This window comes from Lithobates pipiens, unplaced genomic scaffold, assembly GCF_037356315.1.
Source record: "Lithobates pipiens isolate NorthernLeopardFrog02 unplaced genomic scaffold, aLitPip1_a1.2 Scaffold_30, whole genome shotgun sequence".
NCBI classification, from domain to species: Eukaryota; Metazoa; Chordata; class Amphibia; order Anura; family Ranidae; genus Lithobates; species Lithobates pipiens.
In genome coordinates, this window is record NW_027507791.1 from 10,369,304 (window position 1) to 10,513,482 (window position 144,179).

Genomic DNA, 144,179 nt, shown 5'->3' on the forward strand with positions numbered 1-144,179 from the left:
CAAAATGGATTCTGAAACTATATGAATCAATTCAAATTTCGTCTGAAATATTTTTTTTTCGTTATTTCGGATTTGTTTAACCACTTGCTTACTGGCCACTTAAACTTCCCCTCCTGCCAAGACCAATTTTCAGCTTTCAGTGCTGACGCACTTTGAATGACAATTGCATGGTCACACAACACTGTACCCAAATGAATAGAGCTTTCTTTTGGTGGTATTTGATCACCTCTGCGGTTTTTATTTTTTGTTAAAATAATTGAAAAATACAGAATTTAAAAAAGAAAAAACATTTTTTTAAAATTATTTTGTCATAAAATTTTACAAACAGGTAATTTTTCTCCTTCATTGATGTACGCTGATGAGGCAGCAGTGATGGGCACCGATAGATGGCAGTGGTGGGCACTGATTGCTTACACTGATAGGTGGCACTGATTGGCACCACTGGTGAGCATTGATAGGTGGCATTTGTGGGCATTGATAGGTGGCACTGGCAGGGGGTACTGATTGGCACAGATTAAGTGCCTGTGTTCCTTCCTCTTCAGGACTGATGTCCATATAACATAAGCCGGTGATCTTTTTTTTTTTCTCCTCATGCTATCAGTGTGAGGAGAAAAAAAAAAACGATTACCGAGCTTTTGTTTACATCATGTGATCAGCTGTCATTGGCCAACAGCTGATCACATGGTAAGGGGCCGGGACGGATACATCCAAAAACGGAAAATTCATCCAAATTACAATTCGGAACTAAACAAATTGCACGTGTCTAATGCCTACATCTAATTTTACTTCCTCCTTTAGTGGCCGCGGCGCTGTATGCCATTTCTGGCTTTGCATTGGCTCCTGGAAGATGCGTGTCCTCAATCCAAGGAGGCAATGGGCATCACTGGCTAGTAGCAGAAACCTGACCTACAAGCTATTGTACTCACTTACACTGCGCATGCGCGAGATCGGCAGGTGCATGCTGGGTAGCCAGCATGCACAAAATCCAGGAAGAAGGACACCGTGGCTTCAGATGCCCACACTGTAGATGGCCGTGTTGTGCAGGAACTTCGCAAAGTAAGAAAACGATGCTACACAAATAGAAAACTGGGCATAGTTTAGAGCATACCTTTGTTACATTGCACAAGACATGAGTATTCTAGGGGTATGTTTATCTTAAAAGTCATATTTTGTCCGGAACACCACTTTAAGAACACACACAGTCAAATAAATCAGTTGAATGTTATTTACTAAGAGATGTATAGCATTTACTACAGCAAATAACCCTGAAAGTAAAGTGACCACGTGTCCCGAATTGCCCGGGACAGTCCCGCATTTTGCAGGTCTGTCCTGGGTCTCGGGCACCTTTATTCCGGGACAATATAATGTCCCAGAATTAAACTGGCACAGCGAGCAGTCCAGAATGCAGGGAACAGGGGTGGACTGAGCCGTCGATGCCCCGGCCGTAGCACTGGCTCTGCCTCCACTGGCCACTCGCCATGGCCACAACTCTCTGCCCAGTATTCAAAGCCAAGTAGGATTCAACTTCCTCCTCCTCCACGCCTAGTGCTCTCCACCACGGTCCACCCACCTCTTCTACCTTCTCTGGGCCTCCATCATGCTCTAATGTAGGGGTGTCCAAACTTTTTTCAAAGAGGGCCAGATTTGATGAAGTGAACATGCGCGAGGGCCGACCATTTTGCCCGACATTCTTTGAACCATTAAAATTCGGTCTAAGTGTGTTCGTTCGAACACTAATACACGGCCCAACAAGAATTCTCTTGCCTTTGTGACTGTGTGTGTTGAAGAGATGAGCTTGGGCGTGTTATTTGGATATACCATATTTATTGGCGAATAGCATGCACCTTCACTCTAAGAGGGAAGTTTCAGGAAAAAAACTTAAAATTTTAAATAAAAAACTGTGAAGCAAAATAAGGGTCAGTGCCCATCTGCGTGCCCACCATTGCTGGGAATGCAGCCCCCACCATTGCCAGGATTTCACTCACCATTGCCAGGAATGCAGCCACCATTAGCCAGGATTTAACTCACCATTAGCCAGGATTTAACTCACCATTAGCCAGGATTGCAGCCACCATTAGCCAGGATTGCAGCCACCATTAGCCAGGAATGCAGCCACCATTAGCCAGGAATGCAGCCACCATTAGCCAGGATTTCACTCACTATTAGCCAGGATTTCACTCACCATTAGCCAGGATTTCACTCACCATTAGCCAGGATTTCACTCACTATTAGCCAGGATTTCACTCACTATTAGCCAGGATTTCACTCACTATTAGCCAGGATTTCACTCACTATTGCCAGGATTTCACTCACTATTGCCAGGAATGCAGCCACCATTAGACAGGAATGCAGCCACCATTAGCCAGGATTTCACTCACTATTAGCCAGGAATGCAGCCACCATTAGCCAGGAATGTACTCACCATTGCCATCAGTGCAGCCTTGGAGGGGACATGAAGGGGGCAGGACGTGCGCCAAAGAACAGGAGAATCTCCTGTTTAGACAGCGGCCTCTTTAAGAGAAAGTCCCGCCTCCTTTGATGGATAGAACAGTCGTCCAATGGCGGAGACGGGACTTCCTATTACAGAGGCTGCCGTGTAAACAGGAAATACTCCTGTGTGCATGGCGCTCGTACCTCCTCCCATCTCCGAGGCAGCCAGACTGAGACTATATATCTTGTGTGGCCCCGGCGCTGGGAGATCGTCAGGGGGCCACAAAAGATATATATGTTTAGATAACCAGGCGGGCCGTTCAAAACCGGACCGTGGGCCGTGATTGGCCTGCGGGCCGGACTTTGGACATGCCTGCTCTAATGGAAGGAAGGAACTAATGTGTAAGGTAAGGCTGAGCACAGGCCAGATTGATACAGTATGTGCAGATAGTGTCATCATGAGGGAGCCAGGCACAGTCACTGCAGGAGGGGTTCATGCTGGGACTTGTAGTCCTTCACTTTTGGGGATGTGACCCCCCCCCAAAAGTGAAGGACTACAGGTCCTAGCATGAACCCCTCAGAGCTGATGATTTGTCACCCCCACCCCCCAACTCAAGTAATGAAGGACCAAAGGTCCCAGCATGAACCCATGAGATCAACAGAAAATGTTCGATGGGAGCTTTTTGTCGGAAATTCCGACCGTGTGTAGGCTCCACCATTTTCCATCGGAATTTCCGTCACACAAAATTTGAGATCTGGATCTCAAATTTTCCGAAAAGCAAAATCCGTTGTCGTAAATTCCGAGTGTGTGTACACAATTCCGACACACAAACTTCCACACATGCTCGGAATCAAGCAGAAGAGCCAGACTGGCTATTGAACGTCATTTTTCTCGGCTCGTAGTACGTGTTGTACGTCATCGCATTCTTGGCGTTCGCAATTTCCGACCAACTTTGTGTGACCGTGTGTATGCAAGACAAGTTTGAGCCAACATCCGTCGGAAAAAATCCCATGGATTTTTGTTTTGTGTTGGAATGTCCAATCAATGTCCGATTGTGTGTGTACGGGGCATAAGAGTGTATACCCCTTATCTTGAGTGGAGGACACACTATCCCTGATGCTCTACATGCCTGCTGAGGCCTTTGTACCCCACTTCTGAGCAACAATTTTTCGTGGTAGACTCCATATATGTTTACCATAGGATTGTTTCACCTTTGGGACTTTCTCACCTGTGTTTCTACTCATTATATACATGTTCTGTTTTATATTCATATTTGAGATTGATTTTTATCACAGTTTTTATTATTTACACACAATACTTGATATATCGTTCAATGTTTATTGTTTTATATTTTTAGCGCTACGGTATATTTTTTCACTGATCTTTCGCATTTTATTTTTGTCACATTCTTATGTAGCAGCTGTTCATTTTTCTTCACTAATTGAGTTAGCTCAGTAATATCCCCTATCCACATCTGCAGAGTGTAGCTTGAGGGACATTGCCTCCTCCAGGCTGCCACTAATGATTCTTTTACACCTGATCACAAATGTAAATAGAAGCTGGTTATCAGCACTCCTTTCCTCATGCTGACAGCATGAGGAGAGGAGAAGTGAGCAAAAAAATGGCTAATCTAAAAAGGGACATCTACACTAATAATCAGTGTCCTGATTATCAGTGCAGTCCCATCAGTGCCCATCAGTGTCACCTCATCAGTGCCCACCAGTGCTGCCAATCAGTGCCTCCTCATCAGTGTCATCTATCAGTGCCACCTATTAGTACCCATCACTACCACCTATCAGTGCAGCCTCATCAGTGCCGCCTCACCAGCGCACATCAATGAAGGAGAAAAATAACCTCTCTGCAAAATGTTATAACAAACTATGAAAAAGGTTTTTTTTTTTTTTTTTACTTTTTGGTCTTTATTCGTTTATTTATCAAAAAATAAAAAACCCAGTGGTGATTAAATGCCACCAAAGATTTGTGTGAAAAAAATTATAAAAATGTCATATAGGCACAGTGTAGCATGACCGTGCAATTGTCATTCAATGTGGGACAGCGCTGAAAGCTGAAATTTTGGCCTGTGCAGGAAAAGTGCCAAGTAGGCAAGTTAAAGCGGAGTTTCACCCACTTTTAGAATTTTTTCTCGAAATGATTACTATAACCATATAGATAAAGCATTGTAAATGTATTTCTTTATTTATTTTGTCGCCTTATCCAGATACTGCTGTTTTCCATCTAGTTTCCGACTTCTGCCATCCGTGGATTTGTACGTCATATCCGGCGGCACACTGTCTCCTGGGAGTTGTGTCATAATCAGGGCTTTTTTTCTTAGAGAATAGGTGCAGGAACTCCCCCTTTCTGAGTCACTTCTTTTCTCCACCCCTAGCCACCTATGAGCACCATTCCTTGGTTTCACCCCCTACCCATCTCCCAGTACTGCCTTTTTTAGAGAATACAGAACCAAGTATCATTTTGTAATTTGGTAATGACAAGAAAAGTACTAAAATAGATCCCCTGCAGCCAGTGACAATAGAGCCCACCCCCAGCAATAGATTCCCCCATCGTCAATAGACCAACCGCAACAAAATTCCCCCTGATCAACAATAGGCTCTTGGCATCAACAACAGATCTCTCACAGCCAGCATCAATAGACTTTATGGCAGCCAACAACAATAGACCCCTCCCTTAACAGTAGATCTCTCCCAGAACCAACTGACCCCAGGAATATAAGACCCCCCCAGCAACAGTAGAGCCACCACCAGAAACAGTAGCCCTCCTCAGCAACAATAGACCCAGAGTGCTGGAGGTGCCGTAACTGCGTTTCCGCTGAAAAAAAGTAATGGTCAAAATTCCCAGGAGTTAGCGTGGATGGCAGCAGCTTGCGATATTCTGTAACCGGAAGTGACGCAATGACGACCCAGCCCATTGTGATGGCAACGTCAGAAGTCGATGGCGCTGCAAGCCAAACACTCTGCGCATGTGCGAAAAAGGGCGGTGCGCGCTGGCTGCTCAACAGCACCGTATCCCGGAAGATAGTGCTTGTGGGCTTCACGTGCCCACAAGCAAAATGAAAAATGCAAGGAGACAGTAATAAAAAGTATCTTTTGATTGTAGATCGGCAATCGAACGGCGATAGATCATAAAAACATGATATATATATATATGAGTTCTAATCCAAAGATATTAATCTTAAAAAAAAAAAATTGTCTACAGTTGGAACTCCGCTTTAAAATACATTTACGGTAAACATTTAATAATGTATTCATGTTGACAGAGCTGCATTTATTTCGTTTAGCTTTAATTTCCGAAAGAATAAAAATGAGGGATGAAACTCTGTTTGCATACATTTTTTTTATTATAACACCAAATATATATATTTTTTATACAAAAGAATACTTTCACTGAAAGCACATTCTTTATACCTATAAGGTCAAATATAAGACACACCTAGACAGATGCCAAAATGATTCCCATTCATCAAAATTGGAGGAAGCAAAAATGTCTGTGCTGCCTACAGTAACCAATCTGAATGCAGCTGGTGCTAGAGTAAGAAATGACATCAGGGTTCAGTTTGATTGCATATTATGACAAAGACCCCTTTATACCACTTTAGTTTTCATAAATCAACCTAGGGTGACTTTTTTTCCCCATCTATCCATTAGGGTGAAGTGGCTCTGATGTAGATGATGGATATATAAGGCATGGTAGGTCAGCTTTAGGTCAGCTCAGCCGCAGGGAGACACCAGCCTTATTGGTGACTGCCTTCCCGGGTTTTTGGGGGTTCAGGTTCTAGAGTTCATTTCCCCTCTAAAGTGGTTGTAAACCCTTACATATACCAAATTAAGTGACTGGCATGAGGTGATACACAGAGATGAAACAAATCCTCCTACATAAGTTGTACCTGTTTATCTAAGGCCGTCTTTCCCCTACATCCATTCAAAGTTCAGAATTTACACAGGATCTCTCAGCTCTGAAAAGCAGGGGGTGGAGAGCTGAAGTTACATCAGTGAGGAGATCTCTGAGAGCTGATTGTAGTGAAGAGACACACCCCCACCACACAGCAAACAGGAACAGAGGTGAGGCTGTCAATCAGCTGGAGGTCCCTCCCCTGTCACCTTTTATCTCTTGGTATCAGGAAAACTTGTCAGAAGTCATTCATGCTGATAACAGAAGAAGGAAGCAGTGGACAGAAATGACACTTAGTGCTTTGGATTGAGACAAGTACACACTATAGAGGGATGTGCTTTGTTCATATTTCATGTCTGAGGTTTACAACCACATTAAGGACCATGTCACACTAGTGATCCTATCACTAGTTAGAATTCACCAGCGCAACGATCATCAGGAACACAGGAAGGACACATACCTGTTTTGTATGCCTTGCTGCAAAACCTGAATCGGCAATGAGAGAGCATCACCTCGCTTGTCAAGCCATTGAGGGAGAGACACCTTCAAGGGAGCCTTTTCACTCCCTGGTGTATCCTCCAAAGCAATCCTTCTGCTTGTGAATTCTCATCAGAAACAGGATTCTGTAGCATGGAACTAATGTAGTGGTTGTCCCAGATGCAGATCCTGACATTTCCAAAAGGGCCACACATAAAATTCAGTGAATGTTCAATCTCAGGGCGCGTACACACGCGGGGACTGTTCGCTCAACTTTGTCCGTCAAACAGTTTCAGCAAACAGTCCGCTCAAAATTAGCATGGACGGACTTGCCCACACACGACGAACGAACAGTTTGCTGAAACCGTGCGCGATGACGTGAACGGCACGTACGACGGGACGGAAAATACAACGTCCTATACACTGCATTACAACTTTCGGCATGTAAATCCTTTCTGAGCATGCGCGGAACTTAGTTTGACGAACAAGCCTACACACGAGGGGACTGTTCGCTGAAACCAAGTTTCAGCGGACAGTTTTTCGGAAATTCCGAAAAACCTTGTTCAGCAAACTGTTCGCTGAAACTGTCCGCTGAAAGCCCACACACGGGCGGACTGTCCGCCGAAACACTGTTCAGCGGACAAAGTTGGGCGAACAGTCCCCGCGTGTGTACGCAGCCTCAGAGGCAGCAGATACACAACAGGAGATTGTCAAAGACTATGGGCATGATACAAGAGATAATACAGGGGATAATCGCTGCAGATCTACTACAGGAGGGGACCAGAGTGTATCAACAGAATACAAGAGATGGTCAAAGGATGCCAACATGTGTCAGAAGATGGTCAGGGACTATGGACATAGTACAGAAGATGATCAGACACTGCGCACGTGCTACAGGAGATGGTGAAAGACTACAGATATGAAACAGAAGATGGTCAGAGACTATGGACATGATAGAAGAAAAGATCAGAAACTGTGGACATACCACAAGAAATTGTCAGAGGCTGGGGACATACTACAGGAGATGGTCTGGGACTATGGATATACCACAGGAGATGGTTAAAGACTACAGATTTGATACAAGAAATGGTCAGAGATTGCGGACATGATACAGATGACAGTCAGACTATGGGTATAATACAAGAGATGGTCAGAGAATTTGAAGATTGTCAGAGACTATAGACATGATACACAAGATGGTCAGAGAATATGGACATGACACAGGAGATGGTCAGAGAGAAACTACAGACATACTACAGGAGATGATCAGAGGATTTAGACCTGCTGCAGAAGATGGTCAGACTATGGGCAGCTACAGGAGATGATTAGAGACTATGGATATAATACAAGAAATGGTCAGAGACTGTGAACATACTACAGGAGATGATCAGGGACTATGAATATTGTGCACCAGATACAAGTGTTCTGTCACAGATATTCTACAGGAGATAGTTAGAGACTACAGATTTGATACAAGAGATCGTCAGAGACAGGAGATATACTACAAGAGATGGTCAAAGACTACGTACATGATGTAAGAGATGGACAGAGACTGCAGAGCTGCAAAAAGAGATGGTCAGAGACTGCGGACATGATACAAGAGATTATCAGAGACTGCAGACAAACGCAACAAGAGATGGTCAGAGACTACGAACATGATAGAATGGATGGTCAGAGACTGCGGACATGATAGAATGGATGGTCAGAGACTGCGGACATGATACAATGGATGGTCAGAGACTGCGGACATGATACAATGGATGGTCATAGACTGCGGGCATGATACAATGGATGGTCAGAGACTGCGGACATGATACAATGGATGGTCAGAGACTGCGGATATGATACAGCAGATGGTCAGAGACTGCGGACATGATACAAGAGATGGTAAGACTGCGAACATGTTATTGGAGATCCTGGTGACCTTGGTTTAGAAGACATAGACAGGTAGCACATTACAAGAGACTACTAGCAATCATTGCTTTCGCAGGGCAATTGGGAAACACACTTTAGTGTCTGCAGGGGTCCCAAGAAGCCACATGTGGCCCCTGAGTTGCAGGTTGGGCTATGGACTTCTATGGACTCTAGCCATGAGATGAGTAACCTGCATCCCATATAACTTGCATAGCATACTTTTGTGCAGTTCATAATGTTTTTTGATGCTGATTGGACGCCTTTACGTATTTAGCGCTGCGTTGGGCAACAAGCAATTCTTCAGCCTTTTTGTATATTTTGTACATCGTGGCTTCCGTTGTTACTTGACTGCTTGACGTAGACCAATGAGTTCTCATCTGGGATAAGCTGGGCTCCGCTGCTTGTAAAGGACACAAGATAGCGACCTGTGGAAACACAGCAGAGGGGATACATTTTAGAAGCTACAAATGACAGGTTCACTTTACATAATTGAAACCGGACAGCTTGGTCCAGGACTGGCAATGGTATTTTCAAATGGACAGAGAATGTCCCCGAGGGCCAAAATATTCCCACAAAAACAACAAGTTTCGCCGTCTCTGAGATGGCTATCGGCGCTTTACAGAGTGCATATCGACTTCCACAAGCTTGAATGACCCCTTGGATGGGGACAAGAGGCATATGTAACGGATTTAAAGTACTCCTCAAAAAAAATTAAAAAAAATAAAAGTGTATGCAACGAGTTCCAAGGTATTGTCAACACCACAAGCCCTGTGACGCAGTAGACGCTGGCGTTTCAATAAAATTATTTTTATACAACAAAAATGTCCCTCTTCTGGGCCGCACGTATCTGTAAGAGACATCGCGTGCTGCGGCTATGAGAAGGATAACAAGCGGATATTAGGAGCCGAGATATGTCAGCAAGGCTGGCCATGACTCAGTACCAAGTTACAGCTATCAGGAACAGGGATCGTGTAAAAATGATGATGCCAACCAAGCATGTACGCAACACAGGAAATTGCCCTGAAACCTGAAATGAAAAAGGAAACTGTAGCATATTTTCATTACAGATTCCCAGTTACATAGTAGGCGAGGTTGAAAAAAGACACAAATCCATCAAGTCCAACCTATGTGTGTGATTATATGTCAGTATTACATTGTATATCCCTGTATGTTGCAGTCGTTCATGTGCTTATTTAATCCTTTCTTAAAACTATCGAGGCCCCCCGCTGAGACCACCGCCTGTGGAAGGGAATTCCACATCCTTGCCGCTCTTACAGTAAATAACCCTCTACGTAGTTTAAGGTTAAACCACTTTTCTTATTATTTTAATGAGTGGCCACGAGTCTTGCTAAACTCCCTTCCACAAAAAGTTTTCTCCCTAATGTGGGGTCACCAGTATGGTATTTATAAATGGAAATCATATCCCCTCTCAAGCGTATCTTCTTCAGAGAGAATAAGTTCAGTGCTCTCAACCTTTCCTCATATCGCTCCATTTCCAGTACATGTTTCCCGAGTACTGGTGCCCAGAACTGGACAGTATACTCCAGGTGCGGCCAGACCAGAGTCTTGTAGAGCGGGAGAATTGCTTTATCTCTGGAATTAATCCTTTTTTAATGTATGCTAATATTCTGTTTGCTTTGTTATCAGCAGCTTGGCATTGCATGCCATTGCTGAGCCTATCATCTACTAGGACCCCCAGGCCCTTTTCCATCCTAGATTCCTCCAGAGGTTCTTCTCCCAGTGTATAGATTGCATTCATATTTTTGCCACCCAAATGCATTATTTTACATTTTTCTACATTAAACCTCATTTGCCATGTAGTTGCCCACCCCATTCATTTGTTCAGATCTTCTTGCAAAGTTTCCACATCCTGCAGAGAAGTTATTGCCCTACGTATCATCCACAAATACAGAGATTGAACTGTTTACCCCATCCTCCAGGTCATTTATGAACAAATTAAATAGGATTGGTCCCAGCACAGAACCATGGGGGACCCCACTACCCACCCCCAACTATTCCGAGTACTCCTCATTTATCACCACCCTCTGAACTTGCCCTTGTAGCCAGTTTTCAATCCATGTACTCACCTTATGGTCCATGACAATTGACCTTATTTTGTACAGTAAAAATTTATAAAATTCCTTTATCTAGATGGCAACTCACATCCTCATAGAAGTTTAATAGATTTGTTTGGCATGAACGATTCTTCAAGAATCCATGCTGATTACTGTTAATGATACCGTTCCCATTACTAAAATCTTGTATATAGTCCCTTATCACCCCCTCCAAGAGTTTACATACTATTGATGTTAGGCTGGCTGGTCTGTAATTCCCAGGGATGTATTTTGGGCCCTTTTTTAAATATTGGTGCTACATTGGCTTGCCACACATGTTCCAATCACCCGTTCTCAACTCCATCTACCCACAGCTGACACACACAAAAAAAAACACATCGGGCATACGCAACTACCTTCTATTTGCTAGGATGCAAACAATTGGACTGAAGTGTGGTGCAGACTCCATGGTAACCATGGGCAACTGGTCTAAAGAGGGCTGAGAATGGGCACAGGTTGGAACACCCATTCTACTGCAGATATTAGGAGCGCGGTAGGGGGCGCAGTTCTTGCCCTGGGCGCTGAATAAACCTGTCCTGGTACGGCGCTGGTGTATTTGGGAGGACGAGTGTCATCCCTGATAAATGACAGCTGACAAAAGTTCAATTAGCCTTAAATTGGTAGCAAACTCTGTTCTACCACTGGTACCTACAGGCAAGCCTATAGTAAGGTTTACCTGTGGGTACTGTGAAGATACCCCAAACTTCCACAGTTAAGAATAAATTCGGAGTGCATGCAGCCGGTGACATTACCGCCACATGCACTCTGAAGATCCAGTATACAGTGCCGGACCCTCAGAGCCTGTGCTGGAAACAGTGACGTCATCGCGCCCCTGGCCACTCATGGAGCCGGACGCAAACCTGGAAGGAAGACCCGGGGGGTTGGAGGAAATGTCAGCCCTCTCAGTGGTGACAGTGTGGCCCTAGAGGGCTTTGTTCTAAGGTAAATCTCTCATAATTCATACTAGCACATTATCACATTGTGTTGCAGGGGATTTTTTTTTATCCCCATCCACTGAGGTTTACTACAGCTTTAAGCTTGCCACATATGTGATTGGACACAGCCGTCATGTGATCAGGAGCGCCAATCACAGAGCCCTCCTGCCAATTGGAGATGTGCCATGTCCAGGTGACACAAGCTCATCGGGATTGCGCGGCTTCGCGGGCATATGATCCCCCTCCTTCTGAGGAACTTTCCTGAACGTCCACTTAGAAGGAGGAAGCGCCCACCCGACCGTATATGTGCAGTGTGGGAGGTGGTTAGAGTGTATTTTGCCACGCACTTTACATAGTTAGTTTGGGCCAAACTGGTTAGATTTTTGCACCCCCCCCCCCCCCACCCTGCTGCCCAGGGTCTGTTTAAAAAGCATACAAACTATAAAATTGAATCTATAAAATACAAGTGACCCAAAACCGTTTTCCATTTTCCCGGATGTTATAGGATACTAACCCGTCCATGTCTTTTGTTGGCCGATCATGAAGTTCCAGCAGCGGGGGTGACTGCTGCAAAATTCTGCCGCCTCGGTGGAGCTGTGCATAGACAGCAGGCATCCCTGGTGGTTATAAGACGGCCAGCACCGGAAATCGTTGGTCGTCTCATTGATACGAAATCCTTTCTGCACAGAGTATTCTGGAATAGCAAACCACTGAGCTTAGATCACTCAATAAATGTCATAATCAAATCAATGGAATTTCTGGCTATAGAAAGCAAATGTGGAACATTCAACAAAGCTAAACTTGCGTTTAGGGCCTATTGCACTCAGGGATGTATGCCCAGAATGCGGGAATTTTGTTTCCCGGGCATACACCCCTGAACACATGCGGCCCTACTCAAAAGTTTGGTACAGCATTTATCTGCTAAAATGCTGATCAAATGAATGATTACATATAAAAAGTACAACTAAAGTCTCCTATATGACAGTCTAAAACAAATTTCGAATCCAGTTACCATGTGATATAAAAGAATCGTAAAGTTAACCAAAAACTTCCTTTATCTTCCCTGACTGAGCCAAATCCTCCTCCATTTGTGTCTCACACACTTCCCCTCCCAGACACTGCAGATCACAGTGGGCGGGTTTTAGCAGCAGAGGCAGTGCTGTCCATCCAAAAATTAGTGGGCGGGGCTATGTGTGGCCAGGTGCTGATTGACAAGCCATCAGCCCTGACAATACTGATAGCCACACCCCTCACAGAACCTCTCATCACACTACAGACCCAGCCTACATGAGAGGGGCAACTCTGCTCTGAATCCAGAGCAGTGCAGTATCATTGCTACCCCATCACAGGAAGCTGCATTAGGTGGAATTTCCTGGCAGGATCAACAGGTATTTTGGGGAATTTTGCAGAGGTAGGTGTGTGTGTGTGGGGGGGGGGGGGGGGCTATGACAAAAATCTGAGTGCAGATAGACATACAGTACAATTAAATGCTGCTGCACAGTTTTATGGGAGGCCATAGTTTTTCTATTAACCACTTAAGGACCAGGCCTTTTTTTCGGACTTGGTGTTTCCATGTTTAAAACAGTTTTTTTTGCTAGAAAATTACTTAGAACCCCCAAACATTTTATATTGTTTTTTTTCTAACACCCTAGAGAATAAAATGGCGGTCATTGAAATACTTTTTTTCACACCGTATTTGCGCAGCGGTCTTAGAAGCGCACTTTTTTTGGAAAAAATTCACTTTTTTGAATAAAAAAATAAGACAACAGTAAAATTAGCCCAATTTTTTTTATACTGTGAAAGATAATGGTATGCCGAGTAAATTGATACCCAACATGTCATGCTTCAAAATTGCGCCCGCTCGTGAAATGGCGTCAAACTTTTAGCCTCAAAAATCTCCATAAGCGACATTTAAAAAATTCTACAGGTTGCATTTTTTGCGTTACAGAGGAGGTCTAGGGCTAGAATTATTGCTCTCGCTCTACCAATCGCGGCGATACCTCACATATGTGGTTTGACCACCGTTTTCATATGCGGGCGCTACTCACGTATGCGCTCGCTTCTGTGCGCAAGCTCGTCGTAACGGGGTGTTTTTAAAATTTTTTTTTTTTCTTATTTATTTTAATTTATTTTATTTATTTTTACACTTTTTTAAAAAGTAAAATAAAATGGATCACTTTTATTCCTAAACATCCCTTGTAATAGAAAAAAGCATGACAGGTCCTCTTAAATATGAGATCTGGGGTCAAAAGGTCCTCAGATCTCATATTTGGGCTAAAATGCAAAAAAAAAAAAAAAAAAAAAAAGAAAATCTGACATTTAAAAAAAAAAATACCTTTAAGAGGTATGGGCGGAAGTGACGTTTTGACGTCGCTTGCGCCTTCCTATGGTATAGAGACGAGTGGGGGCCATCTTAGCCCCACTTGTCTCTATGCCCAGCAGACGGAAGGACCCGATCGCCTCCGCCGCTACCGACGGCTCCGGTAAGCGGCGGAAGGTGCGGGAGGGCGGCGGGAGGGGGGGTGGCACCTCTCCCGCCGCCGATAGCGGTGATCTTGCGGCGAATCCGCCGCGGAGACCACCGTTATCGTACAGCCGACCGCCGCCTGAAGAGATGGATATCTCGGTTGTGGCAGCAGCTGCTGCCGTTACCGAGATATCCCTCTTCAAAAAATGGACGTACATCGTCGTGCGGCGGTCGGCAAGTGGTTAAGGAAGCACTGAATTATTAATGCTGAACTCTAAATACACATCAGGGAGCTTTTTTTAATCTGTCCAATCACAGCTGATCACGGATGTAAACAGAAACCGGTTATCGGCACTCCTTTCCTCATGCTGACCGCATGAGGAGAGGAGAGAAGAGCCGATAACCGGCTTCCCCAAAAGGGACATCTACACTGATAATTAGGGCACCAGTGCTACAAATCTGTGCCCACCAGTGCTGCCAATAAGTGCGGAGTGATCCCCCGCTGAGCAAGCAGATCCCACAGATTGGAGGTGCCTGTGTAAGAGGGGCCATAATCAGGGCACTGATTATCAGTGCAGTCCCAACAGAAGTGCAGCAGACTGATAAGCTCATCCCTCTTTCACCCTGCTCTCTCCTCCTGTCAGCATGTTCCTTGCGCTGCAGCACAACTGAATGACTCCATGGGGTTGACTTACTAAAGAAAATCCACTTTGCACTACAAGCGCACTTGGAAGTTCAGTCACTTTAGATCTGAGCGGGAAGATCTGAAATGAGGGGTAGCTCTGCTGATTTTATCATCCAATCATGTACAAGCAAAAATGCTGTTTTTTATTTTCCTTGCATGTCCCCCTCCGATCTACAGCGACTGCACTTGTAGTGCAAAGTGGATTTGCCTATAGTAAATAAACCTCATTGCGTTGCTTTTCTCTCTCCCAGTCTGATGTTGTACAGGGACTGCAGTGAGCTGATACCAGGTCAAAAACTGGTACTAAAAATGCTTGTATAAAAAAAAATACATTGAATAATGTAGCAATGGTTTGTGTATTTTATATCAGCCTGGAGTTCTGGCTTGCAAATTTTACCGACCCCTGGATATCCCATTGAGGAATGTGAAATCCAGATGGTGAACAAAGAGAAGGAGAGGAGACTGGAATTGGGCAAGTGCTTGGGCCAGTCTAGCCAAAGCTTCAGAAATGGCAGCAAATATATTCAGCAGCAAGGAATTGGAGGACTGTGAATTTGTGTTAGCAAATTCAGTTTTGTTTCATGAGTTTCTATATCAATTTTGTAACATTTTTGGAGCAATTTTGTAACAAATTTTGTCGCAATTTTGTAACAATTTCATAGCACTTTTGTATCAATTTCGTATCAATTTTGTAACTTTGTTTATCAATTTTGCATCCGTATCGTAGCAATTTTGTAACAATTTCGTAGCACTTTTGTATCAATTTTGAATCAATTTCGTATCAATTTTTTTAATCAATTTTGTATCAATTTCGTAGCAATTTTGTAACAATTTCAAAATTGATACAAAAGGGCTACGAAATTGTTACAAAATTGCTACGAAATTGATACAAAATTTATAAAAAAAGATACAAAATTGATACAAAATTGATTCAAAATTGATACAAAAGTGCTACGAAACAATTTTGTATAAATTTTGTAACAATTTTTTTAATCAATTTTGTAGCAATTTTGTAACAATTTCGTAGCACTTTTGTAGCAATTTTGTAACAATTTTGTGCCACAAGATGAATTTTGTGAAGTCTCTGATGTCATCTTTTCAAAGTGACTTTATTACTTCAAAAAAGGTGGAGATGGACACTAATGGGACTGACCTTTCAGATCTTGGGTCCAGCTCTGGTTCATTCCTGACTTGTAATAGCTCTGGACATCTTCAAAGGCCTTCAGGGTTTCATGAATCCCAAAGCGTAAATCACCTGCAATCAGAGCAGACGTTTTATGGAGGGTCTGTCAGCGGGAAAACAGGCACTTATATGGTCTGGAAACAACTGTTTTTGTCTGCTCAAAGTACCTGTTGCATTCATGATGTCCTGGAGGAGAGGTCGAAGGGCAGGAGGTGAGGCGTGGGGCAAGAGGTAAGTAAAGAAAAATCTGGAAAGACAAAAAAAAAGTCTACATAAAATCCTGGAACTTTAAATTCAAAAGGAAAGTACAGAATATTTTCAGTAAATATGGCCGGCCACACGCTAGTAGATTTTCAAATGTCCTCAGTACATTCGATGACGAATGTCATTCAAAAGTACTTCTGCTCGCTTTTGACAATCAACTTTGGAATGAATTTAATTTCTCAAAACAAAAACCACATACACTGTTAGACATTTGTTCAATAGAGAAAACATTTCCATCCTGCTCCTTGGAATTTTCTTATAATCGAGAGAAAAAAAAAAAGAAAATTTAGAGCAAAATCAGAAGTTTTAGGACTAAACTCAACAGTAAGTCTCAGTTCACATCTATGCAGTTTGCTTTTGATCCATTTTTGCAGTGCGTTTTTGCTGTGCATTTTGCGTTTTTGCAGTGATGTTGCAGCGATATGCGTTTTGCATTTTTTATGGGTTTTTTTGCCAATTTATTGTTGGGCAGATTAAAGAGGAACTGTAGTCTGCTCACATAATTTGTTATAAAAAACATCTTTGCCATTTTAAAGCCTCCCTCCAACCACTTTCCATGTTATTTTATATATACTGTGATTCTGTACTTGCCAAATATGCTGCAGAAATCTCCCTCCACTGAGTCTGACTGCAACCATTTTTACTGTGGGCAGCTGAAGCTGCTGCCTGTTCACTTCCTGGATTTACACAGACACACACCTCCAGCTCTGCAGCTCTCATTGGCCCTCTTATGACTCATCCCCCCTCCCTTCCTGGCTAACTCTCACAAGAGTGAGAGAGAGAGCTGTCGATGATGTCATAAGCCTAGGGTAATGACCACTCAAGAAACAGGAAGTGGGCCTTTAAAAAGGTATTTACTGGCAGAAAAAAAAATGTTTTACTATCCAAAGTTAAAACAACAAGGGCAGGAGATTTAACAGATGGAAAGTGAAAAAAATTACCGAAGTTTCGCTTTGACAAAAAAAAAGCAAATCGTGGCAAAAACGCTCTACATGCTTTTCTGCAGATTCTCCATAGAAGTCTATTAAACCAAAAAAGCAAAAAAAAAAACCACAGTTTTGCCTTTTAAAAAATTCCTGACCTTTCCCAAAAATGCAGCAGCTGAAAAAAGCACAGATGTGAACGTGTCCTATAGGAAACCATGTAAAATGAACTTTAGTGCAACTATACTGTAGTTTTCAGAAAAAAGCACCAAAAAAAGCATAAGCGTTTACCAGGCCTTATAGTTATCTGTGGGAGTGATTTACTAAAACTGCAGAGTGCAAAATCAGGTGCCGCTCTGCATAGAAACCAATCGCCTTCCAGTTTTTTTTTTTTTTGTCAAAGCTTCATTGGACAAGCTGAAATTAGAAGCCGATTGGCTGCCATGCACAGCTGAACCAGATTTTGCACTCTCCAGTTTTAGTAAATCAACCCCAATGTGTCCCTGTTTGAGAGATTGACTTCACTTCCAGTCCTGGTGACACTCTTGTATCTTGACACACAAGGTGTCACTGAAACAGGAAATGAAGGTGAATCTCTCATTTCCTGTTTCAGTGACACCCACGGTTACGATTGTTGGCCAACCCGAGCATCTGATTTTTGTCAAAAGGGCGTGTGCCAGGATCTTGTCTTGCATACTAACGGTACACAATTGTCATGCCACAAACACAAACGTAGCGACATAATATGAGGAATTTCAGCTCTTGAGCGTCACTCTTTGGGCCCCTTCTGCTAATTGTCCAGTGGTGAGATGATTGGAGCTTTGTGACATGGTGCATTATCCTGCTGGAAGGAGCCATCAGAAGATGGGGACACTGTAGTCATAAAGCGGATGGGCATGGTCAGCTACAATACTCAGGTAGGCCGTGGGGTTTAAGCGATGTTCAATTGGTACTAAGGGGCCCAAAGTGTGCCAAGAAAATACCCACACCATTTCATCACCACCACCACCAGCCTGAACCGGTGATACAAAGCAGAATGGATCCATGCTTTCGTGTTGTTTACACCAAATTCTGACCCGACCATCTGAATGTTGCATCTGAAAGCGAAACTCATCAGACCAGGCAACATTTTTCCAATCTTCTATTGTCCATTTTTGGCGAGTCTGTGCCAATTGTAGCCTCAGTTTCCTGTTCTTAGCTGACAGGAGTGGCCCCCAGTGTGTTCTTCTGCTGCTGTAGTCCATCTGCTTCAAGGTTAGATGTGTTGTGTGTTCAGAGATGGTATTCTGCATACCATGGTTGTAATGAGTGGTTATTTGAGTTACTGTTGTCTTTCTGTCATTCGGAACCCAGTCTGCCCATTCTCCTCTGACATCAACAAGGCATTTTCCTCCACACAACTGCCACTCACTGGATATTTTCTATTTTTTCTACCAGTCTCTGTAAACCCGAGAGATGGTTGTGTGTGAAGATCCCAGTACTTCAGCAACTTTTGAAATACTCAGACCAGCCCATCTGGCACCAACAACCATGCCACGTTCAAAGTCACCTAAATCCCCTTTCCACCCCATTCTGATGCTCGGTTTGAAATTCAGCAAGTCGTCTTCACCATGTCTAGATACCTAAATGCATTGAGTTGCTGTCATGTGATTGGCTGATTAGCAACTTGTGTTAGCAAGCAATTGAACAGGTGTACCTAATAAAGTGGCCGGTGAGTGTATATGGAAAAGAGAAAAAATATTAGAGAGTGACAAGTTTTGGGGGGGTGGAATAAAGGTCTTGAGCGCCATGGCATATGAAGGCGAATAGAGACTTGCAGGTAATAGAGGGTATTCCTTTTTAAATAAAACCATAAAAAAATGTAAGTTAAGTATGTCACAGATAGAAACCAGAGGGAATGTGGATTTCAGAAGTCACCATTGGGGTCTATTACCTGTAAGCATTGTAGAGATTTCTCTTCTCATTGGCGCCGATGCAGGTCCCTCCCGTAGAGCATGTGACAGCAAAACTCCTAGCAGGAAAGGCAAGGGTGCAATCGGCATCCTGCCTACACGATCTCTCTTCATTCGTGGCGTCATCCAAATCCGTCAGCTTCAGACTTCCTTCCACCATGATGAACTGCCGCGGCTGGAAATCCAGGAGGACAACTGAACCCAGGGGGGAGTTTGCCAGGTAATGTAATAATTGGACCAGTTCTAGGCAGACCTGAGGACAAATACAGACATACAGAATGAATTGCTAATGTCCAATAACGTTGGCGTACACAAGAACACACAAAGAGCTAATCACTACACCATTTCTCATTACTGCCGCTGAATGAGTGCCCTAGGATTTATTTTGTGCCACAGTGCTTCAAATCTGCAGTACAATTGAAAGAACATATAAGAGATATGAAGGTGCAAATCATACAAAACAACATATAAAAAGGAAAATATATACAAATTATATTAAACAAACTACATCAATAAAAACAATACATGTAGTATACTCATGGCCATGGATGTATGCAAAGCATCCTATAAATGACAATGGTTTACTGTAGTCATGTTCTGGTTTGCTACATGTTTCGCCATATGGCTTCTTCAGGACAGAAGGAAGAAGCCATACGGTGAAACATGTAGAAAAACCAGAATGTGACTACAGTAAACCATTGTCATTTATAGGACGCTTTGCATACCTCCATGGCCATGAGTATACTGCATGTATTTTTATTGATGTAGTTCATTTAATAAAATTTGTATATATAGTTACATAGTAGGCGAGGTTGAAAAAAGACACAAGTCTAACCTATGTGTGTGATTATATGTCAGTATTACATTGTATATCCCTGTATGTTTCGGTCATTCAGGTGCTTATCTAATAGTTTTTTGAATGCTATCAATGCTCCCCTCTGAGACCACCGCCTGTGGAAGAGAATTACACATCCTTGTCACTCTTACCGTAAAGAACCCTCCACGTAGTTGAAGGTTAAACCTCTTTTCTTCTAATTTTAATGAGTGACCACGAGTCTTGTTAAACTCCTTCTAGCTTTGTTGCCCTTCTTTGTACTTGCTCCATTTCCAGTACATCCTTCCTGAGGACTGGTGCCCAGAACTGGACAACATACTCCAGGTGCGGCCGGACCAGAGTCTTGTAGAGCGGGAGAATTATCGTTTTCTCTCTGGAGTTGATCCCCTTTTTAATGCATGCCAATATTCTGTTTGCTTTGTTAGAAGCCGCTGGGCATTGCATGCCATTGCTGAGCCCATCATCTACTTGGACCCCCAGGTCGTTTTCCATCCTTTATATTTTCCTTTTATATGTTGTTTTGTATGATTTGCACCTTTAAAGTCCCATATCTCTTATATGTTCTTTTTTCATTTAAACAGGATGTTGGTGTCATATTTTGTGTAAATTTTGACACCGATATCTGACCACTAGGGATGAGCTCAGGCGTGTTCGCATGGAACACGTGCAGAGCCCGCCAGGAAGTGAGCGCAGCGCTGCACTAATCACAGGCAGTGAGACATTGCTCGATCTCTGCAGCCGCACATCGGGGCAATGTCTCACTGCCTGTGATTAGTGCAGCACTGCGCTCACTTCCTGGCGGGCTCTGTACGTGTTCCATGGGAACACACCTGAGCTCATCCCTACTGACCACATAATCTGCAGTGACAGATGATTGCCAGCCTGCAGGTAAAATCTCTACAATTTTTCACACCTGGATCTATATATCTTAGAGTAAAAATTTTTTAAGTCATGGCTATCTACCCTTTAACAGACTTTTGTACGACCTTTACTAAGGGTTCTATTTGCTGTGCCGTCATGAATAATTCCTGTAATGTGTCTAATGGAAGTATTTCTTATAATCATCAGCTCCATCTACTGGCCACAATGCAGTATTTTTCTGAAATACCACAAGCAGTCAAATACCACCATAGTACCACTAGATGGAGCTGACAGTTATAGGAAATACACATTTAGACACATTCAGGCTGGGTTCACACCGCAGCATGGAGTGGCTCACAGCAGGGGGTCTGGTGCGTCCCCCATTCCAGCCCGAATTGTTGGCTGAATTCGGACCTGAAAAGGACCAGAAGACGCACAGGACTCATGTGCAATTCGCACCGGAGCCGCTCCAGAAATGTGTGAAACCGGCTCCATAGAGGGCCAGTCACAATCTCCTGCCATGCGAATTGGAAGCAGGGAAAAGCCACATCCTATTCACAAGGAGGCTAAGGGGATTATATGTGATGGCTGACAGCAAATATACTATGTTACCAAAATATTGGGACGCCTGCCTTTACACCCACATGAACTTTAATGGCATCCCAGTCTTAGTCTGTAGGGTTGAATATTGAGTTGGCCCACCCTTTGCAGCTATAACAGCTTCAACTATTCTGGGAAGGCTGTCCACAAGGTTTAGGAGTGTGTCTATGGGAATGTTTGACCATTCTTCCAGAAGCACATTTGCGAGGTCAGGTACTGATGTTGGATGAGAATGCCTGGCTTGCAGTCTCCACTCTAATTCATCCCAACAGTGTTCTATCAGGTTGAGGTCAGGACTCTGTGCAGGCCAGTCAAGTTCCTTCACCCCAGACTCACTCATCCATGTTTTTATGGACCTTGCTTCATGAAAGTTTGTGCAGTTCCTGGTCCAAATCATTTGGTGGAGGGGAGATTATGGTGTGCGGCTGTCTTTCAGGGGTTGGGCTTGGCCCCTTAGTTCCAGTGAAGGGAACTCTTAAAGTGTCAGCATACTAAGTCATTTAGGACAATTTCATGCTCCCAACTTTGTGGGAACAGTTTGGGGATGGCCCCTTCCTGTTCCAACATGACTGCGCACCAGTGCACAAAGCAAGGTCCATAAAGACATGGATGAGTGAGTCTGGGGTGGAGGAACTTGATTGGCCTGCATAGAGTCCTGACCTCAACCCGATGACGCTTCAGTGGGGCTTCGATGATGGTTCTGTGGTGCTTCTGTGGTGCTTTGATGATGCTTTGGTAGTGCTTTTGATGGTGCTTTAATTGTGCTTCAATGATGCTTTGGTGGTGCTTCTGCGATGCTTCGGTGGTGCTTCGATGATGCTTCGGTGGTGCTTTTTTGAAGCATCATAGAAGTGCCACGAAGAATCGCATGAAGCACCACCAAAGCATCATAATGGTGCCACCAAAGCATCATTGAATGCGGTGGTGCTTTAATGATGCTTTGGTGGGGCTTTGATGATGCTTCGTGGTGCTTTGATGGTGCTTCGGTGGTGCTTCAGTAGTGCTTCGATGATGTTTCGGTGGTCCTTTGATGATGCTTCGGTAGTCCTTTGATGATGCTTCGGTGGTCCTTTGATGATGCTTCGGTGGTCCTTTGATGATGCTTCGGTGGTGCTTTTTTGAAGCATCATAGAAGCGCCACCAAAGCATTATAGATGTGCCACCAAAGCATAATTGAAAGCACCACTGAAGCATCATCGAAGCATCAAAGAAAGAACCACAGAACCATCATCGAAGTCCCACCGAACCATGATAGAAGCTTTACAAAAGCAAAAACACATCTAAAAAGCATGTTGAAGCGGTAGGCGCTTCAGTGTGTGTTGAAGTGGAAGCGAGTGTAAATGAGCCCAAGCCTCGCAGCAGCACGTATATTTTACTGCAACACATAGATGTGAAAAAAAAAAAAAGAACGTTTTGGAGCAGTTGGGCCCTGAGATGAGGGATGGATCCACTGACATGGCAAGTCTTTGGCAGATTTTTGACTTTTCTCAGTGTCATTTATGTAAACACAGACCCCTCCCCCCATCCATCCATCCATCCATCCATCCCTGAGTGATTGACCAGAGAATCCCCCCCCCATTGTGTTCTGGCCTCTCACACTCTGTTTGCACAGCTCTCTGCACTAATCCCTTCTGCCCATTGAAAACTCAACTCATTAACCACATCACAGTGGGAGGCCAAAGCCCAACCTTCAAAAGCCACAGGTTGCATCCCGCTCCCAGCTGTGAATGGGTTAATCCCGACCCTCGTGGGGGGGGGGGGGGGGTGTATCCATGAGATCCACTGAAACAATTACCATTGTTTGCTTGCCCTTACTTTAAATCTCTCCTCCCAGGGGGCCTGCAGGAGCTGAATCATCTCAAGGGGAGACCCCAGATCCAGCATGGCGGTGACCCTCAGGTCCGCAGGTTCGCTATTCATGTAGCACTGTCCATGGAGCTGTGGAGAGAAAAGAGAAATTGTCATGATAAAGCATGGCTGGCACATGGGGGTCCTACTCATCATCATTAAAGAAAAAAATAATAATAATCACATTAAGAGGGTCCCATTGTTATTCAGTGCAGGAAAATTCTTTACAGGACGCCAACATAGGACTGGTTGGGCTCCACTCGGCACAAGACCCAATGGATAGGCAATCCGCGTTCTGTCCTAGAAGTACGAGCCGCATTGGTGCGCACTAAAGAAAAGTAGAACGTGTTGCGTCTTTGCGCGCTATAAGGTACTGCTTCACACACAAAGGCTTCATGTGCACTTAGCATCGCAAATGCCACTTTTAAGGGCGTTTAACTTTTTTTATTTATTTTTTCTGCCTCCCTGGTTCACACTTAATCCAACTTTAACCACTTAAGGACCAAGCCTCTTTTTGAGGTTTGTTGTTTACAAGTTCGTTTTTTTTCCTAGAAAATTACTTAGAACACTCAAACATTACGTTTTTTTCCCTAACACCCTAGAGAATAAAATGGCGCCCGTTGCAATATTTTCTGTCACACCGTATTTGCGCATCGGTCTTGCAAGTGCACTTTTTTTGGAAAAAAATACACTTTTTTGAATAAAAAAATAAGACAACAGTAAAGTTAGCCCATTTTTTTTATATTGTGAAAGATAATGTTACGTCAAGTAAAATGATACCCAACATGTCACGCTTCAAAATTGTGCCCGCTCGTGGAATAGCGATAAACTTTTACCCTTAAAAATCTCCATAGGCGTTGTTTAAAAAAAAAAAATCTACAGGTTGCATGTTTTGAGTTACAGAGGAGGTCTAGTGCTAGAATTATTGCTCTCACTCTACCAATCGCGGCGATACCTCACATGTGTGGTTTGAACACCGTTTTCATATGCGGGCGCTACTCACATATGCGATTGCTTCTGCATGCGAGCTCGGCGGGACGGGGCGCGTTTAAAAAAAAAAAAAATCTTGTTTATTTTACCTTTTTATTTTTAATTTTTACACGCTTTTAAAAAAACAAAAAATTGCGTCACTTTTATTCCTTTTACAAGGAATGTAGACATCTCTTGTAATAGAAAAAAGCATGACAGTACCTCTTAAATATGAGATCTGGGGTCAAAAAGACCTCACATCTCATATTTACTCTAAAATGCAATAAAAAAAATAAAAAATAAAGTGTCATTTAATTTATTTATTATTTTTTTTAAATGGCCCTTTAAAAGCTATGGGCAGAAGTGATATTTGGAAGTCACTTCCGCCCTGCATTGTTCTTCCCGTCACTCATCTCCATGCCCAGCCAGGGTGAAGATCCCATCGGCTTACCGGAGCCGTCGGCAGCTACGGAGGGCATAGGAGCGAGGAGGGGGGTGGGGCCCTCTCCCACAGCCGTTAAAATTGATCTTGCGGCGAATCTGCCGCAGAGACCACTCTTATCGGAAAGCGGACTGCCGGCCAAAGAAGAGGATACTGGGGTTATGGCAGCTAGCTGCTGCCATAACAAAAGAGGTATATCGGCGTGCGGCGAGTGGCGTGCGGCGAGTGGCGTGTGGCGGTCCATAAGTGGTTAAAATCATGCGACTTCATTTTAAATCACACTATTGTACAAAGCTGCAAGTCAGTGTGATTTCAGTTGCGACTTGGCCGACGTTTATTTGGCTTCATGCACAGATATTGTAAGCTCTAAAGAGCAGGGCCCTCTGATTCCTACTGTATTAAAGTGTATTGTATTTGTACCGTCTACCCTCAAGTTGTAAAGCGCTGCGTAAACTGTTAGCGCTAAATAAATCCTGTATAGTAATAAAAATAATAATAATAGTAATGTCTAGACAAGTTGCACCTGAAATTGCCCAAAAATAGTGCAAGAACTACTTTTTTTTTTAAACGGTGCAGCTCCGCAAAGTCAGCTTTGCACCAGGGGCGGACTGACAACTCATGGGGCCCCTGGGCAATAGGAGATTTTTGTGCCCCCGGGCAATCAGACATTATGGGGCCACACAGTAGACGCACACACACAGTATACAATCAAACAGTATACACAGACATGTTTCTATTGGCTGGGAAGGTACTGGAGAGGTGGGGCAACTATAATCTCTGGATTTTTAGACCGAAAGGATGTCGGTAAGGGACATTTCAGAGACTGATGTAAAAAAACAAAAAACACATTTTTACATACTGTCCCTGGTTTTACTGAGGCTGGCAACCCTGATGGGGCCCCCTAGTGGCATGGGGCCCTCGGGCAGTGCCTGAGTGGCCCAATGGTCAGTCCGCCCCTGCGTTGCACAAGAGGGTGCAACTTGTCATGTGATTTGGACCTGTCAAATCGCACCGGTGTGAACCGGGGCTAAACACCCCTCTATGTTAGCCTATATGTCCATGAAAACATAGGCTTTTAAAAGCGTTTAGCGGCAGGAAAAAAAAAAACAGTGCGCTTAAGAGCTAGACGTATTCAGTGCATGAGCGTTCATTCCGATGGCCAAAATAAATTAAGGAAGAACTGCAGTCTGCTCACATAATTAGTAATAAAAACATCTTTGCCATTCTGAAGCTTCCCTCCAACCACTTTGCGTATTATTTTATATATACTGTGATTCTGTACTTGCCAAATATGCTGCAGAAATCTCCCTACACTGAGTATGGCTGCAGCCATTTTATCTGTGGGCAGCTGAAGCTTCTGCTTGTTTACTTCCTGGATTTAAACAGACACACCTCCAGCTCTGCAGCTCTCATTGGCCCTCTTGTGATTCATCCTCCCTTCCTTCCTGGCAATCTCTGAGAGAGAGAGAGCGAGAGAGAGCAAGAGCGAGAGCGAGAGCGAGAGAGAGAGAGAGAGAGAGAGAGAGAGAGATCATAAGCCTAGGCCAGTGATGGCGAACCTTGGCACCCCAGATGTTTTGGATCTACATTTCCCATGATGCTCATGCACTCTGCAGTGTAACTGAGCATCATGGGAAATGTAGTTCCAAAACATATGGGGTGCCAAGGTTCACCATCACTGGTCTAGGCTAATGACCAGACAAACGCAGGAAGTGGCCTGTATAAGGGATTTACTGGCAGAAAAAAAAATGTTTTGCTATCCAAAGTTAAAACAAAAGCAGAAGATTTATTAGATGAAAAGATGAAAAAATTACTGAAGTTCCACTTTAATATTCTAGCCAATGGAATAAATGAACACGTATGCGCCAGACGTGCCTAAATGCGTTGGCAAAACACAGCTTTAGGCGAGTTTTTTAGGGCCTAGTTTACACCTATGCGTTTTTTGTTTTTTTTGCCAGTTTGCTTTCGATCATTTCTGCAGTGCTTTCTGCCATGCGGTTTGCATTTCCTTTTATGGTTTTTTTTTTCCAATTTGTTGGGCAGATTAAAAAAAAAGGCAAAAAATGCAAATTGCGGAAAAAAATGCACTACATGCTTCTCTGTAGCTTCTCCATTGAAATCAATTGAACCAAAAAAAAAAAAAAACAAACACAGTTTTGCGTTTCAAAAAAGTCCCTGACTCTTTCCAAAAACGCAGCGGCTGAGAAAAAAAGCATATATGTGAACGCGCAAGTAAAAGCCTGATATAGAGCCGTCAGATTTTTTCCTTCTTGCTGTCTATATCCTGTTGGGGAGATTTCCACTCACTTCCTGTCTCTGACTCACAACAGGAAGTAACAGGTAATCTCTCCACTGTATGGGGTGAACCTTGCCCCCCCCCAGATGTTTTGGAACTACATTTCCCATGATGCCCCACTACACTGCAGAGTGCATGAGCATCATGGGAAATGTAGTTCCAAAACATCTGGGGTGTCGAGGTTCACCGTCACTGAACCAATTTCATAGTGTCACCTCCTGTTGTGGTGACAACATCCTGTCCATCCATTCTGGGTCAATTCTGAGTACCTCCCAACTCTGAAATGGGAACGGGGAACGGGGGACGCCTATCAGCAAAAGTATGTAGGCATAGGCCACACCTCTGCCTCTGCCACACCTCTGCCACGCCCCCTAAAAGAAGAATTATACAAAAAACACAAAAAAATTTGTTAAATTCTTTTTTTTTATTATCACTACTATTCCTTTATATTGGCTTTTGACATTTACAAATGCAGCAATTTAGAATTTAGATGAAAGGTTTAGCACTGGGAAACACTTTTTGAAAGATAAAAAGTGCATTTTTTATACAATTATATAAAGCAGACCAAAATGAGGGACAAATGAGGACTTTATTCCAAATCAGGGACAGTTGGGAGCTATATCAATAGGACAAATCGAGAGTGCGAATCTCAGTAGACGTGTGTTTTCGTTCCAAATAGAATTTTTTGGGAATTAATGAATCCGACACAACGAATCAAAATCTTGGATAAAATTTTAATCGTTTTTAAATCAAATTTGAATCATTTTCGATTTGAATTCCCGAAGAGAATTAAATAGAATAGAATATAAAGGAATAGAATAGTAAAGAATATAATAGAAAATAAAAAGGATAGAATATAATAGAGCAAAACAGAACAGAATACAAAATAAAACAAAAAATAAATAGAAAAAAAAAGGATAGAAAATAAAAGAATAGAGTAAAACAGAACAAGTAGAATTAAAATAAAAGAACAAAATAAAATAGAAAAAGGAAAAGAATAAAATATAGAAGGAATATAACTATGTTTTAAAATTCGAATTGTGAATAGAATAAATTAGAATTCGAATAGAATAGATGTATCCAAACTTCTGAATTACAAAAGTATAATTGAATTACTATAGTATAACTGAATTACTATAGTATATGAATTCAATCGAATCCGACTTAACAAATAAAAATTTTGGGTGAAATTCGTTTTCGAATCGAATTCCCGATGATAATTAAATAGAATACAAAATAAATTAATAGAATAGCAAAGAATATAATAGAACATAAAAAGGATAGAATATAATAGAGTAAAACAGAACAGAATACTAAATAAAAAATAAAAAATGAAAGAGAAAAAAAAAAAGGATAGAATAGAAAATAAAAGAATAGAAGAAAACAGAACAAATAGAATAAAAAATAAAAGAACAGAATAAAATGAAATAGAAAAATAAAGGAAAAGAATAGAATAATATAGAAGAAATGTAACTATCTTTTAAAATTCTAATTGTGAATAGAATAAATTAGAATTCGAAAAGAATAGATGTATCCAAACTTTTGAATTACAAAAGTATAATTGAATTACTATAGTATAACTGAATTACTATAGTATATGAATTCAATCGACTCCGACTTAACAAATCAAAATTTCGGATGAAATTCGTTTTCAAATCGAATTCCCAACGATAATTAAATAGAATACAAATTAAATGAATAGAGTAAAACAGAACAGAATAAAAAATAAAACAAAAAAAAAATTGAAAAATATGAAAGAGAAAAAAAAAGGATAGAATAGAAAATAAAAGAATAGAAGAAAACAGAACAAATAGAATAAAAAATAAAAGAACAGAATAAAATAAAATAGAATAGAAAAGAAAGGAATAGAATTGCAAATAATACAATAGAACATAATATATTCTATCCTCTTTTTTTCTATTATGTTCTATTGTATTATTTGCAATTCTATTCCTTTCTTTTCTATTCTATTTTATTTTATTCTGTTCTTTTATTTTTTTATTCTATTTGTTCTCTTTTACTCTATTCTTTTATTTTCTATTCTATCCCTTTTTTTTCAATTTTTTTTGTATTCTGTTCTGTTTTACGCTATTATATTCTATCCTCTTATTTTCTAATAGCGTAAAACAGAACAGAATACAAAAAAAATTGAAAAAAAAGGGATAGAATAGAAAATAAAAGAATAGAGTAAAAGAGAACAAATAGAATAAAAAAATAAAAGAACAGAATAAAATAAAATAGAATAGAAAATAAAGGAATAGAATAATATAGAAGGAATATAACTATATTCTGAAATTTGAATAGAATAGAAAAGAATAGAAATGAAAAGAATACAATAAAAAAATGGAAAAGAATAGAAGAGAGTAGAATAGAAAGAATATAACAATATAACTGTTTTCCAAAATTCGAATAGGATACATTTGAATAAAAGAATAGAATATAATAGAAAAGAAAAGACCAGGATAGAATTTTTTTTTATAGAAAAAAACAATAGAATAGAATGGAATACAATAGAATGGAATACAAAGAATAATCCTCCAAAATTCGAATTAGAATAAATTAGATTTCGAATGGAATTCCATTTGAATGCAATTCGAATCGATTTGAATTTGAACAAACAAAACAAATTCGGCAAAGGAATTTAACTAAACTAATTTATGAAAATAACGAAACGAAACATAACAAATGTTTTTGTTTTGCATGTGTCTAAATCTCAGGCAGCAATCAAAAAAAACCTTCTGAATTTCATCAAATATTTACACATAAAAAGACTCCACCATACATCTGAATTGGCTGACAGATGCTGAATGCCTGGAATTTGATCAATCAGAGGTGTTGGGCCTCCCCTGCGGTTTTGTCGCACGTCTGACACATGTGGAAGGCCCGGCCTCTGCGTTTACCTAAGGAAGTGACCTGACGGAGGTCAGGCATAGACAAGGGCCCCAACCCCCCACTTCGGGGGACAGTGATCACGTCATTGTTGCTACAAATGTCCCTGCAAATGGGGCAACCTGAGGTCATCTGACACCTTCCCGTCCAATTAAAAGTGCTTTTCTCATGCATGGAGGACACTGAGGAAAGTGACGGTATTATTGCAGGGATGGCCAGCTACAAAGTTCCTAATGATCTTCTTGTTGTGTTTACCCCTTTTATGGACTGTGGCACTTTGATGATGTCTTCTGAGAACAATGGAGCCCCCAGAAAACAAACTAACGCACTGAGACCGTTCAGCTGGCACATACACTATATTGTCAAAAGTTTTAGGACACCTGCCTTTACAGAACACATGAACTTTAATGGCATCCCAATCTTAGTCCGTAGGGTTCAATATTGAGTTGGCCCACCCTTTGCAGCTATAACAGCTTCAACTCTTCTGGGAAAGTTATCCACAAGGTCTAGGAGTGTGTCTATGGGAATGTTTGACCATTCTTCCAGAAGGGCATTTGCGAGGTCAGGCACTGATGTTGGACGAGAAGGCCTGGCCTGATCGAATTCATCCCAAAGGTGTTCTATTGAGGTCAGCAAAGTCCTTAAAGACATGGATGAGTTTGGGGTGAAGGAACTTGACTGTCCTGACTTTAACCCAATAGAACACGTTTGGGATGAATTAGATCGGAGACTGCGAGCCAGACCTTCTCATCCAACATCAGTGCCTGACCTCACAAATGCGCTTCTGGAAGAAGGGTCAAACATTCCCATAGACACACTCCTAAACCTTGTAGACAGCCTTCCCAGAAGAGCTGAAGCTGTTATAGCTGCAAAGGGTGGGCCAACTCAATATTGAACCTTACGGACAAAGACTGGGATGCCATTAAAGTTCATGTGCGTGTAACGCCAGGCGTCCCAATACTTTAGACAATATAGTGTATATTAAAGGCAATGTTCTTATGGTGTTGGCTTTAAAGTGTATAGAGAACAAAGATAAGGCAGGGAAAAGAGGCAGAGGGTGAGAGAGAAAAGAGAGAGAATAGAAAGGAGAGAAACAAGAGAAGAGGGAGAGAAAAGAAAAGTGAAGAAAAGAGAAGAGAGAGTAAAAAAAAGAGAGAATAGAGACAGAGATAGGACAGAAGAGAGGGAGGAATAGAGAAGAAGGGCAGGGAAAGAGAGAGGGAGAGAGAGAGAAGAGAGCAGAGAAAGCGAACAGAAAGAGAAGAGACAAGAGTAGACAGAGAAAGGAGAGGGAGAGAAAAAAAAAGTGAAAGAGAGAGAAGAGAGTAAAAAAGAGAGACAGAGAGAGGAAAGAAGGGGAGGGGGGGGGGTTGGGGAATAGAGAAGAAGGGCAGGAAAGAGAGAGAGAGAGAGAGAGAGAGAGAGAGAGAGAGAGAGAGAGAGAGAGAGAGAGAGAATGAGAGAAGAGAGCAGAGAAAGGGAATAGAAAGGAAAAAGACAAGAGAAGAGACACTTTGACCCACTGAAGCAAAAAGAGCATGCGGTTGTGGTGCGGTGGTGTGGCATTGACCGGGTTAAAAAAAAGCGGTGAGGAGGGTACATATCAGCTGTCAAACACCTCTGAAAAGCGATCTGCAGGCAATTTGCGCCTCCTACTGTCTGTGTCCAGGAGCCATAAATGATCGGAGGTCTGAGACAGGGTCTATTTGTGATGCATTGTTGTTTGCGCTTTATAACTAACTATCTTGTTGTCAATTAAAAAAATGAATAAAAAAATGTTTTGAAACAAAAGAATACAAATTTTTTATTTATTTTTTTGCAATGAACCTTTAAGCCCCATACACACCATTCGATTTTCTGCCGATTTTCAACTTCAGATTTACCAAAACCGTATAATATCAGGTCAAATCTTAACACAATCAAATTTTTTCCCAACAACAAGCTCACATCGAACATTTCCCGACGGAAATTCCGATCGTGTGTACGCGGCATAATGCCCTGTACACACAGTCGGACATTCCGAAGACAAAATCCATCAGATTTTTTCTGACGGATTTTGGCCCAAACTTGTCTTGCAAACACACAGTCACACAAAGTTGTCGGAAAATCCGATCGTTCAGAACGCGGTGATGTAGAACAGGTACGACGGGACTATAAAGAGGGCAGAAGCCAATAGCTTTCATCTCGTAACTTATTCTGAGCATGCGTGGCACTTTGTCCGTTGGAATTGTCTACACACGATCGGAATTTAAACGATTGGATTTTGTTGTCGGAAAATTTTAGCTCCGGATCTCAAACTTTGTGTGTCGGAAATTCAGACGGAAAAAGTCAGATGGAGCCCACACACGATCGGATTTTCCAACAACAAGATCCGATCGCACATTTTCCGTCGGAAAGTCCGACCGTGTGTACAGGGCATAAGACTTTCAGTTTGTATGCAATCAGGCAGGCCCTTGCACTACATGGTTTTGGTAAATCTGAAGACAAAAATCTGAAGAAAATCTAATAGTGTGTATGGGGATCTTACGTACCTTAAGCTCGCTGATATAAATAGCAAAAAGAAATAAAAAAATGAGGTTGTTCTATAACCCCCCCCCCCCCCCCCCAATATATTTATCAGGACGCCGTACCTGGGTGACGCCGGGGTGGCGCAGAATCTGCATCAGCGCAATCTCCTTCTGCAGTTTGTACGTAGCCAGCCGGTGACAGCCGGCGCGGTCGCCGTACACCTTCACGCAATTCTTCACGTCGTTCCCGTCGTCGTGGACCGTCTTGATTGCGATATCTTTCCCATTCAGTAAAGTCCCCCTCAGGACCAGTTTGGTAAAGCCGGACCCGATATAATCGATCCCTGACAAATCGGAGAGGTCTTGGCACGTTAGCGCCCCGTGCAGCGGCGGCTCCGCTCCCAGAATCCTCAGCGGCTCATCCTCTGGACCTGTCCTTTGGGGACCCAGTAAAATTTGATGGAAGAACATCAAGTCGCTGTGCCTTTGCGCAATTTCCTTCCGCAGGTCGGGGCTGTGTGGGGAGCCCAGCAGTGACATGTATTTGTCATTATAGGAACCTTTTCCTTGGGGTGAAAGTTTTACAAAAATGCCAATAAATACGAGAGCGGCTCCAAGGAAAATGATGTGTCCTTTCATTGTGCTGCTGTGACCAGCTTCTCACCTCTGTCCCCTTACTGTAAATGAGTTAATTAGGAGAGGAATGCCTGTCCCTGTTTGTCTAATGGGGAGGGTTGATGGGCTCAGGGACACCCACTGAGTAGGGAGGAGGAGGCAGCAAGCCTTACCTGGGCTCAGGCTGCTCCCTATTGATATAGTTGGCTCTCTGCTGCCACCCAGTGGACAATGCAATGACAAGGACTCATAATACCACCAGGGGCTTATTTCTAAGTGAATGTCAAATAGGATAACTTTGTCACATTATTATTATTTTAAAGGATTTATATAGCGCCAACAGTTTGCGCAGTGCTTTACAATATAAAAAAAAGGAGACAATACAGTTATAATCCAATAAAATACAAGAGGATTAAGAGGGCCCTGCTCAGAAGAGCTTACAATCTAATAACATTAGTCCTCATTCACATTGAACGTGACTTTAAAATCGCGCTACTTCATCTGAAATCACAAAAGACGCATTTCAGTGCGACTTCAGGTGCCATTTGAAAGACATTTGTGCGGCTTCATGCACAGATGCCTATTGAAGTCGCAACACGAAATCACCAAAAGTAAATCGCTGGAGCTACTTTTTGGCAAATCGGTGCGGCGCCGCAAAGTCAGAGTCGTGCCCATTGCCGGCAATAGGCTACAACTTGTCATGTGATTTGACTTGTCAAAACGCATGAGAAGTCGCTTCAATGTGAACGGGGGGGGGGGGGGGGGGGTTATACTGTGTGTATCTATTGCAATTGAAGCTAATTTGCATATTGCCTACTAAAGCGGGAGTCCGTCGGGAGTTCCGCCGTTTTTTTTTTTAAAAGCCAGCAGCTACAAATACTGCAGCTGCTGACTTTTAAAATAAGGACACTTACCCGCCCAGCGCGCACGCGATGTCGGCACCCGAAGCCGATCTCTCGATCGTCTCTCGGGTGCTGCCGCCGCCATCTTGGGTATGGGAATCAGGAAGTGGAGCCTTTCGGCTTCATTTCCCGGTTCCCTACTGCGCATGCGCGAGTCGCGCTGTGCTATAAGGATGGTTCCGCTGTCTCTGGGATCCGTGTGTTTCCCAGCAGGCAGCGGGGGACTTTCGTAAAGGGGTGTCGATTCTGCAGAATCTACTCCCCATTCCGCAGATAGCTATGCCAGAAGTGGGTGCAGATACCTGTACTGTACAGGTACCTGCACTCCCTCCCCCCTGAAAGGTGCCAATTGTGGCGCCGGAGGGGGGGGGATTCCAATGAGCGGAAGGTCCACTTTAGGGTGGACCTCCGCTTTAACTACTTCCAATCTGAGGCCAGTTCTGGCACTTCTTTCCTACGTGTAAAAATCATCATTTTCTTTCTAGAAAATTACTCAGAACCCCCAAACATTTCTTTTTTTGTAGCAGAGACCCTAGGGAATAAAATGGTGGTTGCTGCGTGGTATTTGCGCAGCGATTTTTCAAGCGCGTTTCATAAATTTTAAGAAAAAAAAAAAGAAAGTGAAGTTTTTTTTTGTATAATATGAAGATGATGTTATGCCGAGTAAATAGATTGATTATAGCAAAAAGTACAAAATATGGTGTTTTTTTTTTCAAAATTGTCACTCTTCTTTTGTTTATAGCACAAAAAATAAAACCTGCAGAGGTGATCAAATACCACCAAAAGAAAGCTCTATTTGTGGGGGTAAAAAAAAAAGAAAAAAAAAAAGGAAGTCAATTTTGTTTGGGTGCAACATCGCACAACCGCGCAATTGTCAGTTAAAGCGGCGCAGTGCCGAAACGCAAATGGCCTGGCCATTCAGCAGCCAAATCTTCCGGGGCTGAAGTGGTTACAATTGCCTAACACTTGTGGAATGGCACCAAACCTTGGTACTTAAAAATCTCCATAGGCGAGGCTTTAAAAATGGTTTACAGGTTACATGTTTAGAGTTACAGAGGAGGTCTAGGGCAAGAATTGTTGCTTTTGCTGTAACGTACATGGCAATACCTCTTGTGTGATTTGAACGGCGTTTATATATGTGGGCGTGACTTACATATGCGTTTGCTTCTGCGAGAACGCGGGGACGGGGCGCTTTTATATATTTTTTATTCTTTAGTTTACACTTTGTTTAAAACATTTTTGATCACTTTTATTCCTATTACAAGGAATGTAAACATCCCTTGTAATAGGAATAGGGCGTGACAGGTCCTCTTTATGGAGAGATGTAGACCCCACACATCTCTCCTTCAGCCGCGACCTCGTCTTTGTTTACTTCCGCCGGCCCGAACGTGACGTAATAACGATCGTCTGGTCACAAGACATCTCTATGGTAAACTTCCGGTGGTGACCGATTCGTTCTCCTGCATACCGATTGCAGGGGCAAGCCCAGGGAAGCACCGGAGGGTCGGCGGGTGGGGTTGGATCCTTTGACAGGCTCTGGCCACAGCTATCAGGAGCTTCTTTTGTTCAGCCGTCAGCGGTAAATATAAACCTATTTGAATTGTTTGTAGAAGCACTAAATATTGTTTTTGAAACAATCTCATTGTTACAATACATTTCCTTTTAGAGTTCTCCCCTCAGTATTCCCCCAGAAGAAGACCCCTACTTCCAAGGTCGAAACGCGTTGGGGTTGGGGAGCATAGTATGATTGGATAAATGTTTATATCATTCTATGTCTTTTTGTATGCACTCATGGCTGTATTTTTATGTACATGTCCTAGCTAGATGTCCAGAGCTCGTGTTTTAATACATCAACGTCCTTTTTGTATTTTCACTCAATAAAATATTTATATTTTTCTAAGGAAGAGAGAATAATTTTCATTAATGTTTTGCTGGCAATAAAACCCCACGGGGAAATCTTTCCATTTCATGTATATCCAGGGTGTGCAGAACTTTTAACCTCATCAATACCATTGCCGTTCCTTTTCTTTCTGTAGTTTAACCACTTGACCTCCGGAAGATTTATCCCCCCCTTCATGGCCGGGCTATGTTTTTGCGATGCAGCACTGCGTTACTTTAACTGACATTTGCGTGGTTTTGCAAGGCTTATATTGCAGCCATCACCAACAATCACGCCAAGTCTTATTTTCGGGGAAACAAGGTAGGCTTTCAGGGTACCTGTATGAATGATTAAGACATCCCCATATTGAACATTTTATACACAGACCCCTTGGTGTTGTGCTTTTGAAATTCATTTATTTTTCTTTTGAACTAAAATAGTTAATTAAAAAAAAAAAAGCAAAAAAAGTATTTAACATAAAATGACAGCTTATATCTTTTAATGATTTAATAATCATTTTATTATTATTATTATTATTATTATACAGGATTTATATAGTGCTAAAAGTTTGCACAGTGCTTTACAATATAAAAGGAGACAATACAGCAATAATACAATTCAATACAAGAGGGTTCGGAGGGCCCTGCTCCTGAGAGCTTACAATCTAATAGATGAGACTTTATCATGTTCTTTGTTCTCTATGTAGAGCGCCATCTGCTGATAAATCCTTGGCATCACAGTTTAAAAGAAATATCTTTTTTTTTTATAAGTCTTTGGATTAATTTTTGGAAATATAAATCTTCAGCCCAGAGATGTAACTAGAACCTTCAGGACCCCAGTGCAAGAAACCATGAAGGTTTCTTGCACTGATCCCGGGGGGCCCTTAACTCCCGTTGTGTGGCCCCTTATTAACCCCATTTCACACTGCTGCAACTTATTATTATTATTATTCAGGATTTATATAGCGCCAACAGTTTGCGCAGCGCTTTACAATATGAGGGCAGACAGTACACTTACAATACAAATCAATACAGGAGGGATCAGAGGGCCCTGCTCGTTAGAGCTTACAATCTAGAAGGGAGGGTCAAGTTGAAACAAAAGGTAACTTATCATGTGACCTGTGAAAGTCACATGACAAGTCAAAACACATTAATTTCAATGGGTGCCGTCTTAAAGCAGTAGTCAACTGCAGTTGATTGGGGGGGGGGGGGTCCCCTGCAAAGCAATGTCATAAAGTGCTAGTATGCATCACATACTAGCACATTACGAGAGGCTTACCTTAGAACGAAGCCTTCCAGAGCTGCAATGTCACAGCAGAGAGGGCTGACATCTTCCCCCTGGTCGTCCTTCTGGGTTCAAGTCCTCCATCTACATGAGTGGCAGGCGTACCTCCCAACTGTCCTTGATTTCGAGGAACTGTCCCTGATTAGGAACAATGTCCCTCTGTCCCTCATTCCTCCTCATTTGTCCCTCATTTTGGTCTGATCTATATAGATGCATATAAAATAAACCTTTTATCTTTCAAAAAGTGTTTCCCAGTGTTAAACCTTTCATCTGATTTCTAAATTGCTGCATTTATACATTTTAAAAGCGAATATAAAGGAATAATAGTTGTATAAAAAAAAGCACTTGTGGATTTATTTAACCTTTTTTTGGGTTAATTCTCCTTTAAGAGGGTGTGGTAGGGGGCGTGTCCTATGCCTACATACATTTGCTAGTAGGTGTCCCTCATTCCCATCTGGAAATGTTGGGAGGTATGGTGAGGGGTGTGAGATGATGTCACTACTGCGCATGTGAAGCCGCCGTTTCCAGCACTGTATGCTGGACCGTCAGAGCACGTGTGCTGGTTACGTCACCGGCTGTATGTCCTAAACTATGGGTGCTCAACCTGCGGTCTCCAGCTGTTGCAGAGCTACAAATCACATGAGGCATTGCAAGGCTGATAGTTACAAGCATGATGGGACTTGTAGTTCCACAACAGCTGGAGGGCCACAGGTTGAGCGCCTTTGTCCTAAACTATGCAAGTTTAGGAGATATTTGCAGTACCTACAGGTAAGCCTTACTAAAGGCTTGCCTGTAGGTACAAGTGGTAGAACAGAATTTACTACCACTTTAATCTATGCGACGCGTAGTGACAAAAAACAAAAGTCCTCTGCACTATTCTGCGACTTTAGTGCGATTTGAGTGCCATAGACTGCGAAATTAACCACTTAAGGACTTAGGCCTATTTTTCAGACTTGGTGTTTACAAGTTTAAATCTTTTTTTTTTTTTTGCTAGAAAATTACTTAGAGCCCCTAAACATTATATATGTTTTTTTCAGACATCATAGAGAATACTAGGGCGGTCATTGCAATACTTTATTTCCCACCGTATTTGCTCATCGGTCTTACAAGCGCAATTTTTTGGGGAAAAATTACACTTTTTCGAATAAAAAAAATAATACAACAGTAAAATTAGCCCATTTTATTTTTATATTGTGAAAGATGATGTTACGCCAAGTAAATTGATACCCAACATGTCACGCTTCAAAATTGCGCCTGCTTGTGGAATGGCGACAAACTTTTACCCTTCAAAATCTTCATAGGAGACGTTTAAAAATTTCTACCGGTTACCAGTTTTGAGTTACAGAGGAGGTCTCGTGCTATAGATATTGCTCTCACTGTATCAATCACGGTGATACCTCACGTGTGGTTTGAATGCCGTTGTCATATGCAAGCGTGACTTACGTATGCGTACGCTTCTGCATGCAAGCTCGGCAGGACGGGGCTAGTTTAAAAAGAAAAAATTTTTTTCTTATTTAAAATTTTACACTGTTCTTTAAAAAAAAAAAAATGGTGTCACTTTTATTCCTATTACAAGGAATGTAAACATCCCTTGTAATAGAAAAAAAGCTAAAATTTTCTATTTGCATTTTTTAATTTTACTTTTTATTTTGACACTGTCCTTTTAAAAAAAATATATATATACTTGGGGTCACTTTTATTCCTATTACAAGGAATATAAACATCCCTTGTAAGAGAAAAAACATGACAGGACCTCTTAAAACGTTATAAATTATTATATAGAAGGTGGGTAGGGGGTGGAACCAAGGTAAGGGGGGGGGGGAGTCAGAAGGGGGGGGTATTCCTGTACCTATTCTCTGAGACAAAAAGCCCTGGTTGGCTATATGCTAATATTATAATATATATATATATATATATATATATATATATATATATATATATATATATATATATTACACACACTAAAAAATTAAAAGTCAGCGGCTACAAATACTGTAGCCGCTGACTTTTAATATTAAGACACCTGTCCGGGAATCCCGTGAGGTCGGTACCCCAGCTGATTTTTCTTTCGGCTCTCGGGTGCTGCCACCGCCATTCCTAGCAGCTTCACAGCCAGTTCCCTACTGCGCATGTGCAAAGCACGCTGCTCTTTGTGAATGGCCCAGCAGGGGGAAGGAGACGGGCTTACTGCGGGAGCATTGTAGCTGAGCCCCCTGGACATCCAGCTACCTATACTTTTCCATAGAAAGATATGGTCATTTTTGGTCTGGAAAGGCTTATTTACAGTAAAAGCAGCAAAAAAAAAAAAAAGTGTCAAAAAATAAGGCAGAAAGTTCTGAAAAATTATGCCAAAAAAATGTACAAAGATTTTAATGTAGTTTGTAGTTCCCCGAGTTATAGGAATTCAACGCCGATTCCATACAGAAGCTAGCTGTTCTCAGTAAATCGCCGCAATGATCAGGGATAAAGTGTTCTCTGGAAGAATCCAGATGGATTATGCTGCATTCTTCTCAGTGCTTCTCCCGGAGTTTAAGACGACATATCACACCGTCCATGGGGCGGAGCGTTCCTGCATCCAAAATGGTAAGCCTCTGACCCGCCACCAGCTCAAAGTCAACTCTCTGCAGCAATTTGGCCATTATGACTCTGGCCTCCACCTGTGTATTGGCAGAAAAAGCAAAAGGTTTATTAAAGCGGAACTCCGGCCTTTCCCTCAGTCTTGCACAAGTGTACCGTCTCCTCTCCTGGACCCAATTGGCTTCCTCTGATTTCATTGCACACTGTGAGCTTCTCACAATGTGCATTAGAAGCTGCAGCAAGTCCCCGTCTTATCTTGGCTGTAGGCTTTTCCTCCCCAGTCTGACTATCCATGGTGCAACACTTTAAATTCATTGGATTTTAATTATTTAATGGAGGCTCAGCATGCACAGGGGCTTATTAGGACAGGTAGTTTGAAGCGCACTTACTCACAGTGTGCATTAGAAGCTGCAGCAAGTCAGACAGAGCCTGCCTCTTTTCCTGGCTGGGGGACATCCAGCATCATCTAGCCCAGGAGTCTCCAAACTTCCTAAACAAAGGGCAAGTTTACTGTCCTTTAGACTTTAAAAGGGCCGGACTGGGGCAGAGTGAGTAGTAAATGTCCTGGTGTCAATGGGAGTAAATAGTGTCCCATCCCTGGTGTCAATGGGAGTAAATAGTGTCCCATCACTGGTGTCAGTGGGAGGAATAGGGCCCCGTCACTGGTATCAGTGGGAGGAATAGTGCCCCGTCACTGGTGTCAGTGGGAGGAATAGCACCCCATCATTGGTGTCAGTGGGAGGAATAGCGCCGCATCATTGGTGTCAGTGGGAGGAATAGCGCCCCATCATTGGTGTCAGTGGGAGGGATAGCGCCCCATCATTGGTGTCAGTGGGAGGGATAGCGCCCCATCATTGGTGTCAGTGGGAGGGATAGCGCCCCATCATTGGTGTCAGTGGGAGGGATAGCGCCCCATCATTGGTGTCAGTGGGAGGGATAGCGCCCCATCATTGGTGTCAGTGGGAGGGATAGCGCCCCATCATTGGTGTCAGTGGGAGGGATAGCGCCCCATCATTGGTGTCAGTGGGAGGGATAGTGCCCCATTATTGGTGTCAGTGGGGAGGAATAGTGTCCCGACAGTGCTTTCAGGATAGGAAACACACCGAGATATAAAATGATCCACATACCTGTGCAAAGACCTGCCCAATACAATTTCGGGGGCCAAGAGAAAACGGGAAATACGTAAAATGCGGTCTGTAATAAAAATAAAAAAAATAAAAGAAACGTGGATCAATACCAATGTTGTGTCATTCTGCTACTTCACTTACCATTACCAGGAAACCGAACAATTTATAATGTAAAAAAAAAATATTTTTTGGAGCTGGAGGTCCACCATCTTTATTAAAGAACAGCAGGCTGAATTTCCACTAAAACAGGCCACACATTACATCCAATTATATAATCCCTGTAAAGCCCTATTTACTAAACATACATGGAAACGCATGTTTCTCGCACAGCGCTGCCGCTTGTAGACGTGTGTGGGTGCCATTATTGTTAATGATACCCTCATGCATCTAGCAAACGCACGTTTTCAGCCACCCAAACGCATGTTGCCGCAGTATCATGTGGTTTGTTGCAGTGCAGTTAAAAAAAAAAAAAATTATGCCTGTTGTACTTTTTGTGCATTGCCGCGCATTTGGCCACCCACTGACATAAAGAGGCTGTCAAAAATGCCTTTTCTGAAATGATAACTAAACTGCGGCAGCCGGCAGGAAAGTCCTTTGTACTTCCCTTTCCCCCAGAACAGGGGTGTACCTACAGGGGTGGCAGGGGTAGCAATTGAGACATGGTTCCATTCTGCAGGGGTCCCCCATATGCCTGCATAGGAGTATTGGTGGGGGCGGATGCATATAGGAGGAACTGCTCCCCTCCATTTTCCTCCTGCAGCTGCTGAATGCCTGCGAAAGGGAGAGGAGGAGAAGTGGGCATTCAGCGGCTGCAAGAGGAAAATTAAGGGGATCGGTTTCTCTATATGTAGTCACCCCCACCACTCCTAGTCAGCTTCTTTCCCTGAAAAAAAATAATAATAATAATAATATTGTTAAAAAAAATAAAAAAGGTAAAAAAAATAAACATAATAATGAAATAAATCAACAAAAATAAAAGAAAAACTGATACCAGTGGCTGAATTATTAGGGTTTCTTGCACTGGGGCCTTATAGGTTCTAGTTACACCACTGTCCCAGTGCAATACTTTACTTTGGATGCAAGCAAAACTCACTTGGGAGAGCCACGGCTAAATCTGTCTGGGTTAAAAGTGAGTGGATCTGAAAAAAACTGCTCCATCCTTCCAGTAATGTAGGTGTTCAGCTGTAAGAAAAGGGAAACAAAAAGAAGTATACTTCTCAGCTCCATCTAGTGGCCATGTTGTGGTATTTTCCCCATTCACACAATTTTTTTTCAATGAACAACATTCATTCTGCAGAGAATCACCAAATGAGAGAAAGCAAAACTGGTTCCATTAACCATTGATGAGTCTTCTGGCTCCTCTCACCCCCTTTTGCCTATAGTTCTTAAGCTGAATTTTGTCACGTGTCCAAAAGATAGACCGCAGAAGTAAACAATATTAAAAATGACTAAATTTGTTTACATTGAAGCTTGGAGCTGTCCCCTCTAGACTGCTGCCATAGGCATTGGACAACAAGTTAGATCTGGCACCTACTGTCTTGCCCAAGGCAACCCCTATTCTCCCACATTGCTATGATTACTTAACCTCCCTGGCGGTACGATTATTTCGGATTTTAGGTGCTAAAAGCGGTACCATTATTTTGCATGAAAATTTGGCGTTTTATATTGTAGTCCTGTAATTCTTAGGAATAACTCTCTTAAATCTGTCCAAACCAGAGTCTAGCAGACATCCCGGGTATGATAAAGTTTGAAAAATTAAATCATAAATTATAATATAATAAATAATTATAAATAATTGTACCAAATAATAATATAACAATAATAAAAATTATTCAATAATGTAATCAAATCAAAAACACTGAAATTTGCTCAGTTGCAGAATTGTCACTGTCATTACTTTTCAGTATTTGATGAAGGATCTCCCCACAAATCGCTATCGCTCAATTCTGCGAGTGATTCTAATTTATTATCGCTGTTTTCTAGCTGGTCTAAAATCATTTTTGATGTAAAGGGACAGTTTTGGTTGCTATGGGCAATCTCCAGTTTCCAGGCATAAAGAACAGTTTTTATTATATAAAACTGCATGCAGGACACTGGGCAGACCACTAGGGACAACGGGGATGTGAAATATTTACATACAGCAATGTAATCTGTAGGATTACATTATACTGTATGTTTACTGTTTGTTTCACTTTTTGAATTTGGCGCCGATCTCCGTGCCCGTGCGTCGCAACGCTCGCAGGGCACGGAGATCGGCGATGTAATGCATCGAGCGAGACACGGCTCGCTCGTACAGCGGGGAGACAACGCTGGATCCGAGGGAGGAGGTGAGTAAACCTCCTCCTGGATCCAGCGAGGCAGTCCCGAGTCTGACTCTGGGATACCGCTTTTGGTATGAAAAATCCACCCCGAGTCAGACTCGGGAATACCGTCAGGGGGGTTAAAGCAGTGGTCTCCAAACTGTGGCCCAGGGGCTGGATGTGGCCCTTTGTTTTCCTTTATCCAGCCTTTGGGGCATAATTCTCCGCACTGTAAGCAACAGTGGTGCATAGTTTCTGCCACTCTTTTCCTCCCACTGACACCAACCATGGGGCACTATTGCGCCCACTGACACCGATGATTGGGCACCATTTCCCTCCACTGAAATCATGACATTTTCTACTCCCACTAAAGTTTGAAGGGCAGTAAGCCAGCCCTTTGCTTAGAAAGTTTGGAGACCCCTGACTTAGAGCAATACATGCATTCTAGTTACCAGTACTTTGATCAATGGAGCCTAATGCTGTAATGGTGTTACTTCTCCATTATTATGGTTCAAATATTAGAGTTTTTTTTTCTAAAAAGGAAAATGTTGTTAGCTTCCAGATCTTCCTTTTATGCAGGACCCAAAAAGGACCAGTCCTCATGGGAAAGGGCAAGGTTAAAGGATGGTAGGGAAAGCTCATTGTGTAAACTGAATTTCTTACCAGAACAGACGTATTTTTCGGAATCCTCACTCCCTTGATCACCACTTCCTCTGACGTCTGTCGGGATGTTCCTGCTATGCTGGGGTACAACCTCAGAGTCTCTTTCAGCACCTGTAAAAAAAGCAGTGGCTTGTATATGTAAGAGTGACTTTGAACACATACTCTTAAAGAAAGACAGATGGAAGACAGCAGCTACACCAGAAGATAATTTTAAAAGTATTAAATCTGAACAGTAGGATGGATACCTGTTCTCCTGAAAGTCAGCAGATACAGTTCTGCAGTGGGTATTGGCAGTAAAGGTAGTCCACCAAAAATTGGGTAACTTGTAGACCATCACAGATGGTGTTCTTTGCCACCAGTAACTGTGTCCCACACCTTGTTCCATGAAACTCTCTGAATCTTCTCCATGTGGGCAACCATCTCAACCCATAGCCAGCTTGACTTGGTCCTACTACCCAAGCATTTAGTACTGATCAGTGGTCCATGGCCAGAAAATGTAAGAGCTACTTAATTCACCTGGTTACACCTGCATAAATGAGCCCACAAGTGATCCTAAAAACCGTAGGGACCCATTATTGGAATGTCCAGCCAAGGAAATTACTTTTCTTAAAAAGTTTTACTAAAAAGAAACTGATATTATAAAGGTCCAAATAATGGCATAAGGGTCCTCTTGAAGACTTCACATGGTCCTGCAAAGAGGTATTTAGCCACTGATGGTCTGGTTGTGAGTATTTATCATAGGCTACTGTAACAGAACTCTTGCATCAGGCCCAAACACGTGGCTACTTGACACAACCTACTGGAGCTCTCCATGGTTCTGCTCTACCCATACACCAACACACCAGAAGCTCAATTCCCACATTATATACTGTCAATAAGAGAGGAGATCCAGCCCAGACTTGCTAACATCATGTAGGAGACCACCCCAAAGGGGACATAAACCTCTTGTTACAACTGTAACCAGCCAACTCTGGTGTTTTCAGGGCAGTGCCGATTGTTCTCCTGAGAGCTGCCAGATAAATTTGAAGAGGAGATTATAAAATTTCACAGCATTTTTTACCCTTCAACCACAGGTTAAAAGGAAAGAAAAGTTCTTGATCCTCCTATCAACACAGTCTGTGATGATGGGGAAAAAAATAAAAAAAAAAAAATAAAAAAATCGCTTCCTCAGCACTATTGTGTTCTGCCAGTTTCGAGCCTTTCCCACCAGCAGATCACCACCAGTAGAACACAATGATCACATGAAAAAAAAAAACCCCTAGCAGGCTGGTTGTACTGAAGTTGATTGCTAGATCAACTTCAATACAATTTAGCCTGCCTATAGATGGATCAAAATTTGTCAGATTCATACTGATCCAGCTGAAATTTGATCCATCTATGGCAGCTTAAATGAAGTCTAACTAAAGATCTATATAGAGGAATCAGGACCTAGTCCTTCCTCTTGCTGGTGATCCCTCTAGTAATATAAAGATCTATATAGGGGAATCAGGACCTCCTTCCTTCTGTTGGTGATCCCTCTAGTGTAGGGTTGCCACCTTTTCTTCACGCCAAACCCGAACACTTTAGCGGCCTGGGACACCTTTGGGTGCCCCAAGGACAATAGTACTGTGGTGTGCATAGCATGCTTTAAAGAACAGTGGGTGTGGCCAAATTGCTCTCGCTGACATCATTGCCCTGCCCCCTCCAGTGATGCCAAACCTGCCCCCAGACAGTCGCCCACAGCCAATTTGTATGTGACTGTCTTGGTTACTTGGGGAGCCACAGCCTGATTTGAATAATGTGTCCGGGTTTCAGTCCTCCTGAAACCCGGACACATGCTTCAAAACCCGGACTGTCCGGGTGAATCCTGGACAGGTGGCAACCCTACTCTAGTGATATATAGATCTATACAGGGCAGGCATGTCCAAAGTCCGGCCCGTGGGCCAACCGCAGCCTGCATTTCGGTTTCTGACGGCCCACCACCTGGTAATTTTGAAATGTATATCTTCTGTGGCCCCCAACAAATCCCAAAGTGCCATACATACAGGAGTATTTCCTGTTTACATGGTGGCCTATGTAAAAGGAAGTCCCGTCTCCTGCGCTGCCATTGGACAACTGTTCTGTCCATCATAGGAGGTGGGACTTTCTATTAGAGGCTGCCGAGAAAACAGGAGTTTTGCCTGTGTGTCTGTTGGCACTTATCTTGACCCCTCCCTGTCCTCTCCAAGGCTGCAGATGGGCATGAATCAGGCTGTACTGATGGCAATAGGGAGAGTCTGCATTCATGCAGGACAACTGGGGGTCCTGCATTCAGGACAACAGGGCTGCTGCATTTGCATTCAAGGCAATGGGGGGGGGGGGGGGTCACTGCATTCATGGAATTGGTGAGGCTGCATTGATGGGAACTGATTAGGATGCATTGATGGGCACTGACCCTTATTTTGCTTCACATATCTTCATTTAAAACAATTTTATGAGCTGATAAATACGGTATATCCAAATAACACGCCCAAGCGCAACTCTTCACCACACATAGCCACAAAGGCAGGAGAATTCTTGTTGGGCAGTGTATTAGTGCTCGGAAAACAAACCGAATTTTAATGGTTCAAAGAATGTCAGGCAAAATGGTCGGCCCTCATGCATGTTCACTTCTGGCCCTCTGAAAAAGTTTGGACACCCCTGATATAGAGGAATTGGGACCTCTTTCCTCCTGCTGGTGACCCCTCTAGTGATATAAAGATCGATATACAGTAGAGGAATCAGAACTTCCTTTCTTCTGCTGATGACCCCTCTAGTGATATACAAATCTGTATTAGAGGAATCAGGACCTCCTTCCTCCTGCTGGTGACCCCTCTAGTGATGCATCCTAGAATTCTATTTGCTTTTCCCACTGCCTGATCACACCGTTTGCTCATTTTGCAATCATCTAAATCTCTGAAATAAGTACCACCAAATCTTTTTCCTCTTTAGTGATAACTAACACTGCACCCCCAATATTGTACTCTGTCAAGGGATTTTTCCCTAGGTGCATTATTTTACATTTAGAAAGATCAAACTGCATTTTCCATTGCTTTGATCAATCTTCCAGCAATGCCAAATTAGGTTCCATATTGCAGACACCTCCAGCAACCCCATTGCACACCTGTGTGTCATCAGCAAAAAGACCTACCTAGACCACCAACCCTTTAGTTATATCACTTACATATAGATTAAATAAAACAGGATCTAGCACAGAATCTTGTGGTACACCACTAGTGACTGGTGAACTCCATTTACAGCCACATTCTGGTATCTTTCCTTTAGCCCACTGCATATCCACTGAACCACCCAAGGGTTAAGTCCTAGCTTCTACAACTTTTGTATCATCATGTGGAACTGTATGGCATGCTTTGCTGAAATGAAGATATGTCCACAGCACCACCTTGGTCCTGTGATCATATCTTGATTTCAGAAAAGTATGTGATACAGTTCCACTTAATGATCTATTAATTGTTGCATGGTCTATTGCAGGGGTCTCCAAACCCCGGCCCGCGGGCCACATCCGGCCCACTTGTGTTTTTTGTCCGGCCCGCAGCTGGCAGATCTGGCAGACAAAGCCACTCCCGCCACTTCTGCCCATGCTGCGACGCTGTGCATTAGGATTGGCTGCTGGGACTGCCAATGTGCTAGCAGCCAGTGACGTCATTGGCATGGCACCTCCCAGCTACCCGCGCCTGCTGTTTGCATTAAAGATCCTTCTGCGTGTCTGGCAGCGGGCGGGAGTCTGAAGATGCAGGAGAGCTGAAGTTGGCTCTAGTACTGAGTCAAGTGCTGAAGATGCACGTGTACAGTACACAGCTAATGGGGACACGGCTGATGAGGGACAAAGAGGTGTGCAAAGGCTCTGATGGGGACACACACACGTGCGGAAAGGCTATGATGAGATTCATTTATTTATAATGAACCAATTTTTTCGGCCCGCGAATATTTGTAAAATCTACAATGTGGCCCTCGGGCTAAAAAGTTTGGAGACCCCGAGTCTATTGCATCCATTGAAATGGTGGTCCTGTTCCCCTCAATATAGAAAACCTCAAGAGAAATGCTCTCACATCAACCTCAGGACAATGGGAGCTGGAACCATACTGGTTGCTATGAGCAATGCCCTAAGGCAGTGTCAACCTGTGATTCCAACTTCTATCAATGACACCATTTGCTGCACTGGTTCCTCATGGATGACATAAACTGGGGTGTGCTTGAGGGTCTGTTGGGGGATCTATTTTTGCTAGTTGGGACCTATTTTTGTGAGAGGGTCCATTGTTGCTGGGGAGGTCTGTTGGTGGAAAAAGATTGATTCTCAGGGATCTTATGCTGCTGGGGGGGGGGCGTTCATTTCTGCTTGGATATATCTACTGTTGGAGGGAGAGGTCTATTATTGTTGGCTGCTTGAGGTTGTATTGATGCTGGCTGCTAGGAGATCTGTTGTTGCTGGGGTAGATTTGTTGTGTGTATGGGGGATTTATTGTTGGGGGTCTATTGTTGCTGAAGGGATCTATTATTGCTGGAGGGGGTAGTAATGTTGCTGGGGTGATGTCTATTGTTGCTGGGGGATCTATAATTGTATGAGGGGATTCAATTTTGCGGGGGGCTTTATTGTTACTAGGGTGGAGTCTGTTGTTGCTGAAAGAGGTCTATGGGTCTATTGTTGCTGGCTACAGGGGGTCTATTTTACTGCTTTGCTTGTTTCTATACAAATTATTTAGCACCACAATATACTTGGTATCATTTTGTGTATTCTTCCAAAGGGAAGCTACTGGGTGGTGGGTAGGGATTGGAACCAAGGGAAGATCCTCTGAGGTGGGTAGGGGGTGGAACCAAAAGGAAGATCCTCAAAGGTGGGTAGGGGGTGGAACCGAAGGAAGATCCTGGAAGATGGGTACGGGTGGAACCAAGGTAAGATCCTTGGAGGTGGGTAGGGAGTGGAACCAAGGGAATATCCTTGGCGGTGGGTAGGGGATGGAGACAAGGGGTGAGTCAGAAGGGGGGCGTTCCTGTACCTATTCTCTGAGACAAAAAGCCCTGGTTGGAGATTTTATTTTATATATATATATATATATATATATATATATATATATATATATATATATATATATATATATATATACATACACACACACACACACACATACACACATACATACATATATATACACATGCACACACACACACACACACACACACACACACACACACACACACACACACACAAATCCATTAAATGCTTCTCTGTATCTTGACATCAGACTGCTGGTATCATCTTAAAATCTCCACATTGTTGTACTATGTTATCTTACCTGCGATAGGTATTGAAGTTTACCAAGGTCCTCGTACTCAATGTCTTTCTTAGAACCGATGACTTCATCCACCTCCGCCTGGGCCCTGTGGATCAGTAAAAAGAGATTCACTGGTTGTACTTAATATTAAAATCTCTAAGGCCCTGGTGCCCAATCTGTGGTCCTTTAGTGCTTGCCATACAGCCCCTGGACCGTTGCTTTTTTAATCATCTCTAGCAGTCTCGGGTAACACGTTCAAGTTGTCTACAGACAAGTATTTCTCCAACTACACCTGTAGTATGTCCGCAATTTCTTACTATCTCCTCTAATAAGTATGCGGTCTCCGACAGTCTTACATAACATTACATTTCCTGGAGGACAGAAGTCGAGAATGAGGCCCTCCATACCTCGCAAATTGACAACCACTGCTCTAAAATGTAATATTAGGGGGGCGTGACCGGAAGTCGACCCGGATGGCAGCCTAAGTCTCCTGCTCTCCCACCAGCCTCAGCTACACCGCACCAACGGGGAGAATCCAGCCCCATCCGATGGGGAAATCTAGGGCTACACGGTCCTCCAGCTCCAGGGGACCTCCCGCAGCGTCGTTGGGCACTGCCACGGACCTCCGATCCTTCTTCTCCACGACGGAGCTCCCGACCGACGGACCTCCCAAAATGGCGCCGGCGGCCGCAGCCGCGCCGGCGCGGGCTCCTTCTCCGGCCCGCAGGGCCCATCCGCACATCCAGCACGGACCGAGGGAATCGAGGACCACCGCGGATGACATCCCCGGGCCCGGAGGCCTCCGGTGCGGTGAGTCGAACCCCGGTCCCGCCCGCCTCCGAGGCCGCCCAGCTAGGCCTGCGGCCTACCACGCCGCCGCCAGGGCACAAGACCAGGCCCTCCCTGGGACCCTCTCTATCCCCATGCTGCACGGCACCGCAGTCCCCCCACCGCACGCCCGCGGCTTTAGACGCCGGCGAGGAGTTCCTGTGCGGGACTGGACAGATCAGGGAGGGGGGTGGACTAGGCCTGGGGCCCTCTGGCAGTAGGTTCCCCCCCACCTCCGGACACTCAGTGCTCATTGGCTTTGCCCAGGCTGCTCCGGACGCCCCCGGACTCCAGTGCTGGGTCCGAGGGGTCCCCCCTCTCTTTTGCAGCTGAGGACTTTCCTGCCCTCCCCCCCCCTGAGGAGCCCCTGTTCTGGGCGTACCGGGGGCCCGGGGGAATGGACGGACCCCTGCTGAACCCTGACTCGGGGTCGCCCCCACCTAAGTCTCAGAGGCTGGGCACCCCGGGGCACCCCTCCCCCCCACGCGGTTGCGGGGAACGACCAGGGATGAGGGCATATCCTGGGGGACCCGCAGCCCTTCCACCCCAGGATACCAGGGGACGACACCAGCCACCTCCCTTGGCCCGTGCTTCAGAGGGGCCGGGGGTCTGGGATTCTCTCCCTGAGCATGCCCCCCCCTCACGTACTGCGGGCCCCGTGGACCCTAGGCCACTGTCGCCACGTCATCACACAGACCGGGACGACCCGGGAGACATGACCACAACACCACTGTACCCTCAGTGGCAATTATACTTACAAGCGATCCCTACCAAAGAGGATTTTAAACAATTGATTGAAGATGTCAAATCCACGTGTCGGGCGGAAATACAAACACTCCATTCGGGCCTTAAGCACCTTGCGGACAGGGTGGAGATGGCTGAAGAGGAGATACAAGAAACCAAAATTGCGGTCCACAAAACCCAAACGCAAGGGGCTGAACACCATCTGCTCCTGAGAGATATGCAGCGCCATGTGGAGGACTTAGACAACAGGGGGCGCCGGCACAACATCAGAGTGCGCGGGGTTCCGGAGTCGGAGGGCCCAGAGGACGCTCAGATTATCTTGCAGGAACTATTCAACACTCTCCTCGGAGAACCCCCCACTAAATTTATTGAGATGGATAGAGCTCATAGGGCCCTACGCCCCAAAAATGCTACTTCTGGCCCCAGGGACTTTATTTGCAGAGTCAACTCGTTCCACCTCAAGGAGGATATCCTGCGACAAGCCCGTTTAGCCCGTGAGGTGTCTTTCCGGAACCACCCAGTGCAACTCTTTCCGGACCTCTCCTGGATTACGCTGCAAAAACGTAGACTTCTCCAACCCTTGCTCCGTACCCTGCAAGACGCCCAGATCCAGTACCGCTGGGGTTTCCCATTTAGCCTCACTGCCAAACATCAGGGTAAATCGGCCTCTCTGAGGTACCCTGAAGATCTGCCGACTTTTTGTGAGGATCTGGGCATCCGCCCACCCCGGCTTCCCGATTGGGACCTCATCGCTACTCAACCCACCCCTCCGACGCTGTGGCATAAAGTTCCCCCACGCCAACGACCCAGAAACCGGGAAACGCAAAACAAACCTAAGAGACAAGGCCCTGGCTGAGGATCCCGGCCCTTCATCCCCCTTTTTTTCTTTTCCAAGTGACTCTTAACTTTTCTCATCACTGCCTGGTTGGCCCTCCGCGACCTGTTGCTGGTGGAGATGAAGATTTGCAGCGTCCCTGACCGCTTAGCGGCACAGTGCTCAGACGTTGTTTTGCCCTGGTTCTAGTTGCACTCATTACCCTTTCCCCCTTTGGTGCCTTTTCAACAATCTACCGCACTTAGGCTGCTGGTTGGGAGATTCGGGAGAGTGGGTTCCCCCTTGCTCTCACGACCCTCCCTCTAACCCTTTTTTTTTGGGTTGTTTTTCCTTTTTCGTTACTTTATTCATCTTATTTATACTTTAGTGATTTTGCTCCTGTTCAAGTTTTTACACATATTACGCTCCTCTATTCCTCCTTAGGACCTGAATGAGGAGACCTGGACTCCTATGCGGCCGCCAGGCCCAGGCCACGTGCGCTGGGTCTGGTGGCCCCCTGGGAATCCGTGTAGTCCCGGATGACTTTTTTACCCGGGGCCGTATATTGCCCTATGTTTGGTCCGGTTATGGGCCCATGTTTTCATTGCAATGCCTTTTTTGTTGTACTAATGTTTTTCTCCCTTCTCTCACTTTCTACCTCCCCCTCTCTTCTCTCCTCTGTCCTCCTTCCGCTGCCTGCAGGGATCGGACACGTAGTGGCGGGGCCCTACGACCGGACAGCGTCTGCTCCTGGCTCCTGGCGGTCCATCTTGGACGTGGTGGTCGGGTAAGATTTATTAAACACAGACCGCTCCCCTACCCCCCCCCCCCCACCCCCCCCGGACTTGACTGATGGCTAAGATTCTATCTATGAATGTTCACGGCTTAAATTCAAACAGGAAACGGCATCTGGCACTAAGGGAGTTTAAACAGTCGGGAGCGGATATTATCCTGGTTCAGGAAACGCACTTTGACAGGGGGGGATCTTTTGCCTTCGCCTCCAGGAGCTTTCCGCTTGTGTATCTATCCTCGGGGTCCCACAAGAGAGCGGGGGTGGCTGTCCTGATCCGACAAGGAGCACCCTTTACCTATGTTGATCACTACAGCGATCCCCGGGGGGGCTTCCTGATACTTAAGGGTACGTGGCAGTCACGGCCGATCACCCTGTGTACGCTATACGCCCCTAATGTCCATCAGCATAGCTTCCTCTCCAGGGTTTTTGCACGGCTATTTAAGGAAGACCACGGTTATTTGGTGGTGGGAGGAGACTTTAATCTGGCTCACTCGGCCACGGCTGATCGTCAGACAGCGCCCACCCGCGTGCCCTCGCCTAGAGCCCTCCGGGATTCGAGGCTTTTTCGGCAACTCACTCGCCGCTATGCACTGTTTGACGCTTGGCGAGCTCTCCGGCCCGGGGATCGGCAGTACACATACTACTCAGCCCCTCACCACATGCACTCTCGGATTGACTATTTTTTCACTAATAATGCTACATTGAGAGCGACGCGTGCCGCATCTATCCTGCCGATCTCCTGGTCGGACCATGCCCCGATCTTACTCACCCTAGATTTAGGCCCCCCGATAACTCGGCCATATAATTGGAAGCTGAACACTTTCCTTCTTCAGCACCTTCCCTCCCAATCGGAATTAGCCTTGACCCTGCGTCACTATTTTGCTGAGAATTTGACCCCAGACGTCCCCCTCTCCACTGTGTGGGAAGCCCACAAGGCGGTGATGCGGGGTAGATGCATTGCGCTTTCCTCGGCCTTGAAGCGAGACGTCGCGGCCACCAAGCTTAACACCGAGAAGGAACTTAGACAGTTAGAGCAGAAACTGCAGGCCTCACCGACGGTACCACTCCTTAGGAAAATTGTTAATTTGCGAATGGCGCTGGCGGACCTGGCGCTTCGCCGTGTTGAGAAAGCCCTTCTGAGGATCAAACAGACATACTATGACAGGGGCAATAAAGCACACTCCCTTCTAGCGCGGAAGCTCAAAGACAAAACCCTTCTCTCTGCCCCACACCAGATAAAAACTAGATCTAATGCGGTTGTCTCCCACCCCAAAGACATAGTTGATACGTTTGCGGGCTTTTACGCGGAGCTCTATAATAGTCCTGACATCCCTAGCAACCCTGTGTCGCTGGAGGTCTCACAGCGTATACAGCAGTACTTGTCCGACAGCGCCATTCCCAAAATTAGAGATTCGGACCTGCTCATTTTGAACATGCCCGTCACGGAAGACGAAGTGGGAGAGACCATTAAATCCCTCCCCGCACATAAGTCCCCAGGCCCAGACGGGCTGCCCTACGAATATTACAAAGCATTTTCCCCCCTCTTAACTCCGCATATGAGCAGACTCTTTAATGCTTTTCTACAGAAAACACCCGTCCCCTCAGATATGCAACGTTCCTTCCTTACCTTAATCCCCAAGCCAGATAAGGACCCCATCCACTGTGCGAATTATAGACCCATTGCGCTGCTGAACGCGGACCTAAAAATTTTTACTAAATTGCTATCTCTGCGCCTTAACAAGGTCCTACCCTCTTTGATCCATAAGGACCAGGTGGGCTTTGTCCCCCTCCGACAAGCGGGGAATAACACCCGGAAGGTGATAGACCTGGTCGAGGTGGCGAACAGGGAGGGAGTGCCGTCCCTGCTCCTGAGCTTGGATGCAGAAAAAGCATTTGATAGACTGGGTTGGCCCTTCCTCTTCGCCACCCTGACCCACATAGGGATGGAGGGACCTTTTCTGCGAGCCATACAACATCTTTACTCCGACCCGTCTTCTCAAGTGAAGACTCCCTTTGCCACCTCTTCCCCCTTTTCCATCTCCAACGGCACGCGTCAGGGATGCCCGCTGTCACCCCTACTATTTGCCCTCTGTATTGAACCCCTGGCGGCGTCTATCAGGCGGAACCAGGCTATAAGAGGGGTTCCGGTGCGAGGCCAGGAGTTTAAGATCTCGCTATTTGCGGACGACGTAATTCTCACTCTTACCCAACCCAGGATATCCCTGCCCAACCTGCATATGGAGTTGGATCGTTGCAGTGCGCTATCGGGTTACAAACTTAATGCGTCGAAATCCGAAGCCCTTCCGATTAACATTCCACCGTTGGAGGTGGAACACCTACGATCCAACTTTCCCTACCATTGGAGGTCCACCTCCCTTCGATACCTGGGGGTAAACATCACCCCAACCTATACCTCCCTTTATCAGGCAAACTACCCATCCCTCTATGGAGATATTAGGCGTCTCTTGCTACAGTGGCGGAAACACCAAATATCTCTGCTTGGTAGAATAGCCTCTGTGAAGATGGCTATCCTCCCGAAACTCCTCTATCTTTTTCAGACCCTCCCCATTCCAGTCCCCTCCTCTCACCTGAAAAAATTGCAAAGGGACCTACTTCGATTTGTATGGAATCATAAAAGGCACAGGATACCTCGTTCGGTCATGACCGCCTCCAAATCGGATGGGGGGTTAGCGTTCCCGGACCTAGTCAGATATTATCAGGCTGCCCAACTCCGCGCGGTCGCTTCTTGGACTACCCAGAGGCCTCACAATCGCTGGTCGGAAATTGAATCCCGGTGGTTGGCCCCTACACACCCTAATAGTATGCTCTGGAGTGCGGCGGCAGTGATTCCTCAGTCCCAATTGTTGGGCCCTATGTCCCACCTGCAGAACCTATGGCGTAGGTCTTCCAAGGCATTTGCCCTGACCTCAGCTAAATCGCTCCTGACCTCTTTTATATCCAACCCTCGAGTGCCAGATAGCCTATCTCGCCAGATGCAACACTCCTGGTCCTCCCGGAACCTTTTCCAGCTGAGATCTCTGGTGGATCCCAGATCTAGGAGACTACTGACTTACACTGAACTCCAATCCCGGTTTGACCTCCCCCGGCAGAGCTTCTATAGTTACTTACAAATCCGTCACTTTGCCCAGACCATCTCCTCAGACCTCCGTTTCTCCCCGCCTACCATGTTTGAAATAGTAGTCTCATCAGGTACGGCACAGAAGGGGATGATATCGGATATTTATAAAATAATTAACGCCTTTCCTATGGGTCTTAACGGCAAACATGCATATATGCTTAAATGGGAGGAGGCTCTGGGTGAAGTGTTCACGGAGGAGCAATGGCGGGTGATTTGGTCACAGGCATCCAAGAGCTCCATGTGTACGCTCTACCGGGAGAATGCATACAAAATATTGTTCTTCTGGTACATGACCCCAGATGTCCTGCACGCTATTTACCCTTCTACAACAGACCGGTGCTGGCGCTGTGTGGGGCATAAGGGCACCCTCTTGCATATATACTGGCAATGCCCTCGTATAGTCCCTTTCTGGACGGAAGTCCGTACGCTCTTGGCCAGTATCCTGGACCAACCCCTGGACTTACACCCAAAGCACTTTCTACTGGGAGTCCCTTTCCCCAAATTGTCCAAATCCCTACAGAAATTATCCCGCCATATCTTGACTGCAGCGAGGTGTCTGGTTGCTCTCCACTGGAAAAAAACACACCCCCCTACCCCGGACGCATTATACGCCCGCATTAGAGATGTGGAGCTTATGGAGAGGATGACCGCCAGGATACAGGACCGGCCGGAAGCGCATGACGTAGTCTGGAACCCCTGGAATCTTAAGGACGATCGACCCTGACAGGCAAGCGGAAGTTTTCGGATGACTACCCACCCCTACCCCCTCCCTTTCCTCTCTACCTTTCTTTCTATCCTTAGGTATCCCTTTCCTCTCTCTTTTTTTCTATCTTTTCTCTTTTTCCCTTCTTCCTTTCTCTTATGCCTATCATTCTTCCAGACCCCCCCCCCCCTGAGGGGGGGTGTTTGTTTGGGGTAAAGTGTATTATAAGTATCTTACATTATTCGTTGCCACACGTATCCTCGGATTGCAACTCTGGATCGGTGGTTAAGTCTTTAGGATAGGTCTATTACTGGTTGGACTGTATCCCTGTTTTACATGTGTTGCAGAACATGCTGTCTGTGAATAGCTCTACCTGGCCTGGCTTGTACCTGCTCCAGGTGGCTGTACTACGTAGGCCAATATGCTTTTATGGTATGTTCTCCCCTGTAATTTTTCTGATCCCTTTCTTTCGCTCCCCCAATGCTGAACTGAAGTGTTTGACGTGTAATGTTTCACTTTAAACTAATAAAAAGTTATTTGACAAAAAAAAAAAAATGTAATATTAGATCTAGTACCTACTCACCCATATAACTTGCATTATATTCAGAGCTGCTGATAGAAATCACAGGGTCCCCCTCCTCCGAAAATATCAAATTATAAAAAATTCAAAACGCCAGCAATGCTATGCTTCGCAGTCTGAGCAGAAATGATACCCCCCCATTGAACAAAACTTGTTTAAGTGGATAGCAGCACAGAGGCAATATCTGCACCCCCACAGTGAGCGATTGATACCGATCACTGTGTTCATTCAGGTTGGCAAGCCCCCCCCCCCCCTTCACTATCCTGAAAAACCCATCTGTGCGCCCTCAGCAGCTGCCGGTGGGAGAGGAGGGAAAAAAAATAGGGTTTTTAAAACAACTTACCTATAAAATCCTTTTCTTTGCTTTACATCAGGGGACACAGAGCCGTAGTACTTACTATGTGGGTTATATCGGCATATTAGGTGCTGGACACTGGCAAGGGATGTGGTGTTCTGCCCAAGACAGAACGTGATTCACTTCTCTCTGGGCTGCAGGACTCCTCGTGCCCCCCTGGTGATTGATGTAAGCCAAAGCCCTGGCGTTGTCGGACTGAATCCTGACAGGGCAGCCCTTCAGTCTGACCATCCAGGCTCTTAAAGCCAGACGGATTGCCTGAATTTACAAAATATTGATAGGCAAGGTCCTTTCCAACCTGGACCACTTTCCCTGGACACAATCCTCTTCCAGGACCGCTCCCCAGCCTGAAAGACTGGCATCTGTGGTTACTACCTTCCAGGTGGAAGGTAGAAATATTCTTCTCTTTTGAAGGTTGCTGGATATCAGCCACCAATTCAGGCTCTGACGGACTTCGGGAGCAAGCTGAATTGGAAAATCCAAGGCCTGAACCCTCTTGTTCCAGGCTGACAGAATTGCGCTTTGTAGCAATCTTGAATGAAACTGTGCGTAAGGGACGGCCTCGAAGAAGGCCACAATCTTCCCCAACAATCATGCACAACCTAATGGAAGGCTTTTTCTTTGCCTCGATGAGATGAATTAGTTCTACAATGGAACTGATTCTCTTTGGAGGTAGAAATATCTTTCCCTGCCTGGTATCTATGATTAGTCCCAGGTACTGTACTCTCCTTGATGGCCACAAGGTGGATTTTTCTAGGTTGAGAACCCAGCCTAGAGATTTCAGGTAGTTTACCATTGTCACCGGACCCTGGTCTAACCCAGAAACCTTATGATATACTAAGACTAGATCATCCAAATAGGCTAGGACCACTATGCCCTGAGCCCTTAATCTGGCTAAAGCAGGAGCCAGAATCTTTGAGAATACTCAAGGGGCTCTGGCTAGACCAAATGGCAGGGCCACAAACTGAAAGTGACGGTTTTCTACTTCGAAGCGTAGAAACCTCTGGTGAGCAGGAAATATTGGCACATGAAGATAGGCATCCTTGACATCGCTTGAAGCCAAAAATTCTCCTCCTTGGAGGATGGCTACTACCGACCGAATTGACTCCATGCGGAAGGATCGGATGCTCAAGTGCTGATTTAGATCTCCGAGATATAAAATAGGTCTTACTTCCCAGTTTGGTTTCAGGACCGTGAAGAGGTTTGAATTACATACCTGTGCCCTTTTCCTCTAAGGGAACCTCTGATATGACTGCCTTGGCTAGCAGATGGTCCAGTACTAGAAGGAGAGCCTTCTTTTCTGGGTCCCTGACCTCATAAACTGGGGAGATGGCAAAACTCTTAACTCTAGTTTGTAACCTAGAGAAACCGCAGAAGCCACCCACTTGTCCTGACATTGCTCCTGCCAGATCTTTGAAAATTGCAGGAGCATTGCCCCCACCCCAGCGAGCGGGGGCGCCCCTTCATAAGGAGGCTTTAGTACTCTGCTTGGTGGGCTTCTTTCCCCAAGATCTTTTCTGACCTTGGTGCTGTCCCTGGGGTTTCCACTTTGAACCTGACAGTCGAAGGAGCTGATGTCCCCGATACAGGAGAAGAGGCCTGCTTAATTGAGAAATGTCTAAAATTTCTTCTTTACTGGCAACAGAGAGCTTTTGCCATTGGAAATCTTTTGTAAGTATAGCCGTTCACCATGAAAAAGGTCACCATGAAAAGGCAAACTGGCTTGGAGCTTCTTACACGGTGCTTCTGCTGACCAACTCTTAAGCCAAAAGAACTCTGTGAGAATGCACTAGTCCCAACATCAGACGTGAAATCTAAATGGACGCATCTCTCATAGCATCTGCTGTGAAACCCAATGCATCTGCTAAATCAGCGTACTGCTGAACCTGTTCAACAGGTAAAAAATTAAGCATCTCCTCAAATTGTTCCTTAATGGCCTGGGATACACCCATTGCGGCCAGAACCGGCTGCACTGCTGAACCTGCTAAAGCCATCTGGTTCTTAGAAAGGTGCTTCAGCTTCTTATCCGCTGAGTCCTTCAACATGAGTGCATTATCAACCGGACATGTGAGGTTCTTATTTACAGAGATAATTTCAGCATCAACCACTGGAATCCCCCATTTCTTATAGAAATCCTCTTCCATGGGATAGAGTTTGGCAAATCTCTTAGGAGGATAAAACGGTTTATCTGGATGCTCCCACTCTGCGTACATAAGCTTTCTTAGCCACGCATGGACAGGAAAGGCATCCCCAGCCGGAGGATGTTTTAATGATCCCAACTTAGAAATGGGATCATCAGAAGCCTGCGCTGCAGGTAGCAAAAAAGTTGAATGAACCAACTTAGTGAGAGTGTGCACAAGCAAGCTCTCTGCGGTGATACTCCTTCCATGTTAGGATCCTCAGAAGAGGATGAGCCAGTATCTTCCATATCTCTAGGAAGATCTGCCTGGTCCCCGGCATCCTGAACCTCCAGAGGAGGATCTTGAGCACTTGATGGGGGGGATCTACTGCGTTTAACCCCGCTCTGAAGAGATAAAATCGCATCAAGCTTTTTCTCGAAGCCAGCGATGGTAGAGGACAGCACTTCACGTGTAACATACTCAGGGGCTAAAGCGTCTTGAGCGAATGCAATAACAGCTTCCCCCGACGGCTCAATCTGACCGGCCGCAACACTCTCAGAGGAGGAAGACATTCTTTTGGATAGGGTTTTAGTTTGTTGTGACCCCTTAGAACCCTTAGAGCAGTTCCTGGCCCCCTTGCCACTCATAGCTTACAGTACAAAGCAGAGGCACTACCAGCAAAAGAATGTTACACTTGCTAGGCTATAGTACAGTACAAAGCTGCTATTAGTCCTAGCTATACAGTACAATATTTTCAACAAAAGGGAGATGCCTGTGTCACCAAACCTGACCAGCAACCACTCTGCTCTGCTCTGCTCTGTCCCTCCACCGCCCGGCTGCAGCTTTTCTTGTATAGCTTAAATTACTTCCTCTATGTGTGGCCAGTGTCTGATGCTGTTTAGCCACGCCCCCCACACGAAAACATCCCCCCCTCCTATTTCAACAGGGAAGTGTGTGAGCGCTGGCATCATGGCGGGCGGGGGTAAAGCCTCCACCTGACGAGTGGCTGCGACTTGCCCAAAAATAATTTTTTTTTTTTTAAGAAAAAAGGAGACAGCTGGCTGGCGTTCAAGGGATCAAAAATCGCCAATCTGGGGGCCCAGGAAGTGATCAGAATCCTCTTCATACCCGAGGGCCTGAACGGAGAGGAGAGTGGAGCTTCTGCTGTCTCCAGCGTCAGAATGGCGAGTGCTCAATACAGCCTCCAGTGGTGACGCATAGACATGACAACACAATACATGGAAGGAGAGATTCCTGAGAAAATCTCCCTTACCTTTCCTTGCAGCAGGGTTTATCAGAGATAAAAACCCAATCTTCGCCCTTCACAGTAGGCACCGAGACCTTGAAAGAAAACCTTAAGGAACAGGGGTACACTCAGGTAATCCCACAATCCTGGACCTGCAAGAAGACCCTGCCAGTAAACTTTTATTGGCCTTACTACCAAAAAGTACTGGATCCCAGGGCCCAGCTTTAAAAGCATTTGCAAGCAAAAGCTCATGTCTTTGGATGACGAGGCCCGGGTACCATTCATTTAGTCCATTACGGAGACATCAGAACAGATCCGGTCAGGATGGCTGGCTCTCATGAAGGATTACTGCCCATTTAGCTCAATACACACATCCTTACTCGTGCCCAACACCTTAGACACTGGCAAAAAAACGGAATCCCCCCAGTAGTGGGAGGGGTTATATGGGGGAAGTTCACGCCTTAAGGGGAGTGCCAGTGTCCAGCACCTGATACATTGATATAACCCACGTAGTAAAGTAAGTACTACGGCTCTGTGTCCCCTGATGTAAGAAAAGAAAATGGCAGTACTGTGGGGGAAAGGGGCACACAGGGGTCCCAGACAGCAGGGGGAAGGGTGTGCAGATACTAGAACCGATCCACCTGAGGTGCAGCGAGAGGAAGAAAAGAAGAAGTAGAAGCTGGCAGCACTGCACAAGAGTCACAAGTGTCAGCATTGCAATAAGGCTGTACAGCTGGTCTTCCTGCTCAGCAGGTGCCTGGGCCCCCCTTTTCAATTGATAAGGACTGGTCCCAATACAGGAGGGCTGGCTGTACTGCCTTATCAGTGGCCCGATACTAAACTGTATCTAAAGTCATAAAAAAAATATTTTTGGATAGAGAGTGCAATTTCAATGATACTTGGTCCAGATGCAAATTTATTTCAATATAAGAATAAAGTGTTACTAAACCCACAACAGTAAAATCAGTCTGTATATCCAGTAGAGCATGCTTGTTATATTCATTGTGGAACCTATGGGGTTGATCCTGTCTTCTCCGACGACCCCTCCCCTCTACTGTCCCCAATTCATCTCCTGACAGTACAGACCTTGGGGGCACTCTGCATATGCTCAGTTTGGTGTGTATTGTTAGAGACTTCTGGTCAAACTTATTTGGTGGAGGGTGGATTATGGTGTGGGGTTGTTTTTCAGGGGTTGGGCTGGGCCCCTTAGTTCCAGTGAAGGGAACTCTTAAGACGTCAGCATACCAAAACACTTTGGACAATTTCATGCTCCCAACTTTGTGGGAACAGTTTGGGGACGGCCCCTTCCTGTTCCAACATGACTGCACAAAGCGAGGTCCATAAAGACATGGATGAGCGAGTCTGGGGTGGAGGAACTTGACCAGCATCCAGAGTCCTGACCTGAACCCAATAGAACACCTTTGGGAGGAATTAGAGCGGAGACTGCGAGCCAGGCCTTCTCGTCCAACATCAGTGCCTGACCTCACAAATGCGCTTCTGGAAAAATGGTCAAACATTCCCATAGACACACTCCTAAACCTTGTGGACGGCCTTCCCAGAAGAGTTGAAGCCGTTATAGCTGCAAAGGGTGGGCCAACGCAATATTGAACCCTACGGACTAAGACTGGGATTCCATTAAAGTTCATGTGCGTGCAGACAGGTGTCTCAATACTTTTGACAATATAGTGTACATTGGGCCCACTCACACCTAGCATAGCCTGAATGCGCGTTGAGCTTTGCACTTTACCATGTGTTTTTGTTGCGTTCGTCACACATTATGTAACATGCAAAAATGCACATCTGTGGGTCGCATTTGGGTTACGAATGAATGACACCACCATTGTGACAGGTGTTTTCCACGTGTGCCTGCATGCATTGCCGGTATGTACAGATGTGAACGGGGCCTTAGGGTTCCATGGCTAGGCATCCAGTTTTTTCATTTTTTTTTTCTGCTGTCTGTATAACCATTGGGGAGAAATCCACCATCTTTGTTTGTACTGCAGATTATTATTACTGCAATAGATAGGAAGGGATAGGAAGTCTCAAGTTGTATACTTGTCCTCAAGATGGGAATAGAGGGCATATCTTCCAAATGGGACACCTTTTCTCTTGACAACTTAGTAAGGGGCTCCCTAATGCGATGTCAGCACTGCATTTCTCTTAGTACAGGTTTCTATTAAAGTGTTACTAAACCCACAACAGTAAAATCAGTCTCTATTTGCAGTAAAGCATGCTTGTTTTACTCACTGTGGAACCCAAGGAGTTAATCCTCCATATTGTGTATAAAGGCTGCTTGATCCTGTCATTTCTGATGCTCCTCTTCTTTAACTGACTCCAGCCCATCTCCTGATAGAACAGAGCATTTGGAGTCAGGCTGCACATGCTCAGATTGGTGCGTATTGCTAGTTTTTTTTTTTTTTTTTTGGGAGGATGCATATGATCAGCACAGGGCCAATCAGCACTGTCCAGACAGAGGGTCAGGGGAGAATGAAAACTCCTAAAATCCTTAAGCAGAGACTGATCAAGTCACAAGACTGCTATATACTGCTGATGATAAAAGGTATTTAGCAGTATTCTGTTTATATTTACTAAAATAATTGCATTTCCATGTTCTGTGTCAGTGGCGGTGCGTCCATAAAGGGCGCAGGAGCACCGCCCCCCCCCCCCTCCTGTCACTCCCACTCTGACATAGATTCATGCATTGCATGAATCTATGGTCGCCGCTGCTGCCCCCTATTCATGTGCCTGGCCTCTTGTCGGGCATATGAATTACAGTGGCAGGGTTTCTTTGGAAGTGCCCGATTAGAGCCATAGGCTCTAATGGGCTCTAATAGGCTTCCAAAAGGGTAAACAGCGGGCACACTGCTGTGTGCGCGCTGATTACTCATTGGTGTGTTAGGGAAGTGATGTATTCGGTTCCCTAACACTGACCCTGCCTCTCAGCCAATCAGGTTGCCCAGGTCTGGTTACCTGTCACCTGATTGGCTGAAACAACAGGCGCCGCTATTGGACGCCTGACAGGAGGAGAGGACGGGAGAAGAAGTGCAAGAGATGAAGGACCCCGCTCGTCGCCATCACCCGCTGCCCCACAAGACAGGGTAAGTGCCAGGCAGAAGGGGGGCACACTGGCAGCATTGGGCACACTGGCAGCATTTGGCACAGTGGCTGCAATTGATAGTTTTTTTTTTTTCAAATTTTGTTCAGTTTGTTTGCTCCCCCCAAAATTTTTTTAGCACCAGCCGCCACTGATCTGTGTACTGTGGGAGACCAGATATAATGAATGCAGGCTCCTGGGTTTAGTAACACTTTAAGCAAAAGATTTTCTCATAGACAAAAAAAAAAAAAAGACTTCAGTTCTCTACATTGAAATGACATCTACTCACTTTTTCAGGATCTCTGGATTCTGTGCCAGTGATTGGACAGCAAATGCCAACTGATTAGCAGTTGTCTCCATCCCTATAAAATACAAAATTGTTTTTAAATTAGTTTTATTTACTAGTACAGTGGAACATTGGATTACGAGCATAATTTGTTCTAGAAGAATGCTTGTACTCCAAAGCACTCGTATATCAAAGCAAGTTTCCCCATAGAAGTCAATGGAAACTCAGATAATTTGTTCCACAGTGACTTCTATGGTATGCAGCACCACAATAAATAAATAATACATAATATATAATAAATAATAGCTCATATTGCGAAGCGCTCGTTAACCGCAATCCAAGGTATTTCTGTATATATTATATATATATATTTTTTTAATAAAAACTAAAGGGGTGAAAAATAGGGGTTTGTCTTCCACAGTATATAGACATTTGCTTTTTCTTCCAAAAAACATGAGAAACGTACATTCGTCTGAACAGACATTGTCAATGGGACATGCTTCATAGTTTCACAGTAGGTAAGGTTAAATAAAGACAATAGACAAAAGACAATAGTCCATCCAGTTCAACCTGTGTAGGTGAATGTCGATAATCATTTCCCATATCCCCGTATGTTGTGTTCACCAAGATGTACGTACAAGAGTCTTTTAAAAATATCAATACTCCCCGCTGACACCACCAATTGTAGAAGAGAGTTCCACACAAACAATATTCTAGGATTGACTATTTCTTAATTCCCCACTCTCAATTACAAGTGGTAGGGGATGTCTCGATTGGCCTTACTACATGGTCAGATCATGCTCCGGTTGCGATAACCGACCATTTTGCTTCAAGGATGAGAACCTGGAGATTAAATGAAAGCTTATTACAAGAGGAAGAGATTTTAAAAAGGAGGTCAACAGAGAATTAGACTTGTATTTTCAATTTAATGACACCCCCAATAGCAGCATGGACATGGTCTGGGAAGCGCATAAGGCAGTAATCAGGGGGGGGTTCTTATCAAACATGGGTCTTGTATTAAAAAACAGCATACCACTCTTTTAACCTCCCTGTTAAAGGATTTAAATATAGCAGAGGCACGACACAAACACGCCTAAACCCCTTGGAGACTGAATTATTAATTATACGTAAAAAATTTCTGTTCTAATGCTATTTAAAGCAAAGGCACAAATGTAGATCTGTTGGAGAATGAATCTTTTAATAAATGTGGAAAATTTTTGCCCAAATCTCTTAGAGAACAAGCTTTGGGAAGTTATATCCCTCATATAATTTCATCAAATGGACAAAAACGCTCACTACTGGTACTAAATACAACATTCCCCCCAGATACACTTACGGTATTTATTGCAGTAATACCTAAGGAGGGAAAAGATCCTACCGCATGTAGCGGTTATAGGCCGATTTCACTGCTAAATACGGACCTTAAAATATTCACAAAAATTATGGCCACCAGAATTCAAGAGTATATTCTGACCTTGATCCATTTGGATTCGGATTTGTGCCTACCCGTGAAGCCAGAGACAACACAATTAAAGTGTTAAATCTTCTACACATGGTAAATAAGGAACATACACCGTGTATATTTTTAGGAACGGATGTGGAAAAAGCCTTTGATAGGGTCGATTGGCAGTTCATGAAGGCAGTCTTGAGGTATGTGGGGATTGAAGACACTATGTTTAACCGCATATGTACATTATATTCTGAACCCTCGGCTCGAGTAAGAGCCAATGGAGTGCTATCGGAACCTTTTATGATAAAAAAAATGGTACAAGACAAGGCTTCCCCCTATCGCCACTCCTATTTGCTCTGTCATTAGAGCCTCATTAGAGGAAATTAAGGAAATGGAAGAATTAATCCTTACTATACTCTGTATGGTCCAGTTAAACCCGGATATAGGTGGAGTGAAGATAGGGGACACCCAACAGAAGGTATCTGCATATGCGGATGATATGTTGTTTTCATTGACAAACCCTATGATTTCTTTACCGATCCTCCTTCGTGAATTTCAGAGATATGGCATGCTATCAAAACTGAAAATCAATTTTAATAAGTCGGAGACGAAGGGGGTAGGTATAAGTCATTCTCAGCTTACGAACTTTGAGACCAATTTTAAATTTAAATGGACAACTATAGCCTTGAGGTACTTAGGGACATCTATTCCCACCTGATATACAGAAATATCAACAGGCGATTCACTTAACTAGGTTGATTGATTGGAACCGTCATCAAAATAACTAAACTATGGCCAAGATTGGAACAAACTCAAAAGTAAAAATGTACTTACTAGAGCACCTTGGTGTAATCTATCAAAGCTAGAGGACATAAAGAACCATCCAATAATTGGATTGACGGTGCAAATATGTGCATTGCTATTTACCAAGTACCCTCTTATATCAACATACTCCTCTTTGTTTCCGATATTAGGGAACCCTGTATTCCTACCAGGAACTTAGGATCTAGTTTTTAAGTCATTGAGGCAGAAGGGTTGCTTTCAGGCGTCGCACATTCTGATCAATAATAAATGGCCGACGATATTAGAACTAATGGATACAACAGGTCCTTTTAAACTGGACCATTGGAGAGCTATCCAATTGGCTTCTTTTTTCCGCTCATTACCCCCACCAGACAGTTTCAGTCAGAGCCTTATCAGGTACAAGACATATTGTACAGAGGAGGGCCCCTTCTCCCATGCCCTGTCAACTACATATCAGTTACTGACTAAACCAGCTGAGGACTATCAGCTCCCATGCCTTTGTGCATGGGAGACAGCTATAGGATATAAGTTTACAGCACGTCAATGGCAAAACATTCTTAAGTTTACACAGGGATCTTCTATATGCATGAAGACACAGGAGACAAATTATAAAGTGGTCACTAGATGGTATCAAACTCCAGTAAACCTGCAAAAAAATATATCCCTCTTTATCTGATCGATGCTGGAGATGTCAAGAAGACATGGGAACAATCCTCCATGTCTTCTGGCTATGTCCAAAATTAGAAGATTATTGGAAGACGATCCATCAAATAACTCAAAAATTGGTGGAGAGCAGAATTCCTAACGACCCGGCTTTTTTCCTGCTTCATGCATCAAATATCCCTAATAAAATCTATAAAAAAATAAAATAAAAAAAAATAAAAAAATAAAAAAGAAATCAGTGCTTCGACATCTTCTCGATGCAGCAAAGGCATACATTCCCCTAAGTTGGAAATCTAAAAAAGCGCCCTCTATAGGTATGTGGTTTAAAAAGGTAGAGGAAATTAAGGAAATGGAAGAATTAATCCTTACTATACGTTATCAAAAAGAATGTTATTACAGGACCTGGACCTCTTGGAATTTGTATATCTTTTCTGAAGAGGGAAGAGCCCTGCTCGAAAGGGATATGGTAGATTAAATGAATGTAAAACTAAGGGGTCTCTCGGAAGAAAGTTGGAGGATATACAAGATTTTGTTTGGAAGGAGCAATAACTAGGGTGGAGCGCGTTCACCAACTCCATCTCACTTATAGGAAGGGAAAGATTATTATTTACATTTTTTTTTGTTGCTTTGTTTCTGTTTTTCTTTATTCAGTTTGAGAAAATTTGAGACATAGGAATATTGTTGGCAACGGGTTATAATATGACGGAATAGATACTGTATAGAGTATAGAGAAATAATGTGGGAAGCTATGTTGTTCGTTAAGAGGGGTAGAAATGGCTACTATGTAATATAGACATGATTTTTCGAAGGCTATGATCAAGATGAATGATGTTAATTTGAAGTATCTGAATTGTTGTTAGAAGGTGCGTGTGTCTTCTTTTTTTTTTACCTTCTTTTTTCTTTTTTCCCTGTGTTTCTTGAAATAAATAAAAGAAGAGAGCTCCACATCCTTATCGCCCTGACAGTGAAGAATCCCCTGCACAGCTCAGGCCCCTTTCACACTGGGGCAGGGGCGGCGGTAAAGCGCCGCTATTTTTAGCGGCGCTTTACCGTCATATTTGCAGAGGTATTTGCCCACTAGCAGGGTGCTTTTAACCTTTTAACCACTTCCCGACCGCCGCACGACGATGTACGTCGACAGAATGGCACGGGCAGGCATATGGGCGTACCTGTACATCCCTGCCTTCCCGCGGGTCAGGGGCCTGATCGGGCCCCCGCCCGGTGCCTGCGGCGGTCGGTATTCGTTCGCGAGCGATCCGGGATGAGGGGGCGGCCATTCATTCATGGCCACCCCCGCGCGATCGCTCCCGACGAATAGAAATCCTTTGTGACATCACTTCCTCTCCTGTAATGTAAACACAGGAGAGGAAGTGATGTAATCTCTCCTCCGTGTCGGTATTTTTCGTTCCGACACCGAGGAGAGAGGATCGGTGAGTTGCACCAACACGACACTTCACAGTAGAACATGCCAGGCACACTCACACCCCCCCGATCACCCTCCCAATTACCCCTGCCCCCCCAGTCACAGTGACACCAATGTCATTTATTTTTTTATTTTATTTTTTTATTTTTTTTGCATTGGTGTCATTTGTGACTGTAATAACTGTTAGGGCAGTTAGGGTTAGCCCCCTTTAGTTCTAATGTACCCCCCTAACACCCCCAATAAAGGTTTAACCCCGTGATCACCCCCCGTCGCCAGTGTCACTAAGGCTGGGTTCACATTGCAGCGGTTTATGAGAACGAATGTGATTCGCACCGCACTGCAGTGCAAATCACATCCGATCTCTGTGCGATTCGAGTTCAGCCATACAGATAGTATGGCTGAATTCGCATCGCACCCGCCGCACCCGCCGCAAATTCGCACGGGACCCTTTTTTTGGCCCGCAGCAGAATCGGATCGCATGGGTGTTCACACCATGCGATCCGAGTTTGCAGATCGCACTGCGATATGCGAACTGATCTGGGGGTGTCATTAACATTTCACTGACACTCCCAGCAGTTCGCATAGGGCAGTGTGAACTGCAGCCGGGAGGCATGTGATGTGGAAATCCGCCGCGGATTCGTGGCGTTCCCGCATCGCTCCAGTGTGAACCCAGCCTAATAAGCGATCATTTTTCTGATCGCTGTATTAGTGTCACAGGTGACGCTAGTTAGGCAGGTAGGTATTTAGGTTCGCCGCAGCTTTTTATAGCGCCAGGGACCCCCATATACTACCGCATAAAGCCCCCTGATTGCCCCTAGTTAACCCTTTCACCAGTGATCACCATATAACTGTTACAGGTGACGCTGGTTGGTTAGTTATTTTTTTATAGTTTCAGGGCACCCGCCATTTATTACCTAATAAAGGTTTAACCCCCTGATCACCCGGCGGGTGTCATTTGTGACTGTAATAACTGTTAGGGCAGTTAGGGTTAGCCCCCTTTAGTTCTAAGGTACCCCCCTAACCCCCCCAATAAAGGTTTAACCCCGTGATCACCCCCCGTCGCCAGTGTCACTAAGGCTGGGTTCACATTGCAGCGGTTTATGAGAACGGATGTGATTCGCAACGCACTGCAGTGCAAATCACATCCGATCTCTGTGCGATTCGAGTTCAGCCATACAGATAGTATACAGATAGTATGGCTGAATTCGTGTCGCACCCGCTGCAAACTCGCACGGGACCCTTTTTTTGGTCCGCAGCAGAATCGGATCGCATGGGTGTTCACACCATGCGATCCGAGTTTGCAGATCGCACTGCGATATGCGAACTGATCTGGGGGTGTCATTAACATTTCACTGACACTCCCAGCAGTTCGCATAGGGCAGTGTGAACTGCCGCCGGGAGGCATGCGATGCGGGAACCCGCCGCGGATTCGTGGCGTTCCTGCATCGCTCCAGTGTGAACCCAGCCTAATAAGCGATCGTTTTTCTGATCGCTGTATTAGTGTCACAGGTGACGCTAGTTAGGCAGGTAGGTATTTAGGTTCGCCGCAGCTTTTTATAGCGCCAGGGACCCCCATATACTACCGCATAAAGCCCCCTGATTGCCCCCTAGTTAACCCTTTCACCAGTGATCACCATATAACTGTTACAGGTGACGCTGGTTGGTTAGTTATTTTTTTATAGTTTCAGGGCACCCGCCATTTATTACCTAGTCTCACTAGTGTACCCCTAAATTTAGGGGTGTCTACTTTCCAAAATGGGGTCATTTGGGGGGGGTTTGTGCCATGTTGGCATTTTATGGCCTTCAAAACTGTAACGCCCTTAGAAAGCCTGAAGGCGGTGCTTGGTTTTCGGGGCCCCGTACGCGGCTAGGCTCCCAAAAAGTCCCACATATGTGGTATCCCCGTACTCAGGAGAAGCAGCAGAATTTATTTTGGGGTGTCATTTCACATATGCCCATGGCATGCGTGAGCAATATATCATTTAGTGACAACTTTGTGAAAAAAAAAAAAAATAAGTTTGTAATTTTCCCGCAACTTGTGGCAAAATATAAAATATTCCATGGACTCAACATGCCTCTCAGCAAATAGCTTGGGGTGTCTACTTTCTAAAATGGGGTCATTTGTGGGGGTTTTGTGCCATCTTGGCATTTTATGGCCTTCAAAACTGTAATAGGTAGTGAGAAGTGAAATCAAAAATTTACGCCCTTAGAAAGCCTGAAGGCGGTGCTTGGTTTTCAGGGCCCCGTACGCGACTAGGCTCCCAAAAAGTCCCACATATGTGGTATCCCCGTACTCAGGAGAAGCAGCAGAATTTATTTTGGGGTGTCATTTCACATATGCCCATGGCATGTGTGAGCAATATATCATTTAGTGACAACTTTGTGTAAAAAAAAAAATTTTTTTTTTTTTGTCATTATTCAATCGCTTGAGGCAAAAAAATAAAATATTCAATGGGCTCAACATGCCACTTATCAATTTTCTTAGGGGGTCTACTTTCCAAAATGGGGTCATTTGGGGGGGTTTTGTACTGCCCTGCCATTTTAGCACCTCAAAAGCTGCGTAAATTCCAGAAAACGTACCTTAGTTTGTAGATGTGACAACTTTTGCGCAAACCAATAAATATACAATTATTGACTTTTTTTTTACCAAAGACATGTGGCTGAATACATTTTGGCCTAAATGTATGACTAAAATTGAGTTTATTGGATTTTTCTAATAACAAAAAGTAGAAAATATCATTTTTTTTCAAAATTTGCGGTCTTTTTACGTTTATATCGCAAAAAATAAAAATCGCAGAGGCAATCAAATACCATCAAAAGAAAGCTCTATTTGTGGGAAGAAAAGGACGCAAATTTTGTTTGGGTACAACATTGCATGACCGCGCAATTACCAGTTAAAGCAGCGCAGTGCCAAATTGTAAAAAGACCTCTGGTCATTTACCAGCAAAATGGTCCGGTCTGAAAGTGGTTAAAAAGGGTTAAAACCACCCGCAAAGCGCTGCTGCAGCAGCATTTTGCTGGCGGTATAGCCCGCGCTGCCCCACTGATTTCAATTGGCAGGAGCGGTATACACACAGCTTCTTCACCGCTCCAAAGATGCTGCTAGCAGGACTTTTTTTTACCATCCTGCCAGCGCACTGCTCCAGCGTGAAAGCCCTCGGGGCTTTCACACTGAAGAGACAGGAACGACTCTTTCAGAGCGCTTTGCAGGTGCTATTTTTAGCGCTGTATCGCCTGCAAAGCTCCCCAGTGTGAAAGGGGTCTTAAGGTTAAACCGCTTCTCCAATCTCATTGTGTGACCCTGTGTCCTCTTAGCCCTTGTACACACGGTCGGAGATTCCAACGGAATGTGTCCTATCGGAGTATCCGACAAAATGCTCCGATCGGACATACTCCGATCATGTGTAGCCTACTCCGACAGAGAAAGTGCCACGCATGCTCAGATCAAATTCCTAGACCAAAGCTATTGGCTACTAGCCTGAACATAGTCCCGTCGTAACGAAATAACGTCATCACGTTATGTACAATCGGATTTTCCGTCAACTTTGTCCGACCGTGTGTATGCAACAGTTTCGGACAAAATCCGTCGGACAAAATCCAACGGATTTGGTTGTCAGAATGTCCGACCGTGTGTACAAGGGCTTAGACCTGAAACTGAAAAGTTTCCTATTAGAAATTTGCACTGACAAAAAAATTTGTTCGTTTTCGTTTTTTGCATTTTTCGGAAATTCAAATCTTCAAATTTCCGAATTTTCGGAATTTGGAAATTCAGAAATTAGAAAATCTGAAAAAAAGAGAAAGGAAAATCAGTAAAAATCTAAATAACTACAAACTAATAACTATTAAATAATAGGTATTGGAATTTCCTTTCAAATTTGGCTGTTTGTGAACGCAGCGAATACAAAATTTATCTGAAGTTACGAATTATCCGAAATAACGAATGCCGCATCTAAACAAATGGAACAAATAAAAAGGTATTATTTATTATTATTATTCGTTACGTTCCATTTAGATACGGCATTCGTTATTTCAGATTATTCATAACTTCTGATAAATTCGTATTGGTTACCTTCACCAATAGCCAAAGAAAGGAAAGGAAATTCCAATACCTATAATTTAATATTTATTATTAGTTATTACTTTAGATTTTAGAATTTTCACATTTTCATTCTTATTTTCGAATTTCCTAATTTAAAAATTTCCGATTTCCAATTTCCAAAATTCGAAAATCGGAAATTCAAAATACTGCTGTGCATCTCCTCCACTCCTCCTAGGCGTCCAATAGGATCATCTGTCCTTTCAGCCAATCAGGTGATGGGTATCATACCTACTTCCCGATTGGCCGGGTGGAGGATATTCATTAGCTGTTGCAACACCTGGGTGGGCTCCAGACGCACTCTCTGCAACCCAAGCCCACCCTATTTTGAAGCCTATTAGAGCCTTTGGCTCTAATCAGGTGCTTAAAAGAAAAAAAAAACCTGGCCGCTGAAATTCATTCACCCGGTGCCCTGAAAGGGGCCGGAGGCATGAATAGGGGGTGGCCGCTAGACATGTGCAATTTGTTTAGTTCCGAATTTTTTTTTACAAATTTTGACAAATTCCGAAACGTACGAATTTTTCAATTTCCGAAATGTCAGAAATTCTGAAATTCAAACATTCAAATATTCAAAATTTCATAAAATTTGAAATTTCATAAAATTTGAAAATTTTAAAAATTTGGAAATCCAAAAATAAGAATGAAAATCTGAAAATTCTAAAAACCTGAAAACAATAACTAATAAGAACTATTAGACCCCTTTCACACTGGTCCTGATTGGTAGCAGTTCAGCCATTGGCTCCTGCTGTTGTCAAACAAATCCAATGATGCGGGCACCTGGGGTGGACAGGACCAAGTCCTGATTTCTGTGTCAATTGATGCAGAAGCAGGACACTGGAGCACGCCCGCACGGGTGTCCCAAAAGGAGAGCGTTTTTCCGATAGGGCACTTGAGAACAGGCGGAGCCACGAGCCCCGCTGAGGGACCCTAGAAGAGGAGAATCAGGAACACTATGTGCAAAACCATCTGCGCAGTGGAGGTAAGCATTAGACATGTGCAATTCACTAAGCTCCAAATTAATTTAACAAATTTTAACAAAATTTGTTAATAACGAAATTTACAAATTTTTCAATTTCCAAAATTACGAATTTCAAATTTCCAAATTTCAAATTTCCAAATTCAGAAGTTCGTAAATTAGGAAATTCAATATTTCATAAATTTAAAAATTTGGAAATTTGAAAATCCAAGAATAAGAATGAAAATTTACCATTTTTTTCCGGGAAAAAGCAAAAAAAATTTATAAATAAAAAAAATGACCAAATTTTTTGTCAGTGCATGTCTAGTAAGTAGGACATGTTTGTTTGAAAAACAAAAACAAAAAAAAACCCTGAACCTTTACAACCCCTTTAAGTTTGACCCACTCATGGGTTGTTTGACCTGGACTAGCCAATGTGTTATACTAATATGGTTCTCATTACAAGGGAATATCCAATTGCCTTCAGTTTTGGAATGAATGTAACATATTGAACGAAGACTATATACACTGTTGGAAAATTATTTGTTTAAGAAAAATTTTCTATTTTACGCCTTTGAATTTTCTCATCACTGTGATCTAAAACAAATATCAATTTGACTCCCTAAATGATAGAAAACCGAACGAATGTTCATAACTAGAAAATGTTGAATGCGATTTTACTATGGCCAGCTTTAGTCAGCAGTACAAGTCTATGGAAGAGTTCTTTTCAGGAATAGAGCATTGCAGGACATCAAGAATAAAAGTTCAAGGTACATTGGGAATGTGCACTAGATACACACCAGCAATGAAGAATGTTACAAAATTGTCTATCATGACCTCGATGTCACACTCATCTTCTAGAGCTGTAAAGAGAAAAAACAGGAAGATTATACCTGAGTACAATGATGCATTTCTATTTCTGGAGGTCTTACAGGCTAACCCTAATTGTTTGCATTAACAACATAGATTAGTGGTCTCCAAACTGCAGCCTTTGCTTGCTTTTATCTGACCCATGAGGCGCCATTACACCCACTGACACCAATATAGGGACACTATTCTTCCCACTGACACCAATATAGGGACACTATTCTTCCCACTGACACCAATATAGGGACACTATTCTTCCCACTGATACCAACAAGGAGGCACTATTGCTCCCAATGACAACAGCAATGGGGCAATTTCTCCCACTAACACCAATGATGGGACACTATTCCTCCCCTGACAACAACAGTGGGGCACTATTCTTTATACCTCCCACTGACACCAACAATGGAGAATTATTCCTCCCACCGACACCAACAATGGGGCACTATTCCTTATTCCTCCCACTGACACCAATGGTGGGGCACCAATCCTCCCATTGACACCAATGGTGGGGCACCATTCCGCCCATTGACACCAATGGTGGGGCACCATTCCTCCCACTGACCCCCAATGATGGGGCACTATTCCTCCCACTGAAACCAATGATACTTCGCTATTCCTTCCACTGGCACCAACAATGGAGCACTATTCCTCCCACCGACACTAACAATGAGGCACTATTCCTTATTCCCCCTACTGACCCCTAATGATGGGGAACTATTCCTTCCATTGACACCGATAGGTCCCTATTCCTTCCACTGACACCAAGGATGGGGCACCATTTCTCCCACTAACAACAGGGCACTATTCTTCCCACTGACAGCAACAAGAGGGAAATGTTCATTCTAGCAACACCAGCAATGGGGCACTTTTTCTCCCACTCACACCAAAGATGGGGTACTATTCCTCCCACTGGCAACTGTGAAGGGGCACTATTCTTTCCCCTAATATCAAAGATGGGGCCCGGATTACTCCCACTGATATTTTCTACTCCCACTGCCCACAGTCCGTCCCCCCTAAATTCTGAAAGGCAGTAAACTGGCGCTCTGTTTAGAAAGTTTGCAGACCCCTGACATTGATGTTATGAGATCACCTTTAGGATTGACATTAGTGAACTGAAGGGCTCTAAAATGATTTGATGCATCTGTCTTGTCCATCTATGGAACATGGCGGCACATTTTCCGGGAATAAGTGACAACACTTACCAGCACCTCTAAGGATCTGTGTCAGTATATCTCCAGGGACCTCTGCCCCCTCTTGTACCATCTTCTGTCGCTTCTCAATACATTCTTTTCCCGTTTTACGGAGAAGTACTACTGAGTCTCGAATCTCCCGGACAATGGACCGTTTTGATGGAAGAACCTTTGTTTTAAAAAAAGAAGCACATACACGCACATTTTACACTTTGGGGGTCATTGTATAAAAGGTTTGCTGAACGAATGCGATATACATCCACTTAGCTATATAATGCCGAATACAGCAAGTTTAGTTGAGCTATCTTGTATCACCACAATTGCCACCTAGTGGCCAAAACATATTTTTTCCCTGATTGGGGTATTTAAATACAAATACCACGTTATGGCCAGTAGATGACCATCTGATATGAGATGGTTATATCACAGAATACGGCAAGTTTGGTTTGAAATGGATGTGTGTCACATTCATTAAGGAACTTTTTATACATAGTGTTTTATGAATGGCTGGGTCACAGGAGGTCTTACCCAGGGGTCAGTGGAGCCGAACCAGGAGGTCTCAACTAGGGGTCAGAGGAGCCCTAGCCAGGAGCCAAAAGACAGGAGGTCTCACCCAGGGGCCAGAGGAGCCCCAGCCAGGAGCCAGAAGATAAGAGACAGAAGGTCTCACCAAGGGGTCAGCAGAGCCTCAGCCAGGAGGTGTCACCCAGGGGTCAGAGGAGCTCCAGCCAGGAGCCAAGAGACAGGGGGTCTCACCTAGGGACCAAAGAAGCCCCAGCCAGAAGCCAAGAGATGCAAGGTCTCACCCAGGGACCAGAGAAGCCCCAGCAAAGAACCCAGAGACAGAAGGTCTCACCCAGGGGTCAGAGGAGCACCAGCCAGGAGACAGAAGACTGGAGGCCTCACTTTCGGGTCAGAGGAGCCCCAGCCAGGAGCCAAGAGCCAGGAAATAGAAGGTTCCACCCAGGGGTCAGAGGTGACCCAGCCAGTAGCCAGACATGAAAGTGCGTTATGTTGCTTGTTAACATGCGTTAGGGCAGCCAACTTAAATCAAGAGATTGCCGATGCACCAAAACATCCCAAAAATCTGACATAGAAAATCTGATTGTAAAAGATCACCTTGTAAAACAACCCATTCTGTTTAAAATAGAAACGAGAGGCAAACATTTGTGTATAATATGTTATACACACACACACAGGGCCGCTGATAGGGCAGTACAACCAGCCCTGTTGTACCAGGCCTGGGTGAGCGGGGGGGGGGGGGGTCCACAAGCATCTTTTAACTTCTAGCAAAAAACAAAACAAAAAAAAACTAGCTAAATAACTTTATTAACCTGCACCCACTTGATTACTAATGTATATAAAGGAATATATAGTAATTTCCTGGGCCCCATCAGGTTAACAGAGGGACCCAGGAGGTAAAAGCAGAAGAGGGACTGTTTTACATTCGGGTGCAGGAATACACACACCCTGCTCTCAGTATACCTGCACAAACTAAAGTTCTGCCTGCTCACTGTATACCTTCTCTGGCGATGGATTACTGTAATTCGGCTCCTGTCCCTCAGTAAGTACTGCAGCCTGAGGGAGAGACTTATCACTGAGGCGGCTGAGATGGACAGAGCAGCAGGAGTAATCTGGACAGTGGCAGTGGTGCACAGGCAAGCAGTCACCTGCACACACACACTGACAGGTCACACAGGCTATAATGGAATGTGCAGGCCCCCCGACTCTCATTGTGTGCTCATGGTCATTATCATTATGATGATCAGAGCACAGCAAGTGCTGTATGGCTCTGTCAGTGTAACATGACTGTGTGGTGCTGACTTTCCTGATATATGGCTGTACTGTGCATTACAGACTTTAACACAGCACAGCCATAACAAAGTCAGCACCACGCAGTGATGTTACACTGACAGAGCCATAGAGCACCTACTGTGCTCTGATCATCATAATGATAATGACCTTGAGCACATAGTGAGATGCTACTTTACACATGTGATGGGTAGGGACAGTAAAAACATACAGCCAAGATGCATTTTTACCACCCCTAAACCACTCCTCTTTGATAACCTTACACCCAAGCTTTGCAATCAGTTCCGCCTGTCAGTTTTTCATGCAGACCTTATTGAAAGCCCCATGTAGGTTTACAAGTATGAATTGACTTGTGTGCATTTCGATATGCCTACCTCCTCCATGTTCATTCAGGTCAAAGAAAGAAAAAAAAAAAAAAAAAGAACATCCTTTTCTATTACCTAAATGTGACAGATCAGAGGTAGCCTGCTGTAAATGGACACAAGTCTGTGGTATATGGGGATACAAACTGGATGGGCACAGATGTCAAAACACTGACATTTCTCCCATTCAGATCCAGTTATGGATTGGTGGGGCGCTGTAAATGTTACATGTTCCAGCTCCTGCCACCAGACACCCCCCCCCCCCCAGACAGTGTGGGGGCAGGGGCGGAGCCAGAGGTCAGGTTGTGGGTGGGGATCGGGGGCGGAGCCATGAGTGGGGTTGTGGGCGGGGTCAAGGGGGCCCCGTCAGGTAGGCTGTATTGGGCCCCATGAATTCTAGCAGCAGCCCTGTATAATATATATATATATATATATATATATATATATATATGTGTATATATTTTTTTTTTTTATAATTGATCACATTCCCTCTGTTCTCAGCTGCATAAGAGCTGGGGGAGGAGAAGCAGCAGCACATTGGCGGAGAACAGCAGGCCCATATCTGGAATATGCAATATTGGGTTTACATATTCTTTCATATAACACACCATTGTGCATCACCTTGCATATTTGTGGGCTGCAATGCATGTACCTCATTTTGGTGCGCTGGAGTGCCCTTCAAAATGAATGGCACCACAGTGCAGCAACATATGTAACCATGGCAAGTCTTCTTTTTAGCTTGTTTCCATTTTTTTCCTATAAAATTGTTTCTTTTACAAGCATCCAGCTTTTAACAAAAATTTTAAAGTTTTGTCCTTCTCAGTTTGTATTTTGCCAACACTCACACGAACAAGGGGATTTCTCATCTCAACCATCCCTTTCATGGCCATGAGGATGGCTCGCGGGAACGGTGTCTGGTTGTCTCGTATGGTATTCAGTTCCATGTCAAACGCAACCTGCCAAATATACACATAGACAATATAAACATATGGACATCCATTGCGTTATGTTACACTTTCATATGGAGGGGGCGAGTGCCTGACTCCCATACCCCTAATGCCAGTCCTCTGTTCCACCACTAGGGTGGAGGTAGCTTACCTTGGCAATGACATCCAAGGTCACCTTGCTGAACATATCGTGCATTTTAACTTCTGTTTTTCCATCCGCCATCTCCGACAGCTTTTCCACCAACTCCTCCGCTTTGTCATTGAACATTCCCATTAAACCCATCAGGAACCTGCAATAAAAGGTAAACGTCTATAGTAGATCTAAACCATAACTGGAGGACACCTAGTCCCATGTAACAAATACAGTAAATGGCCTTTTTGTTTTTTTCATAAAATGCTGTTTGCGCTATTTTAACTAGCGATTGCACAGTCATGCTACACCATATGCAAATTAAATGTTTATCATTTTTTTCACACAAGAGGTTTCTTTTGGTGGTATTTGATCACCACTGGGTTTATCTTCTTTGTGATCTAAATGAAAAAAAATACATATTAAAACATTTAAAGAAAATCAAATTTCTTGATCATACATCACGGGACACAGGAGCTTCATTACATAGTGGGTTATATAGGCACCTCTGGCGATTGGACACTGGTTGACCCCAATTAAGGAGAATTCCTCCCCTATATAACCCCTCCCATATGGGAGGCACCTCAGTTTTTTCGCCAGTGTCTATGGTGGTTGGTCACGTAAAACTTTAGCTCTGTGCAGGTCCCTGCGGGGGCCTAAGGGCTACAACAAACCAGATCCATACCTCGGGCCGATATTTAACTCCCAAGATGGTATGGTACCCGGGCCTCGTCAGCCGAAGAAACGAGGTTTGGCCTGTAAGTCCTCTCCATTGGAAGACTGGGCTCTGGGAAAACCAGACTTGGTGTACTGTTTAGACAGAGCGCACAAAAGTTTCTGGCAGAGTCTTTTACATGGTCCGGGTAGGAGGCTCTTCCGAGAAAGAGCCCCAGATAAACCTGAAGGTTGGCTAACACTGCCCGCAGGGATGGGTGAAGGCTGGAATTTGTCTGTTTCAGCAATTCCTGTGGCGGGGACAGGTAAGGGAAGTTAATCCTATATATATATATATATATATATATATATATATATATATATATATATATATATATATATATATATATATATATATATATATATATATATATATATATATATAAAATTATATGATGGATTTCTTCATTGTGAGTAGTTGTATGTCTTACCTGGTTTCCACCACTAGAGGGAGTAAGAGCAGCCTGATGCATACTTACATGCCTTTTCAGTACACACGCTCAGTGAAACCTGGTTCTCCAGCTGTCTCACGTCTCCACTGCAATCCCTGCCACAACAAGGTAACACAGGGGTTCCACGTAGTCTGGGGGTCCCACGCAGCTCCGGTGGAGTTCTCCTCCCCCCCCGGATCCCGCGGTCCTCGTGCATGCGCGTGGGCGCGTGCACGCACGCCGGGCGCGTTCCCGGCCTAATGGAGGAGGGGGGAGTGTGGTTGGGAGTCGTGCACGTCAGTGTGCACGGCGCTGTACTGCGCAGGCGCCAGTTTTAAAAAGCCCAGAGCGTCAGGGGGCTGTAAGTGGAGACACAGGAGCTGTGGGCAGTAAGCATCCGTGGGGAATGGATCCAGGCAAACCTTAGACACCTACTCAGCATCAGGTTGTGCAGTTTAAGCATATATATTTATTGTGAGACTTTAAGGACAACAGTGATTGCACTTGTACTAGTACCTCTACTTTGTAGCTTAGGACTATGTCTCCTCGTAAGAGGGTCTCAGGGGGAGGTAGCAAGGGCACTGGTAAATCACCGCCTAGGTCCAGGGGTTCTAAAAGTGCCTGTAAGTTACCATCCCCCCTTGCAAGACTGGAGCCAGCCTCTCAGGACGAGTCAGTGCCCCTGTCAGGTTTTGCAGCCTCTCCTAATGTCCCAGCCCCGGTTTATGTCACTGAGGACTCCCTTAGGGCTACATTGGAGGGTTTTGAAGGGAGAATAATGAATTTTATTTTTGCTTCCCTGAAAGATAGCAGGAAAAGGGGTAGATCCCCTCCCTCTGTTGAAATTCCTCTCTCAGATGATTCTTCTGAAAATGAGGAGAGATCCCTGTCTGGGGACAGGGATCATGAGCAGTCGGATGAATCAGAGGAAGAGGAAAGAGTCCCCTCCTCACAGGCGCTCAGAAAACAGGTGCAGTATTATACTAAATTGGTGCATACCACATTCAGAATGCCTGCTGCTGAAGTCGCTACGTCCTCTGTTTCTTCCCTGGGAGTCAGGAAAGCCCCACAGACTGCCTATTCCTTTCCAATTCATCCCTTAATGGATAAATTGTTGTATAAAGATTGGGGACATCCCGATAAACTGTTTGCTCCTCCTAAAAGGTTTTCTATGCATTATCCTGTGGAGGAAAGTTTCACCAAGAAGTGGGGGGTCCCATCTGTTGATGCGGCTGTTTCTTGCGTGAATAAAAACCTGACTTGTCCCTTGGATAATGCGCAGGTATTTAAAGATGCAACTGATAAGAAGCTGGAAACTTTATTAAAAGCCTCCTTTTCCATGACTGGCTCTGTGGTGCAACCTACAGTCACAGCCGTGGGGTTGTGTCAGTTCCTCAAGGAACAGGTTAAGCAGATGCTTGGCCTCCTTCCCAGTGAGGAAGTAGAAAATGATGCAGAACTGCCTCATATTCTGTGTTTCATGATTGATGCGATTTTGGATTCTGTCCAACAAGCATCACATTTGTCCCTCATGTTGGTACACATGCGAAGGGCCCTATGGCTAAAGAATTGGGCAGCTGAGCTGTCTTGCAAGAAGCATTTGATTGGGTTCCCGTTTAAAGGGGAACGTTTGTTTGGAGAAGAATTAGACAAATTCGTCCAAAAAATTTCAGGAGGTAAATCTACTCTCCTTCCAGTCAAAAGGAGCAAGCGTCCTTCATTTAGGTGTGCTCTCTCTCCCGGAGCATCAAGCACTTCCCTTTGCTGACCAGCTTTATGGAGATGCCGATTTCATTTTCCAGCAAGACTTGGCACCTGCCCACACTGCCAAAAGTACCAATACCTGGTTTAATGAGCATGGTGTCAGTGTTCTTGATTGGCCAGCAAACTCGCCTGACCTAAACCCCATAGAGAATCTGTGGGGTATTGTCAAGAGGAAGATGAGGGACGCAAAACTCAACAATGCAGACGAGCTGAAGGCCATTATCAAAGCAGTCTGGGCTTTCATAACACCTCAGCAGTGCCACAGGTTGATCACCTCCATGCCACTCCGCATTGATGCAGTAATTCATGCAAAAAGGAGCCCCGACCAAGTATTGCATACTATACTGTACATAGACATTTTTTTTCACTAAGCCAACATTTCTGTATTAAAAAAATCCCCTTTTTTTTATTGGTCTTATGTAATATAAAAATTTTCTGTGTGTGTACTAGTTCTCTAAGGTGTAAACAAGGGGTTAACACTACAAGCACCTACTATCCCTCCGCCTCTTGATGTTCGTATGCCTTTATAGCCGAATTTTCCGGTGGCTCCCGTGACTGACAAAGCACAGGCACGCGAAACATGTTAGTCACGTTCACCACGGCAACGACCGAGCTTGCATACCGCCAGGGCCGTCTTTAAGGCAGGGCAAAAGGGGCAGCTGCCCTGGGCACTGTCATTGTTGTGGGGCCCAAAGCAGCTGCCTCATACTTGCCAACTATCCCAGTTTACATTCCCTTGTCCCTTGAGGTTTTAGTCCTGTTGATTTGTACAGACGACTCACCTGCAGACCCTGTGTTTACATGTAAATAACCAGCATTCATATGTAAATAGCAGTGACATGCATATGTAAATAGCTGAGGCCAACGGCATTGATATGTAAATAAGGCCGCATTCATATGTATATCATGCCCCCTGCAGTGAGGAGATGATGTGCTGTAACCTACAGCAACCAGTGAGCAGTATTACTGTACAGTAATCTCTAGCAGCCAATCAACAAGCCGAAATCATGTGCTGCAACCTCTAGCAACTAATCAGTGAGCCTTAAGGAGTGCTGTAGCCTCTAGCAACCAGTCAGTAAGCAGTAATGATATGCTGTAACCTCTGGCAACCAATCACAATCGCTGCCTGATCTGATACAGTAAACTGATTTTAAGTCTAGCTGCTATTTATTGTATGTCTCAGAGAAGGTGGAGAGCGAAATTGCATGGGGGGAGGGGGGCCCTAAGCAAATTTTTGCCCAGGGCCCAATCAATATTAAAGACGGCCCTGCATACCGCTATCTTTTGGATTCGAGGCTGACCAAGTTTTTCGGGTATCGGGTTCCCCTTCCGCCGCACGGAGTGCTTCCTAGGACGTCAGTCTTCTGGTGTTGGCCAAAATTTATCCCCCGGGGCAGAGTGTGAGATTGTTTTTTGCCATCAGGCCAGCGGCTGCAGGTGTGAGAGGGGAGTCTCTCCATCACCATCTGTTCCTGCAGACCGAGCTATAGAGTCCAGCGGGAGTCCACCGGGACTCCGCGTTTTTTTTTTTTTTAAAAGCCAGCAGCTACAAATACTGCAGCTGCTGACTTTTAAAATAGTGACACTTACCTGTCCAGCGCGCCCGCGATGTCGGCACCCGAAGCCAATCTCTAGGTCGCCTGTCGGGTCCTGCCGCCGCCATCTTGGGTATGGGAATCAGGAAATGGAGCCTTTCGGCTTAATTTCCCGGTTCCCTACTGCACATGCGCGAATCGCGCTGCGCAATAAGGACGCTCCCCGCTGCCTCTGGGATCTGTGTGTTTCCCAGCAGGCAGCGGGGCACTTGCGGGAAGGGGCGGGCACTTGCGGAAAGGGGCGTAAGTTACGCCCCTTTCCGCAGAGAGCTATCCCAGAAGTGGGTGCAGTTACCTGGATTATCCAGGTAACTGCACCCCCCTCCCCCCTGAAAGGTGCCGATTGTGGCACCGGAGGGGGGGAGGGTTCCGATGAGCGGAAGGTCCACTTTAGGGTGGACCTCCGCTTTAACTTCCAGACCGGGATTCATCACACCTCAACATTATGGTTAACCCCTTGTCTTGAGGATCCATGGTGGCATTGTTATTACTTTTTTCACAATATTCCAACAATGAATTTGATTTTATTTGACTGAGCACCAATTGATTTTGAATCTTTTCATCTGACTATTGTGAATTTTAATCTCCTGTGCATCTTATTAAATGAACTTATATTTATTTTACTACTATCAGTTTATTATCTTCTGGTCCTATTGAGCGCTGTTTTTTGTATATATTCAAATTCTGAATTACTGAATTTTGGGCTTTCACTAGCTGCAAGCCATAATCATCAAAATTAAAAAGAAAGAAATGCTTGAAATACATCACTCTGTATAAACGCATCTATATAAAATATAGGAGATTCACTTTTTGAATTGAATTACTGAAATAAAATTACCTTTTCAATTTTCAAATTTTTTGAGATCCACCTGTATGTAATCTTACTGGAGAGGGTTTACTTACGATCGGCTGAAGGCAGGATCCATCAGTCGTCTCTGCGTGTGCCAGTGCTGGTGATCCCGATCCGTCAGTAATCCTTTCCCCAAGAATCTAATGTAGTCAGAAAGCAAAAAAGAGGCATGTTGGATGAATACATTGAGCCCGGGTTGACACTTGTGCGGTGCACCGCATGTGATTCGCACAGGAATTGCACGGCATTCGTGTGCACATCACAAGCGATGCCTGTGGAATTTCAGCCATACATTTTGTGCAGCTCAAATCGCATCGCAACAGCACCAAATGATGCAGGAGGCCGGGTTTACACTGGTGCTGTAACCGTATGCGGTTTGAACAGGAATCGCACTGCATTCCTATTCAAATCACATATAGTTACATAGTCAGGTTGAAAAAAGACCATCTAGTTCAACCAATAAAAGAGAAAAAAATAAATAAAAATAATCATACAATCCCTTATACTCAATCCTATACCCAGGGACGGTTGATCCAGAGGAAGGTGAAAAACCCCAGCAAAGCATGATCCAATTTACTACAGCAGCTGGAAGAAAAATCCTTCCTGATCCCCCTCTGCAGCAGTGCGATCTGAGCCATTAATTCTAGATGGCTCAAATCGCACTCCCTCAAAATCATGCAGGACCCCGTTTTGCCGCACCTGAATTAGATTGCATAGGTGTTCACAAATTGCACTGCGTTATGTGAACCATTTTTGGGGTGTCGCCAACTTAACATAGACACCTGCAACGGTTCACATGAATGGGGTACTCTCCGCCCAAAGTGACTCCCTTCACAGGTGCGATTTGGATGCGGTGCAGAAACTGCGAATTCCGCACCGTATCAGTGTAAACAGGGCCAGACCCCTTTCCCCCCACCCCCCGCACCTGAATCGCATCACATGGGTGTGCTCTCTGATTTTTAGTTGCGACCTTGTCTGTGCTACTTACCGTACTCCAAACAAATAGAATATATCTTGATAAAATTGGTCCTTCGGGTGCTTTGATGACATCAGGAATTCCTGAGACAATAGAACATCCAATTAATTTGGCAAGGTGTTTGCATGTATGGGTGCTCAACCTGCGGCCCTCCAGCTGTTGCAGAACTACAAGTCCCATGAGGCATTGCAAGGCTGACAGTTACAAGCATGACTCCTAAAGGCAGAGGCATGATGGGACTTGTAGCTCTGCAACAGCTGGAGGGCCACAGGTTGAGCTCCTTGTATTTGGCTTTGATGATAGTTTTACAGGCTTGTACTTACCTTTATTCCTTCAGGATCGGTAACAAGTAAAAAAACCTTGTGCAAACCATTGAGACGGACAACCGGGCCGTACTTCAACACCCTGAAACAAGAAACAATGAATTTACCGTTCCTTTAAAGCGTATCTAAACCTAAAATTAAAAAAAATTAAAAATCTAATGTATTGCAGATAACCCCTCCTTAAAGTGAACTTAAACAATATCCATATTCCCGAAAGATAAATCAATACACATGCACTACTTAAAGAGGTGTCCCCATTCTAAAAATTAAAAGTCAGCAGCTACAAATACTGCAGCTGCTAACTTTTAATAATCGGATGCTTACCTGTCCCAGGGTCCAGCGATGCGGGGGATCGGAGCCCCGCTCGTCTCCCCCTCCATTCGGCGGCACCGGCATTGTAACTGTGGGCACCCGGCTGTGGCTTCACAGCTGGGCACCCACTGCGCATGTGCGAGCGGTGACGCCCGCCGTGATTGGCAGTGCAATCATCTGGGACCTGTCATGTGTCCCAGATGATTGACAGGAGGGAGGGGGCAGAGCTGAGCCCTTCCTTTCACCGAGGGGAAGTGATGTCAGGAGCCCAGGCACTGAAGGAGGCAGACTATGCGGGACACCCTAGCAACAGCCATTTAGAAGTGAGTGGCAAGTTAATGATTCCCCCCGCCCTTTGGTGGAACACCACTTTAATGTCCTTGTAATGTATTTTTCATGAAGTTGTTTATGGTGTTTTTCTGCCTCCTTCTAATGTCCTCCATGAGCTCCCAAACCTCCCACCCCCCCCCCCCCCCCTACACTTCTGTTTGGAATGAGCAGTGCATTAGTTGCAGTCATGTGCACTGCTCTATGCACACCACAAATCCCATACTCCATAGTACATCTCAAAAGCAAGCAAAAAATGCAATTGTAAAAAATAAAATAAACATAAAAACTAATGACACTGTCCACCTCTCTACTGACATACATAAATATATATACAGTTTGGTTTGGGTCTATTTGCCTAAATTTGACTTCTGTGTCAGTCTGACTGGGCTGTGAGATGTTCAGCCTGGCCACAGGGGTGAGCTGTCTCTGGTGGCAGGCGTGGAACTATAGTCTGGTTGGGCGTTTAATTTACTCTCACTTGGAGTCAGGTCAGTGGGAGTGGCCCTCTCGCTGTTCCCTCTGGAAGAGGGTATTTAAGAATTTAAGATGTGGACGTCACATGGTTCGGGGTTCCGGTCCAGCGTGCTGTGTTGTGCTGTGCTGATTACATGGTCCCGGTCCTCCTGACCAGCCCCCAGGAAGGCTATGGCCTGGGGTGTGGATACACCCAACTTTGATGCCTCGGGGCTGGCTAGCCCAAGGCAAGGGAACTAAGGAAGGATTCCAAGGTGAATGGGTGATGTCTCTGGTTCGGGAGAGACCCATTGAACTTCAAGCATTCCAGGGGAGGACTCTTTAGAAGAACACCACGTACGGGTTGGTTTTCTTAACAAGAGCCTGGAAGGGCTGAAGTAACCGAGAGAATCCGGTCTTGTGGATATCGCCAAGCAGGCTGAAAGATCCAGGTACCCTACAAATGTTCTACAGCAGGGGTCGCCGGGTGAGGTGCGGCGGCGGTGAGCAGAGAGATCACCGCACTTCCGCCCACACAGCCCCTGCCGCTACACTGTTGGGGATGAAGCAGGCGAGCAGAGAGATGACATCATCTCCCACCACCCGCCCACATCACCGCTGTTCCGCCCACACAGCCCAGCCAGTATACTGTTGGAGGTGAAGCAGGGGAGCAGAGAGATTACAACATCTCTGACAGCCCGCCACGCATCACCGCTGTTCTCTCTCACGCAGAACCCACCATTCCACTGCCTCTGTGCTTAGCGACAGTTTGTATTTAAGAAGCTGCATCTGGTGGCATGTGGCAATCTGCATCTGGTGGCATGTGGCAATCTGCATCTGGTGGCAGGCAATGTGGCAAGTGGAAATCTGGTGATAGGCAACGTGGCAAGCTGCATCTGGTAGCAAGTGACAAGCTGCATCTGGTGACAGATTCTGCATTATGGTGAGTTGAACTATTTAATTTTATATTACAATATAATAATAAAAATAATGCACTTCAATCATCCTGACACCATATTAACCATGGTGTTGTGATGAAGTGCTAACACCAGCCATTTCCTGACAAATTGGCCGCGAAAAGCCGCATCTTCACCCAGGCCCCCCCCCCACCCCTCGGGACAATTTTCATCCACAATGCCGGTCCCCGGTGCCAAAAAGGTTGGGGACCACTGTTCTACAGCTTAATTTCCCTACGTAATCTGCAACAATGTCGGTGATAAAGACTTTGTTCCTGAGTAAACACCTGGTTGGCTGCTAGGCCTAAGCCCAAAAATAACCAGCAGCTCCTCCGGGGTTTAGTGATATATTATATATATATATATATATATATATATATATATATATATATATATATATATATATATATATATATATATATATATATATATATATATATATATATATATATATTTTTTATATTTTTATATATTTTTTTAAATTTTTATAAAACATATTGTGACCAGAGCAATATAGTGTTAACATAGTACCATCAGGATTTATATATATATTTTTTTATTTTTATTTTTTTACACAAAATATGATTGCTGATACCAATAAATTTAAAAAGAGGAAGTAAACCCTGATGGGTTTATTTCCTCTTTGTTTCCCTGCAAAGGTAAAAAGCATAATGGACTACTATGCATCGCATAGTAGCCCATTATGTGTCACTTACCTGACACAGGAGCCAGCGATGTCCCCTGTAGCACGAATCGTCCATCTTAGTATATATCGTATTTATCGGCGTATAACACGCACTCTTTTTTCCCCCTTAAAATCAGGGGAAAATCGTGGGTGCGTGTTATACGCCGATCTCCCGCCATTGTGAGCCTCTGGGTGCGTTTCAGCCACCTTCGGCCCTTCTTGGAGGCCGAAAGCTGCCAAGAACTACCGAGCGCCGCTGAGATACACAGGACAACCGGCTCTGTATCTCGGCAGCGCCATTTTTAAAAGGCAAAGCTGCAAAGAAAACGGACAAGGCTGCAAATGGACACCGATAAGGCTGCATTGATGAGCATTTAAAATGTAAGTTTTTTTTCTTAAAATTCCCTCCTAAACTTGGGGTGCGTGTTATACGCCGATAAATACGGTACACATAAATATAATATATATATATATATATATATATATATATATATATATATATATATATATATATATATATATATATAGATACACACACACACACACACCACACGTTTGAGCTTTGGGGTACTACTACTGTGTGTGTAAAAAGCTGAAGGGGCCCCGCCCCCCCTCCCCCATCAGGTAGGCTGTAATGTTTTCTGTCAGCGGCCCTGGGTTCATGTTCTGCTGCATTTTCCTTGGTGTGTACACAAGCAGAAGCATACCTAGAGCATTTGGCACCCAGGGCAGATCCTATATCTGGCACCCCCCCCCCCCCCCAGACGGGCAGGCGGCGCCCCGCAAGTCAACGTCACATGTTTATACAGCGTTTTTGAGATTTGACTTTTTTTTTTATTATGCAATAGAGAAAACTATCTGTTGCATTATTTGTTGCTAGGCATTTTAATTTTACCATTAGATTTTATTTCTTTAAACATTATTATTAATTTATAATTTTTTTTGTTAGGATAAGGGCATAGAGTGAAGGGTCGGATTATTATTTTTGTTAGGGTTAGAATGTTACTACTACCCTACATAATAAAAAGGCACAAATAAATAAAAATAATCATAAATAAATACCAAGTTCTAATTAATAAATAATTAACCCCTAACAAAAAAAAATAAAACGAAATATATATATATATATATATATATATATATATATATATATATATATTATATATATTTCGTTTTTTTTTTTTTCTAAACACCCTAACCACAAAATAAGTAATTTATTAATTAAAAAAATAATAATTTGTTCGGGTGTTTATTAATAATAATTTCATATTTTTAGAGGTTAATTATTTATGTATTATTACATATTAGTCATTTATTTTATTTATGATCATTTTTAGTTATTTGTGTAGTTTACATTTATTCATATATTATTACCATTTAATTTTTTTAATTTTTCATTTGAGCAGAAAATTGCACAAAAACATGAATGGCGCGTTTGAAATAATTTCTATGGGAAGAAAATGAAGGCAAAAACGCTCAGATCTGCCCGATTCGCGCTACAAAAAAAGCTCCGAAACTTTTTTGAGCTTCAGGGGTTTGGCTTCAGGTGACTTAGCCCTTGTACACATGGTCGGACATTCCGACACATTCCGACGGATTTTGTCCGAAAACTGTTGAATACACAAGGTTGGACAAAGTTGTCAGAAAATCCGATCGTTCAGAACGTGATGACATTATTTCGTTACGACGGGACTACGTTCAGGCTAGTAGCCAATAGTTTTGGTGTAGGAATTTGATCTGAGCATGCGTGGCACTTTGTCCGATGGGAATTCTCTACACATGATCGGACAAGGTCCGATCAGATCTTGTTGTCGGAAAATTTTACCGACAAGTTGGAAAACTTGGTCCGTCGGATACTCTGACGGAAACAGTCCGATGGAGACCACACACAGTCGGATTACTTGACAAAACGGTCCGATCGGACACATTCCGTCGGAATCTCTGACCGTGTATACAAAGGGCTTAGAGGGGAGATGTGAACCAACTCCATAGAGAAGATTTTTTTTTTTCCCCTTCAGCTTTTTGGAGCTTCAAGTTTCCAGCTACAAAACGCTGAGGTGTGAATGGGGCCTAAATGTTGGCCTTTGAGATGCAGCCAGCGGTTCAGATCGTCTAAGCACCTGTCAAGTTTGGTTGCTTGCTAAACCTCAGGAGCTCATCCCTAATAGTGACAAGTCATTTGTCAGTGGCCAGTGGGCCCCCGTGTACACTGTATTGCTGGATGCATTTAAATGTACACAAAAATATTACATGCGTATAGTGTACAGACAGCTAAAAATGCAGGATCTGCCCACTTCTGCCAACAAGATCCAGCGTTATACACAGGCATGTACTGGCCATCTGGACTATCGGGAATTTCCCGGTGGGCCGATGGCTCAGTGGGGCGCTCCTCACTGAATGTGAGGCCGCGTACACACGCGGGGACTGTTCGCTCAACTTTGTCCGCTGAACAGTGTTTCGGCGGACAGTCCGCTCGTGTGTGGGCTTTCAGCGGACAGTTTCAGCGAACAGTCTGCTGAACAAAGTTTTTCGGAATTTCCGAAAAACTGTCCGCTGAAACTTTGTTTCAGCGAACAGTCCCCTCGTGTGTAGGCTTGTTCGTCAAACTAAGTTCCGCGCATGCTCAGAAAGGATTTACACGCCGAAGTTTGCATTGCAGTGTATAGGACGTCGTTTTCTAGTCCCGTCGTACGTGCCGTTCACGTCATCGCGCACGGTTTCAGCGGACTGTTCGTTCGTCGTGTGTGGCCAAGTCCGTCCATGCTAATTTTGAGCGGACTGTCCGCTGAAACTGTTTGACGGACAAAGTTGAGCGAACAGAGTGATCACAATTTCACTCCTGTCACCAAGGAGCATCTGCAGACACTTGCTGGAGAGAGGAGTAGGCTTTCTGCTCCCTCCAGCCTGCAGGGGGAGACAAACAGCCGGCAGACTTTCCTTCCTCTCTCCCCTTATCACTTGTCACTTACCACGTGACTGGAGAGAGGAAACAGAAGCTGCCTTCAGAACTGTGAGTACAAGTGGGAGGAGAGGCAGGACAATCTAATGCAGCCATTCTCAACCAGGGTTCCGTGAAACCTTGGGGTTCCTCCATAAGTTTCTCGGGGTTCCTTGAGCTGGGCCTGATGAACCACCTATTTGAAGATGCCTACAGAGTTCAAGGTTCAGCACCACTTAGCAAAGCCAACAACATGACACCAAATATGTTTTTAGCCATCTTAACACCACTTTAAGGGGGACATTCTTCCTATTGACCACTAATATAAAAGGAGCATTGTTCCTATTGAGCCCTGATGATTTGGTTTTAGTAAGGGTTCCTCGAGAAATTAAAATTATTTTAGGGGTTCCTCTAGGGTTAAAAGTTTGAGAAAGCCTGATCTAATGTAAGGGGGCTGCTGATAGGGACACTCAAAATTAAAGTGGGCCAGTTTGGATGAAGCCCAGGGCCAAATTTTGGCCCAGTCCAAACCTGGTTATACGTTGTGAAATACAGTAGTTACTCTAATTTTTACATGAAACTCCCGCCCTTGAGATAATCACAAAACATAGAATAATCTTGGTTTGTAATTAGAACATATTATAGAAATATCTGAAATATTTACCAGTCAAGGAGACAGTCATAAACAAGTCCGTTGTTCTTGGTCACTTTCATGAATGTCGGGGAATGGCCCATGAAGAAGCTGCAATAGAGGAATAATGTTCATCGAGAATTAGAATATTAAATAAGGTGCAGTGCAAATTAACAGGCATGTTACCACTGTGTGTCCCCCCTCCGCGATACACCAGATACCGCCAATGACAGATCACTGTACAGGCCCACTGCCGATATCACGTGATTGCTGGGATCACAGCAGATCACATGACAATTATACACAATGGATGGCTTCCTTTAATGCCATCAATTTTCTGCAATTCCGTCTAGCTGTGATTGGTCACAGTGCTCACAATATAGTTGAGAATGGTGAGTGAATTCTGATTAGTGCCTCATCCCTACTAGATAAACGAAAGACTATACAATCCTCTAGATGGTACTATTTTTGGCACTTTTACAACCACAAAGAAGTAGGAAGAAGAAGAAGAAAGAAGTGGGTGCAGATACCTGTACTGTACAGGTACCTGCACCCCCCTCCCCCCTGAAAGGTGCCAATTGTGGCGCCGGAGGGGGGGAGGATTCCAATGAGCGGAAGGTCCACTTTAGGATGGACCTCCGCTTTAACCCACACGGTTAAGGAGATATATTTTACAAAAATAGGGAACCGCTGTCTACGGCGCATGCGCGCCGTAAACAATGGCGCAGGTGCACTGGGCGCGCCGCAAGTGAAGGCAAACATGCCGTCACTTACGGCTCCTGCGCGCATGCGCCGGAGTGACGTCATCGCTGCTCTGGCCACTCACGGCACCGGAGCAGCGATACCCGGAAGGAAGATGGACGATCCGTGCTACAGGGGACAGCGGTGACGTCGCTGGCTCCTGTGTCAGGTAAGTGACACATAATGGGCTACTATGCGATGCATAGTAGTCCATTATGCTTTACCTTTGCAGGGAAACAAAGAGGAAGTAAACCCATCAGGGTTTATTTCCTCTTTAAATTTATTGGTATAAGCAATCATATTGTGTAAAAAATAAATAAATAAAAGAGAATATAAATCCTGATGGTACTATGTTAACACTATATTGCTTTTAAAAATGGCGCTGCCGAGACACAGAGCCGGATGTCCTGTGTATCTCGGCGGCGCTCTGTAGAGAAGGGCCGAAGGCGGCTGAAAGCCGCCCAGAGGCTCACAAAGGCAGGGGATCGCGTATAACACGCACCCACAATTTTCGACGCACCCACGATATATACGAAGATGGACGATTTGTGCTACAGGGGACATGGGTGACGTGTGTCATGTGTCAGGTAAGTGACACATAATGGGCTACTATGCGATGCCTAGTAGTCCATTATGCTTTACGTTAAAGCATTAAAGCATTATGCTTTACCTTTGCAGGGAAACAAAGAGGAAGTAAACACATCAGAGTTTACTGTCTCTTTAAATTTATTGGTATAAGCAATCATATTGTGTAAAAAATAAATAAATAAATAAATAAATAAAGAGAATATAAATCACTCCGTCATTTGACGGAGCAATCACGTGGTAAACGGCCGCTATGAGCGGCCGTTTACCGTGATCCGTGATGCGACCCGGCGGTCACGGATGCTCTCGAGTGCGCACACCTCGGGGCACGCGAGAGCAGAATTCTGGGAGGCCGTTAATTAACGGCCTCTCAGAGTTAAACAACCCCCCTGAAGCCGTTAATCGGCAATGGGCAGTTGTTAAGTGGTTAAAGCTAGATCACTAGCTATATAGGTGAGGTGAATATAGTGGTGTATACTGCAGTCAGGGCACAGACAACAACCACTACACAGCAGCAAGATAGGAAATCAGCCAAAAACGATTGGTGTGTACTGTGTTGAAGGTACACAGAACACCCACTGCTTCAGATGCTAAGTAACACACTACACGAGGCCGCCTCAAAGGCGGCCTTATATAGTGTGGGGCGTGCACTACACAGCCTGAGCTATGATTGGTCACAGGCAGGATGCCTGTGGCCAATCATGGCTCTCCTCGCTGCCGGCGCTGCGATTGGCCAAGCATGCGGGGTCACAGTGCATGCTTGGCCAATCATGGGGCAGCAATGCACTGCGCCACCGCAGTGCATTGTGGTCCGCACGCGCGTCACTCGAATTTTGACGCGAACGGCCCAAACGTTCGGAATTCGCCGAACGGCCGAACAGCCAATGTTCGAGTCGAACGTACGTTCGACTCGAACACGAAGCTCATCCCTATTGAGAAGTACAAGTCAGGGTTAGGTTATAAAAAATATCCAAATCTTTGATGATCCCTAGGAGTACCATCAAATCTATCATAACCAAATGGAAAGAACATGGCACAACAGCAAACCTGCCAAGAGGTGGCCGCACACCAAAACTCACAGACCGGGCAAGGAGGGCATTAATCAGAGAGGCAGCACAGAGACCTAAGGTAACCCTGGAGAAGCTGCAGAGTTCCACAGCAGAGACTGGAATATCTGTACATAGGACGGCAATAGGCCGTACACTCCACAGAGTTGGGTTTTATGGCAGAGTGGCCAGAAGAAAGCCATTACTTTCAGCAAAAAAACAAAACGGCACGTTTTGAGTTTGCGAAAAGGCATGTGGGAGACTCCCAAAATGTAGGGAGGAAGGTGCTCTGCTCTGATGAGACTAAAATTTAACTTTTTGGCCATCAAAGAATCTATGTCTGGTGCAAACCCAACACATCACCCAAAGAACACCATCCCCACTGTGAAACAGATTGCTGTTCACAAACGCAAACCACCCAACGTGAAGGAGCTGGAGCAGTTTTGCAAGGAGAAATGGGCAAAAATCCCAGTGGTAAGATGTGGAACACTCATAGAGACTTGGAGCTGTGATAGCCACAAAAGGTGGCTCTACAAAGTATTGGCACCTATTTGCATGTATCCTCACCGCCTTGCCTGCCATGTCTTCTTTGTGCCAACCTCACCGCCCTGCCTGTTCAGATAGCTGCTACCCATCAGAAAGTTGCTACCCGGCCTACTGCACATGGGCAATACGTTCCATGGCCGCGATGTGTTCCACACATTATGTGTGATGGGTAGCGGCTTTCTGATAGAACGTATTCAGCAGATTTTGACTACACTGCGCATGCGCAGCGGACATGTTTCTAGGCCTCCATTGCTTCTAATCTAACCAATATATCCTCCGTGTACCCTGAACATGTCTTCGAGACTCCATCCCTTCTAATCTAACCAATGTACCCTTCTACACCCTGGACATGTCTTTGGGCCCTCTATCCCTTTTAATCTTACAATGCAAGGGGGAATTCTGCAAACCCTGATGTAAAGGGGAGGTTGGCACACAGGAAACATGGCAGGCAGGGTAGTGAGGTTGGCACACAGGGTGGTGAGGTTGGCACACAGGAGACATGGCAGGCAGGGTGGCGAGGCTGGCACACAGGAGACATGGCACACAGGGCGGTGAGGTTGGCACACAGGAGACATGGCAGTTAGACAGGGTGGTGAGTTTGGCACACAGGAGACATGACAGTTAGGCAGGGTGGTGAGTTTGGCACACAGGAGACATGACAGTTAGGCAGGGTGGCGAGTTTGGCACACAGGAGACATGACAGGCAGGGTGGCGAGGTTGGCACACAGGAGACATGACAGGCAGGGTGGCGAGGTCGGCACACAGGAGACATGACAGGCAGGGTGGCGAGGTCGGCACACAGGAGACATGACAGGCAGGGTGGCGAGGTCGGCACACAGGAGACATGACAGGCAGGCTAGCGAGTTCGGCACACAGGAGACATGGCACTCCGGCTGGTGAGGTCCGCACACAGAGGGTGGTGAGGTTGGCACACAGGAGACATAGCAGTTAGGCAGGGTGGTGAGGTTGGCACACAGAGGGTGGTGAGGTTGGCACACAGGAGACCTGGCAGTTAGGCAGGTTTGTGAGGTTGGCACACAGGAGACATGGCAGGCAGGTTGGTGAGGTTGGCACACAGGGCGGTGAGGTTGGCACACAGGAGACATGGCAGGTTGGTGAGTGGCACACACAGGACACGTTAGCCAGGGTGGTGAGGATGGCACACAGGAGACATGGCAGGCAGGGCGGTGAGGTTGGCACACATTAGACATGGCAGGGCGGTGAGGTTGGCACACAGGAGACATGGCAGGCAGGGTGGTGAGGTTGGCACACAGGACACGTTAGCCAGGGTGGTGAGGTTGGCACACAGGAGACATGGCAGGGCAGTGAGGTTGGCACACAGGAGACATGGCAGGCAGGGTGGTGAGGTTGGCACACACAGGACACGTTAGCCAGGGTGGTGAGGTTGGCACACAGGAGGCATGGCAGCGAGGTTGGCACACAGGAGACATGGCAGGCAGGGCAGCGAGGTTGGCACACAGGAGACATGGTAAGCAGGGCTGCAAGGTTGGCATACATGGGATATGGCAGGCATGTAAGGTTCGCACACAGGAGACATGGCAGACAGGGCGGTGAGGTTGGCACACAATCTCCTGGCATGTGAATTGGATGCAGGGAAAACCACATCCAATTCGCAATTAGTGATGAGCTCAGGCGTGTTCGCATGGAACGCGTGCAGAGCCCACCAGGAAGTCGGCGCAGCGCTGCATTGCGCTAATCACAGGCAGTGAGACATTGCCCGATCTCTGCAGCCGCACATCGGGGCAATGTCTCACTGCCTGTGATTAGCGCAGCTTTGCACCGACTTCATGGCGGGCTCTGCACATGTTCCATGCGAACACACCTGAGCTCATCCCTATTCGCAATAGCGTGAACACAGCCTGATACAAAGTTCCACGTTTGATGGATTTATGGTCCTTAATATCTGCAGCAATGCAAAGTACTGAGTGCTCACCTGTCCCTGGGGGGTCCTGGGATGTGGTCATACTTCAGGTGGATGTAGTGGATGTAGGCACAGTAGAGGAGGAAGCAGAAGACAGCCAAGCCCAGCAGAACCTGCCAAGCCCAGGAGAAGAGAGCCCACAATTCCATGCTGATTGCAGTAGGCTCTACAACGTTCTCAACTGCGTCAGGCTATACACAGGTGTGCTTGCTTCTGCAAGTGCAAGGTGTGTAAAGCAGTGGGGGTGGGGATAGGGGTGGAGCCTTTCCTATCACTAAGAAGTGTAATTTATCCAGAGGGCATGATGGTTGATTTATCATTACACCGCACGGAACTCCTTATTCCTAATCTCATGATATTCCAATACTAAAAGCAACTCCCTCTGGGGCAGTGCAGACTCTGCTATAGGGATTGTCAGCTTGTCCAGCAGCCCCTTAGGTATGAGATATGCATATTACTACAGGGCTATACACTGGGCAATTTTTTAATGACCGTTTCTACAAACATTTGTATAAAGATTATCATTATCATTACCTTTAGTGCCATGAGGAATGTCATTCAAAAGTACTTTAAAAAGTTTGCTTTTTAACCACCTCCCACCCGCCATATAGACAAATTGCGGCGATAGGGGGATGTCACCGGTCTCTGTTGGAGGGGGGGTTGATCCGTTCTGTGGGATCTGTACTAAGCACTCTGTACTGGGGGGTCCATTTATACTGAGGGGTTTGTGCTGGGGGGGGGGGGTCTATGTTGGGGGAGAGTCAGTCTGTGCTGGATGGAGAGCCTGTACTGAGGGGTTTGTGTTGGGAGGGTTTGTACTGAGGGGGTAGATCAGTCTATGCTGAGGGGGGTCAGTCTTTTCCTAGGGATTTGTACTAGAAGGGGGGGGGGCATTCTGTACAGAAGGATCTAGTGGGGGGGGGTCTGTGCTGGGGATCTATTGGGGAGGTCAGTCTGTGCTAAGGGGTCTACGCTGGGTGGAGGGGGAGGGCTGTACTGGGGGGGGGGGGGTCAGTCTGTGCTGGGAAATTCAGTGAGTGCTAGGGAAGTCAGTCTGTGCTAAGGGGGGGGGGTCGGTCTATTCTTAGGGTTTCTGTACTGGGGGGGCAGTCTGTACTGGAGGGTCTACCGGGGGGGGGTCTGTGCTGGGGGGGTCTATGGGGGGGGGGGTTAGTCTGTGCTGAGGGGTCTATTGGGGGGGTCAGTCTGTGCTGAGGTGTCTATGCTGGGTGGTGGGGGGAGGGCTGTACTGGGGCGGTCAGTCTGTGCTGAGAAATTCGGTGAGTGCTTGGGAAGTCAGTTGGTGCTGAGGGGGGTCAGTCTATTTTTAGATTTTTTGTACTGGAGGGGGGGGGGGGCAGTCTGTACTGAAGGGTCTACTGGGGGACAGTCTGTGCTGAGAGGTTTATTTTTGGGGAGGCAGTCTGTGCTGAAGGGACTATCCGGGGGGGGGGGGGGGTCAGTCTGTGCTGGGTGTCTATTGGGGAGGTCAGTCTGTGCTAAGGGGTCTATGCTGGGAGGAGGGGGGGGGGCTTGTACTGAAGGGTCATGTGCTGGGACAATCAATGAGTGCTAGGGAAGTCAGTCTGTGCTAAGGGGGGGTCGGTCTATTCTTAGGGTTTCTGTACTGGGGGGGGGGCAGTCTGTACTGGAGGGTCTACCGGGGGGTCTGTGCTGGGGGGGTCTATGGGGGGGTTAGTCTGTGCTGAGGGGTCTATTGGGGGGGTCAGTCTGTGCTGAGGTGTCTATGCTGGGTGGTGGGGGGAGGGCTGTACTGGGGTGGTCAGTCTGTGCTGGGAAATTCGGTGAGTGCTTGGGAAGTCAGTTGGTGCTGAGGGGGGTCAGTCTATTTTTAGATTTTTGTACTGGAGGGGGGGGGGGCAGTCTGTACTGAAGGGTCTACTGGGGGGGACAGTCTGTGCTGAGAGGTTTATTTTTGGGAGGCAGTCTGTGCTGAAGGGACTATCCGGGGGGGGGGGGGGGTCAGTCTGTGCTGGGTGTCTATTGGGGCGGTCAGTCTGTGCTAAGGGGTCTATGCTGGGAGGAAGGGGGGAGGGCTGTACTGGAGGGTCAGTCTGTGCTGGGACAATCAATGAGTGCTAGGGAAGTGAGTCTGTGCTGAGGGGGGTCAGTCTATATTTAGGTTTTTTTACTGGAAGGGGGGGCAGCCTAAACTAAGGGGTCTATGCTGGGGGAGGGGCTGTACTGGGGGTCAGTCTGTGCTGGGAAATTCAGTGAGTGCTAGGGAAGTCCGTCTGTGCTTGGGGGGGGGGGTCCAGTCTATTCTTAGGGTTCTGTAGTGGAAGGGGGGTCAAATCTTTACTGAAGGGTTTACTGGGGGCAAGTCTGTGCTGAGGGGTCTATTGGGTGGGGGGTCAGTCTGTACTGAAGGGCCTAGAGGGGAGCTCAGTCTGTGCTAAGGGTCTGTGATGGGGGGAAAGGTTGTTGCTCCTGGTTTCCGGGGTTACAGAGAGATGGAATGATGTCAGTTCCTTCTCTCTCCCAGGGCCTGGGAGAGGAGGGGGTGGAACCCCCTTCCGCCACCAGCAGAAGTAATCGAGTGGCTAATTAGCCACTCAGATCACTTCTGCATGAGACGCAATCGCCAGCTGAAAATAATGATACCTACAGGCATCATCCCGTAATAACCAATGAAACCCAAAGATGTCCATGTACGTACAGTATCTCACAAAAGTGAGTACACCCCTCACATTTTTGAAAATATTTTATTCTATCTTTTCATGTGACAACACTGAAGAAATTAAACTTTACTACAATGTAAAGTAGTGAGTGTACAACTGCTGTCCCCTTAAAATAACTCAACACACAGCCATTAATGTCTAAACTGCTGGCAACAAAAGTGAGTACACCCTAAGTGAAAATGTCCAAATTTGGTCCAAAGTGTCAATATGTTGTGTGGCCACCATTATTTTCCAGCACTGCTTAACCCCTTTGGGCATAGAGTTCACCAGAGCTTCAAAGATTATCACTGGAGTCCTCTTCCACTCCTCAGGTCCCTGGTGGATGTTGGGGACCTTGTGCTCCTCCACCTTCCATTTGAGGATGCTCCACAGATGCTCAATAGGGTTTAGGTCTGGAAACATGCTTGGCCGGTCCATCACCATTAACTCAGCTTCTTTAGCAAGGCAGTGGTCATCTTGGAGGTGTGTTTGGGGTTGTTATCATGTTGCAATACTGCCCTGCGGCCCAGTCTCCGCAGGGAGGGGATAATGCTCTGCTTCAGTATGTCACAGTAAATTTTGACATTCATGGTTCCCACAATGAACTGTGGCTCCCCAGTGTCGGCAGCACTCATGCAACCCCAGACCATGACACTCCCACCACCATGCTTGACTGTAGGCAAGACACACTTGTCTTTGTACTCCTCACCTGGTTGTCGCCACACACACACTTGACACCATCTGAACCAAATAAGTTTATCTTGGTCTCATCAGACTACAGGACATGGTTCCAGTAATCCATGTCCTTAGTCTGCTTGTATTCAGCAAACTGCGGGCTTTCTTGTGCATCATCTTTAGAAGAGACTTCCTTCTGGGTCGACAGTCATGCAGGCCAATTTTATGCAGTGTACGGTGTATAGACTGAGCACTGGCAGGCTGACCCCCCCCCCCCCACCCCACCCCTTCAACCTCTGCAGCAATGCTGGCAGCACTCATATGTCTATTTCCCAAAGACAACCTCTGGATATGACGCTTAGCACATGCACTCAACTTCTTTGGTAGACCATGGCAAGGCCTGTTCTGAGTGGAACCTGTCCTGCTGCAGCTCAGTTTCAGGGTCTTGACAATCTTCTTATAGCCTAGGCCATCTTTATGCAGAGCAGCAATTCTTTTTTTTTCAGATCCTCCGAAGAGTTATTTGCCATGAGGTGCCATGTTGAACTTCCAGTGACCAGTATGAGAGAGTGAGAGCGATAACATCAAATTTAACACACCTGCTCCCCATTCACACCTGAGACCTTGTAACACTAACACGTCCCATGGCATCGGGGAGGGAAAATGGCTAATTGGGCCCAATTTGGACATTTTCACTTAGAGGTGTACTCACTTTTGCTGCCAGCGGTTTAGACATTAATGGCTGTGTGTTGAGTTATTTTGAGGGGACAGCAAATTTACACTGTTTACAAGCTGGACACTCACTACTTTACATTGTAGCAAAGTGTCATTACTTCAGTGTTGTCACATGAAAAGATATAATATAATATTTACAAAACTGTGAGGGGCGGCAAGTGGTTTAAGCATATTTTTTGGGGTAAGGGCCTGTTCATACCACATGCAGAGCAGTGCCCTTTTTTTCTGTATCAAAAACACATGGAAGTACAACATCCTGCTTTTTCCTGCACAGAACTGTACTGGAAAGTGGTTAAAAAGCATCAAGAATGCATCAAAAAAGTATTGGACCCCAGTACAGATGTACTGATGGGGGTGGGTTGTTCTGGGGTGTCTGTACATATGGAGGAGAGTGGGTTGTCCTGGGGGTGGGGTCTGTACTGATGAGGGGTGGGTTGTCCTAGGAGTGTCTGTACATATGGAGGGGAGTGGGTTGTCCTGGGGGGTCTGTACTGATGGGGGGGTGGGTTATCCTAGGGAGGTCTGTACATATGGAGGGGGGTAGGCTGTCCTGGGGGGGGGGCTGTTATTGGGGTGGTGGGTTGTCCTAGGGCAGTCTGTACATATGGAGGGGGTGAGCTGCCCTGGGGGGGGTTGTTCTTATGGGGGGTTGTCCTAGGGGTGTCTGTACATATGGAGGGGAGTGGGTTGTCCTGGGGGGGGCTGTACTGATGGGGGGGGGTGGGTTGTCCTAGGGGGGTCTGTACATAAGGAGGGGAGTGTGTTGTCCTGGGGGGTCTGTACTGATGGGGGGTGGGTTGTCCTAGGGGGGTCTGTACATATGGAGCGAGGGTTGTGCTGGGGGTCTGTACTAATGAAGGGTGTTTTGTCCTGGGGGTCAGTACAAATGGAGGGGGTGGGTTGTCCTGGGGGTTTGCACTGATGGGGGGGTGGTTTCTCCTGGGGGGTGTATACTGCACTTAGTGAGGGGGGTCTGTACTGAGTGAGGACTATAGTGGGTGGGGGGTGACACAATGTTTTTCCACACCGGGTGACACCAACCCTAGTGACGCCACATGTAACTGGGGACACCTGGTGTAAGGAGGGACTCTGCTGGGGACACCTGATGTAAGGAGGGACGCCTGATGTAAGGAGGGACTCTGCTGGAGACATCTGGTGTAATGAGGGACTCTGCTGGGGACACCTGGTGCAAGGAGGGACTCTTCTGGGGACACCTGATGTAAGGAAGGACTCTGCTGGGGACGACTGGTGTAAGGAGGGACTCTGCTGAGGACACCTGGTATAAGGAGGGACTCTGCTAGGGACACCTTGTGTAAGGAGGACTCTGTTGGAGACACCTGATATAAGGAGGGACTCTGCTGGGGACAACTAATGTAAGGAGGGACTCTGCTGGAAATGCCTGGTGTAAGGAGGGACTCCTGATGGCATCTGGTGGCATGTGATGATGCATTCAGGGCTCCCACTGATTCTGCATTATGGTGAGTTGAACTATTTAATTTTATATTACAATGTAATAATAGAAATAATGCGCTTCAATCATCCTGACACCATAATAACCATGGTGTCATGATGATTGAAGTGCTAACACCAGGTGTTTGGAGTATCTGCTGATTGATGTTAAACTTTCTGGAATACACATATTTCTATTGTGGTATAGGGTGTGGGCCTGCTGTCCCTTCATCTCTCTCTTTTCTTCTTTCTCTCTCCCTCTCCCTCTCCCTCTCCCTCTCCCTCTCCCTCTCCCTCTCCCTCTCCCTCTCCCTCTCTCTCTCCCTCTCCCTCTCTCTCTCTCTCTCCCCCCTCTCCCCCTCTCTCTCTCTCCCCCCTCTCTCTTCCAGAAGTTAGGGGGAGGTGACTGAGACCCAGCCCTCAGAGCCTGCCAACTAGGGTTGCCACATTTTCTTCTAGCCAAAGCTGAACACTTTTTTTTGTTGTTGTATACAGTATGCAAATACAGTATCACACCCCCCCACCCCAATAATACAGGGATCAGTGTCACCCCCTTTAAAATACAGCACCCCCCCCCCCCCCCGTGTAGAGACCACCATTAAATCAGTGACCTGCCACTTCCATAGAGATCCCTCATTAGATCAGAGACCCCCTATATCAATGCTTCCCTTAGAGACCCAAAAAAAATTAAAAAATGCAGTGCACCCTCCCCGTATAATTATATTAATTCATATGTGTGAAAAATTGTGAATGATGGTGGAAATCCCCTGGGGTAATCTAAATATTAATACACTCCAATCGTATTCAAACATATACAGAGTGTAGCACCCTCTAGTTAGTAAGGTGTTAGAGTTTTTTTCTCTGGCAGTGTAGGTACATTTAGACAGGCCTAGCTGGCTGCTAGGCCTGTTTGTTTTCATATTGGGCTGGGAGTGGCTCAGGGTAGCAGCTGATGATCCACAGGCAGCATCACTTCACTGTCACCTCCCTCTTCCTGCTAGAAAGTGATGGAAGGAGAGGAGGGGAAGAGAGGTGGAGCTGCCTGGGGGTATCTTAAGGAGCCCTGACCAATCCCCAACTTGGATTGGCAGGGGGCAGGTTTTCTTAAATACCTGGGGTCAGCCCAGCTGCAGGGGAGTTGAAGAGCTGGAGTGAGAGGGTGTGGAGGCTGTCTGACCCACGTGGTGCTCCCCAGTCTGGGGGGTGACCCTGGGTTGAGGCTTGGGTGCATTTGGGAGGAGTGAAGATATCCTGGAATCAGAGGCACATGAGAGAGCAGGAGAGAGGACAATGAGAGAGAACATTCTAATGACACGTACACACGATCGGACATTCTGACAACAAAATCCATGAGATTTTTTCCGACGGATGTTGGCTCAAACTTGTCTTGCATAAACACAGTCACATAATGTTGTCAGAAATTCGGAACATCATGAATGCGGTGACGTACGATGAGCCGAGAAAATTGAAGTTCAATAGCCAATGCAGCTCTTCTGTTTGATTCCAAGCATGCATACAACTTTGTGTGTCTGAATTGTGTACACACGATCGGAATTTCCGACAACGGATTTTATTGTCGGAAAATTTGAGATCAAATTCCAGATGCAAATTCTGATGGAAAATGTCCAATGGAGCCTACATACGGTCAGAATTTCCGCCAAAAAGCTCCCATTGAACATTTTCCATCGGAAAATCCAACAGTGTGTACGCAGCATTAGAGTCTCCAGGAGGACTACTACTGGTCGCAGCCAGGAGAGCTGGTGAGTGAGCACAGTCGGGAGGACTGGGGAGGCACGCCTGAGAAAACTGGGAGATTGAAGTTTGAGAGATGGGTGGTGCAGAAGCAGTGGAGAGAGGATTGTGGAAAGGGGTCTTTGCAGCCAGGCTGGCTGGTAGGCCCTGAAGAGAGCTATCTGGGAGTGGTAGCTGAGGAGAGGACAACTAGCACCTGAACTATTCTACATCAAAGGGGCCCGAGGCCCTTGTTGTTCTACAATTCAAATTGTTTATTCTAAAATCCTGGGCATCCAATAATTCCCAAATACCCATCCAAACTGAATCCCCTCAATAAAACAAAACAAGCTATGGACTGGTCTGTGTTACTGAGTGAATTTAAGATGGACGTCGGACTGGGCAGGGTGACGGGTGGACCACAACTTTCAGCAACCCCAAAGGGGGCATGGCTACAAGTATACTGTGCAATCTTGGTACACATAATACTGTATGAATAGCGGTGGAAACCTTCGCTCCATTCCAAAATGTCTCATGCTAATATCCAACTTATCCAACTCAAAAGGACTTTACTAGTTGGATATTAGCACATCACATTTTGGATTGGAGGTTTTCACCACTATTGATAAATTATTATGTGTACCAAGATTGCACAGTAAATATGAATAAGATTGGAGTGTGTTATTGTTTAGATTACCTTTGGCAGTATCCATATCCACCATCATTCACAATTATTTTTTCACATTCGAATTAATATAATTATAGGGTAGGGTGCGCTGCATTTTTTTAAAAAATTTTAGTTTTTTTGAGGCGTGGGAACACATATCAGTGCTAGCAGCAATTTATTCACTGAGTTTTTCATTTTTTTATTTTTAGGTCAGAGGCCCCTGATATCTGCGACATTATACCATGTCCTTTGTTTGTTATGCCTATATTCTTTTATAAAAGAATGTGTATTAAAAATTGTCAATTATAAAAATTTTCAAAAATCTTGCCTTTTACTTTTTTTGAAAAGTGCCCATCTTGGCCCTCGCTCTTACTTCAAAAAGATCAATAGCCTGTTTAGTTCATTTCTTTGGTTTCCCTCTCACCCTTATATAGGAATCAGGACACTGCAGGACCCTGTATGCCAAGGGAGCCTGGCCATTCCTGATTTTATGTATTATATAGCTGCCCAACTGGTCGTTGACCATAGGTGGTTGATCGAGTACAACTGGGATACTGCTACAATACTAGAGGCTGCACTGATGGGGTCCTATGAGAGTTTAAAATGTCTTCTCTACCAGGGTCAACAATGATAAGGACCTTTCCCATAAGATGTTCCTAAGAGTAGACCATAAGATTTCCCCATTTTCTCCACTGTGGCTAAATCACAGTTATCCCCACCTCATTTCAGTCCCTGATCTATAACTGTGGGCAAGGAAGGGGACCAAGATGATAGGTGTTATTGTATATGAAGGCAAACTGGTCACCTTTGATCAGCTCATGGACACATTTACTGTAAGAAAACTGCTGTGACACGTCGGGCACACACACGTGCGCATGCGCACTGGCAACAGCAGATTCCCATATGCACCAATCCGCATTCACAAAGGAATGCGCGCACTCGGAGGAGCACTTCCACAGTCCCAATTGACGCCAGACGGCCTATTTAATGGGTGCCCTGACTCCTGCTCAAAGCTGACTGGTCTTCAGCTGTTTCCTAATGCCCTGCTTGAATCCTGCTTGTTATCTGTTGCTGACCTGGCTTTCTACTGACCTGGCTTTGGACTCTGTTTATACTATTGATTCCTGATCCCGAGTTACTCCTGACCTTGCTGCTGTTTGATGTCCTGGTACCCTGCTGCCCATTCGCCTGCTGACTCCAGTTATACTATTGACCTTGTTTGTGTTCCCTGCCTGGCTCCACCCTACTTCTGAGTGCCTGTGCTGGCTGACCCTCATCCCAGCTCTGTTGGACCCAGTGTGCTTCTGTCTCCAGACTAGGGGAAGTCCCAGCAAGCCAGGTATCCTGAACCTGCAACCCTGGTGGAGTTCCCCTTTACCCTCGGCTGATCTACCCAGCATCATCCCAATTCCTGACCTGATGTTCTGCCTGAATCACTGAGTCTACAACTCCTGCTAAGCTCTGCAATCTACACTTACAGGCACTCATGTTCCTCCTGTCTCTTGGCACCATCTGTTCCACACTCAGTGGGGCCTGGGATGGAGATACAAGAGAGGCCGACCTCGTCATTTCAGTCTCCTACCAAGTACGTGACATTTACTCTCCCAAACTGGTATTTCTTTAGGTATCATCCGTTGAGGCATGCATTTGTTTCACAATTAGGCTCATGTGCCTTGGTGACTCATAGCCCTCTTTTCTTCTAGTTAAACCGCTTTCCCTGTTGTTCCCCAGCCAGCCTCAAATTGTACAATGAAGGAGGAAATGGAAGGTAGCTATCCCTGACTTACAGGGGGATGATTGGGACAATGTATGCGATTTCTTCTTCCAGCACCTAGTCTCAGCGAGAAACCATTTAATACAATATAACTTCCTACATCGTATTTACTATACACCTGTTAAGTTAGCAAATATTTACCGGTCCAATATAGCTGAATGCTGGAAGTGTTCCTTTTCCCTAGCTGATTTTTTCCACGTGTAGCACTGACCCCCGAAGGAGCTGCTGGCTTTATTGGGCTTACCGTTACCTTCTTGAACTCGTCTCTGTCTAGGGTTTCCTGTGGTAGATGGCCCAAAGAAATGCATAAACTGACACTGGATCTTCTTTTGCGTTATTTATTTGAAATAGGAACAAGATCTCTCCGTTTAGGGTAGAGGGTAGGAGGAAGTTCAGGCACGTATGGACTGCAAAAATAGAAAGTCTTTATGGAACAAATCCAGACAATAACCATTTCACAGCTGGATTATTACAACCTCCGGATAGACCTCCTCTCACCAGGCCTAGCAGCCGGTAGGGTGTTAAGTAAAGAAAAGTCTCTGCCACAGACTTGAATGTTAAATACTTCAGAAAAGTCTCTGCCACAGACTTGAGCGTAACCAAGGGACATAGACAAATTTAGAGGACTATCATACGCTACCAGTATCTCTCAGCCGGTCCGGCAATACCGTATGAGTGTAGATCCATGAAATGTCCTTCAACTGAGCCTCCAGGCTCCTTCAGAGAAGCCAGCCTTGTGCATGGCCTTCTCCCAAAGAGTCCTCCCCTGGATGCTTCTCCAGTTGCTGGGCCTCTCCTTAGATGAGACGGCACCGGACCACCTTTGAATCCTCAGGCCTCGATATCCATTCAGGCCTGTCCCTGCAGTTACTTGGAATTGCATGAATCCAGCCCCGAGACTTGGAATTGCATGGATCCGCACCCCAGGCCAGGAGGGCCATGGGGGTTGGTCAGGAGGACCAAGACCAACAGACAGAAAAATCTTCTGGACCGGCACCCTGAAGCACGCAATGTCAGTACCTTAAATACCACCTCCCAGAGTGCACAGCAGGAGAACACTCCCACTGGGCTGGTTCCGAGAAAATGTGGCACCCAATACACCCAGCTAAACTGCATTCTACCACTTCCCAGTGTTGATAGCGACACCTGCAGCCAAGGAGAACTCAGTGCAATCTAGCTAGACTGGTACTAAAACCATAATTTAGCAAAATTAGCCCTAAAACCCAACTGTGGTTTCAGGAATAGTAATTTTCAAAAACATATATAGCGCATGCTCGCCAGGAGCCGACGCTACACACATATTCTGGCATAGCCCTTTAATTCAACAGTACTGGAAGAACGTTATTCAATTTATCACAAGACATACATCTCTTCCTACTCCACTTTGTTTGCTGGAACTGATAGAGGGACTTGCGGCCACTGAGGCTTAGTGCCTGTTCACATAGGTGTGATACAGGAACACTGCGAATCTACCGCAGGTTCCCGTATCACACCCGACTAGCACGTGTCAATACAATGTTAATGACACCATTACAGCTCGCATATCACAATGCGAACTGACAGTTTGGAGATGTGAACAGCCATGTGATCCCATTTTGGTGCGGACCAAAAAAATGGTGCGAGTTTGGTCCGAATGCGATGCAAATTCAGCCATACTATCTGTATGGCTGAAATCACATCGCACGGACATCACATGTGATTTCTACTGCAGTGAACCAGCACTTATAAGACCCTTCTAAGTATCTTGCTCGATTATGCCTGTAAAACAATTATATTGTAGTGGAAGAAACCTCTGCCCCCTTCAGTGCATAACTTTAAGGGATTGGTACATTTTACACTCTCGTTTTACAACATATTAATATATTTATAAATTGGGGCTGTTCAAAACCTCTAGAAGGTATGGGGGGTGGTTCGATCTCCTCATTGGAGATGGTTAGGCACCTACAGGTAAATACAGGTAAATACAAGACTGTCTGTATACAGTGGTCAGTGTCACCCCCCCCCCAATAATACAGGGATCAGTGTCATCCCCTTCAGAATACAGTGCCCCCCATAGAGACCACCATTAGAGCCCCCTTAAATCAGTGACCTCCACTTCCATAAAGACCCCCCCCCCATTATATCAGTGCTTCCCTTAGAGACCCAAAAAACAAAAAATGTAAAAATACAGTGCACCCTCCCCCTATAATTATATTAATACACTCCAATCTTATTCAAACATATACTGTACAGTCCAAACATATACAGTTCATAGCTTGTTTCGTTTTGCGCAGCATTTTTTTAAAAAATTCTTTTTTTTTGAGGCTTGGGAAAACACATATCAGTGCTTTTTGGGAATTTTTTATTTTCACTTTCAATGATAGCGGTAAACAGGACAAATAGAGAGGGTGAATCTCCACCGGACATATCGGATGACAGATCAGTGTACTGGGCCACTACCGGTACCATGTGATCGCTGTGACCACAGCAGACTACATGGCAATTGTACATATTGAATGGCTTCCATTCATGTCATTAATTGTGTACTATTGTGTTGATCTCTGTAATCGGTCACAGTGATCACATGGTACAGACAGAGCCAATGGCAGCCCACCTGTACCATGCACTAAGCCGTGGCCAATCACAGATGTAATTCATAAAAAAAATATTTGCGTTATAAATTACAGTGTAAAAAAACAAAACGAAAAAAACTGTATTGCCCTGGTCACAGTATTTAATAAAAAATTTAAGAAAAAATGTAATAAAAAAGAAAAGTGTTTAAAAAAATTGAAAAAATGATGAAAGAATTTTTTTTTAAATATAATTATATTTATTGTGTTTACCAGTCACCAGTCAGTATCGCTGATACCCGCCACACAATTTATATGATGACACTGTACTGTACTAATGACAATATGTAAAAAAAAAAAAAAAATGGGAAAAAATATTTTTTTTTACATTTCAAAAAATTTTAACAAAAAACTCCCCATGCCTTTTACTAAATACACTGGACTGTCTATTTTCCAAAAAGGGGTCATTTGGGGGTATCTGTACTGTCCTGGCACTTTCAAGCCTCAAATGAGTAAGTACATTAGGATTGATCGACTTTCACATATATCCTATAGTTTGTTGACACTAGGACTTTCACACAGAATAAATAATATACACTGATTTGGGTTATTTTTTTTACCAAAGAAATGTAGCAGTATACATGTTGGTCTACATTTATGAAGAAAGATTATTTATTTGCAGAATTTTTGTGGACCAGATGGTCCCCGGCCATCTCCATGACCCTCAGAGGCCAGAAACGATGTCATGACGTCACTTTCGATGTTGGCAGATGTAAACACTGTTGCTTTGTTTTTTACTCTCAGGCTTTCAAGCATAGATGAGAGTTACAGACCCCATATCTCTCCATAAAGAGGACCTTGTCATTTGAGATGAAGGTGGATTAAAAAAAAAAAAGAAAAAAAAAAAAAATCGGCCTAACGTATCGGCCCAAAAAAAAATCGGCATCATATATCGGCCATCGGCCGCCATGATTTCTAATTATCGGCATCAGCATCGGCCAGAGAAAAACCCATATCGGTCGACCTCTAGTTTAGTCCCGCCTCCACTACTACCCTATAGGACTCTACTCCCATAAATCTTTGTTCTCAGCCATTGTCCGTGTTCGATAACTAGCCTACTTTAGCCATTGGGAGGGAACTCCTGCTTCCATGGAGTCCATCAGGAAAGGAAAATTACGGTAAGTATTTGATAGGAATTTTTCATTTTCCTTACAGACTCCATGGCAGCAACGTGTGGGAAATAACTCCCAAAAACACACCCGGGTGGGCAAAATTCTGAACAAAGATTTAATCAACACCGTCAACTGACAGTACTTTCAAACCAAAATTGACAGAAGACAGAGTAGCTGGTTCAACACAATAATGAGACATGGATTGATGACCAGGAAGCTGCTCTGCAGATCACTTCAGACACGACATGACGTGAGGCCGCCCATGAAGTTCAGAGATTTCTGGTTAAGTGCGCTGTTAGCACCTCAGAAGGAGCCAAGCCCTTCTCTTTATAAGGCCATTGGGTAACTTGAACAACCCATGCAGCAATGAATCAGACGGAAGCCTAGAGGCCCTTGTTTTTCCCGTGGAACAGGACAAAGAGTTAGTCTGATTGTTGAAAAGAAGCTGTAGCCTCCAGGTATTGCTTCAAGGCAACCCCCACATCGAGGGGATGTAGCTCTAGGCTTCCGGCTGAATTAAAGGTAGGAAGCGTGATTTCCTGGTTCTCGTGAAAGATTGAGGTGACCTTGGGATTTGACCCCAGAATCGGGATTAGAACCACTCTGTCCGGAAAAAGGGTAAGAAAGGGCTCCTTTGACCCTAGAGACTTATTTTCAGAAATCTTCGCTGAAGTTATGGCTACCATGAAGGTAGTCTTAAGCGCAAGTTCTCTGATCAAGAGTGGCTTGTCGAGTTGCGAGAAAAAAAAAAATCAAGGACCAGTGGAAGGTCCCATTTGGGTAACCTAGGTTTCCTCTGTGGTCTGAGCCTAACTGCTCCCTTGAAGAACTGTTGGACCAGAGGACGTTTGGCCCATGACACCCCAGAGAAGGCTGAAATCGCTGACACCTGAACATGGAGTTAACAGACAAGATGATATCCAGTCCCGATTGCTGGAAACTTAAGACATCCTGTACTGCCAGAGCACTACAAAGTTGGATCTGGAGGACACGTGGCTTGTGAATTTAGCCCAAATCTTTTCGTATACCAAATTGGTACTTCTTCTTGCACTGAGGAGCATGGGAATGACCTCTTCAGGGCAGCCTAGTGCTTCCAGCCTTCCCCTCTCAAAAACTAGGCCTTTAGGCGCAGGTGAGCCGGGCAGGGATGTAGTCTCATGCCCTGAGACAGAAGATCTGGTCTGAGTGGCAAGGGGACCGGATTCCGGACACTGAGTAGCATTAGGAGGGGAAACCAAGGCCTGTTGGGCCAATAAGGGATTATGGCTATCACCTCCGCTACTTCGGACCTGAGTCTCCGCAGGAACTGGAGAATAATGGGGGTTGGCGGGAAGGCCTAAGCTCTGCGGAACCACCATCGCTGAGTTAGGATGTTGACCCCGTAGGCCTGAGGATCCCGGAACCTTGAGTAGTACCTCGCCAGTTTCTTGTTGCAAGGGGAGGCAAAGAGATTGACTTCTGAGGAGATCCCCAAGGTTAGGATCCAACTGAATACCTCCTCGTGGAGAGACCACTTGTTGTCTAAAAGGACTCGAGATGGGAAGTCTGCTTGGGCATTCTGGATCCCGGGTACATATGTTGCTGTTATATTGGACAGGTTCCTCTGAGCCCAGGTCATATTTGGTTCTACCTCTTGAAGCAGAGAGAGACTTCGAGTACCCCTTGTCTCCTTATGTATGCTACCGTCGTGTAGTCTAGTCTGAATAGTACCAAGGCTCCTGATATCAGATGGCAAAATGCCAGAAGTGCCTGGAATTCTGCCCTTAGCTCCAAGATGTTTGACACTGTTCCTCGGGAAGGAAAGTCCCAGGAGCCCTGCGCTACCTATTTCAAGCAGTGGGTGCCCCAGCCCCTGTTGCTGGCATCTGTCGTTATCATGACCCATGTGATGGGAAGAATGGAGTGACAGTTGTATCGTTTTTTCCACTGGAGCCACCATGGAAGGGAGCTCCTCGTGGCTAAAGAAGTAATGCGAATAAGCTGGGCTTTGTTGCCTGACTATTGATGAAGAAAGCCTTTTTGGAAGGGCCGCATCTTCCACTGTGCCCACTTCACCATCGGGATAGTGGCCACCATGGTGCAGACAATCCTCAAACACTGGAGGGCATGGAGATGAGAAGCAGAGAGAGCCGGACAAATCCTGTCTCGGACTATCAAAATCTTTTCCCCGGGGTAAAGAGATGGTGCCTCTCACTGTGTTGAAGTGGGTTCCTAGGAACACAAGAGACTGAGACGGTTCCTACTGACTCTTCTCTAGATTCAGGATCCACCCAAATTCCTGGAGGGTGGAGATGACCTGACCCCTGTGTTCTAGAAGTCGATCTCTGTCTTGAGCCAACAGTAGAAGATTGTCCAAGTAATGATAGAGATCCCTTCGGTTCTCAATAGAGCCACAACAGCCAACAAGACCTTTAAAAAGACACGTGGAGCTGTCGATAGCCCAAAGGGAAGGCACGTGAATTGCAAATTAAGCTTGCCTATGGAGAAGCGGAGAAATTGTTTAAAATCCTCTGCCACAGGAACATGAAAATTAGCATCTTTTAGGTCTATAGAGACCATCCAGTCTCCTGATTGGAGCGACTGCTGGATTGTGGACAGTGTCTCCATCTTGTGGAAAAAAGAAAAACAAAAAAACACGCTGTCTTAAAGTGATAAATAATAGCTGCCAGCACAACAGAAATCTGTGAATATGTGAACAAATGGGAAAGTGCAAAAGTTAAGTGCAGCGCTAAAAGTGAAGGTGAAAGTGAAATTCCCCTGATGGGATCAAACTAGTAACAAACCATTACTTATGTGCATAAACCATGATAAAATACATACAATATTACTCTAATATACAAACAACAATAATGATAATGTTTACATAAACCAGCAGTGCATATATATATATATATATATATATATATATATATATATATATATATTAGAATGAAAGTCCATAAAGACATGTACGGAGCTGTATTAAAAAGGAAGCGCAGGACATACATGACAGGGTGCAAGGAAATGACTGGGCTAAGGAAAAAGCAGCGTGGGGGTGGTTTAGGATGCAGGCGTACTTACCCCATTGGTGGATGGTCACAAGGGGGGGAGGAGTGTGGGTCCTTCGTCCATGTGCCAGGGTGGGGCAAGTCAGCAGTTGGGGGTCAGCAAGCGAGGAGAGACGTTGTGTCCTGCAATCAGATAGAGAGAGGTTAGTTAGGATGAGTGGGTTGCAGGATCTTTGGGCACGGCTTAGGGAAGCAGCGGAGGCTCATGGCACGGAGTGGCTTCAGGGCCAGATTGCTGCCACGCTGCAGGGGGTAGGACAGGGTCCTTCCACAGCAGGGCCTGTCCAGATGCGTGCTCGGAGGTCTAGACCCCCGGAGCGCCTGAGCCCAGACGATACCCCCAGGACTCGACGCCGTTATGGGAGCCCCAGCTGGGCCCCTTCAGGCCCCCCCGCCGAGCGGACACTCCGGACAGCCAGCGGGGGGCCTGGAAGGAATCCCCGTCCACGGCAAAGTCCCAGCGGGGGGAGGTTCGGGGGGCCGGCGGGCCCCCACCCCCTCCTGCCACCTCCGTGGCTCAGATACATTCGGCTGCTGCCTCCGGCGATGTTCCGGTCGGGGGGGGCAGTCCGCCGGGGGAGAAGCAGACAAGCGGGCACCAGTGCGGGAGTTGAGGCAGCTTGGGGCTTACCTCGTGGAGTCTCCATCTTGGCTGCTGGCAGTGTGCAGGATCGCGCCAGGGCTTCACGTCGGTCAGGAGGCCCCGCCTCCAGGCTCAGTGAGGGTCCTGGGAGGGCTGGCCATAGGAATGCCTGTGCGGTAGACGGGAGTGCGGCGCGGCTTGATGACATCACCGTTTCGGCGCCAATTTCGAATCCTGGACAGAGCACTCAGAGGAATGTCAGCTTTTCTCCTGTGCCCAGCACTGCAGTGCCCAGGGGCAGAGGAGGCCCTGAAGGACATCAGCAGTCTCAACGATCGGTGGACCGGGCTGGCAGCAGCAGTGAGGAGGGAGAGCTGTCTGAAGATCCCCAGGAGGCTGCAGGAGTATCCGGTGGGGCGGCTGGAGGTTCCTATCGCCTGGGACAGCCTGGTGAGTGCTCACATTCTGCATTGTCTTGTGGGGTGGGGGGGGTTGTAGGGGGGGGAAGGGGGGATGTAAGGGGGGGGAGTGGGGACGTATTGGGGGGAGGGGGGGCTTTAGGGGGAGGGAGCGTGGAGTTTGTGGGGGGGAGAGGGATGCGGAAGGGCAGTGCTCAGGCCGGGCAGGGGGTGGGGGAAGGGTCTCAGGGGTTGTGGGAGTCCCTCAGGGAGCTGCTTCGGCGATTGGACGGGGGGGAGGTGAGACCCCCAGCTCCGGTGACGCCGTGGGTTCTTCCGCCTGCGGTGGTGGGGGGGCCGTCAGGTGGGGGGGGGGCAGCGCAGAAGGTGTCGGTGACTACGGAGACGCAGACGGAAAAGGACGCCGGGGGTACTAAGACTGGATCGGAGGCGGGAGACAAGGACTTGGACAAGGTGCGTTTAGCGGACGCAGCGCGTTGTGAGGTATACGTGTGTTTTGAGGGCCTCCTTGAAGAAGGAGGTGCGGGAAAAGATTTGGAAGGACGAGTTTGTGGAAATTTTTTCCCTGCTCCCCTTGGAGAAATTTAATTTAGATCGGGTGAAGCCGGATGAGAGTAAGAAGGATGAGGAAGAGAAGAGGAGGTATAGGTTATCCCGCGCACATTTGCAAACTGGTTGCAAGCGTTTGCAATTTTTGCAAGTGTGATCGGGGAAAAGGCCCCGGAAAATTGCTCCGCACTGTTTTGCTATCTTGAGGCGATCAGTGAGGCTCATAGGGTCTATGGGGGTTTGGCATGGCTTCGGTACGACGAACAGTTTAGTCAGCGGAAGGCAGTTCGCCCCTCCATCAGATGGGATCACAAAGACATTAGTCTTTGGATGAAGTTGATGACGTCTTCGAGGGGGTCAGGTCAGTTTTTTCCAGGGGGGGCCAGCGGCGCTTCCTCCGCAGGATCGCCGGCCCCTAAAAAGAAAGGGGTCTGCTGGCAGTTCAACGAGGGAACGTGCCGTTTCGGGTCAGCGTGCAGATACAAGCACGAGTGCTCAGGCTGTAGCGGGAGCCACCCCTTCCTGCGTTGCTTTAAGGAGGGCAAGGGTCGGCCAGGGGACAACGCTGGAAAAAGGGATGACGCCGGTGAGTCTGGTAAGGATGCTTCCTTTTCTAAGTAGGTATCCGGACAGGGCGGCAGCGCAGTTTTTGGAGGTTGGCTTTAGGGAAGGGTTTAGGATTCCGAGTATGGTGCGGGAGGTGCCACCGATCTCGGATAATTTGAGGTCGGCCCGTCTCCATCAGGAGGTGGTGTCGGCCAAATTGGCCAAGGAGGTGGCGTTAGGGCGGATGGCGGGCCCGTTCGTGGATCCTCCACTGCCAGGTTTAGTTGTTTCCCCGTTGGGTGTTGTTCCAAAAAAAGGAACCGGGTCAGTACAGGATGATTCATCATCTGTCCTACCCTAAGGGCGGCTCGGTTAATGATGGTATTGACCCGCAGGCATGTGCGGTTACCTATACATCATTTGATGCGGCAGTAGCGTGGGTTAGACGATATGGTAGGGGATCGCTTATGGCGAAAACCGATGTGGAATCGGCTTTTCGTTTGTTGCCGGTACACCCCGAGAGCATGTGTTTGTTGGGTTGTTGCTGGCAGGGGGAGTACTTCGTGGACAGGTGTCTCCCGATGGGATGTTCCATTTCTTGTGCATATTTTGAACAGTTCAGCTCATTTTTTGAATGGGCAGTTAGGGAGGTTGCGGGGGTGAGTTCTATTATCCACTATTTGGATGATTTTTTATGCATAGGCCCCCCGGATTCTCGTTGTTGCGGCATTTTACTCGGGACAGTTCAGCATTTAGCGAACAGATTTGGGATCCCCCTGGCGGCGGATAAGACCGAAGGCCCGAAATCGGACTTGATTTTCCTGGGAATCACGATTGATTCGTTGGCGATGGAGTGTAGATTGCCGGAGGACAAATTGGTGGCTTTGAGACAGGAGGTGTGTGGGGCCAGCGGCAAGTGTAAGCTTCGCTTGAAGGAAGTGCAGTCCTTGCTCGGCAAATTGAATTTTGCTTGCAGGATTATCCCTATGGGGGCGCATTTTCTGTAGACGATTGGCGGCGGCCACGGCGGGGGTGCGCATGCCGAATCACTTTGTGAGGTTGACGAGGGAGTTACAGGAAGACTTGAAGATTTGGGATTCCTTTCTGGCGGAATTCAATGGGCGGGCCATTTGGCAGGTTGGGCCGGTCGGCAATGCTGATCTGGTCCTGTTCACGGATGCGGCCGGTTCGGGTGGCTATGGCGCTTACTGTCAGGGTAGGTGGAGCGCGGGTCCATGGCCGGAGAGTTGGAGGGATGCGGGTTTTCTCAAAAACTTGGTCTTGCTGGAATTATTCCCCATCGTTTTAGCTGTGGAGTTGTGGGGGGAGGTCTTTGAGAACAGGAAGGTGCGATTCAATTGCGACAACATGGGGGTGGTGATGGCCATTAATAACATCTCGGCCTCTTCTCCCCCGGTGATAAGGTTGTTGCGACGCTTGGTGCTTTGCTGTTTGCGCATAAATGCGTTTATATATGCTGTGCATATCCCTGGGGTCGACAATGGCTTAGCGGATGCTTTGTCTCGTTTCCAGTGGGACACGTTTCGCAAATTGGCACCGGAGGCACATCGGGAAGGGGAACTGTGCCCGCAGGAGCTGTGGACGGTTGCATTGGAGTCGCCGCGGGATTGATCAGACAGTCTCTCAGCGCAGGAACGTGGAAGGCTTATCAGAAAGTTTAGCAGGAATGGTTGGTCTTGGTGAATGAGGTAGGAGGTATGGGGGGCCCGGAAGGTATGGAGATGCTGGTGTTGATCTTTGTATGTGCTAATCATGCAAGGGGAGTGTCTGGGGCAGCCATAGGACGGAAGATGGCTGCGTTGGCCTTCTGGTTTCAGATGGAAGGGAGGGTGGATGTCACAAAGGCATTTTTGGTCCGCAGGGCTCTGCGGGGTTACAGAAGGGGTTCCCACAAACGCGACTCCAGGCGCCCGGTTTCTTTTGCGGTGCTGGGGTCTGTTCTGTCAGGGTTGGAGGAGGTGTGTTCAACGGGTTACGAGGTAGTACTGTTTAAAGCGGCATTTGTGCTGGGGCCTTTCGGATAGGGGAGCTGGTCTCGCCGTCCAGGAGGGTGGCTGGTGGACTGCGGTGGAGTGACGTCCAATGCTCGGGCGGCAAGGTAAGGATCTGGGTTAGGAAGTCGAAGATGGATCAGGAAGGCAGGGGGGCCTGGGTAGAGTTGTTTCCTGGGGTGGAGGGGCAGCTTTGTCCAGTTACGGCTATGCAGCGGTTTTTGGCACTCCGCCCGCCGGGGGAGGGGGCGTTGTTGGTACATCAGGATGGATCCTGCCTGTCCAGGTTCCAATTTTCTGCGGTTTTTCGGAAGTGTCTGGAGGCGGCTGGTCTTCCTTCGGGTGAGTATGCTTCCCACTCTTTTAGGATAGGGGCGGCTACTGAAGCAGCTCGATGGGGACTTCCGTCGGAAGTCATTAAGAGGATTGGTAGGTGGGAATCGGCTAGGTACCGGTTATATGTTAGGCCACAACTGTTGTGCTGATTTGTTTTCTTAATTTTGTCTATTACTAATGTTGATGGATTTGAATGTTTTTCCTTTGGTTATGTCTTTTCAGATCCCCCAAGATGTCTCGTTTGGATAATGGGACATTCTTTTGTTTTTTGGGGGGCCAGGAGGGCAGATGTCAGGCCTGAAGGTAGACAACTCAGGGTGGCCAGGGAGGAAGGCACGGTCAGGTGGATTGGGATTCCGGGGATGATGTGGCATAAGGTAGTCCCCGAGGTACATCGTTTTGCTGCTTTGGATCGGTCCCCAGATATTTTGGTGCTCCATGTTGGGGGCAATGATCTGGGGGTCCGACCTATGCGACAGGTGATCAAAGATATCCAGTGGGATTTCTTGCGGCTCCGTACCGCTTTCCCAGACATGACGGTGGTGTGGTCGGATATAGTGGCCCGCATGTCGTGGAGAGGGGCTCGGTCCTGGGAAAAACTGAACAAAACCAGGATTAAGGTAAACAAGGAGGTGGGTAGGTTTGTGGCCCGGAATGGAGGGGTGGTCATTCGTCATTGGGAGCTGGAGGTGGACACCTGGAGGTATTTGAGGGGTGACAGGGTTCATTTGAACCCTGTGGGCATTGATCTGTGGGCCTTAGGGCTGGAAGATGGAGTACAACGGGCTTTGTTGGTGTGGCGGCGTTCACAAGTGTAAGGTTTCACACTTGTTCCGCGGTGGCGTTGGGTCCTTGGCGACTGCTATATATATATATGAAAATATATATGTAGAAATGCATGGGTCATTTGAAAAAGGTTGGGACCCATGCCAGAGATGGAGTCATTGTGTTTGGGCTGGTGTCAGTCAAGATTAATGGCTAACATGTGTTAGGGGGCTGTGGTCAGTTAGTGAGTCCTCGAGGCAAGTTTTGGCGGCTGGGGACAGATGCTGACGAAGAGGGGATCACAGGCTCAAAATAATAAGGGGTCGTCAGGGACCAGCCAAAAAGCACTTAGGGTCTTTTGGGTAACTGGAAGTTGTTACAAGTTTTTTGTATTATTAAAATATTTAAAATAAAGTTTAGTTTTTTATTGTTATTTAAATAAAGGCCGTTGAGGCCATTTTCATCCAAGCAGGTGTCCGAGTATTTATTTAAGGTTAATAGTTAAGGTTACATGTATTGTTGGGGAAGTAAGTTATCTGGCTACCCTAGTCAAGACATGTACGGAGCTGTATTAAAAAGGAAGCGCAGGACATACATGACAGGGTGCAAGGAAATGACTGGGCTAAGGAAAAAGCAGCGTGGGGGTGGTTTAGGATGCAGGCGTACTTACCCCATTGGTGGATGGTCACAAGGGGGGGAGGAGTGTGGGTCCTTCGTCCATGTGCCAGGGTGGGGCAAGTCAGCAGTTGGGGGTCAGCAAGCGAGGAGAGACGTTCCCGCCCGCCCTCCCTAATAATGGATAGTGGTTGGGGTTAGTAGTGTTGTCGTTACGGGTGTGGCGTTGGGTCCTTGGCGACTGCTATATATATATATATGAAAATATATATGTAGAAATGCATGGGTCATTTGAAAAAGGTTGGGACCCATGCCAGAGATGGAGTCATTGTGTTTGGGCTGGTGTCAGTCAAGATTAATGGCTAACATGTGTTAGGGGGCTGTGGTCAGTTAGTGAGTCCTCGAGGCAAGTTTTGGCGGCTGGGGACAGATGCTGACGAAGAGGGGATCACAGGCTCAAAATAATAAGGGGTCGTCAGGGACCAGCCAAAAAGCACTTAGGGTCTTTTGGGTAACTGGAAGTTGTTACAAGTTTTTTGTATTATTAAAATATTTAAAATAAAGTTTAGTTTTTTATTGTTATTTAAATAAAGGCCGTTGAGGCCATTTTCATCCAAGCAGGTGTCCGAGTATTTATTTAAGGTTAATAGTTAAGGTTACATGTATTGTTGGGGAAGTAAGTTATCTGGCTACCCTAGTCAAGACATGTACGGAGCTGTATTAAAAAGGAAGCGCAGGACATACATGACAGGGTGCAAGGAAATGACTGGGCTAAGGAAAAAGCAGCGTGGGGGTGGTTTAGGATGCAGGCGTACTTACCCCATTGGTGGATGGTCACAAGGGGGGGAGGAGTGTGGGTCCTTCGTCCATGTGCCAGGGTGGGGCAAGTCAGCAGTTGGGGGTCAGCAAGTGAGGAGAGACGTTCCCGCCCACCCTCCCTAATAATGGATAGTGGTTGGGGTTAGTAGTGTTGTCGTTACGGGTGTGGCGTTGGGTCCTTGGCGACTGCTATATATATATATATATGAAAATATATATGTAGAAATGCATGGGTCATTTGAAAAAGGTTGGGACCCATGCCAGAGATGGAGTCATTGTGTTTGGGCTGGTGTCAGTCCAGATTAATGGCTAACATGTGTTAGGGGTCTGTGGTCAGTTAGTGAGTCCTCGAGGCAAGTTTTGGCGGCTGGGGACAGATGCTGACGAAGAGGGGATCATAGGCTCAAAATAATAAGGGGTCGTCAGGGACCAGCCAAAAAGCACTTAGGGTCTTTTGGGTAACTGGAAGTTGTTACAAGTTTTTTGTATTATTAAAATATTTAAAATAAAGTTTAGTTTTTTATTGTTATTTAAATAAAGGCCGTTGAGGCCATTTTCATCCAAGCAGGTGTCCAAGTATTTATTTAAGGTTAATAGTTAAGGTTACATGTATTGTTGGGGAAGTAAGTTATCTGGCTACCCTAGTCAAGTGACTCCAACATATAAAGTGACTTGCGAGATAAATCTATTAACTAATTGTCTGTTGATAATCCACCACCAAAAGGAAAGTGGCTTACCAGACAAGTTGAACCCAACTAGGCATACACCTGATGGGTCAACAGAGCTTGTGGTGTAACACACCCAGGGAAGAAAATCATCTGTAGGGGATCAGAGGGGTGAAGAGCTGGCTCAGAGGCAGTCCAGTAAAATAAAATTGTCTTTTATTCAGCAAAACAGCAAAACAAAACGTAAGACCAGACAGACTTGTCTTATCACACGGATGTGCACCTAGGTACAGCTCACAGTTCATCAGCCCACAGGCTTAGAGGTAACAGTTCATGGCTCCAAACACAACTAAAGTGTTTTTGTGGTTTAAGCTCACCCAGCAGGTACACCTTCCAGCAATGGACGTTTCCACACAGCGTGCTGCTGTGTCTCTCTCTCCTACTCAACAACTCCACCACTGACACTTTCAGCACACCTGCTAATAAGCAGGGCTGAAGGGGAAGTACCTGCCTTCTTCAATTAACCCCCTCTTAACCCTGCCCCAGGCTGACCCTCTACACAGCATACACGGTTTCTGATGTAAACCAATCAGGCAATGTATAACATCAATGGATATCCACCAACAGTGACCAACGATCAAGAACAGATCTCTCAGTATTATATATGGTAAAAGGAAAAAAAATGGGCCACATAGTGTGATTCCATTTACATAAAAGGCATTTCATTGAAATAAGTAAAATGGTCACTCACATTTGAGAAGGCATTAAAAGGCATGCAAGTAAAATCAAATATCGCAGTGGCATCAGCAGAGCCCATCCCGATTGGTTTAATCTCAATAAGACATCATCTGGGGTCTCCATCTTGAACTTTTCTTTTTTTATAAAACGGTTCAGATGGATCAGATCTATGACGGCCTCCATGCACCATTCTTCTTTTGGACCATAAAGAGAGGAGAGTAAATTCCCGTGCCTCTCTGGTTGTCTGGGACAGGGCTAGCAGTGCCTTGATCCAATAAAGATTCTACGTAGGCTAACAGAATCAGCCTTTTTCTTCTGAGGCTGGAAGAGAGGTGGGAACAGACCTGAGTCTGGGAGCGCTGCTGAAGGCCCAGGCATGGCCTGAAGAGACCATCTTAATGGTCCAGAAGTCCTGGATTGAGGCCGCCTAGACGTGGAGAAAGTGGAGCAGGCGAGCCCCCACCTGGCCTGTCTGAGCGGGCTCAATCTCAAAAGGACTTGGCCGGTTCCCTCTCCCCCATCAAAGCACTCTTGGCGGGTTTTTTAAAGGATGACTGTCTTGCCTTCCATGACCTGGAGAATTCATGGCCCGGCCTGTAGCTATGAGCTTCCCTGGCATGTTCCTGGTACTGTTTCCTTGGGAAAGTTCTTCTCTGGCCTTGCAAACTCCAATCCTGAGGAAGGAACCCAGACTTACCACCAGTGGCCTGGGTTATGGCATTATCCAATTTGTTACCAAAAAGGGAAGACCCTTCAAAAGCAATTTGACACCACACCTGTTTAGATGCTGGGTCAGTCAGCCAAGGACGGAGCCAGAATGCACGCTTGGCGGTGACAGCTGAAAGGATAACCCAAGCCACCAGACAGATGATATCGATAGAGGTCTCCCCCAGAAAGGCAGATGCTAGCCTCAGCTCCTGGATGGGTGTACTCCTCACCACATCTTCAGAGTGTCTCATCCACATTATCAGTCCAGACTTCCATGGCTTTGGATATTGCAACCAGAGCTAAAGCTGGCTTGCAGACCATACCTGCTGTAAGGTAAACTCTCTTCAGATCAGAGTCAATCCGTCTATCCAAGGCATCCTTAAAGGAGACTGTATCTTCCAAGGCAAGAGTCACCTGTTTTACCAGCCTCATCACGGCTGCATCCACCAGTGGAGCCGACTCCAAATGCTTGACCTCTTCCTTTTTGAAGGGATAATAAGGCCTCAGAACTTTAGATAGTATGGAGTTCTTTTTCTCCATCTTGCCCCATTCGTCTGTGATGACTTCACCAAGTTCAGCAAGGAACTTACTTCTTGACACTACCTTATTCAATTGTTTGAAGTGTTTCATTTGCTTGGAAGGGGCGGCCACAGGATCTTCCCAATTTAAGGGCCGGTTCACACAGGGGGCGATGCGAGGCGACACCGACTTGCCTCACCGCGACCTGCCGCGACCTCAGCGGCGACTTGCAAATGACTTCTGTATAGAAGTCAATGCAAGTCGCCCCGAGGTCGCCCAAAAGTAGTACAGGAACCTTTTTTCTGAGTCGGAGCGACTCGAGTCGCTCCTCTCAGAACAGTTCCATTGTACAGAACGGGGGCGACTTGTCAGGTCGCGGCGAGGCAAGTCGTGTCGCCTCGCATCGCCCCCTGTGTGAACCGCAACTAAAGCTTCCCTAATGGCTTTAACCAAGGGAGAGAGCAAGGCAAAATCAAACCCCACACAGGGATCTTCCCCTTCAGAGTCACTATCCAAGGGATGGCTTGGCAGAGAGGACTCTCAAGTGTCCTGAACTTGTGCCTCCCTTACTAGTGAGTGTAACGGCTCTGCAGGGGGATCATGGGTCTGGCTGGTCTCGATACTTCTCAGTGACTCTTTGTCAACCCTTTCGATCAGGAATTTCAGCTGCTAATCTATACCACCTCTTTTGCCAGCTGCTTTGGCATAACAGAGGTCACACAGGGATTTTCCCACAGGTACTTGGGACCTACACCCCCAGCAGACACAACCAGCTGAGAGGCTGGAGTGAACCATGGAAGGGTGAAACACGTCCTTGCTACGGTGCCCGATCTTGAGGTTGAACCGTGGTGTTTAGATCTGGAAGAGGAGTGCTGACGATGAGGTTTTGAAAAGTCACTTCGTCTGTGAGAGCTGCGCTGTTGTTTGGACCTATAAGGGCTGACAAAAAAGAGAAATACAGGGAACATAAAGTTAGGGGAAGCAGTGGCCATAAAGACCAATAGCTAGTAGCTAGGGCTTAACGGAGTATTGCGACGCTTCATTCCAGGGTCGCAGCTTGGCCAATCCCGATCATGGGGGAGGAATCTGCGTGGGTAGGGAGACCATCAACTAGGTCCTAAGAAGGAGGACAAAAAAAACGTGGCCGCTGGTTCAGAGTAAAGATTTATGGGAGTAGAATCCTATAGGGTAGTAGATGCACAAAAAGTGTCCCTGGGACTTTGAGTGAGGTGGTAGTGGAGGTGGGACTAAAACCCACATGTTGCTGCCATGGAGTCTGTCAGGAAAGTGTTTTTTCCCCCAAAAAATCAGGTTTTAAAAATTGCAGCGCAAGTGCCGTATCACATAAATCCCTAGGGTCTCTGCAAAAAAATAAATATATGTGTAATGAGTAATTTTCTAGAAACAAAATGATGATTTTTACATGTAGAAGAGGAGAAGAGGAATGATGCCAGAATTGGCCCGGTATGGAAGTGGCTAAAATAAATAATTGTAAAACACTACCATGTAAATCCTCTGTAATGGAATATAAAGATACAAAGGTGCTGTCAGCTCTGACAGCTAGAAACATTATTATGTACAAAAGGCTAATCTTCTAATACAGGTACCTGCCCTGGAAATCAGGAACAATCAGTCATTATGTCAATATTACAGCCTGTGGAAGCTGTTAAGCAGTTCATTCACATTGCAAAATATTATTCAGGTAAATGATGTCATTCCCCCGACAGGTCTCAGAGGACAAGTCTACAGCTGACACTATTAACTACTTGACCTTTCTTTTGGTGGTATTTGATCACCTCTGCAGTTTTTATTTTTTGCGTTATAAACAAAAAAAAGCCAGACAATTTTGAAAAAGAAAGAACAATATTTTTTTACTTTCTGCTATAAAGCATATCCAATAAAAAAAAAAAAAAAACGGAAAATTTATATCAAATACTTACCGTAATTTTCCTTTCCTGATAGGCTCCATGGCAGCATACGTGTGGGTAGCCCCGCCTCCATGATTACCCAATAGGACCCAACTCCCATAAATCTTTGCTCCTGGCTACTATCAGTGTTCCGTAACTAGCCTACTCCAGACATTTGGGAGGGAACTCCTGCTGACATGGAGCCTATCAGGAAAGGAAAATTACGGTAAGTATTTGATGTAAATTTTCCGTTTTCCTGCATATCGCCGTTGACCGTGGCGCGCTCAGTGCACCTGCGTGCCGTTGTCTACGACGCATGCGCCGTAGACAGCGGTGCCTGTCTTTCGGCAAATAACTCCTAAACCGTGTAGGTTTAGGAGATATTTTTTGGACCTACAGGTAAGCCTTAATCTAGGCTTACCTGTAGGTCAAAGTTGGTTGTAAGGGTTTACAACCACTTTAACCACTTGAGACCCGCGCTATAGCCGAATGACGGCTACAGCGCGGATCTCCTTTTCCGGGACTACGTCTATTGACATAGTCCCGTGCACGGCTATTATTCCTCCTCGCGCTGACAGCGCGAGGAGAAAAAAAAAGAGCCAATCACCGGCGGCCGTGATCGGAACATCAGTCCCGATCACGGCCAGCCCTGCCAGTGCCCACCTGCCCCCTGCCAGTGCCCACCTGCCCCCTCATCAATAAAGATGATTAAAAAATAAGTGCCCCCTATCAGTGCCACCCAGCAGTGCCCATAGTGCCACCCAGCAGTGCCCACAGTGCCAACCAGCAGTGCCACCCAGCAGTGCCCACAATCTGCCTCAACAAAGGTGCTGCACCCCAGTGCCACATATCCATGCCCATCAGTGTCATCTACCAGTGCCCATCAGTGCCCAGCAGTGCCCCCCATCAGTGCCCAGCAGTGCCACCTATCAGAGCCACCTATCAGTGCCACCTATCAGTGCCCATCAGTCCCATCTATCAGTGGTGCCACCCATCCGTGCCACCCATCTGTGCCACCCATCCGTGCCATCTTATCTGTGCCCATCTTTGCCCATCGGTGCCGCCTTATCTGTGCCTATTAGTGCCGCCTTACCTATGCCTATCAGTGCCCACCAGTGCAGCCTATCAGTGCCCACCAATGCAGCCTATCAGTGCCCACCAGTGCAGCCTATCAGTGCCGCCTCATCAGCGCACTTCAATGAAGGAGAAAAATGACCTGTTTGCAAAATTTTATAACAAACTATTAAACATGATTTTTTTTTTTTTTTTGCATCTTTTTTTGTTTGTTTAGCAAAAAATAAAACTCCGAGCTGTAATTAAATACCACCAAAAGAAAGCTCTATTTGTGGGGAAAAAAATGATAAAAATTTCATTTGGGTACAGTGTTGTATGCCCGCGCAATTGTCATTCAAAGTGCATCAGCGCTGAAAGCTGAAAATTGGTCTGGTACTGAGGGGGGTTTAAGTGCCCAGTAAGCAAGTGGTTAAATGAAAAAATATCAACAATTTTGAAAAAACAAAAAGAAGTGGGGAAAGAAGAAGACCGGAGGAAAAAGCAGTGAAAAAAAGAAGACATTTTTAATAAAGAACTTGTCAAAAACTGTCTTTGGTCTTTTGTCACACTACACTACTTTTTTTGGTGAATGGGTAGGGGTACAATGTAGGGGTACAATGTTCATAGACGTTTTCCCCTCAAGCCCGGTGGTCCTCTGAGGGGGAGGGGTCTTTGAGGAGGGGGTACTGTCAGGGCTGGACTCAGCCCTTCTTTCCTCTGAGCTTGCCGCTCAGCTGTCGGCTAATTGCCAGCTCCTATCTCTCCACAGTAACTCACCTGTTGATGATATCCTGCTCATCAGTCCTGCCTACTTAAGCTATCCAGCCCAGATGATCTCTGCCTTCTCCTTGGTGAACATCACAGAGACTATCTCCTACATTCCTGTTAAAGACTTGCTTGGCTGACATTCCTTCTGGCTCCAGATCCTACTTGCTGTTCCACTACGCTGATCTCTAGCGTCCTGACTTTCTGGCTTGTCTAACTATCCGTTTCGTGTTACCAAATTTTGGCTATGTTTTGACTACGTTTGTTCCATTTACTTTTAAAATTAAACAAGTGTGATTTAACTGTACTTCTGTCTCAGTCTGATTCAAGGTTTCTGACAGTCTTCCCCAGACCTTCCCAGTAATCTGTCTACTAGATCCGCAATGTGCCAAACCGGAGCGCCTGGTAGACAGCATACAGTTTGGCGCTTCAGGTCTTTGTCACAGATTGCCCTCTCTGTCCTTCTAAGCCCTTCTACACACGGTCGGAGAATCCGTCGGAATGTGTCCTATCGGACCGTATCGTCGGATAATCCGACTGTGTGTGGTATGCATCGGACTGATTCTGTCGGAATATCCGTCCGACCCAATTTTCCAACATGTTGGAAATATTTCCCGACCAACTGGGCCGATCGGACATACTCCGATCATGTGTAGAGAATTTTGATCGGACCAAGTGCCACGCATGCTCAGATCAAATTCCTACATCAAAGCTATTGGCTACTAGCCTGAATGTAGTCCCATCGTAACGAAATTACGTCATCACGTTCTGAAAGATCGGATTTTTCGCCAACTTTGTCCGACCGTGTGTATGCAACAGTTTCGGAAAAAATCAGACGGGCAAAATCCAACGGATTTGGTTGTGGAAATCTCCGACCGTGTGTACAGAGGCTAAGACTTTTGTCCCCTACCACCAGAATCTGTCTATTGGGATTTCATTTACCAAAAATATGTAGCAGAATATATATTGACCTAAATTTATAAAGAAAGTCTTCTTTTCCTAAAAGGCTCCATGGCAGCATACGTGTGGGTAGCCCCGCCTCCATGATTACCCAGTAGGACTCAACTCCCATAAATCTTTGCTCCTGGCTACTATCAGTGTTCCTTTTTTGTCCTCCCCAATAGGACCAGATGGTTTCTTTCCCGGAAACAAAACTTCACGACGATCGATTGGCTGATTGACTGAGAGTTTTTCCTCCGATAGGCCCTGACTGTTAAGCAGGGGTATGGAGTGTATTTGCAGAGTAGCACTGAAGAAAGGATTTCCTACCTGAAGTGTGCACGGTCTGTGTCCCGTTGCTATGGGTGACCATTATCTGCTTGGAGGTGCGGCGTGTGTGTTCCAGTCCGTTTGGTCAGGTGATCATTGGTGGAGTGGTGAGCCTTTTGTGTATCCATGGCAGCAATGTATTTGTGTGTTTGCCCTTTTCGTTTGTCTAAATCGGTCTCTCTATGCTGTTTGCGGACGCTTCCGCGTTCCAGCAAACCTCTCTCTCCTACTTCCGGGTTACACAGGCGTTCTGCGCATGTGCGAACCCGATGTGAAACCGAAGCTTGGTTCCAGCGCATGCGTCTGACGTCGGCAATGACGTCATGGGCGCCACTTTTAAAAATCTTTGGAAGCTGTCAGAACCCTGGGAATGTTTGCAGTGGACGCAGCGACTTCCTGGGGCTGACAGTTCGGCGGTTTAAGGTAAGAGCATGTCCCTTAGGCTAGGGAAATGCTTACTCTTAAAAAAAAAAAAAAAAAAAAAGCATTTTTATTTCTCTTTGGTTTGCAGTATTTCTTGATCTGTTGGTTTGTTTTGGAATATGGACGCCTTACTGCCTCCTAGTGGCCAGCCTCAAATTGCAAAGATATCAGTTTCAGGTATCGGAGCATTTGAATGAGTAGTTACAGTAGTTACATAGTTGGTAAGGTTGACTAAAGACAACAGTCCATCCAGTTCAACCTGTGTAGGTGTGTGTAGAAAAATTCTTTTTTTTCCCATATCCCCATAATATTGTTTTCGCTAACATGTACGTCCAAGAGTATTTTAAAACTAGCCACACTTCCTGCCAACACCACCGATTGTGGAAGACAGTGAAAAAACCTCCTAAGCAGCTTAAAGGGGTTGTAAAGGTAAGTGTTTTTTCATCTTAATGCATCTTATGCCCCCGCCGTTTTACTTACCTGAACCCTCGAACGTGTCCCGACAGGGAAGCACCGTCTCTCAGCTAGGGTGTTCTTAGCTGTTGATTGGATAGATTGATAGCAACGCAACCATTGGCTCAGCTGCTGTCAATCAAATCCAATGATGCGGCCGCCGGGGGGATGGGGCCGAGTCCTGCATTCGGAGTCTATGGATGCCAAATGCTGGACTCAGGAGTGACCCCAGAAGAGCAGGTTTGGGGCCACTCTGTGCAAAACGAGCTGCACAGTGGAGGTAAGTATATTGGTTTAAAAAAAAAAAAAAAAAAAGGAACCTTTAGTATCACTTTAAGGTTAAACCGCACCTCTTCCAGTCTCACCGTGTGGCCTCTTACACTCCCTGGGACTGAAAAGTTTCATACATATGCTGGGATCATCGCTGAGATATTTGTATATCGCTTCATATATATCTCCTCTCAAGCGTCAATTCTCCAGGGAGAACAAATTTAGCACTTGTAGTCGTTCCTCATAATTGAGATCCTCCACTCCCCATGTTCATTAAGTTGCCCTTCTCTGGATTCTCTCCAGTTCCAGCACATCCTTTTTGAGGATTGGTGATCACTGCCAGAACTGGACAGAATACTCCAAATGCGGCCAAACCAAAGTTTTATAAAGTGGCAGAAAAATCATTTTATCTCTGGAGTAAATTAATTTTTTAATGCATGCTAATATTATGCTGGCTTTGGTAGCTGCTGCTTGACACTGCATGCTATTTCTCAGTCTGTCTTCTACTAGGACCCCTAGATCCTTCGCATTCGTGTGGGAGCCTCCACTAACGGCATATAGATAGTGCGCCTGCACGCCGCTGTCTGCGGCGCATGCGCCATAGACAGCAGTGCCTGTCTTTTTGTAAATATCTAAACTGTGTAGGTTTAGGAGATATTTCTTGGACCTACAGGTAAGCCTTAATCTAGGCTTACCTGTAGGTCAAAGTGGTTTGTAAGGGTTTACAACCACTTTAATTTGCCAATGCAGTAGCCTATTCCAAGTACTTGTGCAAATGCTTAGTATTGGCACCAATACCAGTATCGATGCAACCCTAAAAATATCTGATGAGCATCTTGAGTGTGTCAAATATCACACTAGTTTTACTGTATGCTGCCTTCTTTTACTTTTCTAGTAAAAATTATGAAGTTTTATTATTTAGATAGGTACATTATCTATAACAGCCTTTCTCAACCTTTTCAACACAGGTGGTATGTTAGTGAGATGGTCAGTGGGAATAGTGGCCCATATGCTTATGGTCACTGGGGAAAAATACTCCTATACAGATAGCTATACAGATCAATGGTGTCAGTGGGAATTTCTCTGAGATTGAGAAATTGCTCAAGGAACCCCTAGAAACTTTTGGAGGAACCCTAGGGATCCATGGACCCTGGGTTTCAACCCTGGTTGAGAAACTCTGATCTATAATGTGATCTGCCCAACTTTTTATGCTTATCCTTATTGTTAGTGTAATTTTCCTCTCCTTCCAATGTGGTCCAGGAAAGTCAAAAGGTTGGACACCTTTGATTTACAATAGCTCTCTCCCTGGAATATACATATCTAAAAAGGTACCCGGTGTGTTCTTTCATTTTTGCAATCTTCAGGACATTGACGTACCCACTTAAGGGGAATACAAAGACACTGAATTTCAAAAGAGCTAACTTCCCTAAACTACGAACCTTGCTAGAAGGCAAAAAATTGGGATAAGATATTAGGAACAAAGAACACAGAGGAGCGATGGGTTTGCTTTAAGAGCATATTAAATAAGGGCCTTAGCCAATGCATCCCATTAGGTAATACATTTAAAAGAGTGAACAAAAGTCCTGGATGGCTTAACTCCATTGTAAAAATGCAAATAAAAGCAAAGGAGAAGGCCTTCAAAAAATACAAGGTTGAGGGATCATCATCAGCATTCAGACTTTATAAAGAATGCAACAATTAAAGTAAGGGTGCAATAAGGACGGCTAAGATAGAACATGAAAGACACCTAGCGGAGGAGAGCAAAAAAAATCCCAACAAATTCTTTAAGTATGTGTAGCGCCCTGCTCCTAATGAGCCGAAGCTATTGTTTTTGTAAATTTAAGTTTGTCTGAAGCTGCAGCTTGGCTGAGACTAATTATGTCAAAGTTCTGGTTTCTGCACCAGTTCAGCTGGGTTGTGCTAGTTTCCACTTGGTCATGGGTGTTGCTGTCACCACCGGTAAGTGTTGGAAATGCAACAGGCTGAATGAATTGGGTACCCCTTTTACTCGGAAATAGCCCAGTGGGAGTGGTTCACCTGCTGTGCATTCTGGGTAAGGGTACTTAACCAGTTCCCGACTGGTGCGTGATGATATACGTCGGCAGAATGGCACGGGCAGGCAAACTGGCATACAGGTACATCTAGTTGAAATTTCCGCCCTGCCATCACGTGCGCGCCGGTCAGGACCCCCGTGAGTCCGGTCGCAGGTCCCGCGGACTCAATCGCCGTGGGGACACCCGCGATCATCTCACGGGGAGGCTGAACAGGGAGATGCCAATGTAAACAGCATCTCCCCGTTCTGCCTAGCAACAAGTGACACTGATCTCTGCTACCTGTGATTGAAGCAGAGATTACTGTTCACGAACACACAGCCCTGCCCCCCACAGTCCCCTAGGACACACTTAACCCCTACACTGCCACCCCCTGGTTAACCCCTTCACTGCTAGTGTCATTTACACAGGAATCAGTGCATTTGTATAGCACTGATTGCTGTATAAATGACAATGGTCCCAAAAATGTGTCAAAAATGTCCGATATGTCCGCCATAACATCTCAGTCACAATAAAAATCGCTGATCGTCGCCATTACTAGTAAAAAAAAAAAATTATTAATAAAAATGCCATAAAACTATCCCCTATTTTGTAAACGCTATAAATTTTGCGCAAACCAATCAATAATCGCTTATTGTGATTTTTTTTACCAAAAATATGTAGAAGAATACGTATTGGCCTAAACTGAGGAAAAAAAATGTTTGTTTTTTTTTATATATTTTTGAGGGATATTTATTATAGCAAAAAGTAAAAAATAATGTGTTTTTTTTAAAAATTTACGCTCTTTTTTTGTTTATAACGCAAAAAATAAAAACCGCAGGGGTGACCAAATATCACCAAAAGAAAGCTCTATTTGTGGGGAAAAAAATTACGTCAATTTTGTTTGGGAGCCACGTCGCATGACCACGCAAAGAAGTACAAAGAAGGGCAATAAAACGGAACTTATTCTCTCTGGAGAAGAGACGCTTGAGAGGGGATATGGTTTCAATATACAAATACTGTACTGGTGACCCCACAATAGGTATAAAACTTTTTTGCAGAAGGGAGTTTAACAAGACTTGTGGCCACTCATTAAAATTAAAAGAAAAGAGGTTTAACCTTAAACTACTGTGAGGGGGTTCGCTCGGTAGCGGGTGTGTGTGACCCCCTGGATGGGTTCACAACACAAAGTCAGGCACAGCAGACAGCGGTGTAGGTGCAAAAAAACAAAAGATCCGGTTTATTTAGGCTACATGCAATGATACATATAACAGCCAAACAAAATAAAACAAGAAAATAAATCCTGGTCAGCTTGACCTCTAACTACACACGTAGACTCCCTGTCTAACAACTGGGTGCAGCCTTGTGCTGCCCCAGTTCCTGTCTCTATTGTAGGGGTTTGCCACACAGGCGTTAACTCACCGCACAGAACAGAACAGATCTCAGACTCCCCAGTCTATACACACAAAACTGGTTCCAGGATGGAGCATCTCCCTATGCATGCTGGGGTTTTTTGTAGAGGTCTTAATGAGCCCACTTACTACAGCTGGGCTCATTAACTCTTCCCCTCTAATTGTAAAAGTCTGCATAAAGCCTGAATCTAGGACACACATATTTCCCATCCTGAATACAACCAGGTGATTTTACCTGCGTGCTGCCACACTACATAGAGGGTTCTTTACTGTAAGAGCGGCAAGGATGTGGAATTTCCTTCAAGATACGGTGGTCTCAGCGGGGGGCATCGATAGTTTCAAGAAACTATTAGATAAGCACCTGAACGACTGCAACATACAGGGATATACAATGTAATACTGACATATAATCACACACATAGGTTGGACTTGATGGACTTGTGTCTTTTTTCAACCTCACCTACTATGTAATATGTAACTTCCCCCGCTGACCACAAAACCAAAAAACAGCAGCTGCTAAAATAGAAAAAGGATATACATCAGTGGTAGTCAACTTTCTCGAAATAGGGGACCTCAAGTGTGGCCCCCAACATCACCAAAGGGCTGCACATAAAATTCTGTGAATATTCAGTGTCAGAGGCATCGGCCACACCACAGGATATAGACTATTGACATGATACAAGAGATGGTCAGAGACTGTGGACATGGTAACTGAGATGGTTAGGGCCATGGATGTAATACAAGAGGGGGCCAGAGACTGCAGAAATGGAATATGAGATGGTCAGAGACTGCAGACATGATACAAGAGATGGTCAGAGGCTGTGGATATACACTTACCGGACAATTTATTAGGCACGCCTTGCTAGTACTGGGTTGGACTCCCCTTTGCCTTCGGAAATGCCTTAATTCTTTGTGGCATAGATTCAACAAGTTGTTGGAAACATTCCTCTGAGATTTTGGTCCATAGTGACATGATTGCTGCAGATTTGTCGACTGCACATCCATGATGCCAATCTCCCATTCTGCCACATCCCAAAGGTGCTCTATCGGATTGAGATCTGGTGAGCATGGAGGCCATTGGAGTACAGTGACCTCATTGTCCAGTGGTGAGATGATTGGAGCTTTGTGACCTGGTGCATTATCCTGCTGGAAGGAGCCATCAGAAGATGGGGACACTGTAGTCATAAAGGGATGGACATGGTCAGCAACAATATTCAGGTAAACCGTGGCAGTTAAATGATTCTCAATTGGTACTAAGGGGCCCAAAGTGTGCCAAGAAAATATCCCTCACACCATTACACCACCACCGCCTGAATTGTTCATAGAAGTCAGGATGGATCCATGCATTCATGTTTACACCAAATTCTGACCCCACCATCTGAATGTCGCAGCTGAAATTGAGACTCATCAGACCAGGTAACATTTTTCCAATCTTCTATTGTCCAACTTTGAGCCTGTGCGAATTGTAGCCTCAGTTTCCTGTTCTTAGCTGACAGGAGTGGCACCCGGTGTGGTCTTCTGCTGCTGTAGCCCTTCTGCTTCAAGGTTGGATGTGTTGTCCATTCAGAGATGGTATTCTGCATACCTTGGTTGTAACGAGAGGTTATGTGAGTTACTGTTGCCTTTCTATCATCTGGAACCAGTCTTCCTCTTCTCCTCTGACCTCTGACATCAACAAGGCATTTTCCTCCACACAACTGCCGCTCACTGGATATTTTCTCTTTTTCACACCATTCTCTGTAAACCCAAGAGATGGTTTTGCGTGAAATGCCAGTAGATCAGCAGTTTTTTAAATACTCAGACCAGCCCATCTGGCACCAACAACTATGCCACGTTCAAAGCCACTTAAATCTCTTTTCTTAGCCATTCTGATACTCGGTTTGAACTACAGCAAGTCATCTTCACCACGTCTAGATGCCTAAATGCATTGAATTGCTGCCATGTGCTTGGCTGATTAGCAATTTGCGTTACCAAGCAATTGAACAGGTGTGCCTAATAATGTAGCCAGTGAGTGTAATACAAGAGGTAGTCAGAGACTGCAGGCATGATACAAGAAATGGTCAGAGGCTGCAGACATAATATAAGAGATGGTCAGAGACTAAAGACGTGTTACAAGAGATAGTCAGAGGCTGTGGATATACTGTATTACAAGAGATGGTCAGAGACAAAAGACAAGATACAAGATATAGTCAGAGACTGCAGACATGATACAAGAGATGGTCAGAGATTACAGACAACACAGAAGATTGTTGGACTGTGAACATACTATAGGAGTTACCAGGGATATACGCACACTTCAAAGTAAAAAAAAAAAAATAGTCAAAAATATTAATATTTTGTCAGTGAATAATGCTCTTTATTATTATCTAATGTAAAGAATGTGACTTTAGTACTACTTTCACCTTTGAGCAGGCATCACCTCTGTTTGCTCACCCAATCGTTTTGAAAGCAATCAGCTCGCAAGGAATCACTACGGTGTTTGAGGCCTTATCAAGGTCAATAGTTTCATATCCAAAGTAGAAAAAATAATAGAGAAGATAGAGCCTTCTTAAAACTGAAGGTGTTTATAGGTCTAACTGCCATTAGAAATCCCAAAAATATGAGGTAATTCCCCCAGTGACCTCCAAACTGTGGCCCTTTGCTTGCCTTTATCCGGCCCTTGTTCATCCCAATTATATGAAGCACTATTCCTCCCACTGACACCAACAATGGGGCACTATTCCTCCCACATATACCAAAGATGGGGCACTACTCCTACTACTGACCACCAACCCTGAGGCCATGTTTAACCACTTGCTTACTGGGCACTTATACCCCCCTCCTGCCCAGACCAATTTTCAGCTTTCAGCGCTGATGCACTTTAAATGACAATTACGCGGTCATACAACACTGTACCCAAATGAAATTTTTATCATTTTTTCCCACAAATAAAGCTTTCTTTTGGTGGTATTTAATTACAGCTGGGAGTTTTATTTTTTGCTAAACAAACAAAAAAGGATGCAAAAAAAAAAAAAAATCATGTTTAATAGTTTGTTATAAAATTTTGCAAACAGGTAATTTTTCTCCTTCATTGAAATGCGCTGATGAGGCAGCACTGATAGGCTGCACTGATGGGCACTGATAGGCACAGTTACGGCGGCACTAATAGGCACAGATAAGGCAGTACTGATGGGCACTGATAGGTGGCACTAATGGGTGGCACGGATGGGTGGCACTAAGAGGCACTGATAGGTACCACTGATAGATGGGACTGATGGGCACTGATAGGTGGCACTGCTGGGCACTGATGGGCACTGGTAGATGACACTGATGGGCACGGATACTGGGCATTGAGGTGCACTGATAGGTGGCACTGTGGGTACTGATGGGTGGCACTGTGGGCACTGATGGGTGGCACTTTTTTAATATTTAGGTGGCACTGGCAGGTGGGCACTGATGAGCTGGCCGTGATCGGGACTGAAGTCCCTCACGGCCGCCGGTGATCGGCTTTTTTTTTTCTCCTCGCGCTGTCAGCACGAAGAGGAAAAATAGCCGATTACCGGCTCTGTTGTGTCACATGATCAGCTGTCATTGGCTGACAGCTGATCACGTGGTAAGGGGTCTGGATCGACCCCTTGTTCCGATCCGTGATCAGGCGAGTCTCATAGACTCGCTGATCACAGAGCACGCCGCGTGAGCCCCTCAGGGGGCACGCAGGCCACTCGTGCACGGGACGATGTCAATAGACGTAGTCCCGGCAAAGCAGGTCCGAATGACGGCTACAGCGCGGATCTCCAGTGGTTAATCTCCCTGATGCTTGCCCATTTTCTACCCCCACTGGCCACAATTTAGCCCCCCTGAAGTCTGGATGACAATAAGCTGGCTCTTTGTTTGGAAGGTCTGGAGACCCCTGCTCTAGTACAGTTGTTGGAGCCATGCAAATCATTCGCTTATGCCCTTTGGCCAACTGTACATGCAGGACAACACAGGTACAGCTTAATATTTTAGAGCTACTTCTATCAAGCTATTTTAGGCTTGTTGGTCATTAGGGATGAGCTTCGAGTTATGGGCTGTTCGCGCCAAATTCGAGGGGAGCCAAATGGGGCGTTCACACCAAATTCCAGCTGCGTGTCACGGCCCATAATGCACTGTGTCATCGCAGTAGTTTGCTCACTGATGATTGGCCAAACATGCACTATGACCCGCATGCCTTTGCCAATTACAGCACCGTAAGCAAACAGAGCCATAATTGGCCAAGTACACGCCCCACACTATATAGGGCCTGCCTGCACGTTGGCCCTGTGTAGTGTGTTGCTGGCATTATAGAGAGATAGATAGAGTGTGTCCTTTCATTTACTTTGAGCAGGCAGTTTATTCAGTTAGGTAGATCTCACTGCAGACCACTCCTGCTGTACTATTTGTAATCTACTTCAGGCAGGCATTTGATCCAGTTTAGCTAGCTCTCACTGCAGACTATTCAAGCTGTACTGTTTCGAATCTACTTCAGGCAGGCAGTTGATCCAGTTTAGCTAGCTCTCACTGCAGACCGTTCCTGTTCTGTTCCTAATAGACATGTGCAGAGTGAAATATTTTTTTTCTGAATTTCGTTAGAAAAATACATTTATTTAGTGACTCCCGAAATTCATTTTTATCTATTTTGTTTTTCATTCAAAAATTGCATTAGTCCGAAAATTCGCATGAATTACGGTCGAATCTGTCTTTGAAGGCTTATGGTGTCTGTCGAATGTATAAAGAAGATTTGATGGAGCTAGTATATAGCATACTTTGTGTGAACTTTAGAACCCTATTAAAGGCTATGGGACTCCAACGTTCAAAATCTAAGGCCGCGTACACACGGGCGGACTGTTCGCCCAACCTTGTCCGCTGAACAGTGTTTGGGCGGACAGTCCGCTCGTGTGTGGGCTTTCAGCGGACAGTTTCAGCGGACAGTTTGACGGACAAAGTCTTTCGGAAATTCCGAAAAACTGTCCGCTGAAACTGTGTTTGAGCGAACAGTCCGCCCGTGTGTAGGCTACTTTCGAAATGAGCAAACTGTTCCCGCTCGGAGGAAAGTCTGCTCATTTCGAGCGCGTGTGAAGGTAGGCGGGGCCCGCGACGGAGACGTCGCGGGCTCCGCCGCCTGGAATGGGCTTAAAGGGGAACCCCAACGCCGAAAAAAATCGGCGTGGGGGTTCCCCCAAAGTCCACAACAGACCCTTGTCCGAGCACGCTACCCGGCCGGCGAGGAAAGGGGGGCGAGCGAGCGCGCCCCCCCTCCTGAGCCGTACCAGGCCGCGTGCCCTCAACATGGGGGGGGTGCCTTGGGGAAGGGGGGGCCGCGCGCCCCCCCCACCCCAAAGCACCTTGTCCCCATGTTGATGAGGACAAGGGCCTCTTCCCGACAACCCTGGCCGTTGGTTGTCGGGGTCTGTGGGCGGGGGGCTTATCGGAATCCGGGAGCCCCCTTTAAGAAGGGGGCCCCCGGATACCGGCCCCCCACCCTATGTGAATGAGTATGGGGTACAATGTACCCCTACCCATTCACCTGTGAAATAAAGTACAAAAAAAAACACAACACAGAGAAAAAATATTTTATTGCACAGCTCCGGGGGTCTTCCGTCTTCGGGGGTCTTCTCGCCGGACTCCTCCGCTATCTTCGTGTAGCTCTTTTACTAGCGGAGGAGCCCGGCTTTCTTCCTCCCCGCCGCCGGCCTCTTCTCCCGACTTCGGGGGTCTTGTCCCCCTCTTCGGTTCTTCTGCCGGGCCACCGCGCCTTCTTGTAGCTCTTTTGCAGGCGGTGGCCTGGTCTTCTGTCGCCGCTGCCTTCCGTTCTTCTGTCGCCGCCTTCGGTTCTTCTGCCGGGCCACCGCGCCTTCTTGTAGCTCTTTTACAGGCGGTGGCCCGGTCTTCTGTCGCCGCTGTCGCTGTCGCCGCCTTCCGTTCTTCTTCTTCTTCTTGTTCTTCTTCTTCTTCCCCAGGAGATGTTGACACGTCGCTCTCTCCGGCCGGAATGCCAGAGCCGCGCTGTGCGGTCACTTATATAGTGACAATGGGGCGGTGTCACATGGTATATGTCACATGGGTTGGTCACATGGTGACCCCGCCCCCTTACGATGTCATAGTCCCCATGTGACATCAACCCATGTGACCAACCCATGTGACATATACCATGTGACACCGCCCCATTGTCACTATATAAGTGACCGCACAGCGCGGCTCTGGCATTCCGGCCGGAGAGAGCGACGTGTCAACATCTCCTGGGGAAGAAGAAGAAGAACAAGAAGAAGAACGGAAGGCGGCGACGGCGACAGCGACAGCGGCGACAGAAGACCGGGCCACCGCCTGTAAAAGAGCTACAAGAAGGCGCGGTGGCCCGGCAGAAGAACCGAAGAGGGGGACAAGACCCCCGAAGTCGGGAGAAGAGGCCGGCGGCGGGGAGGAAGAAAACCGGGCTCCTCCGCTAGTAAAAGAGCTACACGAAGATAGCGGAGGAGTCCGGCGAGAAGACCCCCGAAGACGGAAGACCCCCGGAGCTGTGCAATAAAATATTTTTTCTCTGTGTTGTGTTTTTTTTTGTACTTTAGTTCACAGGTGAATGGGTAGGGGTACATTGTACCCCATACTCATTCACATAGGGTGGGGGGCCGGTATCCGGGGGCCCCCTTCTTAAAGGGGGCTCCCGGATTCCGATAAGCCCCCCGCCCGCAGACCCCGACAACCAACGGCCAGGGTTGTCGGGAAGAGGCCCTTGTCCTCATCAACATGGGGACAAGGTGCTTTGGGGTGGGGGGGCCGCGTGGCCCCCCCTTCCCCAAGGCACCCCCCCATGTTGAGGGCACGCGGCCTGGTACGGCTCAGGAGGGGGGGCGCGCTCGCTCGCCCCCCTTTCCTGGCCGGCCGGGTAGCGTGCTCGGACAAGGGTCTGTTGTGGACTTTGGGGGGACCCCACGCCGATTTTTTTCGGCGTTGGGGTTCCCCTTTAAGTCCATTCCAGGCGGCGGAGCCCGCGACGTCTCCTTCGCGGGCCCCGCCTACCTGTACACGCGCTCGAAATGGGCGGATTTGCCTCCGCCTTACGTGGGCGAGTCCGTTCATTTCAAAAGTTGAGCGAACTGTTTGGCAAACAGTTCGCTGAAACAGTCCGCTCAAAAAGTGTCGTGTGTGGCCATGTCCGTCCAGGCTAATTTTGAGCGGACTGTTTGCCGAAACTGTTTGACAAACAAAGTTGGGCGAACAGTCCACCCGTGTGTACGCGGCCTAAAGTGCTCATTTTAAAGGCTAATATGCAAGTTACTGTTCTAAAAAGTGTTTGGGGACCTGGGTCCTGCCCCAGGGGACATGTATCAATGCAAAAAAAAAGTTTTAAAAACTGACGTTTTTTCGGGAGCAGTGATTTTAATAATGATTAACCACTTAAGGATCGCCGCATGGCAATGTATGTCATCAGAATGGCATGTACAGGCACAAGCACGTACATGTACGTGCTTGCCTTCCAGCGGGTGGGGGGTCCGATCGGACCCCCTCCCGCTGGATGCGGTAGTCCGTTTTCGCTTCAGGAGCGATCCGGGATGAGGGGATGGCCGTTTGATTTCTGGTCATCCCCTCTCGATCACTCCTGGCGAATGAGAAGCTTCCTCCCGCTGTGTATAGTAAACACAGGCAGGGAGGAAGTGATGTCATTCTCCTCGGGGCGGTCTTTTTGACCGGACTACGAGGAGAACACTGAAAGTAAGTGCACCAAACACTACACTAACATGTAGGCACACATAGGCACACAAATCCCCCCCTCCCCCATCACCCCCCTGATCGTCCCCCGATCCCCCTCCCAGTCACAGTGTCACTGATTGCAGTGATCATTTATTTACTGATCACTGCATTCAGTGTCAGTTGTGACAGTAAAAACTGTCAAGGCAGTGTGTTAGGTCCAGGGTAGCCCCCTACCCCCCCAATAAAGGTTTAACCCCCTGATTGCCCCTAGAGTTAACCCTTTCACCCCCTTTTGCCAGTGTCACTAAGCGATCGTTTTTCTGATCGCTGCATTAGTGTCACTGGTGCCGCTAAGTAGCTAGTTATTTTTTTAGGTTCACCGCCAGGTTTTTATAGCGCTAGGTACCCCGATATACTACCCAATAATGGTTTTAACCCCCTGATTGCCCCTAGTTAACCCTTTCACCCCCTTTTGCCAGTGTCACTAAGCGATCATTTTTCTGATCGCTGCATTAGTGTCACTAGGTAGCTAGTTAATTTTTTAGGTTCACCGCCAGGTTTTTATAGTGCTAGGTACCCCCACATACTACCCAATAATGGTTTTAACCCCCTGATTGCCCCTAGTTAACCCTTTCACCAGCGATCACCGTATAAGTGTTACGGGTGACTCTGGTTAGTTTGCTTTTTATAGCATCAGGGCACCCACCATTTTTTACCCAATAAATGTTTAACCCCCTGATCACCCGGCGGGTGATATCAATTAGGTTTTAGGGTCAGGGTCTGCATTGCCCCAGGCAGCACTAGGTTAGTGCCAGTACCGTTAACACCCACGCGCAAGGCATACACCTCCCGTAGTGGTATAGTATCTGAACAGATCAATATCTGATCTGATCAGATCTATACTAGCGTCCCCAGCAGTTTAGGGTTCCAAAAAAACACATTGTTAGCAGGATCAGCCCAGATACCTGCTAGCACCTGCGTTTTTCCCCTCTGCCCAGCCCACCCAAGTGCAGTATCGATCGATCACTGTCACTTACAAAACACTAAACACATAACTGCAGCGATCGCAGAGTCAGGCCTGATCCCTGCGATCGCTAACAGTTTTTTTGGGTAGCGTTTTATATTTAAATCCTGATGGCAGTGCTTGGCTTTCGGGGTCCTGTACGTGGCTAGGCTCCCAAAAAGTCCCCCACATGTGGTATCCCCGTACTCGGGAGAAGCAGCAGAATTTATTTTGGGGTATAATTTCACTTATGCCCATAGCATGTGTGAGCAATATATCATTTAGTGGCAACTTTGTGCAAAAAAAAAAAAATTTAATATTCCTGCAACTTGTGGCAAAATAAAATATTTCATGGACTCAACATGCCTCTCAGTAAATAGCTTGGGGTGTCTACTTTCCAAAATGGGGTCATTTGGGGGGGGTTTTGTGCTATTTTGGCATTTTATGGCCTTCGAAACTGTGATAGGTAGTGAGGAGTGAAATCAAAAATTTGCACCCTTAGAAATCCTGAAGGCAGTGATTGGTTTTCGGGGTGCCGTACGCGGCTAGACTCCCAAAAAGTCCCACATATGTGGTATCCCCGTACTCAGGAGAAGCAGCAGAATATATTTTGGGGTGCAATTCCACATATAACTATGGCATGTGTGAGCAATATATACTTTTTTTTTTTTTGTCATTATTCAATCACTTGGGACAAAAAAAAATATTCAGTGAGCTCAACATGCCCCTCAGCAATTTTCTTGGGGTGTCTACTTTCCAAAATGGGGTCATTTGGGGGGGTTTGTACTGCCCTGCCATTTTAGCACCTCAAGAAATGAGATAGGCAGTCATAAATTAAAAGCTGTGTAAATTCCAGAAAATGTACTCTAGTTTGTAGACGCTATAACTTTTGCGCAAACCAATAAATATACGCTTATTGACATTTTTTTTACTAAAGACATGTGGCTGAATAAATTTTGCCCTAAATGTATGACTAAAATTGAGTTCATTCGATTTTTCTTATAACAAAAAGTAGAAAATATATTTTTTTCCTCAAAATTTTCGGTCTTTTTCCATTTATATTGCAAAAAATAAAAATCGCAGAGGCAATCAAATACCATCAAAAGAAATCTCTATTTGTGGGAAGAAAAGGACGCAAATTTTGTTTGGGTACAACATTGCATGACCGCGGAATTACCAGTTAAAGCAGTGCAGTGCGAAATTGTAAAAAGACCTCTGGTTCTTAGGCCGCGTACACACGGGCGGATTGTCTGCCCAACTAAGTTCGTCAGACAATCCGACAGACAGTCCGTCCAAATTTTGAATGAACGGACTTGACCACACATGATGAACAGACAGTCCGCTGAAAACTTGCGCGATGACGTGTACAGCACGTACGACGGGACTAGAAATACGACGTCCAATACACTGCAATGCAACCTTCGGCCGTGTAAATCCTTTCTGAGCATGCGCCATACTTAGTCCGTCCAACTTGCCTACACACGAGCGGACTGTCCGCTGAAACCAAGTTTGGACGGACAAAACCAAGTTTGGACGGACAAAATTACGGAAATTCCAAAAGACAAAGTCCGTCAGATTGTCCGCTGAAAAAGTCCGCTGAAGCCCACACACGAGCGGATTGTCCGCTGAAACACGGTTCAGCGGACTAAGTTGGGCAGACAATCCGCCCGTGTGTACGCGGCCTTAGGCTGCAAATTGGTCCGGGGCTGAAGTGGTTAAAGTGAAACAATAAAAGTGTAATATTCCTTTAAATTTCGTACCTGGGGGGTGTCTATAGTATGCCTGTGAAGGGGCTCATGTTTCCCGTGCTTAGAACTGTCCCTGCACAAAGTGTCATTTCTGCAGGAAAAAAAGTCCTTTAAAATCACTCGTGGCTATAATGAATTGTCGGCTCCCGTAATACATAGAACACTCATTGAAAGTCATTGATAAAAAAAAAAAAAAAGTGTGGGGTTCCCCCAAATTCAATTACCAGGCCCTTCAGGTCTGGTATGGATATTAAGGGGAACCCTGCATCAAATAAAAAAAGAAATTGACGTGGGGGTTCTCCCTAAAGATCCATACCAGACCCTTTATCCGAGCACGCAACCTGGCAGGCCACAGGAAAAGAGGGGGGGACGAGAGAGCGCCTCCCCCTCCTGAACCGTACCAGGCCACATGCCCTCGACATTGGGAGGATGCTTTGGGGTCCCCCAAAAGCACCATGTCCCCATGTTGATGGGGACAAGGGCTTCATCCCCACAACCCTGGCCGGTGGTTGTGGGAGTCTGCGGGCGGGGGGCTTATCAGAATCTGGAAACCCCCTTTAACAAGGGGACCCCCAGATCCTGCCTCCCCTGTTTGAAATGGTAAGGGGGTACTGTACCCCTACCATTTCACAAAGAAAGTGTAAAAAATAGTTAAATAAGACAAACACACTTTTGAAAAAGTCCTTTTTTAAAAATAAAAAATAAATTAAAAAAAGATTCCAGTGGTGGTAATCCACTCTTGCTATCCAGCGACGGATGATCATCTCTCCAGCGATGACTGATCTGATCCAGCGCAGCGAATCCATCCATCTTCTGTCTCCACGGAGGAGACACTGCGGGAACCCGGCGGCCTGACATTTCTTATATGCGGAGGGTGGGGCCACCCGTCACCTGACCCCGCCCCCCTCTGACGCAAATGGAGAAGCCGGGCTTCCCCAATGACATATGGGTGACCCCGCCCCCCTCTGATGTTACACTTTCTTTGTGAAATGGTAGGGGTACTTTTGTACCCCCTTACCATTTCAAACAGGGGGAGTGGGTCCCCTTGTTAAAGAGGGTTTCCAGATTCTGATAAGCCCCCGCCCGCAGACCCCCACAACCACCGGCCAGGGTTGTGGGGATGAGGCCCTTGTCTCCATTAACATGGGGACATGGTGCTTTGGGGGGACCCCAAAGCATCCTCCCAATGTTGAGGGCATGTGGCCTGGTACGGTTCAGGAGGGGGGCACTCTCTCGTCCCCCCCTCTTTTCCTGCGGCCTGCCAGGTTGCGTGCTCGGATAAAGGGTCTGGTATGGATTTTTAGGGGGGCCCCCACGTCAATTTTTTTTTTTTGACGCAGGGTTCCCCTTAATAGCCATACCAGACCTGATGGGCCTGGTAATTGAATTTGGGGGAACTCCAAGCTTTTATTTATTTATTTATTTTTTAATCAATGACTTTCAATGAGTGTTCTCTGTATTACGGGAGCTGACAATTCGTTATAGCCGTGAGTGATTTTAAAGGACTTTTTTTCCTGCAGAAATGACACTTTGTGCAGGGACAGTTCTAAGCACCAGAAACATGTGCCCCTTCGCGGGCATACTTTAGACACCCCCCAGATACGAAATTTAACGGAATATTACACTTTTATTGTTTCACTTTAATCATTATTAAAATCACTGCTCCCGAAAAAACGTCAGTTTTTAAAACTTTTTTTTTTCATTGATACATGTCCCCTGGGGCAGGACCCAGGTCCCCAGACACTTTTTAGGACAGTAACTTACATATTAGCCTTTAAAATTAGCACTTTAGAATCTTTTCTCTCTGTCAAATCTTTTCTCTCTATGTCGAATATTTTCTCTATATAATCTTGGACTAATAGAGGTAAGGTTAGGCCCCATACACACTATCAGTTTTTCTGCTGAGTTTTTCCTTCAGATTTACCAAAACCACATAATATGAGGTCAAACCTTAGGAGTTTCAATGTGTATGCAATCAGGCAGGCCCTTCTACTACATGGTTTTGGTAAACCTGAAGGAAAAAATCAGCAGATAATCTGATAGTGTGTATG

General features: G+C 45.7%; 2 protein-coding genes across 2 annotated transcripts; both read right to left on the bottom strand.

Moving 5' to 3' along the window:
* Nucleotides 1-5,782: 5,782 nt before the first annotated feature.
* LOC143942402 (extracellular tyrosine-protein kinase PKDCC-like) lies at nt 5,783-33,164 on the bottom strand. The gene is made up of 7 exons (XM_077463682.1): nt 32,622-33,164; nt 23,363-23,485; nt 19,233-19,504; nt 16,280-16,359; nt 16,083-16,184; nt 12,292-12,471; nt 5,783-9,153 (listed from the first exon to the last, which is right to left on the bottom strand). The coding sequence occupies exons 1-7, from the start codon at nt 33,135-33,137 to the stop codon at nt 9,029-9,031; spliced, it is 1,398 nt and encodes a 465-aa protein (XP_077319808.1). The 5' UTR covers nt 33,138-33,164; the 3' UTR covers nt 5,783-9,028.
* Nucleotides 33,165-39,138: 5,974 nt separating this feature from the next.
* LOC143942403 (cholesterol 24-hydroxylase-like) lies at nt 39,139-96,578 on the bottom strand. The gene is made up of 15 exons (XM_077463683.1): nt 96,368-96,578; nt 91,529-91,606; nt 85,191-85,272; nt 84,880-84,950; nt 83,945-84,031; nt 78,559-78,697; nt 78,306-78,416; nt 75,299-75,455; nt 74,027-74,089; nt 63,839-63,911; nt 49,155-49,239; nt 43,846-43,956; nt 41,976-42,064; nt 40,883-40,949; nt 39,139-39,835 (listed from the first exon to the last, which is right to left on the bottom strand). Exons 1-15 carry the CDS (start codon nt 96,502-96,504, stop codon nt 39,689-39,691), a joined length of 1,497 nt encoding a protein of 498 aa, XP_077319809.1. The 5' UTR covers nt 96,505-96,578; the 3' UTR covers nt 39,139-39,688.
* Nucleotides 96,579-144,179: the final 47,601 nt, after the last annotated feature.

Bases quoted from the DNA above. Each gene is read 5' to 3' on its own strand.
- LOC143942403 (XM_077463683.1), bottom strand. From the start codon at position 96,504: ATGGAATTGTGGGCTCTCTTCTCCTGGGCTTGGCAGGTTCTGCTGGGC. The intron at 74,090-75,298 runs GTAAGTGTTGTC...TTCTCTTTACAG, and splicing joins ACAGATCCTTAGAGGTGCTG to CTCTAGAAGATGAGTGTGAC. The intron at 40,950-41,975 runs GTGAGTTTTGCT...TTTTTATTACAG, and splicing joins TTTAGCCGTGGCTCTCCCAA to ACCGCATTTTACGTATTTCC.
- LOC143942402 (XM_077463682.1), bottom strand. From the start codon at position 33,137: ATGAAAGGACACATCATTTTCCTTGGAGCCGCTCTCGTATTTATTGGC. The intron at 16,185-16,279 runs GTACTTTGAGCA...CTCTGATTGCAG, and splicing joins GGACATCATGAATGCAACAG to GTGATTTACGCTTTGGGATT. The intron at 12,472-16,082 runs GTCAGTCCCATT...TTGCTATTCCAG, and splicing joins CTGGACCCAAGATCTGAAAG to AATACTCTGTGCAGAAAGGA.